A 144,179-nucleotide genomic window follows, 5' to 3' on the forward strand; every position below is an offset into this window, starting at 1 on the left:
GAAACAACAGGCGTGACATGTTGTAGAAATATCAGTGTGATAGTACACCACAATAAGACTGATAATAAGTAATGTATTAATAAGAATGTTAACGACATTTACTGTACCTTGTTTGTTGTATATCCTGCTGCCAAGAGGTCGTTCGCTCATCCCTGAAGACTATCAGCTTCGAGGTTACAATATACAAAGTCTTTGTAGAAAAGCTGTTTATATTTTCCATTGATGAGATAATATGAGTAGTAGTCTAGAAAATCTAGCTCGTAATCCTTGAAATGTTAAAATTCATATCGTATTAAACCATATTGCTCTTTACTAATCCAATATGTTTCTAATGAGAAGTGTGTTTCACAGTATTTTCAACCATATATTTTTAGTGTGTTATTGTATCAACACCTTTATCTTATTGTCAAAATGCATTAAACCGTGTCAGTTATGACATATACGTCAATATAGTGATCCCTGAAGAAAACACTAGATTTTATCAATATGTATGACAGGTTTTAAACTTAGTGTTGCGTTCCAGCACAAAGTTTCATGTTGCTTACCTGACTTTTACCAGCTTAAACAGTTTTAATTACGAGCCTATACTAATCTCACTTATCAATCTTATTACAAAATACTGCCACAAACGTAGTACCGCTAAATACTGAGATCTACCAGTTAGTGGGTTTTACCTCACTGTACTTTCTAGACTTCAAAGTGCATTTAACCTAAACATATCGATACTTCTACAAAATAATTAATTTATGTGTATTGGTTTAATACCTGGTAGATATCCATCAATATCTGACGTAGTGTTTCAATACATATTAAAATATGTATGTAATTCGCATCAGTTTCTGGACTTTATAGATTCTCGCTTGAATTTCTTGGAAAACATTTGTGGATCCTGTAAAGAAGTAGTGTGTCATATGTATCAATTTGTTTCCTTTATTAGTTTATCTGAGTAAGTGGTTGAAATAAATATTGTCGGAAACATATATAAGGAAGTGTCCTATGCAGGTCTCTCAGTTCTGTTCTCAGGAATCATGGTGTATTTATGGTGAAAACTACTTGATCTGTTTCTTGATATATCAAATGACTAGAAGAAAGCTAACTAATTAACGGTGGGTTGTGATGACCATTTGCCTTCACTGTAGGCTTACACTGCTAAATTATGGACGGCTACTGCAGATAGCCCTGGTGTAGCTTTGGGCGAAATTAATAACAAATTAAACGAAACTCATGAATTACTCACAACTTATGCGTAACATGTTTTGTTACGTCATAGAGATTTAAACCCGAATGGCCAAATTCGAAATCCAGAGTTCTACTACAGGGCCATTCTGCGGTCTGAAAGCCCAACAATTTATTGCTCATTTGCTTCGGGCATAAACGCAAAGTTACAAAAGGGTTATCTATGCCAATCATCCTAAACTTTGAACTGAAAGACTAGAGGGAAGGCAGTTAATCAACAATACAAGCAACAAAAGCTAGGGTTGCTCTAATTAAAAAATATGTGGCCGTCACTCTTATATGACACCTGTGGCCCCAGAGTATGGATATTGATTTTGCGAACAATGTATTCTGTAATAAACAATCTGTAACGTTAATTGGGGGATGGAGGTCTCACTCAGCACGAACGCTTATGAAGAACTGACTGCTCCGTGGTTATAAATGTGTAATCTTTATTGAAATTCGATAGTATTGGTCTGTAAAATAAACCAATAAATCCAGAGAATATAATTCGTTGGCGCTTTGTTTCATTTAAATCATTTGTGGATCCCCCATATTTCACTGAAAAGAAGTAGTCGAGAGTTCCAATGAACCGTAATGGAAAGGTTTACAGAACTGAGGAAAAAAACAAAAGGTATACATTTTACATACACATCCCTTATTACGACCTTTATTGCTTTAAAGGTACCATAAAGTACAGACTGAAACGTTTTGTAGCAGGGTTTATATATACGTTTAAACAAAAAACCGGAAATATGAGGAGTTTATGCAATAGATATCTTCTTTTAAAGGGTGTTTAGAATTATAGTGCGTCGTTTAACTTCATAGTTAAATGTGTCTTCTGTGCCAATTTGTATGCTTAATACACTTTTGCCAGTATTTGACCAAAAAAAAAGTGCCGAAAGCACTGAAGATGAAATTGGTGGTATTAATCTGTTTGTGTACTTTATGGACGTCCTCTAATATTTAAAGGGACTCTGTCGAGCTTGCTAATGAAGATATATATAAAATTTGACAATTTTGTACACTTTAGAGTTTTCTATTATTTGGGTGTGTTTCCTTGTGTGGTTTGAAACAAAGCAACATTATCCACCAGGGGGAATCAAACTCGATATTCCAGCAGGTAAGTCCGTAAACTTACCACTGTCCCACTGGTGGACTACACTATTTGAAGATTGATATGAATATTATGGAAGAAATATGTCATGTATATCAACATATGTATTTTATAGATATATCCCACCATTTTACAAACTTTGTCAATAATTTTAATGAAGTAACGTTTATCAGTTTTACACTTTATTGAATATTTCGTTTATATGACTATATGTACTTTATACACACACCAGTATTTTACAAGCTTTATAAATAACTTTAATCAAGTAATGTGTATCGGTACAAATATTTTATGAACGCCCATCCTTCATTATTTGACAGATGAGTCACAAGAACTGAAAGAAGAAGTTTCTTTTATCAATTCGTACCATTTACACTTTCATGTTCACTTACAAAATGACAGTATTTAATTCCTAGCGTATTTTAAACAAATGTAACTGTATTTTGCTGTAGATGCATGTTAAAAGCTAAATTTTAAGCTTATGTTTACTAAATAATATTTCATTCTACAGAGGTGTTTTCTCAAACTGACCTCGTTAGCCCTCCTTGCTTGCCAGGATTTTTTCTTTGCAACAACTCTGAAAATTGTGTGAGAAGAAGTGGCAACTGTGATGGTCACTTGGACTGCAGAGATGGTTCTGACGAGTGGAAATGTCGTAAGTGTTTATCTATATGCTTTCTGTCAACCTTATGATGCAACTTCATAGATTCGTAGATTTAGTGTTATTATCTAAAATCCTTATCAGTTGAAATCAGTGTTATGTAGGAACACTTCATACAAATACCTTATCAAGTGAAAATAAGAATATTATTTCTTTACTTTATATCAGATATTATTACAATAAAATTAGAGCAGTAAGTAATCAATAATGTAAGGCACTGATTGTATAAAGTTAATGGACGGTTAATTCTGAGATATTGTTACCTTATTATTATGGTATATCTTTAGACCTAAACCGCGTTCAATGACTTTATCGGTTGATTCAACATTTAATTAATAACTATTCCAAATATACTTTGAACGGAATAATTACACTACTTCCATTTGTATCTTTGATAACATTCAGGTGGCCTAAATTTAATAGTTTATTTAACAGGTTCTTGCCAGAGACCCCACTTTGAAAATCCTATTTATGATATTCAATTTACCTACACTTTTCTGTATTTCTGTGTACTTATATTAATATAAATGTATTTGAGCTCTTCCAAGTTATTTCGTGATGTATAAATTATCCAAATTAAAAACAAATTTCTATCAACAACCGACACGACACAGCTTGAAATGTGTGGAAACGATTTTTTTTGCAATGTTATAAAGCTTTTCTAAGTTGAGTTATAATAATTTACAAAATTTATTAGTATCATATTTTGATTAATGCTATCTAATGTGTTATTTCAATAACAATTTATTGTTATGTTGTTCGTTCATACTCGAAATTTTGTGGTGAATGTCAATCACATGAAGATATTGTGCATTCATGCGGCATAATGTTTCCTTTCTGCAACATTTTTTGAAACATTAGTACAGATTAGTATTGTTAAAGAGCTTTTGTCAGAAATAAAGCCTATCTTCTACAACAAGTTCTAATTTTAAACAATCCCAAAAAAAGGGAAGCCTCAACAGCCGCAAATGTAATGAGACTTCAAATCGGTTAAGCGATAGAACTTTGAGTATGTATTTGAAAAAAATGAAGAGAAAATATTCAATAGCTGTAACATTTGAAATAATTTATGACACGAAATGAGTAGACTAATCTATGAAACATTTTTTCCTATTTATTGTATATATTTTTGTATTTCCAAGCGTGGGGCGCGCGTATACCCGATTTGATTTTATTATTCATCAGGATGTCTACCAGCGTACCCTCATATCCAAATTACTTTAACCACAATTAAAATAGATTTAGCTATCACACCTTCGGTGTAGTCAAATAGATGAATCAAAATGATTTGACCTTCTCAGTTCAAGACTGTAATTAGATCTCAAAGCGATTAAGAAATGACGAAGCTATAAGCTAAGCATTTGAACTCAAAACACAATCGTAATTTAATGAAATCAGATACCTTAACGGTATGTCTGTATGATGTTCAACATGTGTGTGAAATTAGGAGTTTGGATACTACATATAAGTATATATACATATATAGATGATATTTTTGTGATACAGCTACATATCTACATATTTGCTCATTTGCTTATTTAGCTTTCATATTTATATCTAATTATATATATACACTGCTGGCCAAAATATTAAAGCCAATGAACTTAATGAAAAAATATGTATTTTGCGTTGTTAGACTCAACCGCTTATTTGAGTAGAACTTCGAAAGATGAAAATAAGAAAAGGGAAAATAAAAATAAAAAACCTTTTAGCATTTAATAGGGAAAATGTGAACACTATGAAATTAGTCTAAATACTAGCTGGTCAAAAGTTTAACACCATACCAAAAAGAAGTCCTAAACAGGGTAGGAGATGCCCAACAAGAGATCTAATTAGTGAGTTACATGGCATCATTGCGAATAACTGCAAACATTCTAAGTGGCGAAGATAGCTTCACGAAAACCATGTACTGTTTGGAATTGACGACCATTTCTATAGACTTCCCTTGCAATCCACCCCCCAAACATTTTCAATGGGGTTCAGTTTGGGCAAACACTCTGAATGGTCTAAAAAAATCACGTTATTTGCCATGAAAAAGTCCTTTGTCCTGCGGGCAATGTGGATTGCAGCGTTGTTTTGCTGAAAGACCCAATCATTTCCACACAAGCCTTCAGTCAATAAGGATGCTCTCTTCAACATGCCAATGTAGCCAGCTACTGTTTGACGCCTCTGTATACCCTGAGGCTCCATTGTTCCATGGAAGAAGAAAGCACCACAAATCATGATGGAACCTCCTCCACTGTGTCGTATAGAAAATATCTCCAGTGGGTTATCCTTGTCGTGCCAGTAACGTTGGAAGCCATCTGAACAATCCAGGTTAAATTATTTCTCATCAGAGAACAAAACCTTATTCTACTTTCTACGTCTCATTTTTGTGCTTCTCAGAAAAGTTTAACCGAGCTGTTTCGTGGTGTAGTAGGAGGCGTAGCCTCTGAACACGTTTATGGTTTTTAAAGCTTTTCTCTCGTAGATGCCGTCGTATTGTTCTTGAGCTGCATTATGCGTACGTAAGAGCTTTAATCTTATTCGACGATCGCCTGGTGTCTTGCCGAACAATCCGTCGAATCCTCCTGCTCAACACCGGCGAAATTTTCTTGGGCCGACCACTTGAAATTTGCAACAGCAGTTTTACTACGCTCAATCTCACCAGCGATGGCATGTTGAAAGAGACCTTGCTTTTGCAGCTCGACAATTCTGCCACATTCAAACTATGTCAACTTTTTAGCCTTTGCCATGTTTTTACCCAATGTAATACAGGAGATGTCAGTGGTAGATGTTGACAAAGCTAATACTTGAACACAAATGATTAAATTTCTTTACGTGTTTACCGATTAACGCTTCGTTTCAGTGTGGTCTTAAACGTTTGAACAGCTAGTATTTAGGCTTATTTCATAGTGTTCACATTTTCCCTATTAAATGCTAAAAAAGCTATTTATTTTTATTTTCCCTTTTCTTATTTTCATCTTTCGAATCTCTTCTCAAATAAGTGGTTGAGTCTAACAACACAAAATGCATATATTTTCATTATGTTCATTGACCTTAAGATTTTGGCCAGCAGTGTACTTACACTTTGAATATTGCTTTGTGAAAACTATAATAGCGTAACACTTCTATTTCAGGAGACACTTCCCAGACTTTGTTTTGGAATAACCTGTTTTCCAAGCGTGTCGATGCTGACAGATTAGAAAATGCCAAAGCGTGTGGTAAGCCCACAATGGATTTCCATTTTAAACTAAAGTAAACCGGATAAAAGAAAACATGTTTATGTTTCGATCTAGCTCGACGTTTCACTGTTCTATTCACTTCATGCCGATTTTATGTTATTTCGTTTTGAAAATGATTTTCTTGGTAACATACTGATACATGAATATAAAGCCTAAACGGTATCCACTTCCATCTTGGTCTAATAATTAAGAAAACAAAATTAAACATATTCATTGAATTACTAAATGCCGAGGATGTTTTCTGTATACCCAGTAGCTTTCGTTGAACTGTGCGTGTGCTCTGATAATACAAGAAACCTGCTCAGCGGAACACCGAACTACTTGTTTAATCACAACCAAATTTATAGAGGTATTAACTGTCAAAGCTAACGAAGTAACGATGTTTTTATTAGCCCTCTAAAACAAACTGCTGTAGTTCACCATGATTTAGTTGTTATTACTTTTCCATTGGTATTAAACGCCTGCCTAATCTGGTGAAGTAAGAAAACATGTTTTTGATAGGTATAACAAAAGAGATTAAAATTATTCCACTTAAACCTAAATATAACATAAGAACTACAAATAAAAATGTTACTTAATTCTCTTTCTGAATTCAATAAAAATAAATCAAGAACATTAAAGCGTGAACGTAATTTTTGATATTGTAAGAATTCAATCTCGCATCACAAGATTCGAAATTAGCATTTTACCTTAGTTCATCCCATACCCCCAACCCCAATTGTTACAGCTTTTTTATTAAACCTGATTTTAACACCAGAGCTCAGTATTTCTCAGCAGGTAGTTCCAGTACCACGGACCGTAATAACTGTCTGGTTAATCTCACTATTTGCTGGTAAAAAAGAGTCGCCCAAGAGTTGGCGGTGGGTGGTGATGACTAGCTGTCTTTCCTCTAGTCTTATGAATACATAAAAAACTCAATTTTTTACCACAATGTTCTTCATTTCATCGATTTCGTAGAGTTACAGGTAACTTTTTATTAAAAAATTACGGATGACTAGCGCAGATAGCTATCATTTAGCTTTGCGCAAAAATTTAAAACAAACAAACAAACCTGTAATAAAAACCTCCATATAAAGGACTGTATATTTTTATTTCACCAGTTTAGCTGTATTCTGCGGCCCGGCATGGCCAACCGTGTTAAGGCGTTCGACTCGTAATCCGAGGGTCGAAAGTTCGAATCCCGGTCGCACCAAACATGCTCGCCCTTTCAGCCATGGGGGCGTTATAAAGTGACGGTCAATCCCACTATTCGTTGGTAAAAGAGTAGCCCAAGAGTTGGCGGTGGATGGTGATGACTAACTGCCTTCCCTCTAGTCTTACACTGCTAAATTAGAAACAGCTAGCGCAGATAACCCTCGAGTAGCTTTGCACGAAATTTAAAACAAACAAACAAACCTGTATTCTGCCTTTAAAAATACATTTTTTAAAGCTTGGTTAAGCTAAAGCATTTGTTGCTATTATTAGTTTCAGTGATTAGGTGAACTTGAAACTAGTGGATTTGTTTGATAGTTACCTTCGTGTTGCATTAATTATAATTCATGTTTATTATAAAAAAGTAAATAAGAGAGTGTAGCCTTATATAAGTGTGCCAGTAATTTTTGGCATTTTTCAGTTCTTTAACAGAGCACGAAGACGTAGCAAACTTCAGAACAAAATGGAAGTCTTGTTTGTTTTGAATTTCGTTTAGTAGTTATTAATGAATACATAAGAAAACTCAAACATTTTGTTTTTACCAAAATGTTTTTCATTTCACCGATTTCGTAAAGTTACAGGTTATTCTTTATCAAAATTTAAAAAGTAACTAAACATTTGATTGTGGAGTAATGACAATTTAAGGTTATTTAGTAGTTTAAAAAATTTAAAAAATATTAAATATACAAGTTTTATTTTCATTTAAATATTTTGTTTTTAATCTTTCAAAAACTCGCGTTATAAAATAAAGTATCTTATTACTAACAATTGAAAATTAAAACCTAATTAAAACAATAATATGAATAAAACAATTGAAAAACACGTTTATATTAGCGATAAAATTATTATAACGCAACACATAAATTTCATAGAATACAAATATTATTGGTCCGGCATAGTAATGTGGTTAGGGCACCCGACTCGTAATCTGAGAAGCATGGCTTCGAATTCCCATCGTACCAAACATGCTCACACTTTCACCCATGAGGGTATTATAAGAGTTGGCGGTGGGTGGTGATGACAAGTTGCTTTCTCTCTAGTCTTACACTGCTAAATTAGGGATGGCTAACGCAAATAGTCCTCGTTTAGATTTACGCAAAATTCAAAAACTAACAAACATTCCTGCTGAAAAGTCATTTATTTAAGTTGTCCAGGATAACTTCAATTCTTCTTTGGAGTATGCACAGTTTTTAAGGTACATGCAAAATACGATCCAATTCAATCCATTCGTAATGTGGGAAAAATTTCGATATAACTTAATATAACAAGGTTTAAAATATTTTGAGATCCGTTTGGATTACTGTAAGTCATATGACTAATGCTATAGTTATTGTCATATAACAGTTGTTGAATAAAATGGTCATTTGTTCCTGATCTTACAACTAAAATCGACCCAAACCATCTGGACTGTTATTAAATATCCGGCCTCCTAACGACTTTCAAATAATGTAAAGCAATAAATAGTCATTTAGATATTTTCACTGATTAATGTTGTTTTTTCCTTTTCATTACAAATCTAAAATGGAAAAAATTGAAAAAGATTTATTAAATCCTTATAAATATTTATAAATATAGAAACAAAATTATTTATTTACTGGGAGGGTTTGTTTGTTTGTTTATTTAGAATTAAGCACAAAACTACACAATGGGCTATCTGTGCTTTGCCCACCACGGGTATCGAAACCCGGTTTTTAGTGTGTAAGTCCGCAGACATACCACTGTGCCACTGGGGGGAACAAGTTTGTTTTGTTTTTGAATTTCGCACAAAGCTACTCGAGGGCTATCTGTGCTAGCCGTCCCTAATTTAGCAGTGTAAGACTAGAGGAAAGGCAGCTAGTCATCACCACACACCGCCAACTCTTAGGCTACTCTTTTACCAACGAATAGTGGGATTGACCGTCACATTATGACGCTCCCACGGCTGAAAGGGCGAGCATGTTTCCGCGACGGGGAGGGAGGGAACAAATTCTCAGGTTTATAAAATGATATGCTCGAGTACCATAATTTTTATATGATAAACTGTCTGACAATGTTTATGAGCTATTTTGTTTTAGGAAGTTATGGCATACAAGGGTGGTAAAAATTCCCTGAAATAATGTATATTTGTAAATTCTTATAGACTTTTCCATTCCATCACACATAGTTGGTTGCTTGAATTAGTATAATGTTTTGTATGGTAAATGGAAGCAGTCCCACATGTACCACGGTTACTTAATTATAGGATTTCTATCTAAAAAGGGAGATATAAAGGTACTCTAAAATAGGGTATATTTACACTTTGTTTATATACTTTTGCCTTAAATTTCAGAAACATAGATATTTAATCTGTAAAATGTGTCAGTTACTACCTTGTAAAATATAGGATATCCAGTTAAGATCTAATGAAGGCATTACGGGGTTAGTAGCAGACGAAAGACAAAAAGAGGACATTATCTAATATTTTTATTTGTACAGTTTTTCTCTCTAACGAATGCCCTCAGTTAGTTTCTATATGTGTTTGTGTGTGTAAGACAAAAACAAAACGGATAGAATATTTTTGGGTTTTTGAAGTTTATTTAGTGAACAAGAGTAAATTTTATTTGAAGTCAAAGAAACTGGAAAATATTTACGTTACCAAAATTTTATTAAATTAAAATACTGAAAAAAATATTTGTCAAAATATCTTTGGTTACTAGACGTCAAGCCGCCCTATTGTAGGGAACTAAAATTAAATTACTTAATCGTTAAGTGATTTATCAGATATAACACTGAAATATTTTAAATACAGTACAGATTTTGTGAGTCAGTTAATTAAAAAGGTGGAACCAAATCACCTTGTAGGGTCGTCTGTTTTGTTGTTGCTTTATTTCCAAGTATTTCATACAGTTTTGGAGAAAAGGCAATTGAATAATAGAAATTCATCAAGTAACTTTGCCCGAAACTGAAATAAACAAATAAACTATAGGGGAATTAATTAAAGTTTTCCACATGCTACAATCATATCCAGCTCTCAAAAAATACAAAATGTATCTGTTTGTTCATAGTTATCAGCAAGCACGCACCATATATCACAGGACAATGAGGAATGGTATTACATACCAAAAACTAATTACTTCTAAGTTGAGTCATGGTTCAAATGTATACCAGTTTTCATCCAAGTCCATTCAGCCGTTTTGAAAAATATTTCTGACACACACAGAGGTGAGAATATAACATTCGTCTTACGTCAGTTGTAAAGGTAATAATTTATTAATAAGAACTGGGACAAGCCCTAAAAAGACTGTTGACACGCCACGATCTTCAATAGTAAAAGTTGAAGTTCGGTCTATACTTATAAAACCACATAATCATTTCCATTCCTTTAGAGCTATCTAAACTTAAAACACCCATAATTTATAATAAATAAAGAGAGAGAGAGATGTACAGTGCTTTATTTCATCTAAACCTGGACCAAATTCTTTGTTCATCACAATATGTTTGTTGTTGCTTTCTTGAACTTCTATTACTTCACCGATATTTGATTCAAATTTCAATTCCATATTAATATAAATTTAATATTATTCCAATCTATAACATGATATGTGCTTGCCGCGTGTTTTGTTAGTTTCTGCTCAGAACACGTGGCAGGTACATTTCATGTTAATATTAAATTGATAAAAGGGATAGAATTAAAAATTGATTCAAAAATCAGAGAAGCGGTAGAAATTAAAAAATAAATACAAAATATACTGCTCTGAATAGATGCTGGTCTAGGATTAGAAGAAATAAATTGCTGGACATATCTTTTTTCTTTATAAATTCAAGGTGTTTCACGACTAGATGGCGCTAAAATAATGTGAATAATTTTGTGGTTATAAAAGTTGTAATCAAGCTTTTAACTTTTATCCGTGCAAATGGTGGTGTAAGAACAACGAAACGTTTAAAGTTTTCTTAGGGCTGATTATTGTTTAAAACAAATAAAACTTCCATCACCGAAGGTGGACGGAGGTTATGATTTAATCATTATGTGTTTGTGTATGTCAGCATGATTTCTCAAAAACGTTTGAATTGATTTGGACACTGGTGTACACTTGGACAATGATACAGCTTAGAAATGTTTAGCTTTTAAGTGGTCAAGGTCAAAGGTCGAATGTTCATGTTATTGTTTTTATATCTCAATAGAAATGATGTGAGTTTCATGAAACTTAATAAATTATTCATTGTATAATTGTTTTAACGTTGCACTCCTTTTAATTATATATGGAAAGAATGACCATTCTACTTTAAAAATATGTTATAGTTTGATGCTTATGACGTCTACTTTTATTTTAATTGTAAAATGCTGATGTTTGCTTTAATTTTCATAATGTTTTATTTTTCTTTCGTTAATATTTTTATATTACCTGTATACTTACAGATAAATAATAATGACAAATACATGCATAACAAAAATATGTGAAACAGTATATTTTGATAATGATTCAAAATACGATACAATTTTGTGTAATCTCATATTCAATTTCTTGTTTTGTAGTTTTGGTAGATATTCCATTAGAGTGCTGGTGTTCTGAAACGGAACTTTATTGTGAGAATAGAGGAATGAGGTATATTCCTCAACCAATACCACCAAACGTAACAGAACTGTAAGTAGATATTTTAATTATTTGCTAACTGAATCGTGTTTGAGAATGTTTTTTTCTTCTCTTGTAAATCCCACATTAGACTACAAATACAGTGTTTGTTTTTCCTGTACAATACCAATCATGAATACAGATAACATATTCTTGATCATGCTACGTGATTATGAGTTTGTCTTTTGTTTAATCTGGTTATAGACAAAAATAAGTCATATTTTCATAGGCATTGGCTTTTGTTATCATCTTATTTCCAATTAGTTTCAAAGTTTTCTTTCATATTAAATTGAGAATTAGTAGCAAATAGGAAACAAGGATTCTGACTATAGTATTAGCATGAGAAAGATCTTAATTAATTAGGAGCTAAGTTATCATAGCTTAATCGTATTGATTAATTTGGCAAAACTACTATCTATTTTTAAGGTAAATTATATCGTCGCATCTCATTGTTTATAAATTTTAAAATGCAGTTGCATGACTTACTCACCATTCATTATTTTTGAAAAATTTGGTTTATAATCTTTGTAGAATCTCAATATATTGAATTGGTTTATGCTCTGCCTATACAAAGTTGAATTGCTTGAATAGACCAGTTAAAGATCTTCAACAAATCTAGTATTATGTAAATTCACTCTTTTTTTTTTTCAAACTCAAACACTATTTCTAGTATCATAAGAGTAACTCCGTGTATTTACAATGCTAAAATCAAGGTTCGATGTCCCTCAATTCTAATAGTCTGAAGTGACCTTGCAATGAAAACACAAATACATATAGTATCGTAACTTTCTTTCTGTTATTTGTTTATCACTATGTTATATTTGGTATATTTTATACAAACATTTCTGTTAGGAATGGTGGAATATTCATAGAATACTTTGCTAAACTAGCAGCATTTCCCGAATAATCCAGATTATATCAGCTGTTAATTCTAATTCTAGCTTACTGTCGCTCTGAGATCTATAGTTATCGCACTCCGGTAAGAACTAAACGGTCCTTTACGGCTTTAGTAAATAATTTTACGATATTAACTTATAAACCAGTTGTGCAAACTTGAATTTCTCAGAGATAACAACATTTCTGTAACATAAAAACATACTAAGATTGTATTCATATAAATGAATATAATTAGGAAATTACTTCTTGGATATTGTTTCTCCTTTCATATTTATTAAAAATTTGGAAAAGTATGAAAAATCATATTAACTTCGGTATTTATAATGACTCTTAAACATTAAGTTTACGATTTTTAGTGGTATTCCATTTGATTCTAGTTATTCTCCTAAGGTTGTTAATTTGTATCTATATTTCATGGAAAGTCTTTGATGAAAAACTAGAACATAAATTTACTCTTATTTGCCAAAATATAAAGATACGTTTAAGATTTATAAAACATGATTAATTAGAGTAGTAATCCTAGAAAATGAGTTAACTGTACAGAAATTAGTATCTGTTTTGGTCATCATACTATTTGGTATATGATAAAAACACCAAAATGTCTTTCAACTAGAAAGGTAATTTTGGAGTTCCTTAATAATCCAATTTTTTCTTATCAATTTACCTTTTGAAGAGAAATCGTGATTAAAAATTAGTTCTATCACAGGCACGCGTCAAGATTTTGGTGAATACAAATTACATTTTGTAAAAGTTATTTACCCATAGAAGACTGTTTTCAGTGGTAAACTGGTCAGTAAGCACTAGTTAATAAGCCCTAATCAATAAAATTCATAAATTTCATGAACATGTAGAAAACCATTTCTACAATAAAAATTATGGTGGAAATCGTGGAGCTTAGATCAAAACAAGCATTGCTTTTTTATGACTTTTTATTAACACTAAAATAAAAATTTTATTTATTTATTGGTTTTTTGAAGCAATAAAACGAAGCTTAATCTTGTACAAAGTCTTAAATAAGAAATTGGTTTATCGAATTTTCCCTCATTGAAATTTGAAACCAAGAAATTTCCAATTTGTAGACGATTAACTCATGATTTTAGGGTTAATGTCAATACTAATATTGTATATCCTGTTCACTTAGAAATAAATATTAAAATACCTAATACCCAAACACAGTATTTCAATTTAGATACACGAATAAACTTTGGATAGGTTTACATACATTTTTCTGACACTCTTCAAAATTTTCTTTTTCAAATTTCTGAATTTCCTATATGTTATAAGAATATTTCTATATGTTTACAAAACGTTTTGTTTATCAACTGCTTAGATATTACAAAATATGCGATTACTTGAATATGGATTTAATTTTTCCGTAACTGTTTATTTTGATACCTAATTTCACTCAATATAAAGAAAAAAACAGTAAACGTGTTTCATAAACTTCAAAAAAAAAAAACAGTAAACGTGTTTCATAAACTTCAAACACAAACGTGCAATGAAAACTTTCTTTTCCATATGTTTGTCATCTTGCATTCATTTCCTGGGAGGCATTAATACATTCACTAACTACTAATGTAAATGTTATGAATGTATTTACTATAACTATTTCCAATACTGGTGGTTAACCCTATCCAGACAGGTCTGACAGGTATAAGCCATGTCATCACGAATTTATTCTTAAATTCAAACTTTTATTGAACTACTATTTTATGAATGTGTGTCAGGAAGTTTCATATCAAATTGGAGGTTACAATTCAAATGTTAACATTGCATATTGTTAGTTTCTGAATGTAAAAATACTTTTTTCCAAATTTTAAATATCGATTTTTGTTTCACTTGGTACATTGAATGCAACATTGGCTCAGATTAGATGTTCATAATGTTCATATACAAAATTTATCGTTTCTTACGAATTACGATTTCAAAGTACCAATATTGACAGGTTAGTATATAAAAATAAGAATCCCCTGTCTTTTCTAATTGCTGATATATCATTACATTTAGAGAATCAAACACAATAGCACTGTCCGCCTCTTTCCGTTTATGGATATACTTCCTTACGTATCCCTACTTCTTTGTAATGACGAGAAAACCACTTGAAGTAAAGATGTATGCAAACTTTCTTTGTTAAGCTGAAGATGACCTGAGAAGGTCGAAATATTTTTCTGTACTTTATTCTAATTAAAGTTTTAAAACCCATACGAGCGGTCTTGAGAATACATTATCCATACTTATGTCTAATCAACAATCTCAAAATGTCCCCACGTCGTTTTCTTTGTCTCTGCAAAGTATCCAGTTGGAAAAGCTCTCCATGTTCATGGCAGATTCCAAATGGTGATATAATACATTATTGTGTCTCCAAAATAATTTTTAAACCCAAATATAGTTAATATCTTGTAAGTCTGATAAACTGTATTGGAATTTTGTGGTATTTATATAGTAATTTATAATATTTGTTATTTGAAAATGCATATATAAAATCTAAAAAAAATGGTTTGATTTACATTGTTTACAAACAAGATTTGATACGTTTTAGCAAATTACGGCAAGCAGCAAACGAATACAATGTTTGTAATTAGACGAGATGATTGTTTTCTAAACTTCTTTATTTACTGTATGTTTTAAGAAATAACTAAAACTGAGGAACGTATTGGTTAATAGTAATACAGTATATAGATATATAACGTATTATAGCCCAAATGGTACTGTATTTTACAAAATACTGCCGCTAGAACACAGCTAAGATAGGTTACTTTATAATGGTCAGTTTTACATAATATATAAAATATAACGCTTTTTATAAACGTTTGTTAATTATTTTGAGGATCTTAGGAGGTTGTGTAGGTTTCGCATGGGAAATGTGACAATTTTGTAATGCATAAAAGTACTTTTAATCTTAAAAACAAAATTACTTCGCATATTGGACAATTAACATTCGAAAACAAAGAAAATTTACGAGCAAATAATTAATTTAAAATGTTAAAACTTAATTTAAAATTAATATAAGAATGCCTTATAATATTTACTGATAATCTGCAAAATGTCGTAAAGATTTGTAAAATGTACATTTTACAAATTTGAAGCATAACTGCTTTGTGGTTTCTTTCGGAAATACGAGCTAGGCGGGAAATCGGTTCTTTTATATTCTAGTTCTCAAGAAAAGAAGATTTCTATTTTGACATTACAAACATCCAAGTTTAAACAGTGCTGCGTTCTAACATGTTAAGTGACACATAAAAATCAATATTTAGAATTTTGTTTAATATTTAATTTTATATTTATAAATTAACTAACGCATAATATTAACATATTAATTATAATCTACAATTTTGTACGAAACATATTGATATACATTCATAAAATAGTAGTTCAACGAAGGTTTGATTGTAAATCTGCATATATGATGACATGGCCTTTGACCTGTCTTGGTCGGTTTATTACATTTTTAGTTTCTTTGAAGTAATTTCTATTTTCTTATACATATTACAGTTCGTTGTTTTTCACAAAAGCGATTATTACTAGTGGTAGAACACCAGCTTGACGAGAAAAAGTGCTCCGCTTGTAATTAACTTTTTATAATTAAATTAGTTTTTTGTGTGTGTTTTGGAAGCAAATATTTTCTATGAAATGACTGCAAACAGTAATTTTTTTTAACTTATGATATTGTGAGCCTTATCTTCCATATCTGTTTATAGTCCTTTTATGATTTTGTTTCACATTTTTAGGCTTTCAATTAAATTTAATAAACGAAGCATTCCTAACTGTGAGGATTTTACGTTTTCAGTTATATATTTAACTAAAGTACATTTTTCATATTTGTCAGACTTTTTCGTGTTACGCATTTGTTTGTGGCTTGTGGCATAAAAAGTTCTTTAAAATATTACCTAAAATGAAGAAATTTTGTTATGCTATCTTGCTTTTAGATGTTAATATAATTCTGTAATTAACACTATATTACCCAAAGTAGTAAAATAGCACATTCAAGTTTGAGATAATTTTGTATTTGCATATATTTTCTACGCTTCAAAGCAACATGAAATCTCAAAAGGATTGTAACAGGAATAAATTTTAGTTCTAGTCAAGATGCTACGAAGTAAAGAGCTGAATCTCTTGGATACCAGGATGTGAGGAGATGGGAGGTGAGAGTGCTGGTAATCATTTCCGTCATGTTGGACAGTGTTAATTAAACATGGATATCAACATCAGGAGATGGAAGATAATATACCATGTTACTGTTGAAATCAGGATAAATTTGACTAACGTATTGACAAATAGGGCTAGAACAACTTTAAAATGGTAGTAAAAAACATTCGCATGTCTAGTACTACAACTCTCACTTAAGAATCCAGCAAACTCACTAAAATCACATTTCAAAGTTTCCATGCAAGAGCTGCTGATCGCAACCCACATATCACAAACCTTAATACAAAGCACTTTCAGTGCCTGGAATGTCAGAACTGAAGTATCGAATAGTAGGAATACATCGTATTGTTAGCTTAGCTGTAGCACACATTATTTACATTCGATGGATAAGTTTAGGTGTGACATTAATTTGTTTTAAAATATTTGCTTTTTCAATAATGAAAAGTGGTGAAGGAAACATAACGGTTTGAGCTCATAACAATGGGAAACAAAAAGATGTTTTTTTTGCTATTAAAAAATGAAATTGTTTCTGAGTAATGTGATGATGTTGATTCTAGAAATCATGTTGAAAATTACTGATCGTCTCTAGTTCTTAAGTTATGATAGATTTATTCAAAATATCGTAAACATAACAACTTTATATTTAATATCTGTATTTGTTCATTGAAAATTGCATTTAAGAATGTATAATCTGCATGATTTGATAAGTTTCATTCATATTACCAGCACGAGCAACAGGAATCAATAATAACGTGATTTCATTGTACAGCCCCCATTAGAATAACGGTATGTCTGCGGACTCACACCGTTAAAACACGGGTCTCGATACTCGTGATGGGCAGAGCACATATAGCCCATTGGGTAGCTTTGTGCTTAATTCTAAACAAACTATCCATCGTGCAAAAGTAGAGCTTTCAGACTACTTTGGATGAGTCAATAAAAAGTCTCCATTCTTGAGAATGATGTTCAGTACTTAATTATGCTATTAATGCATCAACATTTAAACAGAATCATAAAGTATCTTGAATGCTGTAGTTAGGAGCAACATTCTGATGGTGACTTTGGTAAATAAAAACTCTTGTTTCTAGAGCTAATAAATTCCATTGCTGTATACGAGAACCAAGAAATTGCTCATGTTGCTTTGATGTAGACATCTCATGAATGAGATCATTTAGCTCTTTGTTTCTGATCAGACAAGGAAATCAATGTTAAGATGCCATAGGAATATAATTACTAGATTAATAGGATGAAGATTATTTATTGTCTTCTGTTTTCCAATATCCAGAAACATTAGTTCTGCTTAAATAACAGTCATTTAGCATATTTTTGGGCCCATACTATATCACAGGAACTGCAAATGGCATACTTGATTTCTTTTTATTCAACCACTGTGTCAAACCAACTGTGCAAATTGTACAAATCACATGTGATTGCCAGTTTTGTTTTGTTTTTTTGGTCACCAATTTTACTCTCAAGATAGTAGTATTAAGCTGCCATTACCTTAAGTATGACGCGTTTTTTTTTCAAATATAGCAGAAACTGTTTCGGTATTTTTGCACTTCCAGACTGCATTTGGTCTGGAAGCAGCCAGTATTTCGTATGATTTTCTTAAATTATAAAATAAAATATATTTACAGAACTAGAGATTATAAATGTTTAAGTATTTGATTATATCGCGGGTATAATGTCAAGAAGAATTTTTGTTTTGACTGTGAACGTGAAGTGGACAACTGAGTGAATGAGAGAAACTGAGAGAGAGGTGTCTGCTTCCATCCCTTTCATGGTCAGTCGAGGGACTTTTCAAATTTTCTAGTAAACTAAGCACGTGAAGATTTTGTGATTACTGAGCGAATAACATAAAAGTGGAACAACTCACTACAATTATAGCCAGAACAAATAGTGTATATGAACAATATATTTTAAAATTTATGCTGTAATGGACTTCATCTTGTCATTTTAGTTTGACTTAAACTAATTCCAAAGGAATTTGTATATTATCAGGATATTTTGATATATAAAGTTGTTGGTTAGGCCACAAAATCGAGGAAGTTTACGTGAAGAACAATGAAACAACTCGAAAATAAGGTAACATGAGTCATTTATTTAAACGGACAAATTCCGGCAGTTTGCATTCACATTGCTCTTTCTAGCATTTGGACATCTCATGAACATTTCTTGAACCATGTTTATTAAAATATCCACGATACACAAAAACTCATTAAGTAGTTTACTTCCTGTTAGGTCCTCTGTCATGATAAGACATCTTTAAAAATGTAGATACGTTACTAGACCAAGTAGAGAAGGCATATAAGCTTACATAAAGTTAGAGTGGTGAAGTTTTCTACATACGCTAAGAGTGTCGTTTTCTTAGAGGATTCACTGAAGAACGAAAACGATATTTCCTCCTTTGTTTTGTCGGACCGTGTGGCTGACTTTATGGGTTGCTAGGCTTTATCTTTTTGGGTTTTTCCATATAGTTAGTTAACTGAGTGTTGCCGTCGTTTAAGGTAAAATAAAAACCTAGACACAGCGCGTGTTACTTGGCCTTTGATTGAATGATAATGTTGTTTTAAAATGAACCTAGTTTAACTACTACTTATGGATTCGAGTTAGTTATTCCTCACGTACCGATAAGGTGTCGTATTAGCATAGGAATATACTGTGAACTAATAATTTCTTTCCCAATTTTGTTAGAAGCTGGCGCTTACCTCTGACGTACGTATAATAAAAGCCACTTGAACCCCGTTTTTTGTGGATTTCCTTATCTACATCCCTGCTCTTTAGATCCCATTTTTAGTGTGTTTTTTTATTATCAACTTAAATCTGAGTTTCTCCTGAAAATGGTGTGAGTTATCTATCGATAACTTGGTAGTAAAATCATCACCAAACTATTGAATAAATGGTTTCTGCTTTCTGTTGGCAAAACTAGTTACTATTTTTTCTCTTTTTTTTCATATAAGGATAGAGGCTTGGAATGTATTTTCAAATTAAGCACGTATCCCGTTACCCTTATTCAGCGACCTAATTCGTTTATGTGTATTAATGCCAAAACACTTTTCATTATTTTGTATGATTGATCAATATGTTTAGGATGTTTGTGTGGCATTTCATTTTCCATAATTATTACCGACAGAATTCTATACTAAACATTTGCCAATAAAATATATGGGATTAGACTACACTAAGAGCTTCAACGTCCCATATATGGTTTCTGTTCAAAATTGGTTCGGGACAACAAACAACATCTATAATATGCAGTGGCCAGCCAAGTGCTGACTTAAACCCAATTGAACCACTCTGAAACGTATTGGAATGCTACGGAGACAAGAATCGACAGCCCATGATGGTTGCCAAAAATGGACGGACTTCCTATTACAAATGAAATAAATTATAGTAAATTATTACCTTGATTAATTTTTTACTGTCCCAGTTATTTTCGTTCTATAAACATCGTGCAGCAAGTAAAGACTTTTACTTTGGTGTACAAAGCTCTATTAAATGTTGTTTGTTTCTTTCTTGTTGTTTGCATTAAAAATAATGTATGAAAAATGAAGACATCAGACAATAACAAAATATCAAAAATATGCTCAAACAAAATAAAATAAAGTATCTTTTGAACACTAGGAAACATTTACTTTCTTAGCAAATGAGTCGCTATTTTTTTCCTAAAATTGCACAACATTATAAAATACATACATGACTAAAACTTGATTTTCCCAAAGGTTTAGGAATAAAGGTAGTAAATATAATAATCCAGTATCGTGTGGTCTTGCGGATGTTCATCACCATCCTTTATTTGTTTCAAAAAGAAATTAAAATACTGCATGATTTGGTGAAGGCAACGGTCAACAATAAATAGGTGCATAGTGACTTGATGATGAATAGTTTCACCACAGCTAAATATATCAAAGGCTTAACAGATACTATCTTTAAAATTTCAAAAATTATCAGAAAAAAATATTAAAGTTATAAAATATTATTTATATCACCATTTTACATATTGCAACGCTTCACTTTAAATACAAATAGGCTGTATTTCATTTTCCATAATAAAAGCTTCCCATTTCTTATGTTTTACGCTTTGAAATGCTTACAAGCATGTCGATGATGATGCATTTGTTTTATGGCTTATTTTTTATATGGATCGTAAAGAATTTAAATTTTCTACGTATATATTTGTGCTAATATTTGTGTTTGTTCACATTTTTTGACAGTATTTTTTACAGAAGTTGCATAAAGTACAATAAAAAGAAGAATAAAAAGAATTTCGTTTATTCCTGTAGAGATTTGTCTGGAAACGATCTTGGAAATATAACATTTCCTAATACCCTATGGACATTGGAAAGACTGTAAGTAGAAAAAGTGGCTTGTTTAGTTAATGAGAGAACTAGCCAAAATCAAAATCATTCATGTTTTCTTCTTATATAATGTTGTTTGTTTCTTTATATGTAAAATTTCAAAACAAGAGGAGGAAAACCATAAAAAACATCTCTACGAAAACAAATGTATACATGTTAGCCTGGAAACAAAACATTCATTTAATAAATGAACTTTTCAAATTGTTGATCTAGTACGAATGAAACGAGATTCAAGTCTCTAGTGTTGTTTCTGCCTAGAAAAATTACTTTTCCATGAACAGTATTTGACAGTCCGAGCTCTTAACTCTATATTCATATAATATGAGTTGCTTAATTCGGTAAACTTTTGACAAATTTTGTATATTTTCCCACAAGAAAATCGAAAAAGCAATAAACCTAGAATGTGATATGCATTTTAATTATGACTAAATAACCAAATTATATACGTTTCTGTTAGGTAACGTTAAGTATGAAAGTTTCCACACGTACTAACATTTCAAACTGAATGGCATTCGAATGTTTTCTCTGAAGTAACTACCTCGTAGAGAAAACCTTATTCTCGATAGAAAATTATTAGATGAGAGTAAAAGTTATTTCACAACCAAGTTATACAATTATGATAAAAAATGATTATTATCAAGATATTTTAATGACATTGCGTGAGATGTGGTCTATGGAGAATCAAACATTGGGTGATATATAAAGAAATAAACTAAACACTAAAACACTCTTTAAACCAGCTTGTATTACGAAAATATATATCAACTTTTTCTTAAATTAACTGTATTTCAAGCTGAAGGTCACGTGTTCCAGAAACCAACTACCCTCTTAGAAAAATAAAGCTTTTTAAGCTGAATATGATTTTTTAATCTGCTCAAATTTTTATATGTGTCCCCTTATCTTACCATTCTCAACAAGTACGGAAAAAGGTCATATCAATTTCCTTAATATTGTTAAATACCTCGATCAGATCTCCTCTAGCTTTTCCTTTTTTTTTCAAAAGAAAACAAATTCACAGATCGTAACCTGTCCTTACAGGTATCATCCTAGTTGCCCTTCTCAGAACCCTTTTTAACAATTCAATATTCTTTCTAATGTACGGATTCCAAGACTAAATGTGTGTTAACTAGTGACCTATACAATTACATTATAACAGTTTTTGTATCACACTCAGAATTTCTGTAGATAAAACCTAAAATTGTATTTGCCTTGTCAGTAGTAACAGAACGTTGCTTGGATGGTTTAAGAAACTCTTACAGTATAACGCCAATACCTTTATCTTCTATAACATTGTTAAATTAGTCCATCAAAATTATACTTATTATTCAAATTGTGATATCCTACGTGCATCACTTTGCATTTATAATGCGTTAAAGTCATCTGCGATTTTTCACTAAACTCACCAAATAATTCATATCTTTTGTTAAGCAGTAAGATTTTTCTTACAATTAGCCACACCCAAATTTTAACGTAACCAACAAACGTACATAATCTATTGACTGTTCCTTCTTTTATCTCACTGATATTACTACAAAACAACAAAAGTCGGGCTATAAAGACTATAAAACTAGGCTCTGAGGCACTTTACTCGAAACATTAACCTAGTAAGCAGGAATCTTTTCAAAGAAACTAAAAAATTAATATAGCAAGATTTTTTTCTTTGTGAAAACATATCCAATATTCAATAAAATTTTAAACTTTGTTAACTTAATTTGCGAAACATATTTTATTGGACTTTTTAAACTTTTCCACTACTGATATAAAATAAATGACTATAATTATTTGGAACAATTTTTTCACATATGTTGAAGATAGAAGTGAACTAGCCAACTTCAAATCTTTTGACTCTGACCACTTTTCATGGATATAGAAAAATAGTAGCAAATGTCTTATGTATCTAACCCTTAACTTTGACAAAATCCTTGAGTAAATACTATATTGCCCAGGGTTTTTTACTATTTAAACTTCGCAGCTGTTTCTGAAAATGGTCAGAATTAAAACAATTATCTTCTTCAATCTTGTTTCCATTGCATAAATGTTCAGATTTCGAAATATTGCTTTAATCTTCATTAGTCGAAACTGAAGAAAAGGTAGAATTGAATAACCATAATATTCAGATATTAGTTATTCTGTATTATCCCTGAAAGGCCCCACATCCATATTAATTTTTCCTTACCCTTGATATATTTGAAGAAATTCTTATGAATAATTTTTACATTTACAGCCAAACTCTTCTTTACTTCATGATTTCCGTCTTTCTCGTATGACGAACTCTCTGTATCTTCTATGTTCTTAGAACATTACCTGTACTGAAGTCAATTTTAACTTCTTGAATTCAAAGATGATCTTTTATAACTTTATCCTTTATACCCTTTTAGAACCAACCTGTTCTTTTATTGCAACCACCATTTTTTGGCTATAAGGAACATGTCTATCTTGAATATTTAAGATTTTTTTTCATATTTCATCAATCTATCAAAATAATTCAGTTGCATAATTGTTCTATTATCTCTTCAAACTTTACTTTTTTGAAACTTGGAACCAAAATTTCAATATGTTCTATCTCTATATGCAGATAAATATCAAACCTAATTGAGCAAATACCATTTGCAACAAGATGTTCATTCTCCGTACCATATGAACTATTTCCCTGTTAGAAGGTTGGGAGGTTACCTAACTAATTGTTGAGGAAAATTAATCAGAACAATTTATGAGAACCTCATCACTTGATTCTAACATTTTCTAATTTATATGCCTGAAATTTAAATATCCTATACTTATAAGCACATTAACTGAAATCTCTATCTTACTGTAGAGTTTATCAACAAATCAAATATGTGCAAATGTAGGATAAAAACTATCAACTTTGTCTCCAGGATCTCTAATTTATTCTGATTCAAATAGATCATATATAACGTAATCTTCTTTCTAATTTATTTTCCGTAAGTTTATTTAAACTACTTGGAAATTAAGAAAAAAGCTATAATTAGTTATATCTGTTTTGAACTTTCAATTAGAGAATACCTATTTTTATACGATACTCGTTTCTAAAGTGTGGAATCTTCCAATAATAAAACATGTTTTGTTGTCTCTCATTTACTCTAACCTTTAATTTCGTATTGTAAAATTTTAATAAACGCTTAAGACAAATAAATTAAATATTTTTTCCAGGATTCTCACCAGTTCACACATTTTATTCGTTGATTCGGAGAGCTTTCTTAATGTTCCAAATACTCAAGAAATGTAAGTGATAACTTTTATTTAAACAATGCCTTAGAGTGTATTTCTTTTTGTGTTCGTAAAATCAAAAGTGTGTTTTGAAAACTCGCACATTAAACTTTATAAATATATAGTATTTTTAGCAATTTTATGATAAAAAGTTAAAGAACTGAAAACAACTTTGCTTGCTTACTATTCAAAATGCCTAAATATTTGAAATGATTACTCATTCCAGATACCTTGGAGGCAATAGACTATCTAAAATCACGGGATACACGTTCTCTTACAACCAGCAATTAAGAAAATTGTAAGATTTCAGTTCCAGATATGTTTTACTAGAACTATTGTTTTGAACTGTAATATACGTTAGGTACGATATTTTAGAAATTTGCAGAACAACTTAAGTTCTACAAGAAAATTAAGCTATTACAAATCTTTTGATTGATCAGTATTAGTATAGTGTGAAATGTTTCTACTACATTTCAACACCAAATAATATTATAGCTTTACTAAGGTTTCACACTTTCTTATCTAGTATGATAAGGTTTATTACAAGTACTCCAAAAATATTTTTTATTTTTCTAATAGAAAAAGGTAGACATTAGTTCATATATTACATCAAAATATGAATTTATTTTATTTCGTTTCTTAAAATATACCATTTATGGAATCCACACATTAAAAAAAGAATGATTTTATGATTTTTAGGAGCTCAGTTAAAAAGGTTTGAATTTACACCAAAGTAATTTCACACAATAATATTATGCCACTAAGTGTTAATATTATTTCAGAATCCATACTTCGTAAAAAGTTAATGTACACCTTTTAAAGAGCTAATTATTTCTGAAAAAAACTGGAATACTTTCATAAAATTTTACAGAAATCATTAGATCATTCTAATTAAAGTGATTCTAGTAAAGGATTTTAGCTTTTTATATACTATTTACGTTTATAAATTTATGCCTATAAAACCATAGCAGAAGTGAGAACTTCTATTTAATCTACATTTGCACATTCCATAATGTGCGTTTTCTTATCTCTTTAATAAAAAGAGATGGGTTTGATTTAATCAGTCCTACTTCTTAGGGTGCAGCAAATTATGGCAGAATTTTAAATAGCATAATAACGTACAAAACTATTTTTCATGTATTGTACTGTGAAGTCACACTATTTTAATTCGTGTGTTAGAACAAAATATGACACTACAGTATGTAGTACTTGAAAACTTGACACCGTTATACGAAATGCAACAACATATAAAGATTGCTTTATGTAGTACCGGAAGATGTAGTATTACTTTGTGTAGCTTAGGAAAATATAACAATAATATACAGTACAATATAATGACACCATTATACGTAATGCAACAATATATAAAGATTGCTTTATGTAGTATCGGATGATGTAGTATTACTTTGTGTAGCTTAGGAAAATATAACAATAATATGCAGTACAGTATAATGACACCATTATACGTAATGCAACAATATATAAAGATTGCTTTATGAAGTACAGTATAATGACACCATTATACGTAATGCAACAATATATAAAGATTGCTTTATGCAGTACAGTATAATGACACCATTAAACGTAATGCAACAATATATAAAGATTGCTTTATGCAGTACCAAAAGATGTAGTATTACTTTGTTTAGCTCAGGAAAATATAACAATAACATGCAGTATAGTATACATGACACCATTATACGTAATGCAACAATATATAAAGATTGCTTTATTTGTTGTAGCACGAGAAAATATGCAAACTAAATCATGTGATAGTTTTTATTTGTTTTTTCTCTACTAGTTGTTAAGTGTTCAGTAATTAATCTTTAAGTCGAAGTTATAGACACGAGATCATGATTAACAATGTAAAAAAGTTAATTTCGCATTAAAAACGTTTGTTTTATTGATACATTTTTATTAATAATCATTTTAATAAAATTGTTTGTTTGTTTTAAATTAAGCACAGAACTATACAATGGGATTTCTGTACTCTGGCCACAACGAGTATTGAAATCCGGTTTGCAGAAGTGAGAATATGCAGACATGCCGCTGTGCTACTGATGGTATTTTATCAATGTTAAATACATACATTGCTTTGTTATTTCTAACAGTTACGCTGTCTCACTTATATGGGAGGATTGATTTTCCATTGTTATTTTATGTTGAGATTGTCCATGATGATGAATATTATTTGTCTCTTTCAGAACTTTATCTTATAACCCGCTCACAGAATTGCACCCAAGGTCTTTCAATGGTTTGATTAATCTTATAAAACTGTAAGTTATTATTTGTTACTTTCACTGGCATGAAGAGCGTTATAAAACTGTAAATTATCAAGAGATACTGTCAATGGTTTAAACAGTTTTATAAAACAGGAGATTGTCAGGAAATATTTTCAGTGGATTGGTTATTCGTATAAAATTAGAAGTTTATCACGGGCTGCTTTTGGTAGTTTGGTTAGTTTTATGAACTTGGAAATTATCGGTAGTTTGGTCAGCCTTATAAAACTAGAAGTTATCTTGAGTTAGTCTACTGTAGAAGCTGTAAAAGGGTTAAAAGTACGTACATTTTATTTAGGATTTAATAATTGAGTATTCCTACCTATATCACAAAACGCTAGCGTTATCTGATTTAGTTCTTGTTTTGCACAATAGGTTTGATTACAAAATTCCTTATAAGTAATGCATATTAACTTCTTAGCCTTTTGTAACGAATGGTAACTAGAGTTCGATAGATAGATAGGGAATAGATAGACATATGATATGCAGAAATATAAAGTTACAACGGTTAGACGTAAACAAGCGTATTGATATGATAGGATGTTAAACTAATAGATGGATATTTTAAAAAGTATAGCAGTTCTGTTGAATTATTTCCCTTCCCGAATGAGCGTGTATTAATTTGAACGGAACAAGTGACCAAATGTGTAGAAAACAAATTGTGAATCGAAGAGTGGATAGTTTTATCGAAATATTTTATCCACAGTTGAACAAATGGTTCATTCTTTTCGCAATTTCAACAAACTGTGTCTTGGATTTAACGTTAACTGCTTTCTATAATCTAAGAAAAATTCTTTATGAGACATGTTCGTATCAACTTTTTGCAATACATTAAATTAACATAAAAGCATGTAGCGTAAAGGAATGTTTTTCGCCTCAATGATAATTCTTTTCAAAATTAAAAAGAGTAATGTATGTGCACGACTTTTTTTCAATGAATATTTCTTGTCTACACTAGTGACCTTCGGGGCTGTTTGTTGAAAAGTCTAAGACCGGATATTTTTACTCCGTTGAAGAATTTGAAAAATCTGTAAGAAAATAAAATTTGTAATTATTATAGTCATTCAAAACTAAAAATATGGACTTTCGTTATTGAGGATATGTTCCTAACATTTTACTTTTACCGCCAGTAAGAAGGGATAACCTTTGTGTTTATGAAAAGCTAAAGATTATCTCATTCCATGAAACTGTAAACATTATTGTTGTATTCCTTAACGCACTTTTAAGTTCATAAGTCAAAGGTAATTTACGTCTTTTTCCTTTTCCATTGATTTATGAATCGATATGTTTATAGGCTGTGAACAGTTGTTTTAATTCAAATCTTTAACCTAAACCATCAAGTAATATATCTTTCTAAGCAAATAGATGTAGTAAAATTTATATTTCAGAATTATAAAAATGGTAGTCATTTTCTTTTTATATATGGACATAAATTGGCCTTTCAGGTATCTAGAAGACAATAAACTATCTTTTCTTCCTCGCAATGTGTTCAGTCCTCTGCAAGAACTGATATTACTGTAAGTGTAAAATTATTAAAACAATAAAGATCTATTAGAAATTGTAATACTGTAATGTTCGGTCATATTGTAGTAAATATTTATTGGAGTTTATAATACGCAAGTGTAAATGTAACAAAAACGTTTAACTAAAAACTTATTGGAGAGAATAATATAATTAATTATAAATGTGACAAAACCATTATATAATAAATTTACTGACGCTGATATTACTGGTGTTATAATGACTAATCAGGAATGAATATGAGTTTCCGTAAGTTTAATCAGAAATGTTTCAACTTGAAAATATCTTTTCTGAGTGGAAGTTTACAGTTTCAATGAATTGGCAATATTTAGGTCTAACTCTTTTTATATTTAGTATCATTTTTATATTGCCTATTATATCCATTATATCGTTCTAACTTTTAATGGGAAACCTACTTGCACTGTGTATATCAAGACATAAAATTATTTGAATTAATGTTTCGGAACATACAAGTTATCGAGTCTACACAGAAGTATTTACTTTTAACCATTTAAAAAAAATATTATCATCTTACTTTCAATTGTATTTAGTGTTTAAGTTGTTTAGGCTTTTAGTTTGTTCGGATAGTTTATACTGTTGAACTGTTAATTTTAATGGTTGTATTGTGAAAGATAATAGGCTCAAAATAATAGTTTTAGACGATTGTGAAATGAATTTTGTTATGGTAATACGTATTATGTTACAAATAAAGAGCAGCTATTGAAATTTGTTGGAAATTCCTAAATATTAAAAGCAAAACACATGTAATCCATTTTTTTAAAAATTGTCTTTGATTTCATCAAATGAAAATTTACTTTATGTAACATAATAAAATTTGATTTATAGTCGGTTATTTAAACAGAAACATTTCACGTGATTACAGCGAGATCATTATTTTTCATTCAACAGAACATTATCGAGAAATTCATTAGAGACTATAGAAGATGGGACGTTTCAATATTTACAAAATATGCAGATTTTGTAAGTGACGTTTTTTTCTTATGAGAATAGTGCTTTAAATGTAAACAAAACTACTGTGTACTATCGTATAAGTAATATTTTCAGCTAGACAAATAACAAAAAAACAAACGAACACTAACAGTATAAATATACCGGTAGGTAAATAAACGTTAAAGATCAAAGAAGTTTGTAAATATACTTGAGAATGAATTAGATCTTTGTTTATTCTGGTTTCCATTTATATATATATCGAATATTTCTAAGAAAGAGAAACTTTATAAATGCATGTTGACATTATTAATGTTTCACTACAGGTCTTTAGAAGAAAACAAGATCAAGAAACTAAATGCGTACATTTTTCAAAATTTGTCTTCCGTCCAATTCATGTAAGTTTATGTTGTAACGAATATTGATGTAACACTAGTGTAATCAAAGTGATGGTGCTGTTGCCAGTTTATCATTTCTTACGTTGTTCGTTTCGCTTGGGGAGGAGGAAAGGAAGAACAAGTTACATGAAAACTAAGCTCTATATGTTTAATACATGTATTTAGAACAAGTTACATGAAAACTAAGCTCTATATGTTTAATACATGTATTTAGAACAAGTTACAAGAAAACTAAGCTCTATATGTTTAATACATGTATTTAGAACAAGTTACATGAAAACTAAGCTCTATATGTTTAGTACATGTATTTAGAACAAGTTACATGAAAACTAAGCTCTATATGTTTAGTACATGTATTTAGAACAAGTTACATGAAAACTAAGCTCTATATGTTTAGTACATGTATTTAGAACAAGTTACATGAAAACTAAGCTCTATATGTTTAGTACATGTATTTAGAACAAGTTACATGAAAACTAAGCTCTATATGTTTAGTACATGTATTTAGAACAAGTTACATGAAAACTAAGCTCTATATGTTTAGTACATGTATTTAGAATAAGTTACATGAAAACTAAGCTCTATATGTTTGGTACATGTATTTAGAACAAGTTACATGAAAACTAAGCTCTATATGTTTGGTACATGTATTTAGAACAAGTTACATGAAAACTAAGCTCTATATGTTTAGTACATGTATTTAGAACAAGTTACATGAAAACTAAGTTCTATATGTTTAGTACATGTATTTAGTTGCTTGTCTTCGGAGAAAAATAGGATTTTATTTTTTTTATCCTGACATAAGTTATTAGACTTTGTTTCTCAGTAATATAGCATATTAACCACGATCTGATAATGTATAGACTATTACATATTTAAAGTAAAATAATTCCTCAAATAGCCAGACACTTGTTCATGTATGAAATACAAAATCATTTTACAAAATCTGGGCTTAAGGTATCTACGAACATCATGTAATTTGAGATCATTGCTTTGAAGTTATCGGCAACGATAGACGTGGTTGATAAGAGAATACCGACCACATCGCTGAAAAATATGAAATATTTAACACTAGTGTGAAATAATAAAACATATATGTTTATGTATACTTTAAAATTTGTGAAATGTGTTTAATTTATTATTTTATTCTTTCATCTCTTTCGATATTATTATTTATTTTCATATTAATATCTCCCTATATAAATAAAGTTGTTGACTTTGTTTCTCAGAACGGCTGGTTTGGGTATCATTAATTTTACACACTGAATGGTATTAGATTATGGATTTAAGCTATAACAATGTAAGACAAATGTTATCTGAAATATGCATTACACCAGAGCGATTTATATAGTACAATATTTTCTTCAATAAACAGGTGCATGCTTAAATACGAAACGCGAAATCAAGTAATAATGACACTCTAAATAGTGAATGAAGTAATATCACCACAATATACTGCACAAACACTTATATTTTATATAATACAAATAGCATCCCAACAATGTATCATAAAAACAGTTGTACATTGACATGTCTTTACACTATAATTTCCATAGTAAATCATCACTTTGAACATCCCTAACAGTGTTGTCATTTAGTGGATAAAAAAATGTATCGCATGCTCTGGCATTTTTGTAAGGTTGCAGGTTTGTGTATATGCACGTTGTATTAGGCCCACAGTGAATTTACCACAAATGTTTATAAACAAAATCGAGTAAATTTAAACAACTACAAGCTACAGAATCCAATAAACAGAAGAAGGAGAAAGTACAAACGACAGAAACAGATATGACATGTTACGTATGATATAAAGCATATTTACATGCATACATATTATATTAGATATACTTTCGCATGTTCTCTGAAAATGTTCTGTTCCAAGAGTAAATAAATCCAAAGTTAAGAGTAGCAAATATTTTTATTTCTTGTTTTTTGAAACTCTTGTAATGCTGTATTGTTACTTACTGAGTGCATAATTTATATCGTGATTTGTGGCATGCGCACGTTTTACAGACGACATAAATTGTAACAGTAAGCGTCCTTTATTTGACGTTTTTTTATTGACTACTTACTGAATGACAATGGTGTACAATAGTGCGAGTGGTGAAAACGGATGACCCCCTACGGGTGGCCTTTGGTCTCCTTTTGAGAAAACCATAAAAAATACTGTTCTTTTTTATCTCTTATTGCTGTGTAGTTGTAATAGTGTCCAAGGACATAAATGAAGTTTTGTAATCATCTATTATAACTACCACCGCGTTTATGGAACGTTTTAGGTTTCCTTAGTATTAGCTTATAGATGTATTGTAAATTTTTAAAAATCCGAGATTAATAATTTTTAAATCTTAAACCTTACATATTTAGTTTTTATTTTGCTATACCTCAAGCTGGTTATATATCAACAAGTTATTAGAATGTTTTTTTTTTATATTTTGGTAGAAACTTGGAGGCAAACAAGATCGGAGTAATCGATGTAAAAACTTTTGTAACACTGAAAAGGCTCCAGTCTTTGTAAGTAATTTCTTTTCAGAAAAAGAAAAATGTTTCAACACTTTCATGTTTCATACTCAAATAATTATAATGTAAAAATAACATTATATATATATATTAATGCTACAACGGATGTGTGATAGAAACAGTCTAGTTCACTAGTACGTAATGGATAATTGTTGTTGAATTATATAAAATGTGTAAGTTGAAAATGAAAATTATGATGACTTGAATAATAGCATTTCCTATAGGCAGATTGCGAGAATGTCTTTGTCCCCTCAGTGAACATAAAACAGCATGAAGTCATTTTAAGGTACAAGAAAGACATTCTGGCAATCTAGCTGTTCAAGCACGATCTTTTGGTTTTTTACATCTAAATATTAGCATATCTTCATACACAACTATTTTAGACCACAACATGCTCGTGTATTTATAGATATATTACAAATTATTTATAGTTAACTTTATTAAATTATCAAGTTTATTTTCTGATATTTTAATTTATCATTTCCTTATCAATATTTACAGTAGCATAAGTAATTTTAATAGTCCGAACCTTAAATATTATATGAATCACTTAATGTCTTTGATTCTTACCTTATTTTTATAAAGTGATCGTGTAGTCGTCAGACTTTTGGAAAAATAATCTTTAAAAATGACTAATGTAATTAATATAAGATCTAATTTGAAATGGGCTCCATAATTCACAAATAACTACAAGATATAGATACAAAAATTGGTTCTGTAATACACAAACATTAAGTAAATTAAGGTAATAACATTGAGTTTTTAGACTCATGAATATGTCTTACTTGAAATAATTTAAAAGGTCTGAAAGTACGTTTTGTCTTCACATAAGAATTTAAAATTTATTATTGTATCTTATGGACATCTAGTGAATTATTATTCAACTGTAGCATCTGTAACCGTTAAACATCTCCCAGACTAAGGGTTTAGAGGAAGAAATTAAATTTATGAAAAAACTAGTACACATTTCTTTAACTCATAAACATTTATTGTTGATTTAAGGTTTCATACTAGTTCCTATCCCCACGAACGTGTAGTAATTGGAGGCTTAAAATTATTTTCCTCTTCGTCTGATGGATCAATGGTTTCAAAATATTTTCTCTCAACCATAGAAATCTTGTTTATTTAACATTTAAAAATGGGTGTTATAATGTTATAGAAGTCTAATGGTTTAAGATTTAAAGACGGTCTTCTAATTCATAAAAAACTAAAAACTTCTTGTAGATTAAGGTTTTAAAAGAATCTTCTTCACAAACAACTAATCTCGTCAAAGGTTAAAATTTGGTCCTGAAACGTTAGTGATGTCCATTGGATTGAAATGTAAACGCCAATTTTGTACTCTGGTTACTATTTTGTAGATTTAAAAACAGGCCTTGAAATTACTTAATCATTTAGTGCATTAAATTTTGAAAAATGGGTTATTTACTATCTAATAAACATTTAGGATGTTAAGATTATAAATATGGCTTCTGTAGTTTATAAGTAGCAACATACTTTCATAAGTAGCAAAGACTTTTGTGGCCGACTTTTAAAATATTAATATGTTGATCAAGAGTAGTCCTTGTGGATTAAAACCTCTCGAAGATTAAAGCATAGAAGAAGGTTACCTAAACTATAAACGTCTACTATATTAATTGTATTTAATGTGGATTATTATCTGGCAATCATTTTATAGATTAAAAGTTGAAATATTAGTTATTTAAGCCAATAAATGTCTAATAGGTTAAAGAATTATACGTGAGTAAATTATGATTAAATTATGAAGTCAATTTTATAGGTCATTAACATTGAGTAGATTAAATGTTCAAACATTACTCTTGTAACTCAATACACATCAGATGAAGTACAGTTTTAAAGTGTATTTATATCTCATAAATGTGTTTCAAAAACAGGTCGTATAACCCGTCAATACCTAGACTATTAATTGACTAAAACATTTATTCTGTGCCCCTACATTTATGTTGTGATTGAAGCTTTCAAATGTGATGCTTGAATTCCTTAATCACGCAGGAACAAACGTCGATAAATATATTCCTTAACTTCCAAACATTATAACCATCAATATCACAAAACTAGCTCCTGGATCCCACAAATTTTTGTATTTAAAATTTGTTCTGTAAACCATAAAATTGCTGACTTCAAGAGTTAAATATTATAAATATTTGAGATTAAGGTATCTAAATTGCGTAACCTATTCATATCTGGTATTTTAATAATCTCTAGTGTAACGTAGAAATATTTAGTACGTTATGATCCAAAAAACGTTTAAAGACTTAATAGTTATTACATTAATTCCATAAGTATCAATCACATTAAAGTTTTAAAAAATGGTTCTGTAATCATACTTTTAACATATTTAATATTTAGTTCGTCTATCAGATTAAAGTTTTAAAAGTTAGTCCTGCAACTCATAAGCAACTAGTAAGTAATATATTAAAACTGAGCTACCAATATTTCAGACACAGGTTTAGAAAATATGTTATATAGCCCACAAAAAACACGAAATTAAAGTTTCATTATAGTATCTTATAACTCTATACACATCAAGGATATTAAAATTTTGATTTAAAGGTTAATTTACGAGTCGACATCTGTATATTTGAAATTCCAGGTTTGTGGGAAAGAGAAATATAATTAAAATTTTCTCTTTCTTACTAAATATAGTCATCTGTTTAATTCCACTCTACTGAAATACGTTTAAATATTTGTTCTTTATTAACATGCTGAAAGTTCACTTTGTGGTAAATAAAGAGATTTGATGAAAGGCTTCTTTAAGCTCAAGGCAGCAGTGACTGAACAATATAACTTAGTTTTGTTTAAACAGGAATTTAAAAGGCAATCCTCTCATCAATCTTCAAGCCGAGACGTTTGCCAGCTTGCCTTCTTTAAAATATATGTGAGTGAGAAACGAAGCAGTCATACCTTGTTTTATTGACTAAATGTTAGTTTTAGTTATGGGTCATTTAAGTTTTTTGCAAGTGAACAAATAATCCTAGTAATGCATTGACAAAGAAAGTAAACAATTAAATAATTCTATTAATACATTAACAAATAAGTAAACAATTGAATCATTCTAATAATACATTAGCATGACTAGTAAATTCAAAACCAACAGAGGTTTCATATTGAATGACATTTATTAAATTCCATTAATGTAGTTCAATAACTAAAAGAGTTTATATATATATTTTATATATACTGTAACATTTACACATGCTTATGAGTCAGTGTTTGTAAATTAAATGTATGAATTTTGTTTTTCCCACTCAATGATACTTTCTTCTGTGTATTATAAAAAGTAAAATAGAAGCTGTATTATCTAAAGTAATATGCCTTTATCTGATTTATTTCCTAATTTACATCGATCCATTATTTTATATATTAATATTAGCAAACACTGAGTTATTATAGACTTTAATGGCTTTATATTAGAGGACGCTGTCTCTGTATGTTATATACTGAAAATTTCATAAGACAAAAATCAGTATCAACCAGTAATATTAGACGTGATTTGATGCTAGCTACCAGAAAATTTGTTTACATTAAAAGTCGTACCTCCATGTATGTTAGATACATAAGAGCTATTATAATGATACTCAGATTGTTAGACATGATGGCTAATTGTAGGTTAGATATAGCTCCGTGTATGTTAGATATATGAGCTATTATAATTATACCCAGGTTGTTTGACTTGATGGCTAATTAAATGCTGTTTGTTACAGATACTTTGAAAAGTTCTACATGTGTTCTTATGCTGTCAAGGTTAGGGTTTGCGAACCCCGAGGAGATGGAATCAGCAGCTTGGACCACCTGCTAGACAGTTTTATCCTCAGAACGAGCGTTTGGGTAGTAGCCACTGTGGCTTGTTTAGGGAACATACTGGTATTCATTGGCCGAACTGTTGTCAAAGAGTCAAATGATGTTCATTCATTTTTAATAAAAAATTTGTCTATCGCAGATTTCCTGATGGGTATTTATCTACTCATTATAGCAGGACATGACCTCGCATTTCGCGGTAATTACAGATTCTATGAAAAAACCTGGCGCAGAGGCTGGAAATGTAAACTGTGTGGAACCCTATGTAGCATCAGTACAGAAGCTTCAGTACTCATTCTAACCATCATCACTATTGATAGATACATGTCTATTAAGTATCCTTTAACACTGAGACGTAGAACTCTGAAGCTTGCTTGTGTCTGTATGTTAGGGGCTTGGGCAGGAGCTTTGATACTGGCTGTACTGCCATTACTCGACAAATCGTATTTTGGAAATGAGTTCTATGGAAATAATGGAGTATGTTTACCCCTATTCCTTCACGAACCTTTCGCTCCAGGCTGGGAATACAACGTGTTTGTATTCTGCTTGCTTAATTCATTGGCTTTCTTTGTCGTAGCTTACGCATACATGAGAATGTTTAATGCCATAACTCGATCCAGAATAGGATTACGTTCCTCAAGGCAACAACACGACAAACGGATTGCAAGACGATTCGGCTTTGTAGTTGGCACCGACTTCATCTGTTGGATTCCAATCATCTTAATTAAAATAATTTCTTTTACGGGTATGTGTGCTGTAAATAAAGTAATTTCTTCAACGGTTCTTTAGATTCTTAGAAGTACTTTAGTGAATAGTTGTCATAACACTGATAGATATGCAAGATTTAAACATCACAAAGAAACTACGAAATATTAAATACGAGGCTTCAAATCGGAAGTTTTGTTAGAGTTTAGTTGAACAAAAACAAACAAATAAAACTCAAATACAAAGATTTCTTTACAGGAAAAATATGACTTTCTTTTGCTTAAATGTGTAACTAAACAGAAAAAAAAACAGCAAAAATTAAACACAAGGTCTTTCGTATCAAAAGAAATTATTGTTATATTACGTTATAGCTTAACTACTTCTGTTTTAGTGACTGTTTTGTTGTTGTTTTAAATATAAAATGAAAGAATATTTTATTTCAAATAGATCATATTATGATAAAACTCAAATTATAAAATGTTTAGTTGCTTGTTTGTTAAAGCGTGTGCCTGGAAGTTCTATAGTAATTGTCAGTTTAAAGCAGTGAAAGGTGGCATAATTCTAAACATTGTTTTATGCTAGAACTGAAGACAAATAAAAATAAAAAACTTTGTTTTGTAGCACAGTAAAAGAATTTTAGCCAACTTGTTTCGCTAACATATTTACCATCATTAGAGCTAATTACACTGTGTAACAAAATTTTTACTTTTTCTTGTTCCTGGGCAGAAAATGTTATTTCTCAATTGCTTATGCATGAAGTAAATGGAAAAGACCTATTTTTTCCTTCAAACTTTGCTTTTGTGACCTGTGTAATGAAATTTTCAAATTTACCCATTTTCCAGAACATTCCAGGTAAATCAGTGTTGAGGCAATTGGAATTGTCTGTAACCCGAACGAGTGGCGCCTCTTCACTGATAGCTCATCAAGAAGCTTCAAAGCTGTGCTGCTCCGTAACAGGAATAAGTATCCGTCTCTTCCCCTGGCTCATTCAGTGCACCACAAAGAGGAATACAACAGCGTCAAGACCTGGCTAGAAGACTTGAAGTATGATAAGTATGGCTGGGAAGTTATCAGAGACATCAAAATGTAGCATTCCTGATGGGTTTCTAAGAAGGTTTTACCAAGTTTCCCTGTTATCTTTGCCTTTAGGACAGCAGCGCACTACAACAGGAAGCACTGGCCACAACGGATCGAGTTCTCTGTGGGGAGGCACAATGTTAAGTGTGAGCCACTAGTGGACCTCCAGAAGGTATTGTTCCCACCATTGCACATAAAATTGGGTCTTATGAAACAATTTGTCACAGCTCTTGATAAGGAGTCTGCAGCCTTCAAGAACCTTCGAGACTTCTTCCATAAGCTGTCTGAGGCAAAGATCAAAGCTAATGTCTTCGTTGGACCACAAATAAAGAAGATCCTGGAGTGCACAGAATTCCCCAAGAAGCTCAGTAAAAAGGAAAAAAAAGTTTGGGACAGCTTTGTCGCAGTGGTTCGGGGCTCCTTGGGCAATCACAAGGCCGAAAATTATGTAGAACTGGTTGAGGCTCTGGTGAAGAACTATGGGAAAATGGGCCACAGGATGTCTCTGAAAGTCCATATCCTTGACGCTTATCTTGATAAATTTAAGGAGAACATGAGAGTATACTCAGAGGAGAAAGGCGAGCACTTCCACAAAGATATACTGCACTTTGAACGCCGCTACTAAGGAGTGTATGACGAAAACATGATGGTAGACAATATTTGGAGGCTGATACGTGTACGTGATATACATTACAGTCGCAAATCTTAATAAACTACTCACTTCTAAACATTTTTGTATAACTTTAGTATAAATACATGTAAATCTTGATTCATATGTTGTTTTATTCAGACCTTATGCAAATGAAAATGTACAAATTTGCCCTTTTTACATAGAAGATAGGTTAATTTCTAAATGTCGTTATCCAGGTCACAAAAACAAAGTTTGAGGAAAAAATGGCCATTTTCTGTACTTTTACAATATAAGCAACTGAAAAATAACACATACTCTCCAGGAAAAAAAATTGTATTACATAGTGTTATAACGTGTTAGTTTTTTCTTTGTTTCTCTTATTTATTTTTAATATAAAACATAATATGCCTTAAAAATTATTATTTTATGTTATTGTTTCTCCAGGTGTAACTATCCAGCCTGAGTTGAATGCTTGGATTGCTGTCTTCCTCCTTCCAGTAAATTCGGCTCTGAATCCCCTACTCTACACAGCCACCACGAAACTCTTTCGACAGAAAGTACTTAGATTCTTCTGCTCAAAAAAATTACCAACACCGTCTACACCATCTGTACCATCGCCAGAAAATTCCAGAGTAACCACGTCTTCGTTTTTGCCTCGAAAGAAATCAAATCGACCAAAAGCATTATTCATGGTAAAATAAGATTGTTTTTGTTTGAATTTCGCGCAAAACAACTTGAGGGCTATCTGCGCCAGCCGCCCCTAATTTAGCAGTAAGACTAGAGGGAAGGCAGCTAGTCATCACCACCCACTGCCAACTCTTGTGCTACTCTTTTACCAACGAATAGTGGGATTGACCGTCACTTATAACGTCCCCACGGCCGAAAGGGGGCGAACATGTTTGGTTTGGCGGGGATTCGACCCCGCGACCCTCGGATTACGTGTAAAACGCCTTAATACACTTGGCCATGCTGGGCTCAGGTAAAATAAGAAACTTTGATCTAACTTAAAATTAATTTAATTATAGCCGCATGTTAAAAGGGTAATAATTTTCCAAGCAGGTCCATCAAAAAATAATTATATTTTTCCAAGAACAAAACAACACTATATTTAAACTGCTTTTTGTATGTATTTTTTTGCTAATTACAACATTAGTTACCACACAAGGTACGAAAACAAAGGAACGCAGGCTCGAGCAGTGTGTTTCCTTATCATCCCACCGCCATTGTTAATACATGATCATTCTTCGCGGATTCAATGAAATATTTTCTTTACAGGACTTAATCTAGCTATAAATTCAAATCCACATGGATAATTTTAAATTATTAAACATTTCTTAATCTAGAGTTCAGTCAGTCTTGTAATCCGATCTTTGTTTTCGGATTAAAATATTTATTTGTGTTTAATATATTAATAATTCACATACTAGCTAAGTGCCTGGAAAAATTCGTATTGGACAGTCACAATTACCCTACTTTAATGATAACTTTAAAGTTTGTGACTGAGTAATATCCATATAATACTGATATAGTGTACTGCACGATTAAATAATAATATTTTAAATTAAAACAGATATTGATTCGTCGAGCGATTTGAAATGTCAATGATTGGTCTTTTAAGCAAACATCATGGACACCGACGTTGCTTCGTTAAAAAATTAAGATGTTTCTAAGATGGTTATGCATTTTAAGACACTCCCGTTCAAAATCAAAGTACATGTGTTATCTTAAGTTCATGAACATGATGAAATGCGTTTTCTAAGAAAAATCCTAAAATTGCTCGAAGCAGTTAAAGTCCAATGACCATATAAACCATTCCATCATTGAACTTCTTTTCGTTAAAGAATATTTTGACCTGTTTAGCACGAAAAATAGTAACATTATTATCTATTAGGCTCCATATAAACCTTCACATGTTCCTCTAATACGTAACATTAACAATTCTGTTCTGCAATACGTAATTACCATTACATCCATCAATTATCATTACAATGTTTCCATATTTTCTACATGTGTCACCTTATACGAAAGCAAGTTTAAATCTGGTTCCAAAATAATAATGCTCATACAATAGCTAGCAGGCTTCATGCCTGAGCCTGGTGTCATTGCAAGTAAACTGCTGCAAGTGGAAAGCGTTTCCCTGCGTGTTTGTTAACCTGAAAATGACTTAAGAAAGTCGAAACGTTGTTCTGTATTTTTTATTTTAATTAAAGTGTCAATAGCCGTATCAGCCGTCTTGAGAATACATTTTTACTTCAAGTGGGTTTATTGTCATCACGAACTCAACATATTTTTAATAAGCTATCCAAATGTCTGAATAACTGGGTAATTAACTGACTCGTAGTATATTTTAAATTCTGGTTACGATATTTTGAAACGTTTGAAACAGTTCATAATGGACTCCTGTTATTGACCCCTCCTTCCTAATAGTCTGTTGTTGCTAGTCTCGCCTTCCAACGTAACCTACAGTTGTTGGTTCCGCCTTCAACAATAGCCTGCAGTTGCTATCTTCACCTTCCATAATAGTCTGCTGTTTTTGCTTCCGCGTTTCTTTCCTCCGATGGATCTCCACATGAGCGAAATGTTTAAATAGTTCATGATTAATGGGCACAAAGTTAAACTCTAATTCACCTGCGGGTGAAAGTGAACAAGAATATTAAGGCCAGATGACTAATGTTTGTTTGTTTTTGAATTTCGCGCAAAGCTACACGAAGGCAATCTGCGCTAACCGACGCTAATTTAGCAGTTTAAGACTTTTCTACCAATGAATAGTAGGATTGGCCGTCACATTATAAGGCTCCCATGGCTGAAAGGACGAACATGTTTGGTGTGACAGGGATTCGAATCCTGCGACCCTCGGATTTCGAGTCGAGAGCCCTAACCACCTGGCCATGCCGGACCTTGTGACTAATTATTCGTGATTTGTATGAACATTAATGAAATACTGTATTTTTTAACAGCGACTATACAATGTCGAGGTTAAAATATTTTAAACAAACTGTCAGTCTTTGGTCTCTGGTTTATAACCTGAACTTGTTTTCTATAATGTATATGTGAGAAAGAATGGGGAAAAGGTTGTTATTACTAATATACTTCATGAAAAAGTGTTTTTAACATTTTATTCTGTTTTTATACGTTGTTAGTATTGTTCATCGTTTTGTTTCCTGACCGTGTTTATAAAAGGCCAATGTTTTCAAAATACTGTTACAAATAAACTATGTTCATTTTGTTGTTTCAGGGAACGAACGACCGTGGCGAGTTATCTTTACTAGAATTGAATTATCGAAGTGTCAGGTTTTCAAACAAAAGACATTCCGAAGATACCAAAGAAATAAATTCAGCCTACACCATAGAACCTAGGCAATGTTCAAGACAGCTCTGTACTTTGACCGAAATTGAGTTAAATTAGTCTATTTTCTTCCACATGAGTTAATTAGCTATTAGCGGGCTCGATATAACATTGCTGACTGCAAGGATTACCAAATTTATAAACTACAAATGATAATTTTAATGCAGATATACAACTTTTAAAAAAATAGATATAATTAGGATTGAATAACTCATTTCAACGAAACATTTCTTAAATGATTTTTAATATTCAAAGAATACTTGCCTTTATATGTCAAAAATATAATTACCTTTAAATGAACGCTTGATGTTAAGAGCTTTTTTTGTTTTGTCCATTATATACCTTCAGGCCTCAGATGTGCAATGTTACTAATACTTTTAACTTAAGGTTTAATTTTCATATCTTAATAACTACCGAGCTTTACTAAGACTAAGAGGTTAACATTCCAGAACTATGAATACGAGTATTCTAGATTCGTCTCCGTAGTTGAAATAACTTCACATGTTAAGACTTCGGGTGTACAATGTAAGAGTTAGGCTTACATCTCGCTATTCAATCAGCCGAAATGGCTTGGGAATGGTTTTGTTGATTCACTGTCTTCCTTCTATTTCAGACTTTCAAAATTAGGAGTGATTACGTCTTATTTGTAGGTTTGTGCGAAAACCAAAAACAAACAACTCGTAATGAATAACGAGTGTTACGTATTACAATTTTAAATAACCTAAAACTGCGATAAAATGTAACTTAGATTTAGGAGTTAAATAAATGTCGATGAGTATGAAACTTTATATATTTATGATACTTGCCAACAAGACTGATATATATACACACACACTTTCTTTTTAATATAAATATATTTTGATATACGAACGAAAATACAATGTACAATAATGGTCATTACAAGAATTATAAATGTAAATTCACTGAAGATAAATAGTTTGTAATGCTCAAAATTTTACACGTTCCTGGTCTGATGTCTGAAGTTCCCAATTACTAAGTGTTAACCATAATTTTAACTTTCGAGGTTTATAATGTAAGAAATGTAGCAAACCAAGAATACAAAATGTCTCTTGGCAAGCCGCATTGGTTACATTTATAGGCCTAAGGAAAGTTTTTAGAAATTTCAGTCTGCACATAAATACTGATGATACACCAGCGTTTATGTACATACATATATTGTTAATTCATACACTCGAGAACCTTCTACCATTTTAGTTGATAGGCGGATATTTCGAAATACAGATTTAACAAAAAAAGTTATGTGCATTTTTAAATATAAACTTAAAGAACCATAAATATCAAAATAGATATATAACAGTAAATTCGTCAAACTGGAGAAGCATTAGAAATTTCTCAACTGTATGGAAATTGGATAGAGTTAAATCATATTAAGTCAATGTTTCATTATGACATGTCAGTAAAAAAAAATAATCATAAGTATCATATTTACAGGATTTTGGAAAAAACATGAACATATTTTTTTATCTTACTATAGATCTAATATATCTTAAATTGTACCTGCGAAACGTAACATATTTCAATACAACAATATGGTACTTGTTTCATAGTATAGAAATACGCATCATTATTTGTACAGGTTTTTAACATATCTTTTATTTGCTTGTGAATAGACTTTGAAACCTTAGATTTCACAACAACAATATAGATGTAGCTGCTTTAGTTCACTTTACTAATGATAGCTTAGATTAGGTGTCGGCAACTTACGAAATATTACACTTACCCAGCCCGTGGTGGTCCTAAAAAAAGAATTCAAGCTTGTTACTCTACCTCAGACCTGATTTCGAGCGACAAAAACCATCAAGTCTTACACTAATCGCTGTGTCCTTTACGACACGAATATTACTTAAATAAAATAAACATTATTTATAGTTCATTGTGTTTTATTATTATTATTACCTTCATTTATTAGCTATAGAGATGAATATGGCTCTCCACACGCTCACAGACATGACCTCTGGCCCCTGGCTTAGATAAACAAGTCTATTTTTCTTAACGAAACATGCCTTCCGTCTTCCATGCTCTCATTTCCTCTTGAAATGAATTTTGATATTTTTTAATCCACTAATTAATTACGAAACGATAAAGTATGTTACATTGCATCACTGAAGCTAAAATATAACCGAATGTAGGAATAACTGGGGGAATGAAATGTTGAAATCTTCCAGTAATCTAATTAATCAATAAACTGTTTTGTTGAAAAATAAATAAAATATTTAACGTTTTCATTGTTTTAGATCATTAGATCACAAATATATATATTTGTGTACGTTTGTGCATAACTAATATATTTTGGGTCATATTCCTTGAACATTACCAACGAAGTCTTATATATTCACTTATTAAATATATTTTCCTGTTAAACCAAAAGGAAAGAAATAGAAATCTGGAGTCTCAGTTTACTGAACAATTATGTTTAATTAAAATTACGACACATGACAGTATTTATCTACACTGTCTTTAGTGAAATAAGATTTCATGTCTTTTGTTAAGTGTAATGCTTAATCAAAATTACAGCACATAGCAATGTTTAATTGATGTTTCAGTATTTTGTTAAGTGTAATGTGTGCGTTATTTTATATTGGTAAATTTCGAAACTTCTATGAAGACTATTGAATGAAACTCTTAAGTGTTTCGTTGATAACACGTGAACTAATGTAATCATAATCAAAATTATTGTTATTTAAAGACTGGGTTCTACTTCATCTGTTAACATTGCAGCTGATTTTGCTCAAGCATTATTAAGTTATTTCAACACTTGCCTCTAAACTACATTTACGAATGAGATGTATAGTATATTATTGACTGATGTGGTTAAGTAGGTTCTAAATATACATATATATATATATATATCATATATATGAAGCATATTTACAAAAATGAAATAAACATGGATAAAAATCTTAGACTTTGTTCATTTTTGTTTTGATCATGGTTTTATGCAGTAGGAACGCGTGTTATTTTCACTCATTTAATGAATGACAAGTTAATGGCCAAAATACGATGCATTATAATAAAACCAACAAGATTTAAATAAGATAAAACTCCAATTATGAACACAATAAAAGTCAATTTTTTGATAAAATTACCTATTTTCAGTTCAAAACAAAAAATTAGGGTTAAAAAGAAACTATTGAGGCTGAAAATTGAGAGAAAAATACAAATATCTATTAAGCGATTTGATGTTTCTGTGCTTAAGTTTAAACAAAACGATCCTAGAAGTAATATGATGAATGTGTATCATAAATTCAAATGTAAAGATTTAACAAAAGAAGTTAAAGACGTGGTGCTATAAACCTAAACTAAAATAGCTGATGACTGTTTTCACGAAATTCTGACATAAATTAGAATAAAAAACACGCCATTATCAGTATTGTGGTTTTGTAGAGCAAATAATATACATATATCTTATTGTTAAAATCATATAGTAATAAATTCAAATTACAAATAATTTATAGAATGGATGTACAATATATAAATTTCAATTAAACATAGAAGGCAGTTGATATCATAAATATTTAAAATACAGTAAGATTACGAGACTTTTTAAATAATATTTTAGACATAAAGTACGTATGTTAAAATTAAGAAATCCAAGAATGGATATCAGCTTTTGTCATTATTTTTTGTTTGGCTTATCACTGACAGAGCAGCGAGTATACGTACTTATAACACTAAAATCCGAGTTTCGAGACCCATACATGGCACAACACAAATATCCATTGCGCTTAACTACAAACTTTTGTGAAACATCGTATGTCCATTGATTATTACAACATACCTCCGACAGGGTTTTATATATTTTTTTTCGTTTTTACACATAACCTTATTTCTACTTTTGAGATACTCATTTTTTTCGTATTATTGCATGAGTGCTTGGATAGTAAACTACAGAATGTTGCGTAAAGTACATTAACACTATTTTAGATGTGTAAGTTACAAAGTCAACTTGGCAGCCCTAGCGGTTATAAAGTAGCTATGGAAACCTGTATCCTAGGTATGTTATAAAGCATATTTTGTATAAATACAAGGTGCATTACTCTTAAAACAGACAAAAGAAAATACGTTTTGTGAATCTGCGTTATTTATCAACTTAAAGCATAGTATTTCACAATTACTTCAAATGTCCCCTGATCCTTCTTAGTGGCACAGCGGTATGTCTGCTGACTCCCATTGCTAAAACCGGCTTTCGATACCTATAGTGGGCAGAAAACTGACAGTTCATTATGTAACTCTTCCCTTAATTTTAAATTTAAAGGAACCTAATAAATTTATAGTATGTCAAAGTAACAATGTGTAGGAGTTGTTATGAAATAAATTTACTAATTTATAGAATGTCTCAGATTCTCTATGTGACAACACGTCTGAGGTCGCAATAACAGTTTACATATTAAAAGAGTAATTCTGCAGGAGTATTATACGTTTATAAGAAACTAATTAATTGTTGTGTAAGATAATTGCTTTAAATCTCTTTTATTTCATAACTGTCAAAGTAAAATAAATACAATTTTTAAGTTCAAAAAGCAAAACAATTTATTTTAAGAAAATGCGTGGTAATTGCAATTACTACTTTAAGATATACAATGAATGGGTGGCTCTCGTAGTTACAAAAGTTGTTAAAAAGACTTGTTTGTTTTTTTAGATCATAGCTACGATAGGCTATTTCCTGGATTCACAATGGGTAATCGAACTCAACGTTTGAGAATTCTAAGTTCATAAACAAACCGCTGTCCCTCTTCGGATGTTAAAATGACATTTGAAAGCTAATTTGTACTGAATGATCAAACTCAATACATAATCTACTTAACAAAATACAAGCAAACAACTTACAACTAATTTACAATTATTCCTTTTGTGTTCATTGTTGAACTTTAAGTCTACTAACTAATTAAGCTATATAAAACTCAGAAGCCTACTTATTACATACAGAAAACACTTAGCAACAAGTGTTCGTATGAGTGTACAAGTATAGTATTTGCTACAGAAACCTGTATGATTGGTGTGTTATAAAGTATATTGTAGAATGTGAAGTGTTTTCTATAAGTACAATGTGCATTAAACTTAAAAGCAAAGAGCAAAATAGAAACTTTAGTGTATACACTTGGATTATTCATCACCTATGAACACAACGTATCACTCCTACTTCTCAGTAACAAAGCAACTATTGATCTTTTTTCTCATCACATGACTCTTAAATTTACAAGTCAGAAAACAAGAATGAAGGTTGAGAGAAATATAACATGATTAGTGTGTTATGTGTACAATCAGAACGAATAAGACATTTACGAAAAGAAAGTTAAAAAAACCTAAAAATTATTATTTTGGATTTCAACATCTTTAAGTTCCTTCACATAATCAAAGGAGTTTTTAAGAGTATGTTTACTCTTGTCAATATTTAAATTAGACAGTTTTTGAAGTAATAACAAAGTTAAAGATCGTGTAGCGGAAGTTAAAATATTTACAATACGTCTGTGTGGTACATTAAGTTTGTGTATTTTTAGTAAAGTGAACATTCTGACTGTATCGCATTATTCGAATGCAATCTCCTTTCTTCGACCGATAAAACATTCAATTTCTAACAGCAGACCTGGCTTTCTCTAAAATGTTTTGTGATGTGTCTTCTTTTGAATTTTTTGTAAGTCTCACGTTTCAATAATTGTGAAATGCCATTTCTATAATGCTCACAGTCTGTAACTACGGTTTGATTGCCTTTATTTGCTTCACAAATCTTGGTGTCCTTCAGAGAACTTCAACTATGTTTTCCATTGTTGATTTTGTCATTATCTTCCTAACGTTTTTTTGGCAATACTTATGCTACTTTGTTGCATTTTGTTATGTTAATTTGTACAGAAACGATCACTTCTTATTTGGGTTACGTTGGTAAAGAGAAGTTCAGACGAAGCGATAGGTTTGTTTGTCTGATTTTAAATTTCGCGAGAGCTATCTGCGCTAGTCGTCTCTAATTTAGCAATGTAAGGCTAGAGGGAAGGCAGCTAGATATCATCGCTCACCGCCAACTCTTGGGCTATTCTTTTGCTGGTGATTATTGACAGCACATTATAACGCTCCCACGGCTGAAAGGGCGACCATGTTTGATGTGACGTGGATTGGATCCCGCGACCCTCAGGTTGCGAGTCAAGCTCCTAACCCCCTGACAATGCCGGGTCCGAGCCTATAGGACTTCTTTCTCTTCTGGGACAAATTTTTGATAGGTAAAGGTAGAGTTACAGTATTGGGCTTTTGTTGTTTGTTTTCCTACATCCTTGTTCATTAATTTAGATAACTTAATCTTTCAATCATAGTTCTTATTTTCAAGATTTTTTTTTCAAATTTTCCTCCAGGACACCGAATCAAAATAACCCCTTTACAATACAGTAGTGATACTGCTGAGAATTAACTGTGTGTAATAAGTTTCAATTTATTATCAAAACGCGCATGTTTTATAATTTTTACTTTTTTTTACAAATAAAAACATCTTTTGTTTATAGCTAATCAAAGTGCAATTAAATAAAAAACATGCTGCATATAAGAATTAACAAGAAGTTAGCCTAAAACTTTCTTCTGTGACTGAGTAACAATGGCGGTTAGTTGGTAAAAAATGTCATAGGTCATAGGGTATCTCATGTAATCTATATGATAATACTTCTATAGCTGCGCTACAACTTTACAGCACACATTAGAACAGTAATTCTACTAGAATATTATACGTTTATAAGAAACTAAATTTAAATATATTACCGTTTAATGAACACTAAGCAATACTTATGTAAGTAAAGTCATACAAAGTTAAAATTCAACCGAAAAAATAAAAGCCACATTTCTCAGTAGAAATAAGTTGTATTTTAATGAACGTGAAAATCTAATTTTGTGAGTGAAATATTCTGAAACGTTCATTTTCGAAACTATCAAGGTAAAAAATAGAACTTCTTAAATTAAAAACAAAAATACAATATATTTTTTTTTATATATGTATCAGTAGAAATAAACGACTGAACGGGTTATAATATTTAAAAAAAATGTCGATTTCACAGACTTATTTATCTAAATATACCAACACATTCTTACGGTAAAGTAGGATTAAGACATTAGAATCCACAAAGCAATTATAAACTGGTATCAGGTGATATGATGTAGAAATTACTGTAATAAACAAAATTTATCTTGATAACACACACACACACAAAACAAACCCTAATGAATACAAACACATTACTTTAATGTACATGCAGAAAATTAAAAATATACATTTATGGATGTGTTAAGCTAAGGATTCTTCTATAGTAGGTGTCTGTGACTTGTAGCGATAAATTCGAAAATTAAGCGAATACCATGCACTCCTTTTGTTTTCTAAATAATATATTCAAAAGGAGTTAAATGTATGTACAAACAAATTCTTTACTTTATGTATACCGTAGTTGTATCTTAAATATTATACAGTATTATTCTTGTTGTCAAAAGCCCAGTTGGACCAGTTAAATAGCTTTAGTCCGACTTAACTCAATCTTTCTGTCAAAAAAAGTTTTACAGAAATCTAGAACAATTTTCAAGCTTGATTTAATCTAGACTAACCAATTACACAGTTCAGAGTAATATTCACCTTCGCTTAATATATATTAAAGAATAAAAGTGTTTGTACAGAAGTTTTAAGCTATTTTAAAAGTTAAATTAACCTCAACCGAGTAAAAAAAGTGTTTCAAAACACCTTCAGAGTTATATTCAATATCGATGTAATATATACAAACTGTCAGTAGTGATTTTTACCTAAAATTAAATCCACTTTAAAGTGTTTGTGCAAAGGCTAAGAGCGAGATTCACATTTTACTTAACATCGAATAACTAACAATGATGGTTTTTAGAAAACTTTAGTGATTATCAAATTTAATTTAGTCTAGTGATTTTACAGAAGTTTATAACCATCCTCAAGTTTTATTTTATTTTAACTTTCTAACAGAAGTAATTTTTACAGATAATTAGAGCGATTTACAAGCTTAATTTGACTTAATCTGTATTTCAATAGTTTTGTATATAAAAATATAAAGGCATGTTCATGGTTGATTTGAATATTAACTAATATTAGCGTTTTTACAGAAATTATGTTTGAATTTAAATGGTTTTTCCTGTGCAAACCAGGCATCTAGGATATCGCGTGTATGTCTTTTCCTTTGGAAGCCAGATATCTAGGATTCTGCATGTTACGGAATACCTTCTCCTTTCGAAACGAAACATTTAGAATCACACTTGTATTTAAATTCTAACATATTTTAGCTGTTCAGAGTATGGTATGTTTATCTTAAGAAATGAACTTTATCACTATGACCGAAAGACTGCAATTATTTTCTAAAACTTGTTTAAACATTATTTATCTTACTAGATGGCAGCACAATTGATAAATCTCTAGAAGTGTATAAAACAATATATACGCAGTTTGAATAAAAAAAGGTTTAATAGTAAGTGTGATGACATACTATTAAAAACTTTTAGTACGAACGTTTCTCATTGAACTCTAAGAGATATGTTTTCAAAACTGTTTTCTTTGTTCAGTCTCTTAAATTAGTCTTAAAAAAAGCATGTAAAAATACCTCTAAAAGATAAATCGAGTGAATTTTCATCTGTGCCTAATAAGATAACTGAATCATTCCTAATTACAGTTTGAAAAACCATTCATAAGAAGTAAGCTGCTGCTATCCTCATACGATTTGAACAAAATGCTGCGAGAAAAATATTATTATTTAGGTAAGAACATTATTGTACACATAGACATAAATAGTACTATTTGATGTAACCTTTCAACATAAAGGAGAGAAGAAGAACTCTCTAGTCAATGATTTAGAGAAGTTAGAAACGAACAGTGATCTCCTTGTGTCTCTCACTTGAGAGAACATACCAGGTGTGGTAAAAGTCAGCCATGAAGTGTGTAAACGTTAAGAGAGTAGGCACAGACTTTTGTAAATAATGGTTTATGTTACGATGATGCAGAAAATAAAAAAAAGTACATTGTTCTCTGTAAAATAAGATTGGGTGTTGGTCTCTAGAAGGAATTTTTAAACGCGGTAATTTCTGTTATAATTATCACTTAGTATCTTTTCATATTAAAATAATATCGTCTACTATCAAGTAACATTTATTACGTTTTCAGTTTACGGTATCATCGTCAGGTATTAAGTATAATTTAATACTCCTTCCTCATATAGTTGATAATTTATTGGGTGATTGTATGATCTCTATTACTTTAATGTCAACACTTCATTACATTTCATGTGTCGAGGATTTAAGGAAAATAATCCATTAATTCGTATTACATTGGTTCGTCAACGTACCTGAAGACTAAAAACATATAAATTACTGATGTAAAAATAAGCACGAAAATACTATTATATTTCTAATAAAATAAAGACTTCTCGAATTAGGAGTTTAAACTCAGTTATAGAAACAGGAAAACAACGAGATTATCATCTTCGCCATCTCAACCTCAACTGAGTGCTCTACAGTCTATTTTCTTAGAGATAACTGAAACGAAACAGAACGGGGAAAAAAATCATTAACTGAAACCCATCTCTTTAGAAACCACTGGACGGACGAATAAATCATCATGTCAAACAAAAATGTATCAAAGTTAACTTTTGTGTGTGTGTGTCAATACTGCCTTTTACTTTTTGCAGCAAGTCATAGTTCTTAATAATTTGTATATAGCATGAACAAATATTTGGTTTTATTCCCGGCTAAAACTACGGACTTGCAATACTAAAGTTTGGATTCGATTTCTTGCGGCGAACATATCACATAATCTCCAACACTTTTGCCATGTCGAGATTAAGAAAAAAAGGGGTTGTTAAATATCTGTATTGTATTCGAAAGAATAACTACAGGCGTCTTTCAACATAATGAAAAACAAATGTTACTTTCATAAACTGATTGTAAATGATTACGTCTTTTTATATAATTTAACCTGTTTATTTAAATCTGATAAGAAATACGAATTCATAAACAAAAAATTCCTTTCAATATTTTATTTTTTTTAAACGATAAAATACACCGTCAGATGACGCTGTACAGATTTCGTTCGTTTTTCTTACTATATGTTCTATCCTCGGTTGAGTCTGTTCACAGAAAGTCGATCTCCCCTGTAACACTTTTGTAAAGTAAAAGTTTAACTGTTTCTCATGAGATTTCAAGAAGGAAAGTTTCTTCTTCACAAAGGAAAAAAAGATTCATCTTAACTTTTGCTTACAGAGGTAAGGAAAAGAGACAACGAATGTTTTGAAAACTATTATTCTGTGATTAAGATTGCGGTAAATATAAAAATTAAAACCTAAAAGATAAATACCACAATGTTCTTGTTATTTAAAAGGTTATACCTGTTACTGTAGTATTGGACGTAACTTACATTAGTGGCAAACTAAAACTGTCCTTTACAACCTTGTTTATCCAAAGATTTTAATTATGTGGAGCAAATCGAAAAAAAAAAAAAGATTTATATGCACATACGTTATAAAGAGTAGTATTAACTAGTTGATGTTTTAAAAGCTTTCAACAGAAATCAAAACACATTCGTAAACACATTGGTAAACCAATCTGCAACCTATTCTTGAAGACACAAATCTATTAAACTTGTCTACAAAAATATCAACACAACATATCATTTGTAAGAGTATTCATAAGTCTTTTGTTAAACTTTTCCGAACTTTAAATATTTAAATAATGCAAATATAGACATAATAATGCTGTTTCTGATTTATCGATCTTTCAATTCATCTAGAATTAAGTCATGAAAGAATAAACTATCAAATTTAGAATATTACCAAACTTCGCCAACTTTAGGGAAAATGCCATTTAGTTATCAGAATTTCAAGTTGACTAGAAACAATTCAATATTCCGATTTTCATTACATCCTATATTACATTTCACATATGAAACATTGAAAGTGTGTGTTAGTGTGTTTTCTTACAGCAAAGCCACGTCGGGCTATCTCCTGAGCCCACCGAGGGGAATCGAACCCCGGATTTTGCGTTGTAAATCCGAAGACATACCGCTGTACTAGCGGTATATAAATATTCTACTCAAAAATATTATTTACAAAAAAAATACTCCTTAGTAATTTTCTCTTAAAAATAGCACAGTATGGCTCTAATAAATTATTTTATTTAGGGGTAAATTAGCTGAAATTAAAAATATTAGGCATCTGTCTGGTTCAGTTCACATGATGATCGAATATTCGACATCTCAGAATAATATCCTTTAGCTAGAATTCATAAAACGTAACTAGGCTTAAACATTTTATTTAAACAACTTAGGTTGGTGATAATTTAACTATGAGTAAAAGTCTCTAAGTTTGTTATTTTCAATATCATAATTATTTCATAATTACACTTCTATCGTAAAGTTACATTAAAAACAAAACGATACTAGCGTTTTAGACATATACACTTTCATTCCTTTATAATTCTAAAAGAAAGTCCCACCAATTAAGACAGTCGTATTACATCTTTTTTTAATGTTGCTTACCAAACTTTCTATCCTAGCTTTTTAAGGATCATTAACTCGTTGTTAACTTATCGGTCTTATTCCAAAATAAAGTGAATGGATTTTTGTTTTATAATTGTGTAATTCTTTGATAATTATGTTTTATTTAATTTTTATAAAATTTTTAATAGAATAAATAGGTAACAGTTTTATATTTTATTTAGCCTGTAACCCTGTTCAAAGTTTGTCTTTATATTTTTCTAATTTTTAACAAGGCTTCATTTACAGAAAAGTTATATTAATTTCAGTAGAAACGTTTATAATTATATAAATACAGAATTCCACTTTTACTTTACAACTCTGCTTGCAAAGTCTCTACGTACAGAAATTTGATTAAATTTTCTGAGTGTTTCTCGTTAGAGAATCAACAGCTAATTTTTATATTTTCATAATAATCTTTCCATCGATGTATATAGATGCAGAAATAATTATTTCAATCATAATTCACTAAATATTAACATAAAATGTGCATGTAATAGTTATATCATCTTTATTGAAGAAGTTTGTAAACAAACAGTAGGTATTCCAATGGGTACTAATTTCTCTTCAAACACTGATAACCTGTGTCTATTTTTCTGTGAATTCTCCTTTTTAATCAGATATTAAACCCTAATTTATATTTGTATACTTTTCGTTACGTAGACGATTTAATTTCACTCAGAAACCTGCATTTTGATCCAAATAGTACTAGCCCTCTGCTAGTACAGCAGTAAGTCTACGGATTTACAACACTAAATTCAGAGGTTCGATTTCCGTCGGTGGGCTCAGCAGATAACCTGATGTGACTTCGCTATAAAAACATGCACACACAGTAATAATATTGATATACACGCTCATTATTTCGAGGAAGAAACAAATTTAACAGAAGACAGTATACAAATGACTAGTTTTTAATGAGAGAATGGAATTTTCATATCCTTGGTTTACACATTCCAAACAGTGTTGTTCAGTCGATATTGTTAAAAGGGATTATTATACCCCAATGACAAATGTTTTTAATAGTTTTTGATAACAGTAATTCTTTCGTGTATAATATTAAGTTTTTCCTAATTAAAGTAAAAGATATTGGTTTCCAGAACTGGTTTACTTTTTTTTTTCAATTTTCATAATAAATATGAAACTATATAAAGGGTTAAGGTCTCGCTCACAGAGAATACATTATGGTAAAATGAAAGGGCATGAGTTACTTGGTTAAAGTAGCTAATTGTCACGTTTAGAACAAAACAGTACACCAGGGCAGAAATACCAGCTTCAGGTAACTAGGGTTGTCACATTTCACCCGGTGTATGCTTGAACGGTGAGAGTCTCTTGTTTTGCTGTTTCTTGTGTGTTTTATGTGTTCGTTTATTTAGGGCATAGACACATTGGACTATCTACTGTGTCACCGTGGAGAATCGAACACTGTATCTAGTGTAAAATTATGTTATTTAAAGCCACATGAAGAAATATGGGCCAAGAACTGAGGAAAATATTATTTATGGAGTCATACTTATAGAAAAATATGTACTTCATAATCGTAGGAAATATATCGTTGAGGGTAAGAAGGACACATGTTATCGAGGGTAACATAAGGTATCTTGCTGGAGTTTATAAGAAGACATATGTTTCATACTAAAGCAAATATAACTTGTTCAAGTTTAAAAGAAAAATTGTTATTCAAGACCATAAGAAGGGTACTGGTTAAAATCACAAAGGTATGTTGTTCAGAGTAACGGAAAGTATCTTGTTCAATATCACAGGAATATACGTTGTTCGGGTTGCAGAAGGTAACCTTGTTTAGGGTTGTAAGGGGCTACTTTGTCCAGGGTGACGAAAGTATGTCGTAAGGACACAGACAGGAAAGTATATCGTATATGGTTGCAAAAATATGTCGGAAAGGAGTGTTAAAAGTTAAAAGATTCGATTTCAAAGCAATGTGAATTTTTTTTTCAAAGACTGAAATAAGATCATCTTCTTATTACTCAATGCTATTTGAAGTTATATCATACGGGATTTCCCAGTTATGTTGTCCTGAGCAAATTAAGACTTATTCACACCATCAAATTATAATATTTGAGATAATAAGAATTACTTTTCAGTTGTACAGGTTCACAATGAGATATGATTTTCAGAGCGATAGAAAGAAACGTTGACATTATAATAACATCTTACAAGTCAAAAAATCATACTATGTTCAGAATCACAAAATGTTTGTTAAATATCACAGGAAGTCAATCACAATGTTACAGTATTAAACTGTCACTAGTATTAGACAAGTGTACTAAAACACGGTCTCAATTGATAAGTCTTCACTGAATAAAAAATCGATTATTTCACTTATTATACAAATTAATAAACCAAAAACCACTCAAAAATTATTTTATTACTAAATAATTTCTAAGACTTTGTTTTACCTGATATAATTTTACTTATTATTTTCAAAACTTTAAGAACCAAAATAATTATAACTAAAGGGTACAACAATTGTAAAATGTTCGTCTAGAGTTGCTTGACGTTTCTTGATTAGAGTAATCTCTGTTTTATTTATGTTAATACAATCAACTTATTTAGAACTTGACAAAGTAAACTTGAAATATAAGATTATATCAAAAAATTTAATTAGAAATCGCCGTTTCCATAAATTGGGGCGGCCCGACATGGCCAGGTAGGTTAAGGCGTTCGACTCTCCATCGCACCAAACATGCTCGCCCTTTCAGTCGTGGGGACGTTATAATGTGACGGTCAATCCCACTATTCGTTGGTAAAAGAGTAGCCCAAGAGTTGGCGGGGGGTGGTGATGACTGGCTGCCTTCCCTCTAGTCTTACACTGCTAAATTAGGGACGTGTAGCTTTGGGCGAAATTCAAAAACGAAAAGACCATAAACTGGGTATCTTAATAATATTTTACTTGCTTTACGAAAAGCAAGAAATATATACTGAATCAGTATGTGTTCGTTTAACTTGATGCCTTTTGAAGACAATGACTCGGTATTTTACAAAATGTTTAAAACAATTTTGTTCACCTGTAAATTAATGTTTGTGATAATTATTATATTAATTAATATTAATGAGTAGTTTTCCAGTACTACTCACTTTTAATCATATCTTTACATTATAATTTTCATGTTGATTGCTAGCGCTTATTAATTGTTTACTACTCACTTTTAATCATATCTTTACATTATAATTTTCAAGTTGATTGCTAGCGCTTATTAATTGTTTATTTAATTATAATTAGGAGAATATTTTGTTATTTCATTTCATTACTTACTAATTGTTGCCTTTTGACTTCAATGGATTAGTCACTAGTTTGACTAGGTCTTTATTCCTTATTATTAATGTGGCTACCTTCAAATAATAATCCATTACTTGCTAGTCGTATATTAATTGTTTATTTAATTATAATTAGGAGAATATTTTGTTATTTCATTTCATTACTTACTAATTGTTGCCTTTTGACTTCAATGGATTAGTCACTAGTTTGACTAGGTCTTTATTCCTTATTATTAATGTGGCTACCTTCAAATAATAATCCATCACTTGCTAGTCGTATATTTACTAAGTCATTTGCTTGTACTAATTACATATGCTGATAAGAAAGTTTTTTATATTTTTAGTATTGTGTCAGCTTTTTTCCTAATCGCATATTTCATAATATTTTTATACTTCTTACTTATTTTATGATCGTTATTAGTTACATATTAGACAACTGTCTTGTTATTTATCTTCTACACAATTATATATTAAGCTGTTATTTCAAGCAAGTTTACTGTAACACTTAACTGATTTCACGAAATTTCCGAGATTCTTTTTATTGTTTGTTTGTTTTTGAATTTCGAGTAAAGCTACTCGATGGCTATCTGTGCTAGTCGTCCCTAATTTAGCAATGTAAGACTAGAGGGAAGGCAGCTAGTCATCACCACCCACCACCAACTCTCGGACTGCTCTTTTACTAAAGAATAGTGGAATTGACCGTCACATTATAACGCCCCCTCGGCTGAAAGGGGATTCAAACCCGCGATCCTCAGATTACGAATCGAACGCTTTAACCCACCTAGCCATGATCATTTTAATCATTTCTTTCTACATTTATTTTGCATGATGTACGTTTTATTAAAGCTAAACTAACAACTGTGGTATTCTCAAGTAATGAAAAGATAATTTAAATGTTATGTTTTACTCGCTCTTTTATTTGTTTTCTTTATGTTTTAGTCGTCCTTGTCTTGCTATTTATGTTTATTTGACGGATTACTTTAAAAGCACTAAGTTTGTTACATTTGCCGGTAGTTGTTTTTAAGACTCGTAGGCAAATTAATATACACGGATTTATTTACGAGCTTTCTGCTCTCTTACCGGATCTTCCATACAATAATTCTAACGGTAAAAAATATTATACAACTTAGAATCACAATCTCATATGTTGTTCAAGGTAACAGGAAGATACATTGTTCAATATCACAGGCAGATCCATTGTTCAATATCACAGGAAGATACATTGTTCAATATCACAGGAAGATATCTTGTTCAATATCACAGGAAGATACATTGTTCAATATAACAAGAAGATACATTGTTCAATATAACAAGAAGATACATTGTTCAATATAACAAGAAGATACATTGTTCAATATCACAGGAAGATACATTGTTCAATATAACAAGAAGATACATTGTTCAATATAACAAGAAGATACATTGTTCAGGATGCAGAAAGTAATTTTGTGTAAAACTCTTAACTTATGTATTGATTCATGTTATTATCCAACGACTTCTGTTTATCATAATATTCAGTTTTCACCTGTACTACATAGGTCCTGTTGACCATTATCTCTATTTGTAAATATCTATTCGACAACATACCTTCTTTTGGCTATTCCACAAATAAAACAACCAAAAGTGTAGTAGGTAACGGTGTATTGTTGCTCAATGACGGCTCCGATAACAGGGTCTAAAGCTCGCAAGCAAAATTTATGTAATTTAATGAAAAGTCCGTGTATAATTCTACATAGTGTTTACCCTGCTTATTACAGAAAAGTTGTTGTATTTAACCTTCAGATTTTGCTAATATTTAAAAATCTCAGTCTTCAATGACATCAACTACACAAAACAACTGTTTCTTGCTCTCTCTTATTTTTTTATCATAAAGTAATGTTGTTTCTTCTCTGCACTATGTTATATTGCAAGCAAACTGAACCTTATCTTCATGGCTATAATGCTATTTTACGAGTACGGCCGACTCCAAGTATCTTATTAAATTCATTCTTGAACGAAACTACGGTTTCTTTGGTGTGTAATAGCGTTAAGAAAAATATCAACAGCCATTGATAGATAGATTGACAGAAGAAATAGGGCTCGTATAAAAATAGAATGATGAATCAAATAATGAGCACTTAGATGGAACTTCAATATTTTGTGTTGATTCACAGAACTTCAATATCGGCTTTATTTTGTGTTGATTCACAGAACTTCAATATCGACTTTATTTTGTGTTGATTCACAGAACTTCTCGAAGAAAAGCATGTGTTCTTGGTGGTTAATTACTGTAGTGTGCTGCGTTACTTGTACTGGTGTACATTCACACTTAACAGGTGAGTACTTTCTCTGTTAAAACATCTTTATTGACAACGTAAACGAACTACAGAGCAGAGTACAATTATATATGGTCAGCTAGATTCTATAAGCGCGATAGTTTGGACAGATTTACTGAAGTATACAACTCCTGGATTTCTTGTTTCGCTGGCTAATAAGATATTAATTCAAAACCTCGTTAGCTCAGTAAATATAATTTTCGTCTAGGGTTACAATTACGAACGCAGGTATAAAATAACTATATTAACATTAACTGATAAAAACTTAGAAACAGTAGTTAATATTTTTATGATTATTTTACTCTTCATTAAATATTACTATATTTTTTCTATGTCAGATATTGTCTAATGCAGCCCACATTTACTAAATATTTAAAGGCATCACTAAATGTATTATGTGCAGTGAAGTCATAAATAACCTGGCAAAGGGAGAAAGTACGTAATATATAATATATTCCGTGTTTATCTGTCAGATAAAAGTAATCACACAATTATAAGTTAGCTGTATGGGGATGGTAATACCCAGACCCAGAAGGTATATCATATTATACGGTTATGGTAATGTCCAGACCCAGAAGGTATATCATATTATACGGTTATTAACTAGTGATGAGGACAGTAGGTCACTTGTGCCATGAGGGAGTGAGATAGTCAGCATCTGTTTCTCCGAGGTAATTAATCCACTTCGTAGTATAAATTATTTGCCGTAATTAGCCACGAGCTTAACATGAGGTGTGATATTTTGTTAAATGTTGCCTTTATAGCTCAGGAACAAATCGCATAAATGTTGTTAGGGTGCAAAGCCATTGCCGTTTATGGGTTATGTCGCAGCAGAACTTTGCAGACGGCAAATTCTTACACACAGAAAACACGCTAATTCATTCAAACTTAATCACGAACAACCTGCCAAAATCCATAAAATTAATGTGGACATATTCTATGATGTAAAAGTTTCGTTATTCAGAGGTAATGAACTGCTGTATCATCTAGGCAGAAGAACTTCGCGAACTGCTGTATCATCTAGGCAGAAGAACTTCGCGAACTGCTGTATCATCTTGGCAGAAGAACTTCGCAAATTATATTTTTTTTTGTAGCACAGTGAAAAAAACATATTCATTCATTCATTTATACTTAATTACAGATAACGTCAAGAATTTCGATATAATTTTAAGCATATGATAAGCTAAGTTATAAAGGTGCGTATTTATTTTAATCGTTTATTGCAAAACTCACATGATGTTGGACTGTTGTATTTTGAAAATTAAACTGTTTCTACATGTTATTGATTCTTACAATGGTATCAACATTTCCAATGAAATGTTAAGTTTAAAATTTATATGTAGACCATTGGATGTAGGATGAACGTAAACTGTTCAAAAAAGTTAAAGAAACAAGTACGTTTCCTCATATAATTTATCTCATTGTTCTAAGTGTGATAATATTTTTTTGGGTAATTTGCCTCCTTACAGTTCCATCTGTATCCATCTTCTAATGTGTGATGAACGGTAATAAAATAGAAATATATTTTTTTAAATGACCAATATCACCAAAACTGATATCCCATATGAAATAATACTTTAAACATTATATATTTAAAAACTGTTGGTATGGTTAGAGAAAGCACTAGTAGAGGGGCGAACAACGTTTCGATCTTCTTCGGTCATCGCCAGGTTCACCACACTCTGACCATGACCGATAGGCCTGGCATGGCCAAGCGCGTAAGGCGTGCGACTCGTAATCCGAGGGTCGCGGGTTCGCGCCCGCGTCGCGCTGAACATGCTCGCCCTCCCAGCCGTGGGGGTGTATAATGTGACGGTCAATCCCACTATTCGTTGGTAAAAGAGTAGCCCAAGAGTTGGCGGTGGGTGGTGATGACTAGCTGCCTTCCCTCTAGTCTTACACTGCTAAATTAGGGACGGCTAGCACAGATAGCCCTCGAGTAGCTTTGTGCGAAATTCCAAAAACAAACAAACAAACAAACCATGACCGAAGAAGAACAAAACGTTGTTCGCTCCTCTACTAGTGCTTTCTCTAACCATACCAACAGTTTTTAAATATATAATTTTCTCTACAAGTGGGTTTACTCGTCATCACGGAATACTTTAAACAGTTTACATGCGTTCATTCAATAAATGTTTCAAACATTCAATATCTAGTGTGCCATACACGGGCTGTGACACACTCCTTACACCGAGTTGGCACACTTCGAATCAGTCTATCGATGTTATCTTATGGTATGGCGGCTCACTCGTCTACCGGGGCTGGTCGGAGATCCTGTACATTCTGAGGAGGGTGCTAGCATTCACTAACACGCCTCGACAACATATCCCAACAATGTTCAATCAGATTTAAGTCTCTCAAAAGTCTCTATTCCTACGTCGTCAAGGAAGTCCATACACAGTCTGGCGACGTGGACTCGAGCGTTAACCTGCATGAGAATGAACCCATTGGCGAGAGCACCTGCAAAAGGTCTCACAATGGGTTCCAAAATTTCATCTCTATATCATCGAGCTTTCTGAGCACCCCTGTCAAATGTAAGTAAGTCCGTGAGGTCACCCAAGCATATGCCTGCCCAGACCGTTACAGAACCTCCTCCATCAGTGTCGTCTTGCACAATGTTACAAACGAAAAATCGCTCTTCTCGATGTCTCCACACTCTCGCATGCCCATCCTCACGAAACACAGCGAAACTGCCATCGTCTGTCCACAGCACGATGGCCCATTGACGAAGTTCCCAGTCCAGGTGCTGACGAGCAAACTCCAATCTGGCTACACGGTGTCGCGCTGTCAGAATGCCGCCTCTTGCAGGCCGTCTAGCCCTAAGGCGTCCTTTGTGCTGACGATTGCGAACTGTTTGAGTCGACACACAGGTTCCAGTGGAATGCTGAAGGTCATTTCGCAGTGACCAAGCCGTAGCTAGCCTGTCCCGCAGAGCGGCAGTCACAATGTAGCAGTCCTCTTTGGTTGTTGTGCAGCAATAACGGTCTTGGCTTGGTCTCCTGCCATAAGATTTCGTCCCCTAGTACTGTTGTCAAAGTCGATTGCTGACACACCGACGCACTGCGCCACTCTCCTTTGGATCTGGCCAACCTCCGGCATCTGGACCACTCTGGCCACCTTGTTCTCTGTCATATGACGCCTGACTGCTTGAGTAGACAAGTTGAAGGTACACACTGACAAAACAAGCCGCAAAAGATCCATGTTGATGAAGGTTTTGAGAATTAATGAGGAAATCATAGTTTCACGTAACAGCATAATATAGGGTACCTTGAGTTGTATTCTCTTTGAGTGAGGTGAGTTGCTTCAAACTTCACTCGCAAGCTTAAAAATGCACTTGTAGAGGAACAGATATGTTTTTCATAAATAAATTTAATTATGACAAAAAGATACTAAAATATGTACTTGTTTCTTTAATTTTGTTGAGCAGTATATTATGTGATAGCGCAAAGTAATCAGAATTTATAAAAACTAAAAGCAGGAAAAAGGTAAAATAAAACAATTTTTGGCTGATAATTTCAGAAAACAGTTCATTTGTTGTCGTCATAACTGTTCATTTATTACTTGTTGCTAGATAGAACTATCTAAGAACGTCCGATATACAAGTTCTTCAATTCCCCATAAAAGTGTTTAAACTGTATACAGTTTAGAGTTTATTAAAATCTATATACATACTAAAATTACTATTTCTTACGCTCGTGTGGCAAGAATGTTATTATACAATACTGTTGGCTTTAATCGCTAAACCTGTTACCTTAGGTAATGGTTCAAGTTATGAAGTTTCAACGAATTTTGGGATAACAAGTGACTTAGAATCCGCAACTATATGTGATCGACAATTGTTTCCTTGCAATGTTAGTCACGTGTGTGTGGAACAGCGAATGAACTGTGATGGAAAGCCTGATTGCCCTGATGGATCAGACGAGTGGAATTGCAGTAAGATTGTTATCTCATTATATATTTAAATTTAAGTTTAGGTCTAAAAACTGGTCGTCATTTCACACTTGTTTATAACACACTGAAGTAGAATATGAATTATTTGGCTAAATATAATGTTTCTCTTTACTGTTAAACCATTCTTAATTTTTTAAGCAATTAATTCAATCTTATTAATTTCGTTAGGCATTAGATTGATCAGACAAGTAAAGTTGCAATAAGATTGTGTTGCCATTAGATCTAAAACTGTCCATCATTTTAACTTGGTTTATGATACATTCTTGATACATTTCGAATATATAGCTAAATATAATGTGTTATTTTGGTGTGTGTTTTTTCTATTTTTTATTTTATTGTTTATTTTTCATTACGCACGAAATGTTAATAAAAGGTATGTTTTACATTTCCACAATTACTGTACACATATACGTATGAATAGTCGTCCGTAATTTAGCAGAGGTTGACTAGTTGCGTCCCCACTAGTCTATCTATTGGGCTTCTGGGCTACACTTTTACCAACGGATAGTGGGATTGGCTGTGACTTTTTAATGCTCTAAGGCTGAAAGGGTAAGCATGTTTGGTGTTACAGGGATTAGAACCCGGTACCCTTCTATTTTGAGTCAAGCGACTTAACTACCAGACCGTGCTTGTAAAGAGTTTACATCATGGCGTAATCGTAGTGAGCTTCTGTAAATGAAACCTGACCACTTGAAAGAGATACATTAAACATGGATTCAAGTATTACCATAGGAAGGTATTAAACTAAAGGTAAAAAACGGATAGGACAAGACAGAAGACAAAGGTTTGACTGATTTGGACAAAGAAAGCGAAAGCAGATGAAATGTCTTTCTTCTTTAACTTTATAACGTCATATTCAGTCAAAGATGCAATATTGATTCAGGAAACCATTTCAACGTTGACTGGAGCTCGAAGAGTGTATTCAAAAGATAATGTTATTTCTCTAAGGAGAACTTCGAGTGAGAAAAGGATAACACTTCATTAACAATCTAAACAGTAATACCACGATTATGTGCGACAAATACATAGTTTGTTATTCTTTATCCGTATAACATGAAACAAAATCAATTTTTGCCTTAAACATTCCATAGGCCTTATGTTTTTTAGATTTGGCTTTCTTGTTTGAATACCTTTTGTATCATTAGAATATTCTACATTACTATAGATATCTAGGTTACATATATATCAATACCTGACGGTCTTCATCAAATTATTATTTTTTATTATAATAGTTTGTTTCCTTTTTCGTTAGCTACATTCTTGTGAACATAGCCAGGTGGCTAAGGCACTACCCTCGCAGTATGAAGTCGAGGGTTCGAATTCCCGTCCCACTAAACATGCTCGCCCTTTCAGCCGTGAGGATTTTGTAATTTGACGGTCAGTTCTACTATTCGTTGGTAAAAGAGTATCCAAGATCGAATCTGGTATATGCCAAACCTAGGGTAGGCATATACCAGATTCGATTTTAATACTCGTATGGATCTCTACCAAACTATCATATAAATACACGTGCTTCTTCCGTTTTGTATATACTAGTAAACAAATCACTGGATAAACGGACGGAAAAGTTCTGTGAAGGAATTAAAGTGATAAGGTTCGTCACTTTTCTGTACACTTGTTTAGGAAAGTTACTTACTTAAGTGAAAATTCATTGAAAAAGTTGAATTTTTAATCACCCCATAAACACGTATACAGCGCCTCAGTTGGCAGTACAAGAAGTTTCAATTTTACTTAATCAGTATGTAAAATAATCACTATTAATATTCAAATATTTTAAAGGTAGTTTAAAACGAGTCATAAAAATGATATTATATTATCATATAATAATACCAGAAGTTATAGTTCTTGGTGCACAAAACACGTAAAGAAGCAAGACAGTAAAACAATATCTTGAACATAAATAAGCCGATCCCACAGATAGATAGCCTAAAATAAGATCAAGTGTCGAATGTCATTCAAGAAGTTTTATATAAAAAAGATCTAGATCTAAATAAATTAAAAAAGCAGAACTTTATGTAACTTTATATTTTCAAAGAAAGTTTTAAAAAGCCCTTCAATAGATAACGTAATATTAAATATAAAGTATCAGTTATTAGTATTTTCCATCAAAAACAACGTAAGTGGACAACAGAACGCTTGCTTGCGTTCTGATATACAACTTTATAAAATAAATGTTTATATGATAAGATGTGTGAGATTTACTTTTTCTTGATTTATTTACTTAAAGACTACAGAATAACGTTGGTTAAAATTAAACATTTTTAAAATAGTAATAAGCTTGTTCTGTTAAGTTATTGGTCATATCAGAAGTGAATATTTTTCTTCACACACTCTGATGTACGTTTTGTGTAGTAGGTAATGAATTATTGTTACAAATGTAATAAACTTTATTTATCGGCAGCAGTATGAAACGACAGTGTGAAAAACTAACACAAACCTTTATTCGTCGTTAAACCGTTCAAGGTATAAATATTTGTAGTCTGCCCACAAGTTACTTTATGAAAATGATTTATTTCGTTTAATATAATATAAAACTTCTGCTTATTTTTTCTTTTATTTAGCTCTTTCCACACACAAAAAACAATAGATTTAATTATTATTTACAGCATTGAGTTTACAGTAATTTGTGTAATTAGATATATTGATGTAAAATAGTTCATTTTGAAAGTCGTCACTATAAACAATGAAAATATTAGAAACTTACGTTTCTTGGGGAAACTAACAATTTAATTATTTACAAATGATTGTATTGTACTTGTTAAACTTTCGACGTCAAAGCATGCTTTCTAAGGGAACTCGTTTGTTATGAGTATACAACTGTACTCAAAAAGTAGGTTAGTAGTGTCAAAATGTGTCGTGAGTTACAATTATTTTGAGAGAGAATGAATTATGATCTTCTGGGAGGACTAAAATTCAATATGAATGAAATAGTCACACATGAGATCTTTCAAAGGTATTTGAAACTTCATCAGAGTGCATAGTCTGAAAAAAACGTTTACGGCAGTCATAAATGTGTAAGAATAACAAATGTTTTCATACCGCAGCAAAATAATGTCACAACTAATTTTTTCTAATAAATTCATGTTAACTTTACTATATCCACTGTATTCACTGTATCCACTGTATCTACTGTATCCACTGTATCTACTGTATCCACTGTATCTACTGCATTCACTGTATCCACTGTATCTACTGTATTCACTGTATCCACTGTATCTACTGTATTCACTGTATCCACTGTATCTACTGTATCCACTGTATCTACTGTATTCACTATATCCACTGTATCTACTGTATTCACTGTATCTACTGTATTCACTATATCCACTGTATCTACTGTATTCACTATATCCACTGTATCCACTGTATTTACTGTATTCACTATATCCACTGTATCTACTGTATCCACTGTATCTACTGTAACCACTGTATCTACTGTATTCACTATATCCACTGTATCTACTGTATTCACTGTATCTACTGTATTCACTATATCCACTGTATCTACTGTATTCACTGTATCCACTGTATCTACTGTATCCACTGTATCTACTGTATTCACTATATCCACTGTATCCAATGTATCTACTGTATCCACTGCATCTACTGTATTCACTATATCCACTGTATCTACTGTATCCACTGTATCTTCTGTATTCACTATATCCACTGTATCCACTATATCCACTGTATCTACTGTATCCACTGTATCCACTGTATCCACTGTATCTACTGTATCCACTGTATCTACTGTATTCACTGTATCCACTGTATCCAATATGAATGGGTTCCATTGTTGAGGTAGAAAGTCTACTCTCCATTAATGTTGGTTTTTGGAAGAGTTTGGTATGTATAACTTAAGCATAACTTAGGTTTCAACCAATTAATTATCTAAACCTCATATTTGGTCAAAAACTTGTTAAGTGAAGTGAAACATTTCTCAAATTTCTGTTGTGGTTGTTGATTATGAGCTGAGAATCAACCACATGAAAAATTCAACCATAACTTTGTCTTACCATACTGACGGTAATGAGGTTTTATAACATGAACTATTTTTTACTCTATACTAAGTGTACGATTTACGTCTCAAGAGAGTTTCATAACCCAAGCATTTTTCTACAGCTTAGATCCGAGATTTACGTCTTAAATATTTGCACGACTTAATAGCCATAAGTACCGTAAGATCTCTACATTGATTCACTATATCCACTGTATCCACTGTATTTACTGTATTCACTATATCCACTGTATCTACTGTATCCACTGTATCTACTGTAACCACTGTATCTACTGTATTCACTATATCCACTGTATCTACTGTATTCACTGTATCTACTGTATTCACTATATCCACTGTATCTACTGTATTCACTGTATCCACTGTATCTACTGTATCCACTGTATCTACTGTATTCACTATATCCACTGTATCCAATGTATCTACTGTATCCACTGCATCTACTGTATTCACTATATCCACTGTATCTACTGTATCCACTGTATCTTCTGTATTCACTATATCTACTGTATCCACTATATCCACTGTATCTACTGTATCCACTGTATCTACTGTATCCACTGTATTCACTGTATCCACTGTATCCAATATGAATGGGTTCCATTGTTGAGGTAGAAAGTCTACTCTCCATTAATGTTGGTTTTTGGAAGAGTTTGGTATGTATAACTTAAGCATAACTTAGGTTTCAACCAATTAATTATCTAAGCCTCATATTTGGTCAAAAACTTGTTAAGTGAAGTGAAACATTTCTCAAATTTCTGTTGTGGTTGTTGATTATGAGCTGAGAATCAACCACATGAAAAATTCAACCATAACTTTGTCTTACCATACTGACGGTAATGAGGTTTTATAACATGAACTATTTTTTACTCTATACTAAGTGTACGATTTACGTCTCAAGAGAGTTTCATAACCCAAGCATTTTTCTACAGCTTAGATCCGAGATTTACGTCTTAAATATTTGCACGACTTAATAGCCATAAGTACCGTAAGATCTCTACATTGTTCAAAACAATAATATCAGAATCGGGAAAAGTTGCATCCATTGCCTATATATTAAACTTACTAATCATTTTTAGTTTTCTGGTTACTCTAAATGAGTCAACTTAAAAGATTATACTACAGTATTTTAGTTTTTATACGGTAGCCAAACCCTTGATTATATCAAAGCAAATAAAATACACCAAACATCTATATCACCCTACGTAAAACCATGTCACATGTTTTCCAATAATAGAATGGTACTACGAGACTCATTGCATCTCTCTGTTCTAATAATATAATCAAACATTTTTCACATTTTTCAAAAAAATGACCAACAAGTTCATTCCACATTTTAATTGTGAGGAGATTAGATAAATAACCACATTTACAGCTGGTTGAATTAATTTTATAAATAACCACACTTACAGCTGGTTGAATTAATTATATAAATGACCACACTTACAGCTGGTTGAATTAATTCATCAACAATAAACTAATTTGGCAATTATTCTTTGGACTTTTGTTTCAAGGTATGGCATTCAAGATATAACTTCAAATATATATGTGTGTGTGTGTGTGTGTGTAAGCTAAGTTTGAAAAACATATATTTCAAAAGGATGGAGAACGTGAATGTTACACAACTTATCCAAACTTTAAATGAATTTTGTTTTAATTTGTTTAAGAAAAATGAACAAAAACAAAACAAAATGATGTATAGAAAATAATTCGCAGCCACAGCGCAAACATCCAATACTGGCACACAAATCATTATGTAATGTGCCCTGGTTTTAGAGGTATTGACGGAAGTAAGATCATATTACGTTGGAGATACACCGACTATCTAGTTTAACCTCAGCTTCGGCGCCCTCACATGATCAATGGAAAACCTACATCCTTATTACCTTTTGCTGTCTCCAACATGTGTAGATGGTGATTGCTCATAAAAATAATAATACGAAAGAAAGAATATAATACAAGACATCGTTGAAGAGACAGCAAGATCGTTAACAATATAATGCTTTGATATAAATTCCAATATTTTAAGATTTTACTATATTAAGCCCAACCAAAATTGTAAGGCTTCCACCATTTCTATGCTGCTATCTCCATCTTCAATGCTTCTAAAGAGGTCCACACAGTATGAGATCTTATATAGGGAAGGTGATATAACTACATTAATCTTTCTGTATAAGATATAAATATCCAATAAATAATTCCAATAACTTATTTAATAATAATTTTAGAAATTAATTTTGTGCACAAGTTTGTTTAAATCATCGTTTCCAAATATGGAAAGGTGGTTATGGCGCTCGACTCCCAATCTATAGACCTTGGTTTCGACACTCCGTCCAACCAAACATGCTCGCCATTTCAGCCATGGACGCATTATAATGTTAAGTTCAATTTCACTATTCATTGGTAAAAATGTAACCCAAGAGACGATGGTGAGTGGTGATAACTAGCTGTCTTCCCTTCAGCCTTTCACTGCTAATTAGGGATGGTTAAAGCAAAAGCCCTCGTGTAGCTTTGCATGAAATTCCAAACACACTAACTATTTTCAAATTTGTATAAATACTTTTTATATTTATTATAAAATAGTTTGAAACAATTAATTATTTTTTCTCATCAATCCCATTGAAAATTAGTTTGTGTAATATTACATTAATAATAGACATTCAGATGTGCACATTACTTCAAATTGTACATTATCTAAGAAGCCATGAATGTATAGTGTTTTGTATGAAATTTGTTTGTACGTGTTTCGTATTATAATTTATGTCCCCCGTTGGTACAGCGGTAACTCTAAAGGATTTACAACGCTAAAATCAGGGGTTCGAGTTCCTTCGGTGGACTCAAGAGATAGCCCATGTGGCTTTGCTATAAGAAAAAACACACACACATATTATAATTTATCTCGGACGAGCCTCTTACGATTTCAAATAGTCCGAAACTGCGTTAAATTTTAATTTGAACTTAGAAGTCAATTAAAGTTTGATATGTCTCAGATTCATGATATTTGTATCAGATTCATTATATTTGTATCAGATTCATGATATTTGCCAAAAACATTGATGAGCACAGTTTTCTTTCATCAAACAAATATGTTTTAATATAAAAACAATAATACAATTTATACTAACACTTATTACAAAAACTAATTTATATACAAATGACGGCTCACTGTGAGCGAATTAATTTCGATTTGTTATTGGTACATCTCCCTTAATGGGAAGCTATCTAGTTCTTCACAGCTGAAGTTATACAGTGTTATCGTAGAAATACTAGTTACGTTTTATAAGCTTGAGACGAGAGTTTCTAGAAAGTTCAACTAAGGCAACAATAGTGATGATATCCTACTGTTTGGTAAAACATATATTATTGATTCTCACAATAGAGAATCTTCTACAAATTTATTGAATAGGCGAAATTTTCGCAATAGAGATTTAACAGTTTAAGTTACATGTATTTCTAAATATGTAAATTTAACTACGACAAACAACGATATTAAAAATCAATATACAATAATAAAGTCATTATATATGTTAGTGTTTGGAGACGATTGTTTAGTTTGTTTTTTTAAGTTGGCACAAAGCTACACAACTTCTATCTGTGCTAGCCGTCCTCAATTTGTCAGTGTAATATTAGAGGAAAGGCAAATAGTCTTCGCCGCCAACTATTTGGCTACTCTTTTACCAACAAATAGTGGGATTGTCCGTAACATTATAACACTTCCATGGCCAAAAGGGGAACATGTTTGATTAGATGGGGATTCGAACTCAGATTGCGAGTTGGTTGCCCTAACCACCTGGCTATGCGTGTGTGCATGTGTCTGTGTGTATTTCTTATAGAAAAGCCGGCCCGGCATGGCCAAGTGTGTTAAGACTTTCGATTCGTAATCTGAGGGTCGCGGGTTCGAAACCCTGTCACACCAAACATGCTCGCCCTTTCAGCCGTGGGGGCGTTATAATGTGATGGTCAATCTCACTATTCGTTGGTAAAAGAGTAGCCCAAGAGTTGGCGGTGGGTGGTAATGACTAGCTGCCTTCCCTCTAGTCTTACACTACTAAATTAAGGACGGCTAGCACAGATAGCCCTCGAGTAGCTTTGTGTGAAATTGCAAAACAAACAAACAAACAAATTTTAGCTCGTCATATCTTAACCAATTTGAGATCAAATTACAGTTTTTGGCTCAGAAGGTCAAACGTTTTATATGTGGCCACGCCCAAGATGTATAGATTAATTTCCTACAGTTAATTTTAAAGAATTTCGATTTGAGGTTAGGCTGGTAGAAATCCTAAAAAAATATCAAAATTGAAAATTTTGTTAATACTTTTAAATTTTTTACTCGTTCCTATAGTTCCTTTTTTACACTTCTTGTTAATAAATTTCAACGTTTAGTAACAATGACTCTCTGTTAAAGGGTTGCCTTTTGTAGAATTTTTATTTCTTCAGAAGACCATGCGAGAAGCCAACTTTGGAATGAAATGTTCGTTAAAAGGCCTGATGCAGATCGAGAAAATAAAATAACCAAATGTGGTGAGTTTTAAGAAAACAAAATGTGATCGTAGTTAGCATGTCAAATAATTTCTAGTTATGTAAAGGTAATAAAGAATGTGTGCCATATATATATAAATTTGTTGAAATATCTCGAAAAATAATAGTATTTGGAATATATAGAAAAGATAATACTGTATTGTTTCAATAAAGAAAGTTAATACTTCGTGATACGTCATAGGATATTTCTCATTATCTCTTTGAACTACAGAAATATAATAATATGTTGTTTGACCAAAGAAAGTTACAGAGTTAAGTGTCCAATATATTACTGTGTATGTTTTACGAGAGATATCATTATAAAATGAGTATAGAGAATACATAGTATATCTAAGGAGAATTAATAATATATGTATACACACACACACTGGCTAAAAATATAATTATTTGTGACGTGTGTACGGAATATATGGTGGGTATAAAAAAGGGATAAACACATGAAGTGTTTGAAAGGATGGTTAACACTTCGTGAAAAATATGAAGTGTGCTTAAATGAAAATACTCAAGTACTCAAAGCATGATAAAAATTAGCAAAGCATTTTCGTCATATTAAATTACTTTCTTTCAGAATATCTACTTAAGTAAGAACAGGAATATCGTGTGTCCATCATTTCATAACTTCTTTTTTTAAATAGATGATGTTTGGTCTTTTAAATTTCTTGAATGTACCACCTAAAGAAACAGCATAAAAACCTTCATGATTTCGAAAATTTGGAATACTTAATTTTGATTTCTGGATCTTGGTTCGGACGATGTTCACCAACTCTTACTTTAACCTAATGTAATAGTTTCTCTCTCCCTCTCTTTCCGGGTTAGGCACGGCCATGTGGTTACGGCGATCGACTCGCAATCTACAGGTTGCAAGTTTGAATTCCTGTCACATCAAACATGTTGGCTCTGTCGACCATGGGGGCGTTATATTGTGACGGTCGATCCAACTATTCCTTGGTAAAAGAGAAGATCAAGAGTTGGCGGTGAGTGGTGATGACTAGCTGCCTTCCCTCTAGTCTTACACTGCTAAATTAGGGAAGGCAAGCGCATATAGTCCTTGGGTAGTCTTGCGCGAAATTCAAAAACAAACCAGCTCTCTCTTTTTTTAGTTTTATTTATTTTTAATGTATACAATAACATTTTAGTCTGGAAGTCTTTATATGAAATGTGAATCTTCAAAAATGTTTAAAAACTGAAAATTTTGTTTTCAAAAAGTGTTTAAGTATAAATTTGTTTTTTTTTTAATTTCGCGCAAAGCTAGACGAGGACTATCTACGCTAGCCGTCTCTAATTTAGCAGTGTAAGACTAGAATTTGTTTGTTTTGGAATTTCGCACAAAGCAACTCTAGGGCTATCTGTGCTAGCCGTCCCTAATTTAGCAGTGTATGACTAGAAGGAAGAAAGCTAGTCATCACCACCCACCGCCAACTTTTGGGCTACTCTCTTACCAATGGAGAGTGGGATTGATCGTTACATAATAACGCCGCCACTGCTGAAAGGACGAGCATGTTTGGTGTGACGAGGATTCGAACCCGCGGTCCTGGGATTATTAGTCAAAGTTAGGAATAAAAGACGAAGTTTGTGTGCAGAGACAAATCTATTGTTGTGAAACTTATAAAAATACGCTACCCCCTAGTACAGCGGTAAGTCTACGGATTTACAACCCTAACATCATGGGTTCGATTCCCCTCACAGGGCTAAGCAGATAGCCCGCTGTGGCTTTTCTGTAAGAAAACACATATAATAAATAGAAAGTGTTGTATATTTTAAATAATGTATGTTCATTAACAATATTTTGTAATAACGTAGTATTAATTAATTGTAGTTAACGTTTCATAAAAAAGTCCATTTACACGTGTTTTTAAAGCCAATTTATTTTAAAACACTCTTGTATATATATATTAAACTTTGTTCAAATTAACACCCGTAAGATTTCAAAACAGATAACATTATTAGTAACTCGGTTTGTTAAGTTACTATAATAATAAGTATTATGGAAAATAAACGTTCTTTCTTTGATCATCAATAGAACTAGTGAAGATACCAAGTGAGTGCCGCTGTTCCGGTAAACATGTTTACTGTGAATATCGAGGCATTCGTGTTGTACCGACACTTTCTCACCAAGTAACAGTATTGTAAGTTAAAACAATTATGCGGTTGTTTTCTCCGTATTTCCGTTTTTCTTTTATGTGTTTGATATCATAGAAACGTAACTATGTTGCTACAGGTCGGTCAGTAGGCGCTCTCATTATTATAACAACTCACAACACTTGAATTTTCAATCTACGTCAACATATATTACATTGTTACCAAGTTTTATGTAGATAGTTCATAACTGTGTGAATTTTAATATATTTAGGTTATGTAAGAGTGGTCTGTTTATAACTTGTTAACCAGTTAAAGAATTGTTTATAGTATAAGAATGTCAATAATTAAATTTTATTAATGTTAAAATTTGATCACGTTTCTCAAGTTAAGCTCAATTTTTATTTGGAGATTTACATATATTATGTGTTAAATATTTGAATTTTCAAAACTCAACATTAAACAAAATCTTGAAACGTAATAAATAACACTTTCAGAGATCTTTCTGGAAACCACCTTCCCTCGCTCGAGGCATCAGACTTTTCTGAACTACCGAATCTTGTATCTCTGTAAGTAAATCAGCACGCTAGTCTCTGCTTCTGTTTTTGTTTCTAACTTCAAAAACCTGCAATAGTTTTATTATATTAATTGTTCTTACAGGTACTACAGTAATTTCTGTACTCTGAAACCTAAAATATCAATTTTTTTTCCATCACGTAAAAATGTTAACAAAACGTCATATGTACTTTTCGATAAGCGAATAATTGTTATTGAAATCACATTCTGTTGTGCTTAGAAATGCTGACACCTGGATATAGGTTTCTGTAGATTAATCGCGACGTGAAAGTTTTATTGATCGTTCTAGAAGCCTCGAGAAACACACCGATAGTATATAAACGGTTAAGAAGTCGTATGACGTATTAGTTTTGGATAGTGTTTGTTTGTATGTGCATGTTGATATCATTGTTTTTCAATATTATTTTATTCGTCACTATGGCAACACAAAGTTGTGTCAGTGATCCAAACATTTTCTGTTATATTTGTAGAAAATGTGTTGTAAATTTGACCTAAGTAACAGTTCTGTTTCCCCTTACTTGTAAAAATTCCTTACATAATAAAAAAAAAATATTATTTTCGAAATTTGAGTAGCTAAAATACGGAAAATCAATTATTAAAACCAAAACAACTTTTATGAAGTTTAAATTCGCAGGCTTGTGTTATCTACTAAATATTAACTGTATTTCCATTTATTGATTATGCATTAACTGCTCCTTACACAAATTGTCAAATAACGAATATGTAATACTTAAACTCTACCGGTAAATTATGAATGACTACGATGATTTTGTTAATATTTTCTAATGACAAGTTTGTTGAGGGAAGAATTATAGTTTGGTTTGTATTGCATTTCGTGCAAATCTAAACAAGGACTATCTCCGCTACCCGTCCCTAATTTAGCAGTGTAAGACTAGAGGAAAGGCAACTAATCATCACCACCCACCACCAACTCTTAGGCTACTCTTTTACCAACGTATAATGGGATTGACCATAACATTATACAGGCTTCACGGCTGAAAGGGCGAGCATGTTTGCTGTGACAGGGTTTTGAACCCGTGACCCTTGGATTACGAGTCGAGTGTCTTAACCACTTGTCCGTGCCGGGCCCCAGGAAGAGTTATGACAAATCTTTGCGGACATAGCTTTTATTAAAAGCCGATTGAGCTTAAATAAAACCTACACAAATATTACTTTACATCTTGAACTATTTAATAAAATTTCTTTGATGAGAGCCTTTTTTATCTAATGTATGAGTTAAATTATTTTCTAGTTACTGAACATAACTAATTTTAAATTTATTCAATCTGCATCACTATGTTTAATGTATGTTCTTTTAATATTTTATTAATATTTCATTTGATTTTACACTAATCATTTTCCGTTATTTTGCTTTTACTTAGGTTGACTTTTAGCACCACAGTAAAAAAAAAAATATTATATTGTTTTAGGATTAATGAACTTTCTTCACTTTATACAATATTAATTTAGAATATGTTAAAGCAAGCAGATTATTTAGAACGCAGCAATGCTACTTAAATAAATGGAAGTAATTTCTTTATCTTATAATATCGAACAGATTTATACTCACAATACATAATAGAAAATATGAAGTTCGTATGGCGTAAAGTCTTTAGCTTTAAAGTAATTTTATTCATTTATTAAGAAAAAGCTATTTAGGTATTATAAAAACAGGATAAAGAGTTATGACATTATTTTCAAGTAAACTTGTTGACATATTTGTATACACCTCGTGTTATTAAACTACTTGCTGTATACAATCTTCTTACTCTAAAAAACTAGACTAAAGTCAAATACTATTCACCTTTAAGGTCATACAAATAAGCCTAGAGTACACGTAGTGTGGAGGTACTAAAATGTATCATACAACTGTACGGCCTTACTTCCAGGGATACATTACTTTTTATCTCCATTTTGTGTCTTATATAATCTGTTTGCTCTACTTGAACGGTGCTAAGTACTTAAAACTATACATATTTTACTATACCGATATAAATCTACTAAAAATCTTTAGCTGAATAGTAGATGTAGAGCTTGTACTGAAACAGCTTCTTGTTAGTTTAGTGGTAAGCAATAGGTGCTAATTTAACAAACTTCTCTCTAAGTTACGTGCTGATGGCTGTGATTCGATCCATAATAAATTACAAGCCAGAGAAGCTTTTAATCAGTGTTTTATTACGTTACTAAGAATTTATGTTTTCACCAAGGATTCCACACTTTCATGAAGGGAGGGACAAGTAACATCAACAACGGATCGAACATGTTTAGTAACAATTCAGTTCGGATCACATTGAATCTTCCTAAAGAACGACATTGGTAGATCTTTTACACTTGTAATTACCTATGTCAGCATAAAAATTGAATGGGAACGAAAAAAATGCTTTCAGGAGGTTAATCCGGAATTAACATAAGAGAAAATGACGTCAATACTATAGTCCTGAAAAACTAGCATGTATAAAACGACAGCTATCGCGTGCAATTATTACTTTCAGTTCTGTATATTGAGAAATGTCTTAAATTTCGTTTCTGTTCTCTATATCCACATTACCATTAACGCATGTTTCTTTAGAATCTAGTAATAACACCTCATTCAAACACGAACAATGTATTGTACAACATTCTCTGTCCTGCTCAGGTATACAAATAAACTTTATTACAAACAAGACCCTTTGTTTTGGAACTAGACTTAAAATACTTTACAATAATTCCAAATATAGTTAAGGGTCTTTTCGTTTACACAGAGATATAAGCTTCAGTCTTACTATAAACAGCGCTTGACTTGAGAACAAAGTTTGAAATTAACATAAAAGTGATTTAAATTAACAGCATTGTAAACGTTATTGTTCTTTATTTTCTAGTTATTTTATTGTCAGTTTTCGAACTAGGTATCCAAACTATGCTCTAAGCTGTTGGTCTAAAATTCTACAAAACTGTTTTTTCTGTTCTCTCTTTCAACTTTAATGATTTTACAATGGTGTACATATTTTAAATTGTTTCTTTGTTTTGGAATTAAGCACAAAGCTACAGAATGGGCTGTCTGTGCGCTGCAAACCCGGTTTATAGCGGTGTGAAACCACATACATGTCGCTGTCCTATGGGGGAGGCTATTTTTAATTGAGTAAAGTATAAAGTTAGTTTCATAACAAATGATACTACCCTGAAAAAAACGTAACCCTTTAAGTTACGAGAAAATAATTTATGTGATGTATTATGTTATTGTCAGTTTAATGATGTTTTATTGATGGTGACTATAACAAGTTCTTACGCTCTCACTGTTGAACGAACTATATTCTGAAACATCCGCCTACTCATCATTTGTTAAGGAATGTTTGTGTTCTACAATATTTCGTTAGTCAAATAATTCTGAGAAACGAAGTTATATAAACTTTTATTTAGATAAACCACACAAAAACGTAATAAACAATTATTTCCGTTATGCTCTCCATCTCCAAATTCCAATAATCTCCACCTATCCAATCACTACGACCTCATCTGTTTCTATGACGGTTATTAATTGTTGTTGTTTTTTTCTTTTGATGTCGCTTCAAAATTAAATAATAGTATAAATTCGTGAGGTCGCAGCTCTACATTTTTAGTTTCCATAACTATAGAATCTCACCAACATAAAGAAAATGTTAAAAGATATACTAATTATAGGCTAACAATTTACTCACTTAAAAAAACAGCCTGTTAATGAATCCGCAAGCGATTGCGGCCCTATGTTCCTTCAAGGAATCGAGAGGCATAAATAATAATAATAATACTAATTATACTAATATAATACCTTAATATTTATCACTAATTATAGTAATACAATACCTTAATATTTATCACTAATTATAGTAATATGATACCTTAATATTTATCACCAATTATAGTAATATGGTACCTTAATATTTATCACTAATTATACTAATATGATACCTTAATATTTATCACTAATTATAGTAATATGGTACCTTAATATTTATCACTAATTATACTAATATGATACCTTAATATTTATCACTAATTATACTAATATGATACCTTAATATTTATAACTAATTATACGAATACGATACCTTAATATTTATCACTCATAAGTGAATGTTTGTTACAGTGATTAAATACGATTTCTAATGAAAATTATTTTCTGACTTTTGTAATGTTCGATTAAATAGTTTATGGGATGATAGGGCTTCAAGATTTTTACTTAACCTGAAGAAGACCTAGATAGGTCGAAATGTTGTTTTCTCCTTATCAATAAAGTGTTAATACCCATACCAGCCATTCTGAGATACATTTTTATTTCAAGTGTGTTTCTCGTCATCAAGAAGGTCTTCTCATGTTCTCCCTTAGCTAACATGGATAATGTTAGTCACATTACGATCAGATGTTCTTCAACATCAATGTTTTCGTAAGAGTTTACTTTTTTATATTACAGAATGTGTCTAAGATTTCTTATAGTCAAAGCCACATCTGGCTGTCTGCTGCATCCACTGAGGGAAATCAACCGCTGTCTCAGCAGGGAACTTTATATTACAGAGTTACTACATTTATTGTGTTTGGTATTTTTATCCGTTAAATAATTGTCATTTTTACAATCGCCTTTACTAGAGTTTCATCAATGAGGCTAGTAATAAGTAAAGCTTGTTGAAATAGAAAAATGGAATTATAAATTTATGTAACTGTACTGTCGAACATGAAACCACAAAATACATTGTCAAAAATAATATAATGAAGGTTAACAAATAAAACTGCCTACATAACCATCACCAGGAGTTGATGCAACTAAAACTATGGTTTTACTGTTCTTCTCATGTGGTGTAAGATCTTGTTACAGTGTTACGTTGAAAATAACAGGCCTGTCTTAGCGCACTCTTTCTGTTGCTTCTTATAAGTTATAAGTATTAAGGGATTTAAAATGAGTGTTGGATGATACACGTTTGGAAATGAGTACATGGAAGAATTTGTTATTTTATCTTATTTCAAAATGTTACCAATGAAAGAAGATTGTTTGAGTAAATCAATATTGCAAACCATGTTTTATCATGTTATCAATATGGTTAATATTTTAGCATACTATTATTATGGTTGTTTTATTTAGCATACTATCAATATAGTTGGTTTATTTAACATGGCCCAGCATGGCTAGAGCGCTCGACTCACAGTTTGAGGAACACGGGTTCGAATCCTCGTCACACCAAACATGGTCCCTGTTTTAGCTGTGGGGCGTTATTATGTGACGGTCAATTCGTTTATAAAACAGTAGCCTAAGAGTTGGCGGTGGGTGGTGATAGCTAGTTGTATTCTCTCTAGTCTTACACTGCTAAATTGAGAACAGCTAGCGCAGATAGCTGTTGCGTAACTTTGCGCGAAATTAAAAAACAAGCAAACAGTTATTTAATATACTATCAACATGGTTATATTTTAACATACTATCAATATGATTGGTTTGTTTAACAGAAATACAAAATACTAGTTTAGTCATTTTTGAGGTATTTAATAATAATTTTGCCCTTATATGAAAATTTCGGTATTATCGTTTTTCAAAAAGACACTTTTTTACTGTCGGCTAGTCACTTGTATGTAGTAAGATAAATTCAAAATTCCTGTGAATAAATAAAACGTATCTCATATCTATTAACAGTAAGTTTTACTTCTAAATAATAACTTATTTCCCTTCTTATCACGATGAAATTAAAATCTTAAGACGCATGCATAATTCTATGCGTGATTTCATCTTAATTATTAATATCTATGTTTGATCGTGTATAACATGACAATAGATAATATGTTCTTTTAGGTCCTATACCCAAGGTCGCGACGGTTTTCGGTGTAATGCGATACTGTTTATCTCTCTTTCTTGTGGCGTTATAAGAATTTATAAACAATGCAATTATTTTCAGCATAGATGCATATATAAGTAATACTTTCTATGAATTGTTTCTATACACTCTAGATGTATACACGTTGCATTTAAACAGCATAACATGTTTAACACCATATGATTAGTTATCCTCAGTATAGATAGGACAATTATATACAGTATACAGAAGAGATGATGAAATGTTCAGAGTTTCGTATATTCAAATACATCTGTATTTAATAGATAGCTTTAGTAGATATTTAATACATTGGCTTTGTTAAACTGATAACATTACTAATTTGCTGTGCATTAATTAACTATCAGTTTAGGAAGTGATAAATATTTACTGATACCTAGTATGTTTCTTTCCATTCAGAATTTTGGTGAAGTCAGATATTGCTGTTCTTGGAACCGATGTTTTTAGGTTTCTTCCGCTGTTACGCCGTTTGTAAGTAGACGAGAACATGTTCATTCTTTCTTTAGTTCTAAAACTTTCATTTTGTGCTGCTATAGTAACATTTAATACTGGAATGTAGCTGCTTTTGTTAAATGTCAGGTGGTTTACAGCAATCTAACTGTAAATGATTATTCATGATATATCACTTGTCTTGACAAATCCGTTAAATCCCTCAAGGCTTACTGTATATTTCAGATACTTTATACAGCCTGATTAATGCCCGTACGGCCTCGTGAAATATGTCACTAACAAATCTTGGTGTTGCTTTATCTGTAACGACGAACTGATTTTCAGAATAAATGTCCATGATGCCAAAACTGATGTCATTAACTAAGTTGATGAATGAATGTTTGTTATACCCAAGAAATCTGATCTATGTAATTAAGGAGCAGTTGTTTACTTGACAGGTACACAAATATCTATATATATCTATCTATATAAGGTGCCACAGATACATTCTATAGTTATTGTTTAAATTCCTAATAACATTAATGTGTAATAAGTACAGTAAAAGATATAGTTACTAACACAAAGCATGTTCTTGCTACACATATCCAGAGAAAGAACAAATAGAATGAACTCCACCCACGTGTTATAGCAACCACCCCAAGAAAAAAAGTGGGTTACGTGCACGTGCTACTCTATTTGTTGTTAGCAATAGCGGTGAAGATAAAAGTCTACATACTGATCACAAATATATATAGGGATGTTATTAAACATCTGATACACTGTAGTGTTTTGTTCTTGTTTCTTTCAGACACCTTTCAGGAAATAATATTTTCGAACTCTTGACAGACACTTTTATTTCAACTTCTCATCTTATTACCCTGTGAGTGCTAGTTATCTATTTCTGTTTATCACTTTGTCTTTAAAACATAATTTTACTGGTTATGTAAGATTTATTTGTCTTTAAAAATAAATGTACGAAAAATATTAATAGTAAATTATAAATAAATTTTTATATATTTAACAAGTTGTAACTTTCACAAAAAAGTATTACTCGTTCATTTTAAAACAAATAACCTCAGAACTTCGTAAACACACATCTAACAAGTATAAACTTCTGTACACTTCGTAATCTGTTTATCTCTGAAGACCTTGTTAAAGTTAACCAAAAGTAAGTATTAATAACACTTACCAAAAAAAAAATCAGTTGTGACACGACAATTACATGAAGTATTTAAACAAAAAAATATTAAGTAGTAAATAGGTCGAAACAGGCAATATTTACTCTGATAATTTTAGTCCAGCAATGAGTGTATTGTTATAACTAAATGAACATCTAAATGAAGGGAAAATGGATCTTCTAATTACAGTGAACTTTCCCACAACCCACTTAAAAACATTTCATATGGAGCTTTCCGAGGCTTGTCGAGCTTGGAGCATTTGTAAGTGTGATAAGTTTTCTATATTTTTGGGTTAGACTGCTAGTATATTCAGAAAAAATGCTTTCAAGAAATATAGAAATACAGTTGAATAATAATTTTTGTTTTTATGTTATGACCCTTCCTGTCTCATGTAAGATTTATAAAACTAAGATATGTATTTTCGGTCCATGTGGTGGGCAGCAGCAAACTATCCCAATACACAGCATTGGACTTGGCAACAAACAAGCAAACGAATCATTGTTTGATACAAAGGCTGGACATGACCTAGCATTTAGCATGCATAGTTGTCGTTTCGGGTATCGAGATGTGGTACTGCTTAACCAGCTCTGCACTTTCATACAATAAAAGTGACTGCTACTCCGACATTCGGTTCAATGTCAGACAATGTCTGGGGGGGGGACAGACTATTTTAGCTGTATTTTCTCTAGTCATAAATTAAATTTAGGGAGTGCTATATCTGAATACCAGTGGTTTAGACAAACCGTTTAATTTGCACTCGCCTAAAATGCTGTTCGAGTTGCAAGTGTTTTTCATATAAATGTTTGAACATTTTACATGCCGGTGAAGAACCATATATGAAGAAAATTCTACTGTTTATACACAAGATACCTCAGTGTACTTTAGATGACTCAATGAAGTAAGATGAATCATCAAGTAATTATAATCGTTAATCTAAACTATAAAAATTTAAAAATATCGTATTTTGTTATACATATTTAATTAATTTTCTTATTCATGTTTAGGGACCTCAGGCATTGTATGCTGACATCTTTATCGCCTGGAATTTTTGATCCCTTGTTCTCATTACAAAAACTGTAAGTTATGATCGAACTTTGACGAGAATTTATAATGGGGGTTCAGAAACCTCTAACGTTTAAGATTGTACATAGTTACGAGCATTAAGATAATTTTATTTTTACCATGAATATGTGCAGCCCTTGAACTTAAAAATCTAAACACAGGCACTTGAAGCAACACATTAAAGAGCTTTACGTTTTCATAATATTCTGAGAGAAAATTAATTTATTCATTAGCTCTCTAAGTGTATGATAAAATAAAGTAAAACTACGTTATTTATGAGCAAGAAGGAAGATATTGGAGCAAGAACGGCTGAATTTAGTATATTATAATGGTTATTTCTAGCCTAATTAATTAATAAAGCGTTAAAAATAAAAAAAACTTTTGTATATAAATCTCAAGTTTTCTAATAATCCGGCTTTGTAAATTTAGATACGTTAAAGATTAATCCTAAAGAGATTGGAAAATGTACCTTATGGTGATAATTTTTTTATTCTTACGTTATTTATCAAGATCGGGCTTAAATTAACATTGGAAAATGAAAGATAATTAACCATACAAAGATATGTATATTTTCTAAATGATGTTAGGACTAGTATTAGTGACCTTTGTCCATCTAGAATTTTGTGTTTGTACGGAAAAAAAGATAGTTTCGTAGAAATCATAACAATAATTACGAATATAATACAATATTCCTTAAGCCTTTCTTTAGAATAGTGGAAAATATCAACTATGTTGTTGCCGTTTTTCGCTTTTTTCAGTGAATGATATATATAATAAACAAAATAATAAATTAAAAATATATCTCATAAGGAAGAATGGCATGAATTTAACACAATATATCCAAACCTTAGATGAATTTAACGCAATATATCCAAACCTTAGATGAATTTAACGCAATATATCCAAACCTTAGATGAATTTAACGCAATATATCCAAACCTTAGATGAAAAATAATTAGTTGTAATTTTAGTTATAATATTAAAAAAGAACAAAAAACACAGCTGTCTACTCTAATTAAATATCTTAAACTATTTGTAATAAATGTACAACATATATACGTGCATTTAAAAATATCAGTGTAAAGACAATAAGTTAGTTTTTCTAATTGTTTAGGCAAACTTATTGGAATTACTTATTTCGACTGTATCTTGTACGGATGTATTAATGTAAGTGTATCACTTTCTCTGTATAAGACTTGCTACTATCTAATTCTTGTAAAACCTTAAGATCTTGACGGTAGCATGGATGAGAGCCATACTAACGATTTAGATATAGTAATACCTTAACATTGTGGTACTGATGTCCAAAAATCATTATGGGGGATGGAACGCTAATTCCAAGGACAGTCTTATTGTTTCACACATTAATATATTTATTTTGATTATTTTTTTCCTAATTTCTTTACTTTTATTTATTTACTTTGTTTTGATTATTATTCTTTTTTGAATCATCACTTTCCTTCATTTGGTTGCAGACAGCGGTAAAGATTTGAGACGTTGTGAGGTGTGCGAAACTGAGGTTAAACTGGATTTGCCGTATAACCCCAACGCAGTTTGAGTCATACATCTACCAGGGCACATTACATAACTACCCACCTAATGGGTGCTATATAATTGTTTTGTAGCTGCAATATTTTTCTTCATGTTCTACGTAAATTACTTTTTTCTTACTTTGAGTGAAAATTACACTCTTATATATAATACACAATCGTTTCTTAGAAATGAATTAATATACGTGATACCAGCCTGATGTAACCAGATATATTTGTCGCCTGATAACACCACATTAACAGAAATAAAATCTCATGTATAATGTCGTCTTTGTTTTCACCAGCTGGTAATGTTTTATTTATATGTTCACCTAGGCCCTTATCTCAAGACTTTTAACATGAAGCATTGGGTTCAAATAATTTATAAAATCATTCTAGACTGAATAGTTGTCGCATAGGCTAGAACTAAGCTGAAGTTTTCGAATTAAAACAAATGTTAAAAAGTGGCTGATAAGATAGTAAGTCTAAATCTTAGGTAAACAAAATGTTAGGAGACGTTATTAATTCACGTAAACACAGTCCTAACAGCGTTTACTAAAAAGATATATAGTTTAAGCTATTGATTTTATAAACCAAGCTAAAGTTGATAGCTCAAACGAATATTAAAAAAGACTGAATGACAAACCAAATTATTATGAGATTATTTATTTACTTTATTGGTTCATTCTTTTTAATCAATTTCATTTTCTGAGAACAAGTTTACTGAAAGCTCAAATCAATCCGAGATCTTTGTCTGTTAAACTTAGCTTCTAAAAGAACCGTATACTAACTGGATGATGAATTATTGTTTGAGTTATATAATAATTATGTTCGTAACGTAATTCATTCTTTATATTGAAAAGTCTTTAATTGGGTAGAACAGAAGAATACGACATACAATATTATATCTAATGATCATCCTTGAATGATGTCATTTTTACATTATTTACATGAAGATGGCTAGATGGGAATGAATTTTCTGAACTTGAGCCACACGTGTTTAACAAGCTTCGGTATCTAACAATATTGTAAGTAACATTGATTTATCTAATTATTGCCGTTTATGCTTGCTACAGTTGTTATTTATATTAACTGATGTCAGCTGCAAATGAGAACCGGACAATTATTTTGTACAACAAACATCAACTTAAAATCTCTTTTTTTAAGAAAATAATATTAATTCTCATATAATATGATTCATTTTCTCTAATTTCAGAGTAGATCTACAAATTATAATTGATTTGAAAGATCAGAGAAGTAAAATAAGTACAAATTAACTTTATTTTTTCTGGCGTGTTTCCAATATTGTTATCCTTCTTTTTATTAGCTAAGAATATTTGAAACATTAATGTAAACATTTTTAATGTTAGAACTACTTTTTATTTTCTAAATTATTTGTTTACCTGAGCTAGGTTTAATACAAACAAAAAAGGCACATCCATCTATTAGTCATGTTTATTTTAATGAATCAACCTTTTTGTTTTTCAAAGCATTGATTCTTGAAATCACATATTTTAATAACGTCAAAACACTGATTTGTATTTTGTGTCTTTCCAGATCTCTATCGTGGAACAAAATTCACACACTAACAGCTACAATGTTCCAAGGGCTTTCAAACCTTCGGTTTATGTGAGTTAAACAACTATTTTTGTTCATTGTGTCTAAATAAACTAACATTATTTGAAAAACCTATCATCAATTCTATAAACATAGGCATATTCATTATTTATTTTGTTTTTTTAATCATCGCATTCCAACAGTTTATCTTAACCATTGTTCTTATAAAATAGTAATATTATTTTAAAGAACAAAAAAAGCCGTCTTTTAGATAAAATATTCTAATAGAATTTCTGTTGCTATTTTTCAGGAACCTAGCAGAGAACAAGATCAAACATGTGAAAAATACATCATTGGGCAAGTTACCAGCTCTTCTTCATCTGTAAGTTTAACTTATGCATAAGAACATATTTATAGTTCCGTGTGTTAGCCTGACCTTCTTATATTTATAACTACATCTAATCACATATGGAGTTTAGACATAAATCTGTAGTTAATACACTTACAAGCTCAGGTAATTCGTGATGACGAGAAACCCATTTGAAATAAAAATGTATCTCATGACGGCTGGTATGGATATTAACACTTTTACTAACAAAGCAGAGAACAATGTTTTGGCCTTCTTAGGCCATCTTCAGGTTAACTTTATTTTAATTAAAATTTTAATACATATAACAGGATGACTTTTAAGGAAGAGTTAACAATAATAATTGGCGGAATTTCGGTATGAGATCTTCCGGAGGGATCACTGGGGGTGCTCAGAAGCTTTAGCTCCTCTTCACCTCTCTCACGATGGTGGTGTGGGCTGTACCTGGTATTTTCCGAAAACACTAATTTTGTGTTATATTTTGAGAAAAACCAAAACAAATTTTTGGTACTTAAAACCTTAAAATCGAAATTTCATAAAAACGTAAATCAAGCTTATTGCACTAACATAATTTTTATTGCTTTTATACTTATTACAAAATATAAGATGTCATGTTTATGCAGTCCTCTAAAAAACCTGTATTTATACAGGTATAAATTCGTATTTAAACAAAACTCATTCTGGTTTTTATATTTCTCTTTCAGCGATCTTGCAAATAACAACATGGAGGAAATTGAAAAAGAGGCATTTTCTGGACTTACAGATCTCGAATCAATGTAAGTATAAGTAATTTAAATCCTTTGGAAACTTAAAAGTAATTAATGTAAACAAACAATGAAGTTTCTGAAGCACAACATCATCGCAAGATAACGTAGCTTCTGAAAACTCGTCATCATTACTGGATAATCTAGTTTCTGAAGCATATTATCTACACTGGATAACGTAGTGTCAGAAGCATATCATCATTACTAGATAACATAGTTTTAAAGCATATCATCACCAGATAACGTAGTTTCTAAAGCATGCCATCATTATTAAATGACATAGTTTCTGAAGCATACCATGACTAAATTTACAATTACTATGCATAAATTACTTTCCAAAGTTTAGAAACTAGAGTCAGTATGTATGCAACTAGCATACTATTTTTTTCTAGTTTAGAAATACCAGAGGCGGTGAATTCATGCAAAACATACTTTTCATACCTTATGAATTGAAGTCAGTCTTAAGTATGTATAGTATTTTTATCGTTTTAAAAACTAGATTGAAATGTAATGCTAATAAGATACTTTTGTTTCTGTGACTGTGCTGTGTGGGAAATACGAATAAAGCAACTCACGTGCATTTCTAAACAATTAATAAAAGTTTGATCAATTATTTCATTAGTGTTAGAAAAACACTTTTATATTAAGATGGAACTGTAATGTAATACTTAGTGTGAATATGATCAAAGCTAGCGTTCAATGTACTTTAATTATTGTTTGTCTCTACCGGAATGAAGAGTAAAACGTGATTTCTCAGTCATTCGTTTCCTGTCGTTCAGTGCCCACAGTTTGAAATATAAACACTGATAAGTCGTATTCATCTGCTTGCATCGGTTTTTATAAAGTATTTCGCAAGGTACGATTCAGAGTAGTTTTGTAGGTATTTGTTAATTATATATTGTTATAATTTGTATTTTCGACTTTGATTTATTAAATGTTAATGTATAATTTGTTTTGTTCTCTATATAACACATTTCACAATTATGAAATTTATTATCATAAATAATAGTTTGTCATGTACTTCTAGTTTCGTACTTCTCACTGTTCATTTATTCCAAATGTCTTTACTTATCGCAATCTTTTAAGCTTGTATTTAAGAATAGCTGTAATTCATAGCCTGTGTTTAGTTTGTATTAATTATTTTCGCTTATAATTTTCACTAGTTGTGTTTTCCTTATTGTGTTTTAAAAAATATTTTTATTTTATTTTATATGTAACTACAGCTATATATTGATTTTTTATTTTACCTGGTGAATCTGTACAAAGCTTGAGGTTTTATAACGGTAAAATTCCAGGTTCATTTGCAGTAGTTGATACAAAGTCTTTAGTAAGCAGCAAATGTTTTCTTTACGTTTTATCTCGCTTATTTGTTATAGTCTTTTAATTAGTTTGTAAATTTCACGAATCTTTCTTGTGCTATTTTTTCTTTTCATATGGCCCGGTATGGCCAGGTGATTAGGGCGCTCGATTCTTAATCTGAGGGTCGTGGGTTCACATCCCGGCCACGCCAAACATGCTCGTCCTTTTAGCCATAGGGGCGTTATTATGTTTCTGTCAATCATGCTATTCGTTGGCAAAAGAGTAACCCAAAAGTAACCAGTGGTTGGTGATGACTAGCTGCCTTCCCTCTAGTCTTACACTACTAAATTTGGGAGGGCTAGTGCTGATAGCCCTCGTGTAACTTTGTGCGAAATTTAAAACAAACCAAACATTTTTATACAGATCAAGGGTCAAAACCCGCATCATCTCAATTTTTGGCTCGCATTCAAAATTTTATTGAACTACTATTTTATGAATTTATGTCATTAAGTTTGGTGTCAAACTGCAAATTATAAATGATAAGCTAATATGATGCATGATTTGATTAGTTAATTTATAGGTAAAAACACACCTAAACATTGATTTTTGTGTGTCAAGAAGAATATTGAATGCAATACTGGTTGAAACAAGGTCTTCGTGATGTCAAAATGCAAAGTCTTGAATGAATTAGGAACTCAAGTCACCGATATTTAAAATATAAAATACTAACATCCTATCTTTCTGGGATACGGTTTATGTACTAAATCAAACATAGTGATCTCGTCCAACTCTTTTTATATTTGATAACAATCCCACATTTACTTCTACGTATGACGTGTTAGCTAGTAATCAATCGAAAGTTTAGAATGTCCAGAAAGTGGATTTTGCATCTACTTTTAAATATAACAACGTCAATTTTTTTTATTTCAGGACAACCTCCGCGTTGGTAGGTTGTCTTTTAGGCTTTTCCGAATTTCATATTTTTAAGACTTAAAAACAGCTTAGTTACTAAGCTTCATAAATTATAATGTAATCGGTATCGGTATGGTATCGGTATAATTATTTATGATTTTCGGTTATTCAAGTATACATATAAAACATTTACAAATTATTTTGTTTCACATTTTCCACGTGCGAAATTTGATTAGTCTTAGCAACCTACAACTAGCAGCAACCGAGTAAAAAGATCATAATTAGAAAATATAATTGCTTCTTTTACTTCATTATTATCCTATGTTTTAAGAAAAATATGTTTAAAAACTTATTTGTAAATAGTAATAAAGTATATACATATATAATGTATTATAACTGCAATGTGACTGCATTTTAGAAAATAATGGTCCACTAAAACACAGCCAAGGAAACTCACTTTGTAAAGTTCAGTTTTGTACACTTGGATACAGTGACATCACTACATTTGCGCTGCATCATTTTAACTTCTGTGATGCTAGCCAACAATAGCTGAAAGGCCAATGTAATAAAAGTAATAAATATATATAAACGTATAATATTATAGTATTTAAGATATTTAGATTAAACATTTGTGTTTTCGAGTTATAATCTATAGTTATTCTAGAAAGAAAAGAGCATAATTTATATTTATTTCCTAATTTTATGGTAGTTATTCTCATCGATACTTTGGTGTTACGATCTGGGTTGATTTCACCCAGAAGGTTTGAGCATGTACGTATTGTTAATCTGTCGGATTTGTATTTATGACTATTTATGTTCTGGCGAGTAGTTTCTGGTTATCAGTAATTTTTGTTACTTTATGCTTGTGAATTTCACTTTACTTTTATATCACGTTTAATTTGTACATATATATATGTACACACATTAGAGAGAAAAAAAGTGAGACATTTTGAAATCAACTACAACAAATGTTTTTTAAAAACAAAACACGACTATGATTTTGAAGAATGTGGTAAAAGTAAAAAGTAGATTCGTTTTTAATTACTTGCTCGAAGCTTGTCGTTCTTAATTTTGAGTTAAGAAACTGATACAAATAGCAGCTACTAAACAGCACTCGGCATCAACTCTTGGTAATCATAATAAGATGTAAACATAATTCCTATAAGACACCCACGATCTCAAGGTGCGGAACGTTATTATTTTTCATTCTTGAATCAGCAGTGTCTCACGGAACCAGTAAGTTGTTCAGCACAAAGGTAAAAGCAAATTTATAGATAAGACCTTCTATCAAATTAATTATAAAGTTATCAGCGATTTATACACTGGATGATTTATTAAGGTGTGTATAAACCTTGGTAATAATTAATAATTCAAATTAAGAAACCACTTGCAAAGGAAGATGTTTTGAATATCTTTGGTTTATAAACATACACCAAAACAACTGGCATGAAACACAAGATACACCAAAACAACTGGCATGAAACACAAGATACACCAAAACAACTGGCATGAAACACAAGATACACCAAAACAACTGGCATGAAACACAAGATACACCAAAACAACTGGCATGGAACACAAGATACATCAAAACAACTGGCATAAAACACAAGATACACTAAAACAAGTGGCATGGAACACAAGATACATCAAAACAACTGGCATAAAACACAAGATACACTAAAACAAGTGGCATGGAACACAAGATACATCAAAACAACTGGCATAAAACACAAGAAATATGGTTAAAATAATTTTTTCGCATTCCGTCTGTTTGTTTGTATATAGTTATAAGCAATATTTATTACATGGAATTTATATCCTATTGCAATAGCTCTAGAGAGACAAGAAACAACGCGTGTCAACAGTACACTTGTGCTAAATTCTCAGTTATCTAAAGATAGCTGAGAGTTTATAGACGTTATGTATATTATACATTTATAGGTAGTGTAGCGTACTGAACGTGAATGGACATAAGCATGAGAATAGCAAAAACATTTGTATAATACTAAAATTATAATTCTAGACTAACACCCAATCACTTTAATTTATCGCAAACTTTGAAGTTCGTCACAGGATGGTCTTCAGGATAGCGGCATCTTAAATCTTTGCATAAAATACTTAAACGTGTTGACTGCAAATTTCTGAGTAACTGTTACTCCCTGTGTTTAACGAGTGTATTGCTGTATTTTATTTTAAGATCTAATACTGAAACTATCGACATCTCAAGCTAGATAATCACCGTATCATTTGATTAGAATAGCACATTGGTATGATCTGATACAGTTTATACCATACATTAATTTATAAATAAAGCATCCTGATGCATGCCAGTTAAGCAACTGTCATGCAACACGATGCGAGAAACAAATATTCCTATAACCCTGTAAAGTCACATCGACTCATAAAGTTGTATTTTATAGAATTCTGAGATATTTCAGTATATAACGAAAACAATAGGTATTAAGTATTTATTGAAACAAGTAAATTTTAAAAAGTGTTTAGAAGTTCTTGTTGTTTTATATTTAATTTCGTAATTAAGCTTGATTTCAGTCTATTCCAACAGAACTACGTTCTTATGTTAAATAGTAAAACGAGTCAAATTGGTATTTTTAATAGGTCGTTAAGAAGCTTGTGGTTAGAAAAAATGATATATAAAATACATGTTTTCAAAGTAATTTGTTTTGTTTTTGTTTTCAGAATTCTGAATGGAAATTCACTTCGACATTTATCTTCCAAAACATTCAAGAATCTTGAAAACCTAACGCACATGTGAGTACGAATATCGGCAGAAACCCACTATTTTATAAGAATAAGAAAGTTCATTATTAAACCAGTACGTGAGTAACAAACAATAAGTTCAGGGTGAAATAAACTCGAATTTTAACAAACAACAAGTGGGTTAACATTATACAATACGTAAGTATCAATTAATGTGCATCGAAATGAACAAATATTTTAATAAAATATTTAGCTAGCGATAACCAATATCAGTGTGACAGGTTGACACATACCTTAATGTGGGTTAATATTAACATGATATATTGACACAAATAATGATGTGGGTTAAGGTTAACATGATATATTGACACAAATAATGATGTGGGTTAAGAGTATCATTACCAGTTGATATAGAGTCACATATGGTTGAATCTAAGCATATGTCAAATAATATATCCACAGACAACAATTATAAGCACAATTAAATGATTTTATGTAGAGAACGTACTACAAGTTCTGTTAAACCATGTAGTATGTCGGGTTCGGATCACCATCGCACCAAACATGCTCGCCCTTTCAGCCGTGGGGGCGTTATAATGTACGGTCAATCCCACTATTCGTTGGTAAAAGAGTAACCCAAGAGTTGGCGACGGGTGGTGATGACTAGCTACCTTCACTGCTAAATTAGGGACGGCTAGCGCAGATAGCCATTGAGTAGGTTTGCGCAAAAATTCAAAAACAAATAAAACAAACAAACAATCATAGAGATGTACGAGTTACATCCGGGGTTTTATCATAGTAAGTTTAGAAAGTTAAAAAAATCAGCACATGAGACATCTGAAGAGTACGGAACAAATCTGTATAAGATGTTAGTAAAATGGATCAGAGGAACTAACTGTACTCGAAATACCGACAACTTTATAGAGCTGACGTTGTAAGAGCAAGTTTTGACACAGTAGCGAACTCAGTTGGTAACACGGTTTAAGTAACACTACCCCTTAAAACTGCGCAGATTTATATGCTGATGAAACACTGATAAACACTTCTAACAACCTTTAAGTTGAGAATAAAAGTATGATGTTAAAAACTCTGAAAGTACACTTTAAGTCATACGCGTAATTAATGCTACAATAATATATAAATGAATAACATAAACTGTTTTAACATCATAACTTGACAAAGAAATGACAAAAATATGTGATAATTGTTACACGCGCTCCGTGAACAGCCTCATAACTTGAATGAATTATATATAAACTTTGCAAATTTTCCGTAACAAGTCATGGACAATTAATTTTAACTAATGCCTTCGTTAGTGCTAATTAAACTCATAATAAGAGAACTAGTAAACATTTTAAATCAAAATTTCAAGATGTTGAAAAATGAAATATCAATAACTTTGCTAAGTTTCGTTGTGATATTGGTTTTAATGGTGAAGTTATCACGGTAATAACTTGGTGACGCCAGTGAAAACCGTGTTTTTATAAAATAGTCGTTAAGACAAAGATAAGTTATTTATGTAGAAAAGAGGTTAAACTTTTCATGTGAGCTAAAATTGAAAAATGTGGTTTTTAAAATACTGGGGTTGCTTTTTAAGGGTCACTGCTACCTTAAAAGATAATAAGCTATAAAACTCACGAGAAAGAGTGACGTTAGCTTAGCGGATGAATATGTAGTAACGCGGAAACTTAGTAACCTGAAAGTAAGTAAAAATCAAGGTTGCAAAACTAATTACCCCAAAGAAATAAAACTGGACCAGCGTCCACGATAATAGTATGGTGAAACGGTTCATAGATTGATTTTTTACAAAATAAGAATAGCAATGTTATACATGTGACCAAGTTGGGCTTATAGCTAAATTCTGTAGACAGAATAAAAAATAATGTTGTGCTATTTGCATATCCAGAAGTCTCCTATTCTACAACTGGATTTTCATCCTTTGAGTTACTATATGTTAGATATTTTAGAGTACATTAAACTTCTCAGAAATAAGTTGATCCAAAGACAAAGCCGAGTCACGAAATATGTTAGAATATATAACCAGCTTTGGCCTGTCATGGCCAGGTGGTTAAGATGCTCGTCTCGCAATCTAAAGGTCGCGGGTTCAAGTTCCCGTCTCACAAAACATGCTCGCCCTTTCAGCCGTTGGGACATTATAATGTGACGGCCAGTCTCATTATTCATTGGTAAAAGAGTAGCCCGAGAGTTGGCGGTGGGTGTTGATGATTAGCTGCCTTTTCTCTAGTCTGCTAAATTAGGGACGCTAGGGCTAGCGAAGATAGTCCTCGTGTAGCTTTACGCGAAATTCAAAAACAAGCAAACAATGACCAACTTGAGCCAAAGGTCAGTAAGGTGCACATTTTAGCAGCTAAAGCAGGAGAGTAAGTTTAAACAAACACATCTCAATGGTAAGAATGCTTGAAAACAAAAACTTAAGATGAATCAGTTAGTTGCCGTACTGGACATTGTACCGCAAAATATTTTGGCACAAAGTTGAATCGGTCCTTTTTCTCTAATTAACTGTGTCCGTAAAGTAACATATGAGAAAGATGTAGGGTATGGTAAAGTAGTGGGTCGAACGTATTAAACAAATATGCTGAAGTAATGACACACTGGAAGCACAACTGACGTTTTTAAAAGTCTAATGACAACAATAGTAAGAGTAATTAACACCTAAGCAACAGGAAGAAGTGCGTTATATTATGAGAAGTTATGATAGTTTATTTCACGATAGGCCACAACAGTCTGGTTAGTTAAATATTTGATAATAGTAACCTGTAATATTGAAATATGTGAACCTAAAATAAGAGTGCCATATCGTTTGAAGGGAGCTCTTAAAGGTAAGATAGGGAGAATGCTAGAAAAAAGATAAATTATGGATTAGCGCAGACCTTATGCTTTGGATACAGTGCTTGTACCTAAGACGGGAGCGATGAGGTTATATATGGCATCTGAGGAGGTTCAATGAAGTTACTATTGCGATTCCTATCCAATAGTTCTCATAGGGCATATGTTAAATAAAGGTAGTCAAGCAAAGTGATTTAGCAAACTTGATTTATAAAAAGGTTATTCTCAAGTCTAGTTACAGGAAAAAGAAAGAAAAAAAACACCATTTTCTGACACTTCTGGATTATTTCAGAAGCAGAGAATGTTCGAGCTATATTTGAAAGATCAATGAGTTATGTCTTATGGGGGTTAGGGGAATCAGTCATGGCTTACATAGATGATTGTTTGTTTGTTTGTTTTTGAATTTCGCACAAAGCTACACGAGGGCTATCTGCGCTAGTCGTCCCTAATTTAGCAGTGTAAGACTAGAGAGAAGGCAGCTAGTCATCACCACTCACCGCCAACTCTTGGGCTACTCTTTTACCAACGAATAGTGGGATTGACCGTAACATTATAACGCCCCCACGGCTGAAAGGGCGAGCATGTTTGCTAGTCATCACCACCCACCGCCAACTCTTGGGCTACTCTTTTACCAACGAATAGTGGGATTGACCGTCACTTTATAACGTCCCCACGGCTGAAAGGGCGAGCATGTTTGGCGCGACGGGGATGCGAACCCGCGACCCTCAGATTACGAGTCGCACGCCTTAACACGCTTGGCCATGCCGGGCCTTACATAGATGATGTTAGGAACTAAGCATGTTGTAAGAAGTACTAGACAGGTTAAATACAGCAGATATAATAGTATATCCAGGTAAAGGTGATTTGGGGGTAGAATACATAGAACATTTAGGTCACATTGAGTTTAAAACAATGATTGCTTCAGTAAAGGTAAAAAACTATCCAAAATTGCGAGAAGCTTACGATAAGACTTATCATAACCCGGTGATTAGGGAGCTCAACTCGTATTCCGAGGGTCGTGAGTTCGAACCCTCGTCACATAGAACATGCTCGCCCTTTCAGCTGTGGGGATGCTATAACTTTACAGTCAATCTCATTATTCGTTGGTAAAAGAGTGCCCAAGAGCCGGAAGTGGGTGATGATGACAAGCTGTCTTCCTTCTGGTTACACACTGAAAAATTAGGGACGGCTTGCGCGGATAACCCTTTTGTAGCTTTGCTTGAAATTCAAGAAAATAAACAAATTTACGATAAAAAATGGACTAGATCTCTTCCTGGTGGGGTATTATGGGAAATTTATACTTGGGTGTCAGAAACAGCATCCCCATTTACATCATTGATTTCTAAAGCAGAGCCATGATATGTTTTGTGGAATTAGACCAGTGAACGGGCAGTTAGAAAATTAAAAGAGATGCTATAAGACATTAGACACCAATGTGCAAACTAATGTGTGAGATACAGCTGTAAGATTAATGCTGAGTCACATATGTGAGGAACATACACTGTTGTACTTAAGTCGAAAATTACTAGTACAATAAAAAGCGTTGTAGAGGTGTATATAAAGAAACACTGTGAGGTTATCAATATTTCATAAAAGACTATGAGTGGTAAAACAATGTGATGAAAATTGTATAATGTGCCAGAATTTTGGAGCTTGGTATAATACTAAGATTAGAAAGAAATCCAGTGTTGAATGAATTGTTGGATGTTTCAGGAAAAGGGGAAAATTGGTGTCACCCATGCTTTCTGGGACAAAGATTAAAACGATCATAGCGCCAGAGGTGCTGATTCCTCCAATAACTGTCCATCTACTGCTGTAATTTCATAATCGCTTAAGGACTGATCAACAATCGGCTGATTAGTCACCCTATTTGGCCTTAGCTGATTCTTACACCGATCTTCACAACAGTTTGTTTTGCAATTCAAACTTCCTTAAGAATAATTAATTGAGGGTTTCTATTATCTTGGTATCAAGTAATAGGTGGCATTGTTTAGGTAGGAATGGCTCGGATTGTTCCTTGAAATGATATTTTAAATATATCCTCAATAGGTCATCAGAACTTGCAATACTATACAGTGGTTCCTTTTATAACAATATCTATGTAATAGCTGAGACACAAGTTCTAGGAATGTCGGTGAATATCGTAGCATAAAGTCTGAATTTCTTGTTCTGCTTTTTTTGCTTCTTTCTTATTACATAATAATTCAAAAATTAAAACAATAATTGCAACTAATTCTACTGAATTGGCACACTTTCGTATGGTGTATCCACTTTATAAGTATTATTTATAACTATTAATAGTTTAAAAAATTAATTCTAGCATAAGTAATGTTATCATCACTCTTTGAAGCTATTTTTCTCATATAAATATTGTGTTCCTTTTAAAAGAAAGCCTAATGGTGAAACAAGAGTTATGAGCTAATAATAAATATTATAGTCGTAACCTCAATATATTTAAAACTTGGTCATAAACACAACATTCCCACGTCAGTAACTTCATTGTATTTAAAACTTGGTCATAAACACAACATTCTCACGTCAGTAACCTCAATGTATTTAAAACTTGATCATAAACACAACATTTCCACGTCAGTGACCTCATTGCATTTAAAACTCGGTCATAAACACAACTTTCCCAAGTCTTTTGAAACACTACATTAAAATAGAAGCAAACAAATAAAGAAAATTCTTCAAAAAAGGAAATAAATGTAAAAATAGCTCGTAACAATCCTTCGAAAATAATGTAAACAAGATAGTAAGAATGATATTTGCATCATCTCTGCGCAATAGCACAGAGAAGAATGAACCTATAGAAATATATATATATATAACTATTCAATCACAGTTGAGTTTTATCCTGTGCTATTATATATGGATGATGCAAATGCCATCTCTACTATTTTATTTGGATTGTTTTTGAAAGACTAATATCAGCCATGGCTACATTTTCGTCTTTTTACGTTTTTCTTTACTTTTATGTTTTAGTGTATCAATCTTTTTTAATAAAAGTTAAAGACAACAAATAAAATGCTAGTTTTTCAGACCGATTTTTAGTCCATAGTCTGAAATGTTTTAAAATAATGTTTCATCTTGAAATGAATAAAACGGGAAAGTTTCATTATGGTCACATCAAATATCATTTTAATTGTTAAATCTTTTTGGCTTGTAACTTGAGTATTTTTATGTATATACTTTGAAGAGGTTCTCTATCTTCCAGTTATTTTGACGAATTCTACATGTGTTCATTCGCTGTAAAGGTACGAGTGTGCAAACCACAAGGTGACGGCATCAGCAGTGTAGCCCACCTCCTTGACAACGTTATTCTCCGTGTGTCCGTTTGGATGATGGCTTTCTTAGCTTGCTTTGGAAACATTTTTGTTTTGATATGTCGAGCATTGTTACGTGAAGAAAACCGAGCCCATTCTTTTTATATCGTGAATTTGTCTTTTGCAGACTTTTTAATGGCTGTGTACTTATTTATCATCGCTGGACATGATTTCAAATACCGTGGACATTACATCAGGTTTGATGCGCAATGGCGACACAGTTGGAAATGCAACATTTGTGGCTTTCTAAGCACCCTTAGCAGCGAGGCATCAGTCCTAATTTTGACCATTATCACCACAGATCGATACATTTCTATCTTGTATCCTGTTTCAGTAGTTGAAAATCGTCGTACACTTAAATCAGCTGCTTCATGTATGTTCGTTGTGTGGTCTGTGGCTGTACTGATGTCAGCTTTACCTTTATTTAATATCCCCTACTACGGCCTTGAATTCTATGGAAACAATGGAGTCTGTTTGCCGCTACATATTCACAAACCTTTTTCTCAGGCTTGGGAGTACTCTACATTTCTCTTTTGTGGACTCAACACAATGGCCTTTGTCTTCATCGCATACGCTTACGTCACAATGTTTTTCACCATCTCTGCCTCTAAAATTGGATTGCGTTCTACTCAACAGCAGCAAGACAAAACAATAGCCAAGCGGTTTGCGTTTATCATAGGCACAGATTTTGTATGTTGGATTCCCGTTGTTGTCATTAAACTCGTTGCCCTAGCAGGTAAGAAGATAATAAAAAAAATAAATATTGCAATTTTTTTCTCTTTCACCTATAAGTGCTTGTTTAGCGATAAATATGTTGTTTTTAAAGTTACAGATGTTATATAACGTCATATTATAACTAATTATTTCAAACATGTAAGTTTATTTTGTTGTTAACTTTGCGTGCATTCTTGCCATAAAAGTCTATGAAAAGCTTTAGACTTTTAATTTAATTCTTTTTATTTTGTTTGAATACGATTAGCAAACAGCCGTTTAAATCAAGATAAATATATTAAGTTCATTGTTTGACAACATTAAGCATACCTACTACTGTTCTTTATTTGTCAACATTAAGTACACCTACTATTGTTCTTTATTTGTCAACATTAAGTACACCTACTATTGTTCTTTATTTGTCAACATTAAGTACACCTACTATTGTTCTTTATTTGTCAACATTAAGTACACCTACTATTGTTCTTTATTTGTCAACATTAAGAACACCTACTATTGTTCTTTATTTGTCAACATTAAGAACACCTACTATTGTTCTTTATTTGTCAACATTAAGTACACCTACTATTGTTCTTTATTTGTCAACATTAAGTACACCTACTATTGTTCTTTATTTGTCAACATTAAGTACACCTGCTATTGTTCTTTATTTGTCAACATTAAGTACACCTACTCGTGTTCTTTATTTGTCAACATTAAGTACACCTACTCGTGTTCTTTATTTGTCAACATTAAGTACACCTACTCGTGTTCTTTATTTGTCAACATTAAGTACACCTAATCGTGTTCTTTATTTTATCACAAATACATTAGGTTAACTAATATTACAATATACTGATTCTTCAGGTTTGAGGTTAAATTTAAATTTACATTCTAAGAGAATAATTTCTAATTGTTTACTTAAGTTTAAGCGTACAGTATTTTAATATTGAATAATTTAGCATATTTAAATATTGATTGAGAGACTACACGAATAAAAGAGTTAACAAAACAAAACAAAGTTTTCAAGTACGTAAATAAATTACAAAGCTGTTTCATGTTGAGAAATTAAAAATTAGCAATATAGTGCTAGGTCTCTTCAGTTTGCTTCTGATGGTGCAACCAGTAGGAATCTTAGTCATTACTCGTTGTAGAATTTTAAATGAAAATAAACAAGTATGATATTATAGCTTAAGAAGCTTTAAAATAAAATAGAGGAATTTGATAACTTTAATATAAAATGTGCTAACGTAACAAAGGGACCCAATATATGCCATCACGTAATTATAAAACGCTCGAAATTACTTTCATAGAACTCTTCCGTCTGGGGTCCCAGTGATTTACTTTCTTGTGCTGAAAAGGATACTAATATATATATATATATATAACACGGACGATGTGCATATCACTAGGTTTGAGAATAGATTGATGGAGATCCTGATGAGTCGTAAATAATATCGAACCGTGTATCCCCGCGCCCCCTGCTTGGTATTGTTGGCACACAATAAAAAAGAAAAAAACGAGCATAATAAATGATCTTAACTTTTATAAACACAAATAAGAATTGATATATATATATAACCTAGCTAGCTATAGTAATATAAAAAGCTTTAATTCTACCAAAAGTATTGAAAGAAGAAAGTCAAAATTACAAATACTGAGTACTTAAGATTTCAAACAATTTTCCCCTACCTTTGCTCAGGATAATATAACTACACTGTGTTTCAAAAGTAGGGATAAACAAAAGATTAAATAACTTAGTTTTGTAGTTTTTACTTTCTAATTTCAATGTTTTTTTTAACATTAAAACTTTCGATCCCTACTTGTCTTTATAAAATTTAATTTTTCTATTACACTTGTGTACATATATATATATTCTAGATGAAAAATAGTTCTGTAGTCACTTGAAATCTTATTTAAAAGAAACAAAACAATTTTTGATATATTTCGTTGTTTTTGGTGTTTTTATCGTTACAGGAGTACAAATAGATAAAAATCTTTATGCTTGGGTAGCTGTATTTCTTCTGCCTGTCAATTCTGCTCTTAACCCTATTCTGTACACATTGACGACGAAAACGTTCAAGCAACGTCTTTCAAGGTTTCTACACAATTGTCAGTCATCCTGGTCATTCGGTACGAACGTTGATAACTCTGGAATCACTGCATCTTCCCTATTACGTTCGAGAAGTCCCAAACATATCATGTTAGCTGTCTACTCAGAGGTACTATAGGCCCTTAGGTTATATTGATATCATTGCTATAAGACACCAATTTAAAATTAGTCTCATTTAATTTGTATGGCTTTTATAAAACTAAAACCATAAAATTATGTCAATATGTTCTACAGTGTCACGTAAGAATCAAAATAACAAACTGTAATCTGAATAAATATACGTTTAAAATAGTTTAATTGCGAAATACAGATTTTGACAAGATCCTTGTTTTGGCGTATGTGTAGAATTTCTTAATGTTTTTTTTTTACATAATTTGAGTATGCTTTTCAACTTCTTGAGTGTGTTGAAATATTCAAGATGTAATCCAAAATGACAACCAAAACTGTAAAATGGCAATATATCAGTTTATAAAAGCTTTTAAGCTTACATTAATAGTATCTATGAGCATCAATTTTACATCAAAGTGAAATATTATTTATAACTAAAACCGTATTTTAGCTACTCGTTTATCACTGAGAAATTATTGAACCTATATGCTTCACATTAACTGTAGAGTAACAGTTGGATGGATGTGATCAGCTACAGAAGCCAAAGACATGTTCATTCAAAATAATATAGTATGCATAACGTATGTGAAGTGACAAATTTTAGTCATGCATACGCTGTCAAAATATAGAAAATATAATTTTTCACATATACATTTGCTCTGAACAAAATCAGGCGACATTCAAAGCAACAGTTTTTCTTATCATACTGTAACCCAATAAATACCTAAATGATATCTTATAATACTAGATAACCATCAATATGACAAACGTTTCCATACCACAAGAAACATGATACCAATCTGATACATTATAAAACAGAAATCACTAATGGACGTCAATACAGAGAGAGAGCATTGTTGTTACTGCGCCATGTATTGTGAGCGTTGCCAGTGAGAGATTCATTTAATACTGTAATATCTGATGATATTAACGTCGTTCTTTTCATATATTAGGTTTCCCAGAAAAAAATGTCTGAATATTGAGTAACTTATCGTTGGTTGGTTGGTTCAATCCAACGTTTGTCGCTTAGAAGGTGTCTGCTGTTTTAACTCTACTCAGAGTAGGTTTCACAACCCCCAAGGCAGCATAGATAAAAAGGATTGTCGTCTGATTTTCCTCTACGACTTCAAACATCAACCAGGCTTTCGACCACGGATCTGTTACTGAACGTACAGTTTAGCGTTGGTTCCCAACGTTTTGGCATGGAGATGAAAGTCTTGAAGACCACGAAGGTTGAGGAAGGAAGCCATCCTTGGATAAAAACACATTAAGGGAAGCAGCTGAGACAGATCCTCACACAACAATACGTGAGCTTGCAGAAAAGTTAGGTACAAGCAAATCAAGCATTACCAACCATCTGAGTGCGATTGGAGAGACGAAAAAGTGGGTTCCACATGAGCTGACTGAAGATCAACCAAATCAGCGTTAAGAGATCTGTCAAGGATGACGCTTCAAAAATTGAACGAATTAGGAATCGAGACTCTGCCTCGTCCACCTTATTCCCCAGACCTTTTCTCTACAGATTTTCAATTTTTTCAAGCACTTTGACAACTTTGTGAACAATTAACTCTTTCAAACCCAGGCAGGTGCATAAAAAGCTTTCAGGGAACTCATTGACCACAGAAACTCTGATTTCTACAGCAGGGGCATAAAGAGAATCATTACACGTTGGCAAAATTGTGTTTACTCTGATTAAAGCATGTTTTACAACACTGATTTATACTTTTCCAAACTTTGCAGTTCAAACATGACATTTATTTCTGGACAACCTAATAGTTTAACATAAGAAAGCAATCTCAAATACCCTCTAACGATGAACGATTGTGAATATATGTGGAATGAATAGCTGCAGAAAACGCATTCATACAGTTTTACCACTCTTGGTTTTTCTCTCCAGATGTGCAGATGTGACACAACAGTTTACATGTGGGGGTACCAGTAGAGCTACAGTCGTCAATTCATTTCTGAAGGGAAGGAAACACTACACCAAATCTCGGCAACATGTATGTTATTTTAAAAGACATAACAGCACTTGTATCTTCATGCTATGGTTTCACACCCAATAAACAAATGTTGTCTGGTGTACATCAAAGAAGACATCTAAGAAGAATTTTACATCTTATCTAAAGTTAAACCCTGTCCTCAACATCAGATGATCAGATGTGTTTCTAAAACATGTGAAGCTTTTTAATTTCAGACACGTTTATAGAAGACACTTTTAAGCAAGATCTCTCTGACCTTGATCCAACCGAATATAGTTGGCTACTGGATGATTTGTTTGAATTTATTGTATCTTTGACAATGCCAACAGAAAGGCCAACAACACCACACGAGGTCCTGTGGATTATTTGCTTTGGATGTGGTATAGAACAATAAATCAGCTATAATGGAGCGTAATTTATCTTTATAGTAAATCGTGTTTGTTTTGTAGATTTAGCGTCCGATCTTGACAAATGTTAACCTTAAATAGCTATTATGTACTATTTAAGATACTAGAAGGTAGCAATGCTCATGATGTATCTACAGTATATAACATCCGTTGATCAATATGACAATTATGATTTTGTTGCTCTTTTAAGATGTTTTATAGCGTGCCAAATTGGTACGATGCTTCTTATAATATGGAACTTTTTTATGCTATTGATGATTTCTCGAGTTATATTATGGCATTAAAGTACTTATTGACCTACAGTGTAACATGGAAAATTCTTGCTATGGATGCTATGAACAATAATATATTTGAAAATGTATACTTTGTTTCATTATATGGCATGAACGAGTACAGTTTATCACTACACATATATTGTGCATACCTTATTACTTTGTTAAGCATATACATATTTCTCTTCTGTTATGCAATAAACTTTGCGCATCAAGTTGTTTAGTCTTTGGTATCAAATATTTATAATTTTCTATCTTCAGATCTCATGCAAGGTGTTTTAGTTAATATTTGTTATAAATTAACATTAATGTTGTGACGATATATAAATTAAAGTTTATCAAAATGCTTTATTGTCTTCAAAACTGAAGTAACTGATGAAATATTTCATTTTATTACATTCTATGAATATTGTATTAATTCAAGGCACAATCAAAACGACTGTTTAATAAAATTCCAAAAGAATATTAACTTAACTCCACACTTTGATATAAATCTTGTTTACTTTATAACTTACACTTTAAAGAGAACGATTTTACCGAATTCTGTTTATCAGTTCTAAGCTTCAAATGATCAGCTATCTAAGCTTACCAATGACAGGACAATCTTTCTCTTTAAGTTTTTCTTTTGGTTTCAGAATGATCACTGTTACAGCAGCAAATCTTCAATCACTTCAGGGTCTCGGCGCTTTAGCACTGAAGAAAGACATCCTTCTGTGTCTTCCAAGGTCAGAAGAGAATGCCTGCAAGTTATCGATAAGGTGTAGATACATCAGCATAGAGGAATCAAGTCTTGACATGTTGTAGATTTTCAGAGGTGTGAGAGTGTTATACGCTTTACGTGTTTTACAAGTTTAAATTTATATGTATCAGCATTTGAATCTTTATCATCTGTATAATTCAATGTCGACTACGTTTTTCATAGAAATATAAATGAAATTGAGTGCAATTATTTGTGACAAGTCATTATTAATTAGAACTTACCATGAATTCTCAAAGTGTAATTTTGAGTGGATTATGATACTGAACTACATTTTCACTTAGTTAATAATAATAATTACTATTTATTAGTAGTCTTCTTCTATACTCAAAATTACATTATTAACTTAAAAACTTAAAATAACCTGATTAAAATGCAGTCTGGTCCCTCTGAAGAGCAAAACCATATTTAAATTAATACATCGTTCATTAGGCCATTAAAAAATTAAAACAACAGATACATCACTCTCATAATCGAAAGGTATTAGCAATATGACCTTGTGGGTCACTTCATACAGGTTTAGGCATAAAACAGGGATAAATAATTTTCTCAAAAATGCCAAAATAGCTTTTATGGTTTTAAATATACCTTAACTACATTTGTAAATATATGCTGCGAATAATCCAATACTATACTCGTTTACTGGTAATAGTGATATAGTTTAAAAATTGAGGTTTAGAGACACGATACCTCAACTACTGAGAAGTGTTCTAAGCCTTAAGATATGTTGCCAAAAACATATTTTCTTCTTGCCAATCAATGAGTGTAAATCTCTCAGAAATAAAGCTTTGTTCTACAAACCATTTATTTTACGAGATTCATATCTTCCTTAGTATAATAAACGTCATTATTAATGTGTAGCACTGTATCTATAAATGCACGCTCTGATTTATGTTGAGGTTTAACAGTAAATATATATTAAACAAACACAACTTTGAAAAAATTATCAAAATCTTATGAAAATAATTACAATACTATATACATATATATATATATAATGATGTTTTAACGAAACAACGGTCAAAGAATTAATTTTTTCAAACCGTTGTCTCGTAGGAATGCTTAAAACATTATCCCAAAATAAATTACACTTAATTTCATGTCATACGATTTTAAACTCGCGTTTTTAACCTGTTGACTGCCAAGTATTTCAGCTACTACAATACAACTCTAATTCTTCTTCAATTTGTAACTTTTCTCGTGACGCCATTTTGATCGAAAGTGAAACACTTTGTAAACAGGTCAAATGCATGTATGGTGCTGACATCTAGCGTTAAGGTTAGGTTTTATTGAGAACGAATTAACTCGTCCGTGGCATTGTGTTACTGATCGGCTTGGACAAGTTACCTCGTCTACGGCACTGAACAGGTTAAAGAATCCAGTGATTGACCTTCTTTATGATTTCCAAAATCAACACTTTGTACAGTTTTATCAAATGGATATCTGGTGTGTGTTATGTCTGAATTGAATAAAAATTAAATGCGTACAGAGAAAGAATGACGGAAATATAGCGTGATCAAGCATTTAGTAAGTCAGATCTTGTTATAGTTTCTCATTACTATATTCTTACTTTTAAGACTCACCACATTTTATGATCAAAAACTAACTGTCAAGGTGTTGCGTATGAAATGTCGGATTTTTAAAGGAAAATGTGATACAATAAATATTTTTGTTGTTCAATTTATTTAATTAAAATAAGCTCCTTTAGTCTCTATACACTTATGCCAACAAATTGTAAGTTTATAAATGTCATCATTAAAGAACTGGGCATTCTTTGATACAACGAAATTTTCGAAAGCACTGTCAGTTAACCTTTAGTTTGGGCCGGCATGGCCAGGTGGTTAAGACACTCGACTTGAAATCTGAAGGTCGCGGACTCAAATCCCTGTCACACCAAACATTCTCGCTCTTTCAGGCGTGGGGACGTTATAATATGACGGTCAATCCCACTATTCGTTGTTAAAAAATAGCCCAAGAGTTGGCGGTGGGTGGTGATGACTAGTTGCTTTCCCTCTAGTCTTACACTGCTAAATTAAAAACGGCTAGCGCAGATAGCCCTCGTGTAGCTTTGCGCGAAATTCAAAACAAGCTCAAACCTTTAATTTGCAAACGTTTTCTTCAAAAATATAGCAAAGAACAACGTTTCGACCTTCTTAGGTCATATTTAGGTTAAGAAAATAACTGTCGAAAAAGTAAAAAGTGTTAATACCCATACCAGCCGTACTGAGATACATTGTCATCACGAAACGTTTTTTTTCTCATTAAAAATATCCAAATGTTTAAAAAAAGGATATTCTGTAGGGAAAAATCTGGTGAATATGGTGGATAAAGTAAATTTTCACAATGATGTTCGTTTAGTTTTTGGACAGTAACGTCATAAAGCAATTTGTGTCTACTGTGATTGACTATTGCTGGGTGTTTTCGCATAATTTCGAGTTCACAACAATATTTCTCTGCTGTGATCGTTTCTCCTCAGTCTAAGAACAAATAATGGATCACACCTGCTGATGACCACCAAACACTGACCATAAGCTTCTTAGGGTTAAGAGCTGGTTTTGGCATATATTTAGGTGCTTCTTCATAGTCAAGCCACACTGTACAGATCATCATCGATTGTTGTAGAGAATTAATCTTTCATCACCGATGACAATTGTTTGGATAAAGAGATCGTTTTGGTTGCAGAAGTGAGAAACAAATTTCAACTCGTCATGTTAGATGGTTTTCACTCAATTCAAGGGATACCCATTTATCGACCTCTTTTGCCTTACCAATTACTTCAAAATGCCGGAAAACTGTTGAATAATAAACACTAAAGTTGTCGATATGTTCTCTCATGGTTTGGCAGGTATCTGGTTCAACTAAAGCCTTCAGTTCTTCCTCATTAATGGATGTCTGATGGCGGCCTCGAAACTCATTTTCAAGGCTTGTGTCACCAGAGCGAAATCTCCTGAACCAACGCTGTAGTGTGCGCATTAGCTGCGCCATCATCAAATATATGATTGATTTTACGAGCAGCTGTCAAAGCAATGTGACCAAGCTTGAACTCGTAAAAGAAAATTACACTAATATCAGTTTTATTCATAGTGACAAAAATCAATATAAATGATTTAGTTTCTAAAATAAGAAAAATAAAACGTGCTTGAAATGAACCAGACAACATACTATATTATTCTGACAAATTTATAATATTGTTTATCTTTCACCACTAAAAATCGATTTTCAAATTTACACATGAAAATCCGACATTCCACATTCAACAGCCTCGGGAAGTAGAATTACAGCTTTTATTAATATTCAAAAGTTGTCGTTTTCTTCAGTATTAAACAAACAAATTATTTGTGTATGTATGAAAATAATAAGTTACTTCTATGTGTCTTGTCATATGTTAGCTATTTATGAACTGTATACATAGAAAACGTATTTTGTCTAACATGATTTTCACTTTCATAATATTTTCTTTCTACTCCTAGTCTTCATAGATGTTAACCATGTCAAGTAAGTGTATATAATTCTACATCATTATTATGTTGTGCTGCGAGGTTACACGTTTTATTATAGTACAACAAATGTTTTTATTGTTCTGACACATAACTACACAATGAGCCTGATGATCGCTATTAACCGAGAGGTATCGAACCCCTGAATTTAGCGATGTAAATCCTAACTTACAACTGAGACCATTGGGGCTAGAAAATCTCTAACCCTTTTAGTTTATTGAAACCCCCTTTGTCCGTTTTTATGTTTTCTTATATTATTGTTTTTATCTTCATTTTTCTCCTTTACATGTATTTAATTTTGTTTTCATATCTTAACCTTTATTAGTAACTTTCGTCGATTTATAATTTTAAATAAAATAACATTTTAGTTGTTTTTAAAAAGAGAAAACTTTGGTTTTCTCAGTACTAATACTGACTTTTGTTTAAACTTTAAAAGTATCTGGGGTAAAAACTGGCATGAAGTACACACTCATAAGTGATAAACTAAATTTCCAGTCAGAATAATGGAATAATGATATATTTATTTGATTAGTCAAATGAACCATCCATTTTTATTAAAGTTTCAGTCACAAAAAATACGTATCTTCTGACAGTTCGTGTGTGATTAAATAAAATGAATGAATGTTTTTGAAATCAATGTTTGATTGTAATAACTATTATTAGTACATTGAAAATTTAGACATTACGTGGTACTGTTGAACAAATTTGTGCATCAGGTGATGCCGTTGCGTACATTATATGATACTATAATGCAACATCTGGCATAATATGGTCTCATTATGTACAATATGAGATATTGTCATGTAGAAAGTGTGGTACCGTTATATACAGTGTATGTCATCATGTGGTACTAGTAATAAACGTCTTATAACTTCAAATGTGTCATCTTTCTTTTTTAATTCGACACTCAGTGTTTCACCTCACAACTTATGCAGGAGCTGTCAACTAAACACAAACAGTATCTGTAAGTACAATATTTCTATTGGTTTAAAAAGCAAATATTAACCAAATCTACAACGTGCGTTCTTCACGGGTGCACACAGTTCATTTTCAATTCGATGTTGTTGTTTTTAGTTAAGCACAAAGCTACTCAATGGGTTATCTGTGCTCTGCCCACCACGGGTATCGGAACCCGGTTTTTAGTGTTGTAAGTCAGACTACCGCTGAGCCACTGGGGAGCCTTTCAATTCGAAATTTCTGATAAGACACACATTATCAAATGTAACCAATATCAGCATTAAGATGTGTTTAGGGAATCTAGTGTTTGATGCTCTTTCTGAGTTCATAGTTCGGCGCCTAGTTTTATGTGTAGTGATATATTCATACGCCGCTACTATTTAACGACATATATGTACAGAAGATGTCACATAGTCATCAGTCGCTAAGATGTGCTTGTGTTGTTCAGGACATGAGGCTATATAATCTCATATTTATTTGAAATACACAAAGCATAAACTTAAAGCACGTAACAAGCTATTATTTTTTCTCAAATTTAATTAAACTTTCAGACTCAGTAAAACTGTCTTCCACCCGCAAGTTTTGCTTTCGTCCTCTTTTCTGCTCTTCCTGAATTTCCTAGATTTTTCCCAAATTAGTGTCACACTCAGCCTTCCAATCACCGCAATCTCCCAAGTTTCCATGATCACAGTTGAATATTGTCTGTTCTTTTTAGTGGTCACTGTACGAGCATTTAGTAGTGTGCTAATTTTCACCTCGTAAAAATCCTTCGTACGCTGAATAAACTTCTAGACTTAACCAGGTCACAATTGTACATTCCTAAAGATTCACAAACGGTAAAACCTTATAAAAATTATGAAGAAAAGATTGAAACATATTATTGTTATGTTGAAAGGTACAAACCCATTTATCGCCTATAAGTTAATTTTGGTCACAGTATACTTGTATCAAAAGGAAGTCTCATAACTGTATAAACTACAATGAATAATAGTTAGGTCGTAGACACAAAAATTATATATGAGTTAATGGTATCAAGTGGAACTGCCATGAAAGAGTTTGTGTTATATGGTGTTCTCATATAAGTATAAAGCATCCGCACTCTACACTTCTCTTGTCATGTGGTGTCATCGTCTAGAATATGTGATACTCTCATGCAAGATCTAGCATCATATTATACCATCATGTAGAATGTGTGGTATTGTCTTATAAGGTCTGACATCTCATGATGCTACCGTTTACAATAATCTAGAATAAACTGGATGGTAGGTTTTATGGAATTTATAAGATCTAAAGATTTGATTACAGGAGTAAGAACCATATTTTCATAGTCTAAACACGCCACATATATATATCATATTAGAGCCGTTGTTGGCATCTTAACACTATGATTAGTTTAAATATGATATGTAATGCACTTCTCTCCTGTTGTTGTTTAAAAACAGAGCCAGTATTTTCTCCTATTTAAATTCTGTGTGATGGCAGATGTTACTTGAAGGGTAGTAAAATGCGTTGGAATGAAGTGAACTATCTTTATACTGCAAACACATTTTTGTAAAATATTTTGTTTTATTACATTCAGAGTAGTGTGTTGAGATTTTGAAAGTTTGATTTTGACGGTTTGACTGGGTTGTTCTACACTGTTAAACAGCAGTTCAGATTTCTTGATTATAATTTTTGTATTTTGCGAGATATATTCATCAATTTGAGATACAGTGAAAGTAATCTTTTCTGTAGTACCTTGAGAAACAGTGTGCTTTTCTTTATTTATCTGTGTTCTTGCGTGTTAGAAGTTTGATATTAATTTGTGCCTATTATAATCTATGAACATTTGACAGATGTAAAAATACTGGGTTTTGGATACTCAAAAATAATTATATTAGATCAGAGTGTGTAGTGTTTTGTTCACTACAATTGTGGTCAATGTCTTTTAATTCTCCAATAAATGCCATTTTTGGAAGCATTTTGATGATGAAAGTTGAGTTTAAGAAAAATAGCTTTTATAACTACTTTCTGGTCATCGAGATAATTTCAAGAAATCTTTAAACTCCTCTTGTAAGTTGAATGATTAAAATGAATTAGTTGTTAAGACCTTCTATAGAACTTAGATAGTCTAAACATTTTAACAAAAGTATTTTTTCCATAATCTAAACACATCTACGACATTTCTAAGTCAGAGTTAAGAACTAGGGTTGATATCTTAATGCCACTTTTAAAGAATACTCCTTTTAAAAGCATTCATAAATAACAACTATACATTGCGACACCCTTCAGTTAGAGACATAGTTTGTTACGTTAGGCATCATAATTTATCTCGACGGGTATCCGATTTATTACGTTATGTATTACGATTTCAAACAGCCGGAATTTGAATCTGAATTTAGAAGTTAAATAAATGTTAATATATATCAACTTTATATTTGCCAACAAGTTCGATACACACAATTTTCCTTCTTAACACCAATATATTTTAATATATAAATAATAATGCAATTTATAATAACAGTTATTACAAAATGTGATTTATATACAAGAATTTTACAAACTCACAATCTACACTGAGTCTTCCGTCTGGTCTAAAACTGAGTATTTTGTTGACAGTACAGGTCTACGACGAGGAAATTAATCCTGAGTTGATACTGTTGCAACTCCTTTAAGCTAGCGCTGTCTTTTCTTGGCTGTTCTCACACCCTTAAAGCTGACTTTTTTACCGAGAAATATATCTAATACCCTCGCAGAAATACTAACGTCCAAAGTTAATTCACTGAAGTTCCACGATTAGTAATGTTTGAAATCTATAAACGTTCCTTGTCAAATTTGATAGTTTTTCGATTAATAAGCGTTACGTACAGTTGCATCTTCCGAAGCTTATAGTATACTGACAATTGCTGACCAATAATAATGACTGTCTCTCGGCGCGTCGGTTTTATACATCAATCACGCGAAATTCTCGAACTTTCAACAATGTTCGAAAACACGCAAACTATGTACTGTTGATTCTTGCTCTCGAGAATCTTCTACAAATTTAGAGAACGGGCGAAACTTGCGCAATTCACATCCAACAATTTATGTCACATGCATCAAACTGAAACACAAGTAGGTATTAAAATAAACGTATAACCATAAATCAATTAAAACGAAACTATCCATCTGTTTTATGAATGAAATTAAAAGTTTCTCTGACATTGTCCATTATCAGTTTGTACATCTTCAAAAATTTAATGTAATTCGATATGAAGGCACACACTGCGTTTATGCCGTCTTTTGTCTATATAGATGAGTAGAGATCTACAGTGTCCGATGAAAACAGTATTATTGTGCTCTTCACTTTGTAAAATACACTCTTGATTCGCAATAGCAAGTCTTGTGTATTTTTCAAGTGTACTGAAACGTAATTTAGTAACGACACTAAAATTATACTTTTAAGCAAGACAAACTATTAGTGACACTACCATATGCTGGGACTATAGCATTTTCGGTTTATGATCTTTTCATAAACCATATAATTCTGGAAAGCAACTATTAGAAGGTTTTCATCCATGCCAAATGCACGTTATAGATTCGACACGAATTTACCATCTAGGCCAAATGAAGCTTTGTATTGTCAGCTGCTGTTTGTGTTTTAGTGGAATGCTCCTGAAAATACTGTAAAGTTGAATCTTGAGCGTCAATTTAAAGACGTAAAATAACAAACTTGGTGATACAAAATCATTTATTACTATTATTAAAATTTATTGTACACTCCAATATTTACTAAATACATTGAATAATGTGGTACTGTCCTGCAAGATCTGGCATCACATGGCGTTGTTATGTAGAATGTGTGGTAATGTCCTGCAAGATCTGGCATAACATGACGTTGTTATGTAGAATGTGTGGTAATGTCCTGCAAGATCTGACATAACATGGCATCGTTATGTAGAATGTGTGGTAATGTCCTGCAAGATCTGGCATAACATGGCGTCGTTATGTAGAATGTGTGGTAATGTCCTGCAAGATCTGGCATAATATGGCGTTGTTATGTGGAATGTGTGGTAATGTCATGCAAGATATGGCATTATATGGTTACGTTGAAAAAATACATTAATTTCAAAGTCATTAGGTAATGCATGCATATTTTCTCTTGTCTTAAGAATTTTGAATGAAAAATAGCAGTGTTGAAAATATTTTACTTTCGCAACTCTACGGTACTAGTCCTATTGTTTCAAGTTATTAAGCGAATAATTTAACACTTATGGATGATACATAAAAAACAGTACAATTTGTCATCCACTAATAAAGCAGTTCTATGATGGTATGTAATTATGTAGAAGGTGAGTGGTTAATTACCAGAACAAGAAAAGTTTAGAACTTTACAATGTTCCAGGTTAATAAATCATAGAAAACATTAGTCAACATGTTTGATTAAACAATAATGCGTAACCCTAACCTATGAGGAAATGAAGCTGCTGTTTCCGTGAGGTGTTTACCAAATGAAAGTTCTATCTGAGGCCCGGCATGGCCAAGCGTGTTAAGGCGTTCGACTCGTAATCTGAGGGTCGCGGGTTCGAATCTCAGTCGCACCAAACATGGTCGCCCTTTCAGCCGTGGAGGCGTTATAATATGACGGTCAATATCACTATTCGTTGATAAAAGAGTAGCCCAAGAGTTGGCGGTGGATGGTGATGACTAGTCTTACACTGCTAAATTAGGGACGGCTAGCGCATTTCGCACTCGAGTAGCTTTGCACGAAATTCAAAAAACAAACAAAACAAACAAAACAAACAAGTTTTATTTGATATTTCAAAACCGAATATCTCTTGTTTTATGATCAACTAAAATATTGCTATTTTTAAAGACTTTCAGTTTATTTTATTTTTATTACTCATTGAAGATTTACTTTTCGTTTTATATTAATCTTATATTATTTCATCTGTTTAAATTTGCATTTTAATTTTTGTCGATTCACTCTAGGCATTTTTTGCTCTCAGGTCGTCGGTTTTAAACTGCTTATACTTTCTTCAAAACTAATTTAATCTCTTTATCTAACACTTGTAACAGTTCTATTCAGAATTATTTTTACCATTATTGAGGGACCAAACTAAGTTTCCACACTTAGCCGTCTCCTGTTCACCATTGACTTTTTACTTTTTGCTAAATCCATCTGTCCGAGGATGTTTCCTGAGTGGAACAAGAAATCATTACTGCAATTCAAGTTCTTACATTGTGTACTTTTAGTCTGTGACGTTGAGGATCGCTATGTTAAGACTTCGACCCTAGGTGATCATAGTTATATGTTACAAGGTTTGAGCAAAGGAACAGGTTACTCTTTCGAACTGTCATCCAACTGAAGCCCAGAATGTGTTACACACTTTTCTCTAATTTTTTCTTCTTACTATCCTGTCTAAAGTCACCATTAATGAGTTTATTAGTGAGTATCCGCTACCCTCATGTAGGTAAGCCTGATTATCAAAACTGCTTGGTTATTTAAAATTATATCTAAATATAAAATTTATTCTAAAGTTTTACCAACTTCAAGTCTGTATATACGATACTTGTTTACAACTAAGCTAAAACTCTTATTTGAAATATATTTAAGAAAAATTAAATGTTGAGAGTAACCCCTTCTCAAACCACAGTTACAAACCCAACAAGATCATGTTGGCCACACAAATGTCAACACGAAACCTCTTGTTAGTCTTCAACTTTCGGCGCCACCAACGAATTGTGTTATTTCGTTATCTTACTACACTATTTGACATGATATAAAAACACTTACAGCTGTACTACGCTATAGAACTTATCTATAAAAGTTGGCATCTTTATTTCTTCATTTGAAATTAGGGTCAGTATAGCTAACTCTTATTTAAGTTAACCTTCTGCTATTGAAACTTCATCATATGTTTTCGCTGTTAACACTTACATCCCACCTGTTGCTGTCTTTTATTTTTCTTGAAAAGATCCTCCTGTAGCTCCCGCTAAAGTTCACTACCAACTTAGTATTTATGTTCACTTGTTTTGTGGATTCCTGGACATCCAAAGGTCACTTGTCATATCATTTTTATATCCATAACATATTCATTCATTTATTTATTTTTCTTCATGTATCGTATGTTCGTGAAAGTGAAGAAAATCTGAACCACCCAGAATCGTATGCTGAACCATAGTCAGTAGTTTGATTCTTGAAGAGCGTGTTCGTGTTTCAAATAACACCAATCTGGGAATTTAAACTTTAGTTTTAATAACAGAATTTCCAGAATTCAACTACGCAGAGTTTGAAAATAACGTTAATTTTTCTTTTTATCACGCAATGATTTTTTTCAAGCCAGAATAATAAAAAAAATTATTTAAATCAAATTGTTATTTCGTTTACCACAATGAACCTTTTTTGTTTATTATGTTTGAGTTCTAGAACTATCGATAAGACAACACGTACGACACGTTTGGTCTGGAGAAATCCATAGCCAATGGTTGACAACATTTCAAGTTCAACATATGTGATCCAACTTTCAGTGAGAATAATTCATTTATGTAAACGTACACATGGCATTTTGTGAAAGAATCTGTACGTGATCGGGAAAAATGAGTATCATTTTTATATTCAGCAAACAGGAATTACCATCGAACATGTAAAAGTTCGGTGCAATAAACCCATCACAGGCCTGTGGAATCACACTTTATGATACACTGATTTCAGAGAAATGTTCCAAGAACTTTGTTTATATTTGTAATTATTGAGCACTAATATTTATCATTACAGTATGAATTTCTCACATATGTTTCAACTGTGTTAATTAAAGCGAAGGAATTATCAATAGCCGAGGTTATAATTAGTTCTTAAATCTCTCAAGATATGAGCTTTGAGTAAAAGTTTCTATTTGAAAAACTCTACCACGGGTAACCTTTCATCTTACTGTTACAAAGTGCTAGGTGGCAAATCTTGATTATGATAAATTATACTTAGCATTAATATTAGGTATGTTATACTTCAAACACAATATTTCTGTTCACTCCCTTAAAGTTAGAAAAGAAGAGAAGTGTTTGATGTAACTTCATCACTTCTTGTACTCAATAACTATTACCGACTACTCGTTGTACCCCAGCCAACCTGGCCTCTCTGTAGAACAGGGGTATATCTGCGGACACATACTGATAAAAACCGGGTTTTAATACCCGTGGTAGGCAGAACACAAATAGCCCATTGTGTTGTTTTGTACTTATTTCCAGACAAACCAAACCTAGCCGGCGTGACGCTGTGTCGGCAATAGATATGAAAACACTATAATACATTAAGTTTCTTTGTTGAAATGTACTAAACTAAGAACATTGTATGTTTATAAATAATTGTACTTTCTACAAGCATTGCTAGGATCTGTGAATTGTTTAATGTTGACTATGATGTTCATGAAGTGTTATTTGGATTCTCTAACGACTGGATTTTAGCTACAATTAACTGTCATATCATTCCTTTCACTATGCTCGTTTAAAAAAAAATATTTGAATTTATCACGTTGATACGTTAAGTGTGTTGATGAAAAAAATATGTGACTCTATTGTGTAACAGTACTGATGAAGAAACATAGTTTAAATATATGATTGTATTGTTTACCTCTATTGATGAAAAAACGTAGTTTGAATCTGTGACTATTGTTTAACAGTATTGATGAAGAAACGTAGTTTGAATATGTGACTCTATTGTTTAACAGTATTGATGAAGAAACGTAGCTTGAATCTGTGACTCTATTGTGTAACAGTATTCATAAATAAACGTAGTTTAAATATATGATTTTATTGTTTAACTATATTGATGAAGAAGTGTTATTGTAACTTCTTTCTGCCATTAAAATATGAAATATCAGAAATATTTTTCTTTATTGACTTTTGAACAAACAATCTGAATCTGTAACGGTTTTTGAAAATAACTGTGTTAGCGAATAAACTGAAATTATTTAGCTGATTTATCAGTGAAGACGTTAGCGCACATACAACGAATAACACTTCCATAATTCTTCATTAGTATTCTTTAATAATTCTACAGTAGAATAGTTGATTCTTGGCTAGTTAATGTTCATAATTTTTACATAGTTGATAAGATTATTATTAAAATCCATTCTCTGGATTCGATCCAATTATTTCTTTTGTTATAATTTAATAGTCATAATTTGACTTTGATAATCTATCTTCTTTTGAAATCATGAGTTTCTCTATTTTCTCATGATTGATGATTCTTTTGTGTCCGTAAACCAGCCATTTCTTACTGTTTTTTGTTCTTTTCATTTTCAACTAGAAATCACTCAAGAACTATCTGCACCAAGCAAAGAACACTTTATGCTGTTTCTTGGTTAATGATCTTTTCAGTAACGTACCAAAATTTGTTTTTTACCGATTTTTTGAAAGCAATAGGTTATATCGTAGAATGACTGATTTATTTTTAAGTCTCTATCTTATTTAAAAGTATGGCAAATCTTTCTTTCAATAACCTGCCATATTTTGTTTCAATAGGTTACAATGTATTTTTGTATATTAAATTTAATCCACAAATCTACAATGCTATTGCTCAAATGACTGTCTTTTTATAATTTTATTTGTAACTGACTAACTTGCACAAAATTCGACAAAATGTTTGAAAGTCATTTTCACTGAATTTCCTTTTCAGAATATATTGTATGATGTTGACTTTCTGTTCGAAAACGTATTTTATATTATTGTTTGGGGCAATTTCCGTTCATATGTTCACTCTGTATTGTCATACGACTGAATTTATTTTCAATAATGTTCTATTAATGTTGTACGAATGACTTTTTGTTGTTTTTTACTGAATCTAGCCTATATTGTTGTATAACTGTTTTTCCTTAAGTCTGATAACATAAAGTATCACTAAACTCTTACATATCTAACTTATATATCTGTATGACTGACTTTGTTTTCAGCGACAACAACAATTTCGGATTGATGTATTTCGAATCTGAAGGGCGACCCAGGATGCTCGGAAACTTTCTGTCCTCTTCAGAGTTTGACTTAATTTTCTAGGTTATTATTCATTACTGTTTTCTCTTTCAAGAATTTTCCCAAAATTATTGCTTACTTGAATTTATTCGGTCTATTCATTGTATATTTTTATACTTTATAAGAAACCACCTTACATTAAAATAATAGTTATTAATACATTTGGTACTGTTCCGTAATGAAGATATTAACTTTACTATAAATCTACTTCGCGTTACTCTATATATAAATTATCTGCCAGTAGTTAACTCTTAAGTTTTGTCTCTCTTTTAAATAATATTACTGCAGTAACATATTTTACATATTTTGAAAATATGTTTTAATTTCTGTGTCTGACAACAATATACATATCCTATCATTTTATTAAAAGCTCTTCTTTTAAGAATGTTCTAAGTGTTGTTGTATTTATATATTTTTAGTACATAGTATTTTTAGGGTGGACATAAATATTAATTTTCCTTCAGTTGCAGTCGTTAGAGAAAGCACAATTTGAAAGTTGAATAAAAGAATTATACTTTTTTCTTTCTTTCTTTTAGCAAAGCCACATCAAACTATCCGCTGAGCACATCGAGAGGCATAGAACGCCAAATTTTGGTTTAAATCCGTAGACTTACAACTGTACTTGTGGGGGTCAAAACTTTTTTTTTTTTTTTTGTAAATGATACAGTAATATGACCAGTATTTCATTCAAGGCAAGCGCGGTTACTATCATATGAAAGAGAATTATGCAGAAATTAGATTTCTAGTGATATATTTTGTTAGAAAATAAGTAAGTTTAAGTAAGGGGACAGTAAGAATGACAGAGATTTTGTTTAGGCAAAATTAAAGATTATGCTTTAGAAAAAGGAAAGAAAGTTTAAGTTGTGCTTGAATTTTTTTAATTAAACTAGTGGACAGTTGACCATGCAGTCCGTAGCCATAAAACACTCATAATTAATGAATATGTGGACAATACCCCAGAGTTACGTAAGTAGAAAAGTGTTTTGATACTTAGAAACTAAATCATTGACGTGTAGATCTTAAGCGAAGTTTGAACGTTTACAATTAAAAATGAGATTTACATTATTTTTTTCTATAAAATTTCTTGGGTTCCGTAAAAATAGTATTTAAATACATTGTGATATTTTGGTTAGAAGTGTATCCAGAAATGTTAGAAATGTAAACAGCATTAAGAAATGCTGTTAAAAATACTAAAACATAGATGTAAATGAAATGATAAAAATCTTTTGATTTGCCCTTGTCCATGATTACTTATGAAAGGCGGAACTTTTCGAAACTGGTATAATTCTGTGACAAGTGGGACATCAGATGAGAGAATGTTCTTCAACTTTATATCTAGTATTTTAAACAGCTTTTGTGGCTGACTAATTTAAAAGAACTAACAAGTGGTAACAAAACTGCATTTTCTTGAAAATCCTATATAAGTATAGGATTACTATATAAATATATGGTAACTGGGTGAGTATAAGACATTTCTAAACACTACATATGTTCTGTACATTCCACCAAAATATGAAGTTTATTCTTATTATATCAGTTTTCATTTGTTTACTGTTACTGATGAACGATGGAATTATCCGAAAACTATAACTCAGTAAAAAGTGATAAAATTGAATGCTAGATTGAGCTTCACATTTGTGAAGTTTATTTTCACGATAAAAGGACAGTATAGCTCAATGTTTTCAATCCCAGTACGTTAAACGACAACACAATAAGAATATTACTGCACGATCTTCGATATCGATGTAAGAAGAATGTTCAGTTTGAAGCGATTGTGTTGTTATTTTAATTTCGCGCAACACTAGACGAGAGCTATCTGCGCTAGCCCTCCCTAATTTAGCAGTGTAAGACTAACAGGAAGGCGGCTACTTATACTACGTTTTTACCAACGAATAGTGAGATTGACTGTCACATTATACCGCCCAAATGGCTGAAAGGACGAGCATGTTTGGTGTTGCGGGGATTCGTACCAGCGATCATAGAACCACGAGTCGAGTGCCTTAACCACTTAGCCATGCCGTGTCAAAGCGATTGTAGCTAAATACGTTATGCCAGACTGAGTCTAAAGCGTTTTTAACATACAAAAACAGAAAGTGTGACATGTTTACGATTAAACTTTAATATACTGTTTTTGTGTGTTTGTTTTGAAGTTCGCGCAAAGCTACAAGGAGAGCTCCCATGGTTGAAAGGGCGAGCATGTTTGATGTGACGGAGGCTCGAACCCACGACCCTCAGGTTACGAATCAGGCGCCATCGAAATACTGTTTCTAATTAACTGATGTGTATCTGGCGATACTTTTAGAGGGAGTTCTCTATGAGTGAAAGGATATGACTTTTAAGGAAATAACAGACTAGTAGAACTTATTTAATAAATGCTGTTATTCGGGTCGATTGATAATATCTGGGTGGAAAATATAAATGAAAGAACAGAAATAAAGGACCAAATGGTCGGAGTACTAGACTTATAATCTAAGGGTCGCTGGTTCAAATTCCCATCACATCAAACTTGCTTACCCTTTCAGCCGTATGGGTATTATAAAGTGAAGGCCAATCCCACTATTCGTTGGTAAAAAAGTAGCTTAAGAGTTCACAATGGGTGGTGATGACTAGCTGTCTTCACTCTAGTCTTACACTGCTAAATTAGAGTTGGCTGGCGCAGATAACCCTTGTGCAGCTTCGTGCAAAATTCAAAAACGAAACGAACAAACCAAAATTATATTTTTATGCAACATTACAAACAACATCTTTTCCAGACTATGAATTATCCATAGACTTGATGTTTAATCTAATTTCATCTTTACAAACAGGACGACTATCAGAAGGTGGTGAATTACTAAATAGAACAGGAAATGAGTGATAATACGTAGTACTAATATTTTTAACTTAATTGTTAATTGTGTTTCTTACTCTTACGAAAGTTGTTTTTATCTAAATTATAGAGGTTAACAAGAATAAAGATACATTTAAGGTACGTAGATTTTTTTTAGAATTGTTAATGGAGGTGCACAATTTTAACAATTTAAATTTTGTTTATGTTTAAGTTAATTAATGAAATTTAAAAATTCATTATCGTTTTCTTTATTATTTTTAAATAGAAGCCACTTATAGAGATAAAACATCAACTGAAAATAGTTGAATATTCTACTCTGTGTTAAGGTTTTTTATCATTTTAATTAACTGTTAAAAGCTGTTATTTTTGTTATTTTGAATTAAGCACAAAGCTACACAATGGGCTATCTGTGCTCTGCCCACCACTAGTATCGAAACCCGGATTTTAGCGTTGTAAGTCCGCAGGCATACCGCTGAGCCACTGGGGGGCAACTGTTAAAAGCATACCATATATTGCTTTTTACCTGACGTTTCTTTTCCAAATCTATCCCATATTAATAAAATGTAGGTTCTCCTTCCAAAATGTACTTCATATTGTAGCACAACAAAGTCCATCGAAGTCCACAGTTACTTCTTGTTTTATTGTTCTATCGCTGCGTTCATTCGAATCCAGAACAATAGCCGGTTTTATTGTATGCTGCTTTACTTTCAAATCTTAGACACTTGCTTTTTGGATGTGTGAGACTGTTTTAAGTAGAAACCAAAAGTTTCCCTTATGTTGTTGCCTGGTTGGGTTTATCGAATCAGGAAAACAGGTCAATTGTATACTTCATTAAATATCAATGATATGTAAACGTATGTCGAATTACTTGTTTATTTATTACTCGCAAAGCAAAGAGAGACAAACAAGTGATTTCTAATATTTTGTTTTTATGATAGCATGTCATGTAAATCATCTGTACCCTTTTATGTTACAGGATTCATATATGGCAAAGTTTTATCTTTCTTTTAAGTATGAACGAAATGTTCGTTTTATTTATTTCAAATATAAAGATAAGGCTTCTTTTCACGTCTAATTTAACTTCACTATGCAAAATAGAAACTTTTTATTCATTTGGTGACATTAAAAGAAAGATATAATGTATGCAGATAGATAGATCTGGACGTGTTTTGCTTTCTTCATTTCTGTACGAGGTTGACTTACATTGGTTTAGTAAGTAGGAAAGTATTTATGTTTATTTTATTTTTTAAATAGTATTAGAAGCTCTATGAAACTCTTTCTTTCTGCTTGCGCAAACCTTAGGCATAATATTAAAAGAGGTATGACTGATTTGTTTATAACCCTAATTGTATAGAACATAAAGTCAAAATATATACATTTACTTACCACCTAAGTGTATATACATATACAGAATTGTTAAACTAAAACAATTGAATAGTATTGGCAAACCTTTCAGTAAATAAATGTCCGTGTATTTACATAAATAAATTCATATAAGACTATTCTTCCATTCAAATAAATAAAATGGTATGCAGTTTTAAAAACGTTAAATCGTCAGAATGGAGGATATTTTTAAATGGTTATTTCACACCAAGAGCCCCTAATAAAAAATAAATAACTATTGAGAAATGCATGATCTGATGAGTCGTACCTGGACCTCTAACATCCTCTTCATAGTGTTCTACAGTGCTATCTCATCACAAAATGAATATCATAAAATTTTATAACAACCAACTTGAGTCAGCGATTTCAGTACGCACCAGATATCTCGTATATGTATCTAATCTTCTTTTGGCCAATGTTAGCAAGGAATGAGCCCTTCCATAACTAGAATAGTACATATCGTTATTTAGATATACTCATATAATATATTATCAAATATTCATGCAGTTTTTGTATGAAGTTATGATATTCTCGTTGATGAGATGTCTCATAATCTAATCATTTTAAGCAAGTAAGGATTAAATACTGTAATCTTTTATGTATGCAGCTTGCTTGTGTGATGTTTAACATTATGTGCATATTACTGGTTGAAGTAAATGACCTGTTGATTAATAGAGAACCTGAACTTCTTTGTTTCATTTGACTATTTAAGTCGGATATTTCCAAAGTTCTCTATTGATTTTTCCCTTGATTTATGCTATTGTTCTTCTGTCCCCGACTCCAGCAATTAGAAATTACAAGGAGAAGGGGGGGGCGAAAGCTGATTGCTTCAGACAGTATAAAACTCTTTGGTTGTTTTTCTTTACTTTGGGTATTTTTGTATCTAAATATTGTTCACACATACACAAGCACACATTTAATGAGAAAGCTCCTCAGAAGGAAATTGATTGTCATAATTGTTTGTTTGTGTTAGAATTTCGCACAAAGGTACTCGAGAGCTATCTGTGCTAGCCGTCTCTAATTTAGTAATGTAAGACTAGAGGAAAGGTAGCTACTCATCACCACCCACCGCCAACTCTTGGACTACTTTTTTACCAACGAATAGTGGGATTGACCGTCACATTATAGCGCCTTACGGCTGAAAGGGCGAGCATGTTTGGCGCGAAGGGGATGCGAACCCTTGATCTTCACATGACGAGTCGCACGCCATAACACGCTTGGCTATGCCGGGTCAATTGTCATAATAAAACTACGCATATGTGTATAATATTGTAAATATTAAACATAAAATTAAGCTACGATGCAAAATCCTACTATATCTGAATATTTAATGTCTTTCACGTTCATTTTTCCACGTACTCGACTTGTGGTGAGTAGCACACAGATGTCGCTGTTTATATAAAATATGGTTGTCTCGGTGATGAACAGATCATTAACGAATGTTTTCAGAAACGAAGACAAACAATTTTTCACTCAACTTTTTTTCTCTTTGTCTTTTGAGCATTGTTGAAGTAACTGTTATCATAACACAAGAACAACGTGGGTTATAAACGTTAAATCACCGCTGACAGCAGAGAAAGATAAACTAAAAAGAGATTTAGAAACGTCAGCACAAGCTGATTATTGTCATGGTTGTAAACCGTAAACATCTCGAACTTTTCTTTCTTAACACAATAAAATAAGAACTCATATTGTTCGTTTTTTCTTACCAGGACTTGACAATGGTTTGTTTTGAATTTCGCGCAAAGCTACAAGAGGGCTATCTGCACAAGCCGTCCCTAATTTAGTAGTGTAAGACTAGAGAGAAGACAGCTAGTTATCACTACCCACCGCCAACTCTTGGATTACTCTTTTGCCAACGAATAGTGGAATTGATCGTCACTTATAACGTCCCCACGGCTGAAAGGGCGAACATGTTTGGCATGACGGGGATTCAAACCCGTGACCTTCGGATTACGAGTCGAGTACCTTAACCACCTGGTCATGTGTTTTTAATCCTAACTGTTGCCTACAGAGTCTTTTTTTCAAAATTGAGGACCATAGTCCAGCATTAACGTCATCAGATGTACTTTATAAAGTTACATGGTCCTCCTTTCAACTCGAATAAAAAACTTGCGAATTTCAGAACTTTTGAAAATATCATCCAGTGTACTTGAACATACTTTGGTAAATGTGACGTTGCAGTTAGTTCTAATCAGGTTAAGGTCTTACCAAAGGCCAGTGAAGAACAGAGCTTGCTCGTTCAGAGACTAAGGTTTAAGGTAAACCTGTAAGTTGATGTCAATTTTGTAAACCTTTATATCCTTCTTAACTATATAATTAGTAACTGTATACTACATACAGCATATTATATTTTGATCCTTTAACACAACCTATTATTTCCATGACGAAAGAAACAAAACGTAAATATCAACACTAAAAACATTAAAATAAAAACGAAAAAAAAACTTTATCTTATTCTATTAACTTAAATCTTGTGAACATTAAACAACTCTTGATTGAGCTGTATTGTGCTTAAACTCCTTTGGAACAGAAAATTTTGCTACCCAAAATCTTCATAGGGTTAACTACAATATACAACGTTCGATCTGCTGCTCGTGAAACCTCATCGAAGAAAACGTAACCTAGAAAGTTGTTAATGCTAAATAACTAACTATTAGTTAGTGTTTTAGTTATAAACTCTGTCACGGAAAAACAACTTAAAGTAAATACATAAATAGTTATATAAAGGGTGAATATTCTATGTTTATAGCACGATCTAAATCTTCCTCTCTCTCTCACAAATCGGATCCAGAACCCCTACAAGAAGGTTAAATATCACAAAGTGAGACAACAGGTTTAATAACATAAAGAATATTCACTGTTCTTATATATTATATACAAAGTAACTAGATTGCGTATTAACGGATACAGAATAACTGGATTGCTTGTTAACAGATATAAAATTGCCTTTTTCTAAATCAGTAACGTAGATTGAGATCCAATTTCTCATACGCATCTCGCTATAAATAAAACATGGCTAAAACAAATACAGTAACCTGAGTTTTACCAGTAAGTTAAAAGCTTGTCCTTCGTTCCATATTTTTATCTGGATTTCATGAAAGTCTCCAAAGAATTACTCACAGAGAATATGAAAGAGAAACAAGAATTCATGTCTTTTGTTTTATAATACTGAACAATTGTTAAGCTTTATAAAGAAAACTTTAACATTTTTATCAGAACTATCATTTCGTGTTCTCGCAAGTTCGTAATTACAATTTAAGATAAATTAGCAAATAATATAAACTGCTCAAAAAAATTAAAGGAACTAGTACGTTTTCTTACATAATTTATCTCAATGTTCCAAACGTGGTAATATTTTATCTTTTTAGGTAATTTGCCTCATTTCATTACCATCTGTATCCATTTTTTAATGTGTGATGAACGGTAAAACATGGATAAATAAAATTCTTAAAAATGACCAATATCACCAAAACTGATGTCTCATATGAAACAATACTTTAAATAGTTTACATGCGTTTATTCAAAAAATGAATAAACATGTTTGAAACATTCAATATCTACTGTGCCCTACACGGGCTGTGACACACTCCTTACACCGATTTGGCACACCGAATCAGTCTATCGATGTTATCTTATGGTATGGCGGCTCACTCGTCTACCAGGGCTGGTCGGAGTTCCTGTTCATTCTGAGGAGGGTGCTGACGTTCACTGGCGAGAGCACCTGCAAAAGGTCTCACAATGAATTCCAGAATTTCGTCTCTGTATCGTCGTGCATTTAGAGAACCCCTGTCGAGTATAAGTAAGTCTGTGCGGCCACCCAAGTATATACCTGTCCAGATCATTACAGAACCTCCTCCATCAGCGTCGACTTGTACAATTTTACAAGCGGAATATCGCTCTCCTCGGTGTCTCCACACTCTCGCACGTCCATCATCACGAGACACAGTGAATCTGCTCTCATCTGTCTACAGCACGGTGGCCCATTGACGAAGTTCCCAGTCCAGGTGCTGACGAGCAAACTCCAATCTGGCTGTACGGTGTCGCGCTGTCAGAATACCGCATCTTGTAGGGCGTCTGGCCCTAAGACGTCCTTTGTGCTGACGATTTCGAACTGTTTGAGTCGACACACAGGTTCCAGTGGAATGCTGAAGGTCATTTCGCAGTGACCGAGCCGTAACTAGCCTGTCCCGCAGAGCGGTAGTCACGATGTAGCAGTCCTCTCTGGCTGTTGTGCAGCGATAACGGTCTTGACTTGGTCTCCTGCCATAAGATTTCGTCTTCTAGTGCCGTTGTCAAAGTTGATTGATGACCCTTGCTGACACACCGACGCGCTGCGCCACTATCCTTTGGGTCTGGCCAACCTTCAGCATCTGGACCGCCCTGGCCACGTCGATCTCTGTCAGATGACGCCTGACTGCTTGTGTGCACAAGGTGAAGGTACACACTGACAAAACGAGCCGCAATAGATCCATGTTGGTGTTTGTTTGGAGAATTAATGAGGAATGCATAGTTTCACGTAACAGCATAATATAGGGTACCTTGAGTTGTATTCTCTTTGAGTGAGGTGAGTTGCTTTAAACTTCACTCGCAAGCTTAAAAAATACACTTGTATAGGAACGGATATGTTTTTCATACATAAATTTATTTATGACAAAAATATATTGAAATATGTACTTGTTCCTTTTGAGCGGTATATTTCTCTTGTTCTGCAAATATGTGTAATAAAAATTAAAATGTTGTGATAAATGTTTCATGTTATTTTTTTAAATCAAAATACAGATAACTTGACCTCGTTTATTATTACATGTAATAGCCACCGGCTGCATAGCATTCACATCATTACTTAAGGCTTTAATAAACCCGTCTTTTTGTCATACCCACATAATTTTTACGAACAGGTAAAAATTATCTTTAACATGACTTTAAAATTCATTAGTAAACTATATTCAGAAGTGACTCTGTAAACGGTAAGATATATTTATACCAACGTGTTAAACTTTATATAAATTTGTTGCTATCAATCTAATTGAGAAGAGGAACTATCTAGATTTTTTTTTTATTTCTTTGTAGAATTAATATAATATGAGTTAGGTAGCAACATATTTACATGAACAATTTGTTGCTTAAATCCAAAACATTTAATGTGTTTATAAGTCAACATATTTACATGAACAATTTGTTGCTTAAATCCAAATCATTTAATGTGTTTATAAGTCAACACATTTACATGAACAATTTGTTACTTAAATCCAAAACATTTAATGTGTTTATAAGTCAACATATTTACATGAACAATTTGTTGCTTAAATCCAAAACATTTAATGTGTTTATAAGTTAACATATTTACATGAACAATTTGTTATTTAAATCCAAAACATTTAATGTGTTTATAAGTCAACATATTTACATGAACAATTTGTTGCTTACATCCAAAACATTTAATGTGTTTATAAGTCACAACAAGCTCGTTAGAACTTTCATAAACAAGTAGATAAAACTTAACAAATCAAGCATTGTTACATACAAATGCAGATAACAGTACCAACGGGCACCTGCTATTTAATTTTACATACTTTTAAAATTATTTCAAACAATTTATTGTATTTTCCATGTGATTATTTATCAAAAATTGATTTTTGAGAAGCGCTAGATGTAGCTAGAACAATATGGCTTGATGAACGTTTCCTTGATTTGAATTTTATCTTCTGTTCAATTAATAGTACAGCAATGAATATTTGAATTACGCTATTTAGACATCTAATATACCTTACGGCAGAGATATCAAATCTAGATCAAATGCAAGTTTAAGCAAACCTAAAAAAGCTTTATATACTAATAAAGATATTTTGATTGAAACCAAAGTCTCTCTATTCTTCAAACAATTCATGTATGTTAAGATAAAGACCTATAAGTGAATTTTTGTTTATAGTATTTGATTAACGAGCACCCTTTAAGCCTCTCTACATAACCAGTTATAAAAATAAAAGCTAATAAAAAATGACAACAAGGCCAGAGACTTTGTGACACTTCATTTATTTTTAAAAAAGTTTCTAAATTGAATTGAACAATCTCGGCCCCCAAAATTAAAAATGCATAATAATTAAAGGTTAATACTAAGAATAAAATGGGTATTCAGTTTGACTATGTCTTTAGTTGTACGTTTTCATATATGATTAGATTACACTTCAACTTGTTTAGCATAGTTTACACTAAAATATTTTAACAGGCCCCTCATGAGCCAGTAAAAGCTATTTTTGTTGAAAAAGAAACTACTCTTTTCTAACTTAAACTGAAACTCTTGGACACTTTTATTGGCTAAAAAGAAGGTACTTCCCGTACTATTTTAGCGTTGGGGCTGGGAAAAGTGATTTGAAGTGGTGAGATGATTGAAATCTGTCAGCGCATCACGAGCTTAGCGGCCAAACACAAGAAGCATGGAAGTATTCAACTGACACACAGAGGTATTCAGGAACCATTTAGAACCACCGAGTACGATATTAGGCCTGTAGCTGCTTTCAAAGTGTTCCTGTCTGCTCACCCTACTGCTGACTATTGTGATACTTTAACTTTTTCTATCGAATAGCAAGTGAAATCGTTCGTATTACAATTGAAAGAAAAACACAAAAGTATGATAACAGAAGAATAAAAGGTTAACAATTTCCTAATTAATAATGCTGAAAATGTGCTTTATTGATATATGTTGAATGTACTCTCAGTACTAGTTGATATGGAAACTTGAGGATGCTGTATTCCACTTAAAATATTGTAAATTAACAAACTAAAATTGTCTCGAACAGATATGTCCAAAACCACCCTCTTTGGGAGTTTAAGGATTGAACGTATTTCTAATTTTCAAGAAATTGTAACGTTAAGACATCCCTTGGCTTCTAGAGAAATATGATAAACTACAATGTTTGGCTGTTGTTAAGCTCAAACCTGCACAATGGGCTGTCTTTTCTCTGATCTCTACAGATATCGAAGCCTGATTTTAATGTCGTAAGTCTTACCACTGTTGTTTATTGAGCGTAACTTGTAAAAGGTTTCTTTTTTACTATTAATTACAATTGACTAGTGCTTCTAATGACAATGTTTCTTCAATATATTTCTTTTTTGCAAAAACATATATGTAAATTACTTATAGTTGTAAGTTGGAAAGAAAAATGTAGTATGTTAATTATTGATTGAATTTCGCGTTAAGCTACTTGAGGGCTATCTGTGCTAGCTGTCCCTAATTTAGTAGTGTAAAACTAGAGAGAAGGTAGCTAGTCATCATCACCCACCGCCAACTCTTGGGCTACTCTTTTACCAATGAATAGTGGGATTGACCGTCACATTATAACGCCCCACGGCTGAAAGGGCGAGCATGTTTAGTGCGACGGGGATTCGAACCCGCGACCCTCGCACTAGGAATCGAACGCCTTAATACACTTGCCATGCCGGGCCTTGAAGGTTATTGTTTTTATTTAATATCTTTTTACCCTTAAAATATTTGTAAAGTACATTATAAGTAGAATTTCATTGTAATTTTTTTTTCCATTTGCGAGCTTTAACAAGACGTTTGGCGACAGTTCATTTTACTTCCTCTCGTCTTCATCAAATTTTGTACAGCTGAGGGATAATAAAATTTCCTGATGACAGATGGAATTTTCATATTCTATCTATATTTATGAAATATGTTTTATATATTCCTTTTTTGTCGTCGTCTTCTATGTATCTTAAGTTCGAACAATAGGTTTTGAGATAGCAACTTCAGTGGTTAGAATATTAAAGTCGCGCGGCAGGCGTTTATTCACCGTGCATTCCTGGAATCTAAATAAAGTTGTTTCATAAGTTGTCGGCTTACTTGATATTTATGAATATTGAATAGAGTTCTTTACATTGTTTGAATATTTTTAAGTTTCCTGTGCTACTTTGTTTTATCGAATGGGCGTAAGGTTTAAAGCACTCAGACTGTACATCAATAATTTTGATATAGATAGTATGAACTAAATGAATGGATATTGAATAACACGTATGTTAATTCTGAATATATATTTAGGATCATTACTTTTTTAGAGCTACTCAATAATTTATATTTGGATGACATGTTTTGAGACATTCATCTTCAGTGGTTAGGATGACACATTTTAAATCGGTTGTTCACCGGATATTTAACTTAAGTTATTTGGATAATACATTTGGAAATGTATATCTTCAACGGTTAGATGATACGTTTAGAGAATTTTATTTTAAGTTATTTAAATTAGACGTTTTGAAATATTCTTTTTTGACTGGTTGGATGATACGTTTTGAAGTTGACTGGCACCTTTTGAAACGTCCATCTTATGTGATTGGATGATATTTTTTAGATATTCATCTTCAATAGTTGGATATGTTTGAAGTGTTTCATTGAAGATATTAGAACGATTCGTTGAGCTGGCACGTTTTTAATATTGGATTCCACATTTTGAGTGTTTAAGATAACAGCTTTTGCATTGTCCTTGAGTTGTGTGATAAAAAGGTTCGAGATCCAAGTTAAGTGGTTTAGATGACACGCTGTGAGACGTTCAGCTTGAATGGATAAAAAATACGATTTATGGTACTAATCTTAAATTTTGACGAAAGTTTTGAATTCATTACAAAATATCGAAACATTAATGTTCTATGGCGTGCGTTTTACAAGAGAAAGTAAACAAATATTATTAACTACTTAAAATCAGAACGGTCTAAGCATATGATCCTAAGCAGTTGTTTTAATCCTTTAATATTAAAAAGGTTTATAAAATAATGTAAATATACAAAATGACAAGGAGATCTTTCAAGAGTGAAAGGATGTGTTCTTAAGCTTAAACGTTATGGAATGTGTACTAATCTTAACACATTTCCTTCATTAAACAATGCGGTATATGTGTTACAATCTAATCAAAATTCTTGTCATATATATGTGTGATATGTCAGAGTTTAGTAAGCCTTAAATTACAAGTGGTTATAAAGAATTAAAGTTCCTGACAGTACATATATTTTTATTCATGAGATATTTGGACGTGTAAAGCACCTAAGAATTATAAATGTCGTGATTGTCACTTAGACAATTTTTAAGTAAGTCATCAAAACTCTAAAACACTTTAAGCTGTTTTGGAGCATTTCACTAGACCAAGTGCTTATTTATTTAAAAAGTTGTGTTTACTTACGTAATTTTGTATTTTTGATATTTTTATCTCTGAATATTGTCTTATATCTTAGTTAGCAGTTGGAGTAACAGTAGAAACAGATTAAATATTGACTGTACGAATTAGTGAATGACAAGATGTAACGAGCAAATTAAATTGTAAGTAAAATTCTAAAGAGAAGATTGTGATATCTTGTTTTATGTTATTATCACAAGCTGTGGTCACATTCATTTTCTCGTATTTCTATAGTGCTGAAGGTATAAATGTATTATCTATTATTAAAAGAATTGTGACAAAATAAGCACTGAATTCGTTTTTCTGAAATGCATTCAACAAAAGGAATGTTTATATTCGCTACATAAACTATACCTAAGTGAAGACATTTTCCGAGAAATTCAGTAATAAAACTGACACAACAGAACACAGCAACATATGAAACCCAAAATTATATGGAATCATTGTTTTGATAATATCGTTTGATTGGCCTGTTAAAAAACTAGTCGATATATATTCATATTTTAGTCTTTGTGTAGGTCACAAAGAATGTTTTATTTTGGGCCAGAGTAGAAAGAATCTTTCGTACGTTTTTCACTCTTGCTTTATCAACAATATTATTTCAATTGTCTTTATTCTAACGCCCCCCACTAGTACAGCGATATGTCTCCGGATTTACAACGCTAAAATCTGGGGTTCGATTACCCTCGGTGGGCTGAGCAGATACCCTTTTGTGGCTTTGCTTTTCGAAAAACACACACACATTTATTCTGACCCATTCAGTAAAGTTATATCATCTATTTGTGGAAGCTGATGTCCATTTTTCTCACTCTTATTTCAATATTTTTAATTATTATATTGTTTGATATTTTATTTAAATAAATTTTATGAATTTCCTGAGTATTTATACAAAAGTTATACAAAGTTCACACTCAGAGAGGAACTCTGTTTAGGCAGGGCAAGTAAAGGTGGTTATTGTGTCCAGAATGTAATTCGTAACATGTCGCAAAAGTCCATATCCCACTTTCACATGTGGAGTGACATTAAAGGGGTTTGTCAAATCTTATTTTTCTTTCGAACAAAAAGTGGATTAAGAGTTGGCGGTGGATGCTGTTGACTGTATACCTTTTCTACTGCTCAGTCAGTTTAATATTATATAGTGCTATGAGCAGATAAACCTCGTGTATATTTGTGAGAGATAACTGAAACAAGAACTGATAAGATTTTCAAGGCAGGAACGTGCTATTGTTTCGTCATCATAGAACATGTTCATTACATTTAGAAAGAATTTTTAATATCGCTTTGTGTTTACGTTTATCAGCTTGGATCTACATGTCTTACATTGCTGGCATTTTACAATTTTTTTTCTAAATGTTACAAAATATTGTTTAATTAAGTTTTATCGCCGTTTACAACTGGTATGTTTTTCCCTGTAAAACACAGACGATCAATCTTATATAACTTATAATTAGGGAAAGCGTCGCCTACGGATATTTAACCATTACTAGAAAAATAAAAATAAAACAATTTAAAAAGTTTCATATTTTATGGATATTGTGAGAAACAAAGGTGTTCTAGTTAAAGTATTAGAAAGATCATATATGATTTTATGTCACAGTATCAAGCTACGTGTGGATTAATAAAGAACTCTAGGTTTTATAACTTGAAATATTTTAAAAGCAAAAGTGATTATGTCAGAAATGTTAAACTTGTGGATGAATGGAGACATATTTTGAGATTGTTTTTGCAAATAAGACTTCCAATGAAGCACAAGAGTTCCATAAAGTTAACTTACATTAAAAAACCGTACGACTTGGTTTAAGCCCATGGTCTGGTTCTGTTAGTAACACTGTTATTAGTATTCATATATACATTGTTAATTTTTACACTCAATAATCTTCTACAAATTTAGTAAATAGGCGGGAATTTTGCAATACACATTTAAAAGTATAAATTACGTGCATTTCTAAATATTTATTGAACTAAAGCAAACATAAATATTAAAAGAAATATATAATAGTAAACCCGTTACAATAACTATATATGATAACTGAGAAGCAGAATTCTGTTTCTTAGATCTAAAGAAAAAAAAAACAGTCGAAAATTAGGTATAAACACACAACTGTATATTTAACTTAACCATGACATAACATCAGAGTAGACTTAAATTGGCCATGGCGTCACGCTTAGAGTTGTATAAGTGGACCTTCTCGTTTCTTAACCTAGTAATTTTCAGCAAGTGTTAAGGCTGTGGAAAAGTTAATTAAAAACAAAATCATTATGAATTTTGACCACACTTCAACTGTTTCTTAAAATTTGCATACTTGACAGATTGTACCATCCTTCCACCATTTTTGTTGCGAAATAAACTTTTAATTTCTTTCCATCTTTAAGTGGTACTAAATATTTCTCTCCTGGCACGTAAAGCAGTACAGTTTAATTTTTGATGGCAGGTACATAGAGGGACAGATCGACAAACAGACAGACTGTAAAGTAAAGAACGGATCCACATAAACGTTTTACAATGTAAATGATACACACTTTTCAGTGAATGGTTACCTTACACGTAATTTACAGGACTTCTAGATGATCCACTGTGTCCAACATAATATTATATCAATACAAACGTGTATCTTCTATAATGATATGACATCTCTTTATCTTAGGATATCGCGCTGATTTAACTTCTACAAGATTAGGTTTAATGGAACACAAGCATCTTATAATTTGTTAATTTCATCAGGCTCATTGATTATATTGTTTGGATATATCTAATCATATGTACAGTAATTAAACTAAAGCTGCTAAAGAATTTGAGTCTCAAATAGCTTAATATGCGAAGAAAAAACAACTCTTAAGTGTCACCATTTGTAACAAAAGCACAAAGTCGTATCTATTTCACAGTTGCCCCAGCACGTGTTGTTTTTAATCTAACTCTGTTATTTTTCAGATTTGTGTTTTATTTAATTGGTATTTAATTAAAATCAAACATCTTCAACTAATAATAAATACGAAGGGTTGAGTGCTTTATATCAGAATAATTTTGAAGATGTAATTCAGAACGTCTTTATAAAAATTAGCCAATATAAATTATTGGTGGAACAGTTTGTATCAGAACTACATTTATACACAGGTCCGGCATGGCCAGGTGGTTAAGGCGCTCGACTCGTAGTCTGAAGGTCAGAGGTTCGAATCCCAGTTGCGCCAAACAAGCTCGCCCTTTCAGCCATAGGGACGTTATAATATTACAGTAAATCCCACTATTCGTTGGTAAAAGAGTAGCTCAAGAGTTTGCAGTGGGTAGTGATGACTAGTTGCCTTCCCTCTAGTCTTACACTACTAAATTAGAAAAAACAAACAAGCAAACATTTATACGTTGCTAAATGTTGCGTTACCGCTGAAAATTAATCACTCTTAGTAAGATTCAACATTGAAATAAAAATAATGATCGTAGCTCTGTTTCAAATATTCTAAACTCAAAATTATTTTAGAACTGATTTTGACATTAGATAACACTTATTTACCGTACTACGAAAAATAAATTTTAAAAAATGTTTGAACTTCTATATCTGCACAGAATTGAATTTTGCCTATATGTAGTGTGTTTATATATATTTTCTAAAGTACTTAAATGTCTACTAGTTCAAATAATGCAAAATGTAAAAACACATAAAGAAAAATCCTAAAATACCAACAAACATTCCAACATAATCAAGCCGAGTCAAAATCTATCACAAATACCTCGAAACTTCTAATAAACATCGAAATTGAAAGTAATGAAAAAATATTTTTCTTTGCTTTATCATCCAGATCACTCAGCCCAGAAGTATGGAGTTTCTCCGCTAACTGGAGGACATGCGCCAGTTGGATTCAAAATAATTCAAAAATTAATAATATAAAATGTCAGTCGGACACTTATCCCTTTAAAACAAAGCCGTACGTACAACCTTAAATTCATCATCGTCAAAAAATATCGATGAAATCATCAAATTCTACACGTTAGGCTAAAATATTCCTATTAACTTAATTATATATTAACAGATTTTTACTGTTCTACATCAGGACACATCATAGACAATATTTTATTTTCCCTAATACTATAAAATAATTCAGAACATAGTTCAAGGTGTGGACATTTCAGCATAACAGTGAATTACAATTATTTTATGTTCATCAAGTATCTTTTAATAAGATAATAATGTATTTTAAAATATTATGATGTATTTGCTTCTTCTTCCAGATATAGTGTAAATGTCTCTGTTTTAATATTTAGATAGACGATATTATTATTTATTATTCAAATTATTAGTATAGAAATTTTTGTTTTAAAATATCTTCAAAATTCTAAATCATTAATTTCTGGAATACCTTCAAAATGTACATTAATTTGTGCCAAAATCATTAATCAGTTACATATTCATGCATTAGCACTATTTAAACTATATTCATACCAACTTGAAATATTTGATTATATCCACGGGTTTATGTCCCTATCTTTCTCTTTCTGTATGTATATATATATATATAAACACTAAAATACATATACATGAAAATAAAAATAATATTTTTCTCACTTAACTTTTTATTAAATCGACCAGATAAAAACAACTAGCATTCGCCCCAGGTAACGTTCATTAGCACAACTGTAATCCTATCACTAAATTGAGTTTTAATTGCTTTTAATTCATAGACAAAGGGTTTAGTTTATTCATTCTGTGAGTTTCAATATACTTACGTGTTCCAATGATATTAACTTCTTTAACGACTTCTGTGAGAAAAATGACCCCACTCTAAAGTATTAATGTTATCTGGTAAACACATCTCTGTTTTCCTCAATGGACCTTAACACTACATGGCTAACTTGAGTAGAATATTTTTCATGCTTTTTCCTCCTTACAAATATTTCTTTCTTTTATTTTCACAGTGTACATCTTAGACCCAAGCATTACTAATTCAGTTATTTTTTTCCTTTGCTCTTGTCTTTACTTTTCACTATGAAAAATTGTTTACTAACAGAATACTATAATAAGTTTATTTTGGATGTTCCGGAACATCAAATAAATTAAAATTTATTTCACATCATTATAGAAAGGTTTTCCAGGAAGGATAGGGCTAAACTGGAGGGACTCAGAACGTTAAAATCAGAGGTTTGAATTTCCACTATATACACAGAAGGTAGCCCAATGAGATTTGCTCTAAAACAAAAAAGTATATATGACTAGCCCTCTCTAGAGGTATAGATGACACTCACATACATTGTAATGTTATCAATGTTATACAATAACACGTTTAGCAAAATTTTATATCACTTTACTTCTTTTAATCCAACTCCAAGTTTAAATAAGAGTAAAAAGTAAATGCTATGTAAATATTAAGAAATTAAAAATTTATTTATGGAACAAAATGGCCATCCAACTGACTTGAACAATTTTGCTTCTTTAGCGGTGGAAGACCTGATACCGCTGTACAACTGGTTGGCTGATTCGAACACATGTCTGAGACGGACTTCAAAGGGAGTACGTCTTTAAGAAGTTTTCTCCCGTATAGAGTGATGCCAAAGCGGGCATCGATGTGAAATGAGTTCGGGGAAGTTTGAAAGGTAGGAGGAAAAAAAAGGGGCTCGGCATGGCTTAGCGCGTTAAGGCGTGCGCTTCGTAATCTGAGGGTTGCGGGTTCGCGCCCGAGTCGCGCCAAACATGCTCGCCCTCCCAAGAGTTGGCGGTGGGTGGTGATGACTAGTTGCCTTCCCTCTAGTCTTACACTGCTAAATTAGAGACGGCTAGCACAGATAGCCCTCGAGTAGCTTTGTGCGAAATTCCAAAACAAACAAACAAACAAACAAATCGAACACACAACGAGCTATATATAGTTCACTTTTAAGTAGTAATAAATAAATTATATCAAACACCACGTATTTCTCAACAGCTAGAAATATTAAGGGAAAGGTACTTTTATCGACATTTTAAACAAAACAAAAAATAACGTTCTTGAAATTTTAAAGCAAATAAGTTCATATAAAGTAAAATAAGTAATATATTAAAGGAAATATCAATATCCAGTACTTTATATGAAAAACACCAAGTACAGTATGAAAAAAGACGTAATTTTAACTCAATATAGCAGGTAAGGAATGCAGCATCTAACGAGTATTACCAAAACATTGTAGGAAGTTTTCAATATAAACAACCTCGTAATGATAAGAGTAGTGAGGAAAAGAAAAATGCTTGATTTCATCAAAAGAAGAAATAAACTAAAATTCTGGATACCAATTTATAACACTATGTGGCACAAATTTTGTTCCTGGATAGCATGTGTTATTTCTTAATTGCTTATGTACAGAAAATGGCCATTATTCCCTTCAAACTTTGCTTTTGTGACCTGGATAATAATATTTAGACATTATCCTAATTTCTATGTAAAAACAGGCAAATCTGCACATTTTGATTTACATAAGGTCTGAATAAAACATATGAATCAAGATTTACATGTATTTATACTAAAGTTATACAAAAATGAACAAAATGTTTAGAAGTGAGTAGTTTTCCATATTTGCGATTGTAATGTAAATCATTTTCATGTATCAGCCCCCAAATATAGTCTTCCATCAGACCGGATACATTGTGGCAGAAGCAGAGCCCATCTTGACGAGTGAAGGAGCTTGAAAAATGTCGGTGACGCTTCCTCTGAGTTGCGACTTGCACACTTTCATCTAAAAAATCCCACTCCTTGAGTCTAGATGTCAAAAGCTCGACATTCAACTTTGTTAGACCAAGATCTCTGAACAAGTCATTGAGGTCTCTTTGACTGGGGTAGTATGGGTTTTTCTCACCAGCTGCACCTCTGAAATTGTAATCTGGATCTTCAACGTTTACCTCCTCTACTGATTTGCTGCTCTCTTCTGATGATAGCTGCTTTCTCTCTGGCGGAGTGGGTACAGAGAGTTCAGGGCAGTGTGGCACTGGAGCGATGGATAATGGAAGGTCCTGATACATGATAGCAGATGCAATCTTGCCAGCCCGACGTTTGGAAGGGTCCACCATGCAGAAGTAGCAATTGCTCGAGTGGTCAATGGGTTCACGCCAAATTCTTGGAATAGCGAACTTCATGACTCTCTTTTCCCTTCTGTACCATCCTGCAAAAGAGCAAAATAAAATTATTATTATGAAGAATAAACTTATTTCATTCACAACTGATGTGTAAGAGGTTCATGCAAAATATTTTATGTTTTGGAATTTCGCACAAAGCTACTCGAGGGCTATCTGTGCTAGCCGTCCCTAATTTAGCAGTGTAAGACTAGAGGGAAAGCAGCTAGTCATCACCACCCACCGCCAACTCTTGGACTACTCTTTTACCAACGAATAGTGGGATTGACCGTCACATTATACGCCCCCACGGCTGGGAGGGCGAGCATGTTTAGCGCGACGCGGGCGCGAACCCGCGACCCTCGGATTACGAGTCGCACGCCTAACGCGCTCGGCCATGCAAGACCTTAAATATTTTATATTTTATATGTGATATTTTTTCTATACTATTGGAAATTAGAAAAAAAAAGTTAAAAGATATTTAAATTTTAAAAGGTCTAACATTTGAATAATATGAAATCTTACTGTTCAAGCAAGTAAAAATTGTTTGTCTTACCTTCTAGAGTTTTTTGCAGTGCTCGCAGGTAAAATAAGGTACCCAGGGTTTGTCTTGATCCCCGAAAATTGTTTTTTGTTTTGTTTTTGAATTTCGTGCAAAGCTACATGAGGGCTATCTGCGCTAGCCGTCTCTAATTTAGCAGCGTAAGACTAGAGGGAAGGAAGCTTGCCATCACCACCCACCGCCAACTCATGGGCTACTCTTTTACCAACGAATAGTGGGATTGACCGTCACATTATAACGCCCCCACAGCTGAAAAGATGAGCATGTTTGGTGCGACGGGGATTCGAATCCGCGACCTTCAGATTACCTTCAGGAACTAATTGAAGAAACTGGTGCAGTAAAAAAATCTATGTTAATAAATTAGATAAAACAATAAAAACTAAATAAGTGAATTATAAAGAAATTCAAAGAAGTGAATATATAATATTATAATTGAAGTATTTATATTTATAATTAATACTGAATAAAACTACAAGGTTTGAAGCAAATGAAAATATACCAGATTTAATAGATTTCAATGCAAGTGTTTAAATAAAAGAATTGTAAACCAAAGATTTAAACAATACATTAGAAACTAATATAACTGTATTAATAAGAACAAATGAAAGATTCACTTGGTAATATTATATTAGAACGTTCGCATTCTATCTTACAAAAAATAGCGATTAATTCTAATGTAGAAGTTAAAGATATATTTTTCATAAAATAGTCAAATAAATTTTAGATACGAAAATACTACATATAGAATTCAAACAAAATATATATTTAAAATAATAGTAGGATTTAGTAATGTAAATGGAACGTTTTCATTAAAAATATGAGAAAACAATCAAGTATGTTTGAATCAAATGAGTATTAAACATTAAAAAAATCTGTCCTCTAAACCTGAAAAGTAACAAGACCATATTATTACATGATTTACTAATGATACTGACAATGATATATACTTAGAAATACGAAATATTGCGGATTTATAAATATTTCAGAGTAATGAATTAAGGAAATAGTCAGACTCAAAGATTAATTAATATTAGATTTCACACATTTTACACAAATACATGTACTTACGCAGAGAAAGTTCAACAAATTGTGCTTATCTTGTTATAACGCAACTTCTTGTGATATTTAACGTGTTTGGCATAGCCTATGTTCTTCTGACAAAGCATTATCATTTTTGGCTTAAAATAGCCAAACCCCCTGTTAGCTTTTGCTGTGGCAAATTAAAATCTTCCTTTCAAATATTCTATGTACGGGCTTGAGATGTATTAAATAAATAAAGTCAACGTTTAAGAGTAAATAATAAATATTTAAGATGTTTTAATTCATAATTTTACCATATCAAGATAAGTTGAAATACTGTGAGGCTGTATTTAATATTACAAGTTTTACGTATAATGTAGGAAATTTCGTATCAAAATATTTCTCAGTTTTAAGCGGTAAAAATAAATACGCAGTAAAGAATTCCTTAGAATGTAATGACAGTATTAAACATTAAGTTAGAATGATATTTACAATCTTTTGTAATGTTTCAATTTTCAGTAAATTACTTGTGAAAAAGGTCATTGCATGTTTTGAGAATAAATTGAAATGAATTGAATTCAGCTTTAAAAATATTAAAGTAATTAGAGTTGTTAGGGTTTTTTTTCAAATTAAGGTTGAAGTTCGTAAAATGAAGGAATATTCATTCATGGATGATCCTGTATCTCCGTTATTATATTATTTATTTATTGATATTTGGAAACTGAAGTGTTAATAAAAGCAAAAATGATTAAGGTATATTGATAACACGTTTTTGACATGGCAACGTAGTGAAGAAAACGTAATCGGTTTTGCTAATTAGTTTAATAAAGTTATAATTCTAATAAATACATACGAAATAGAAGAAGAGAAAAGCTACTTTTTCATATTTTAGCAAATTAGAGAAAAACTGAAAGAGAAAATTGGATTCTTCAACTTGCCGAAAACCATTCTCGATAATCAAGAACCATGTCACACTAATTCCTAAAAAAGACTGCTTTCATTTTCAAGTAAATAGAATTTTTATATTATGTTATAAAAAGGAAAATATTTACAATGAGTTTGTTACTGATTAAAAATATAACAGTAAAAAGTGGTTTTAATCCTACTTTGGTTAACAGAGCTGCCAAGAAATTAAAGAAAACAGAGATAAAAATATTACACTAAAACAATTTCCTGAAAACGCTGAGAAAGAAATACTTGTGTTACTATTTATATCTGGTCTGTCTTGTCGAATAAAGCAACAGTTTGGAAACAACTGACGAAGAAGATTAACCAGATTCTTTACACAACTAAAATAAAAACTGATTTAAAAGAAAAACTGGTATATACAAAATAACATACGAATGTGTAAATATTTATATAGGACAGACTAGAATAAATTTAAACTACAAAATAAATAAATTCAGGAGTTATGTTATAAACCATAATACAAAAATATTGCCTTCAACTGAACATAGTAATGTAACTAAACACTTGGTTCAATGGGTGAAAACTATCATTTCAGCACAACCTGCAAACACCAATTGTAACAATATCGGGGAATCTATTGAGATAATCAAATATAATGCAAATGATTTTAAAGTATTAAATAGGAAAGTAAGACCAGAGAGAAATGTTCTTAATAGACTGTGTGAAATTCTTTAAACTAAATTGTATGTAAGTATATTCGTGTGATTTTTGAAGTTATGTATAGGTTTTAAATCAAGCAAAATATTGCACTCCGGGTGATGACACAGTAAGACGACGAAACATGTAAGAAAAAGTGTATTAGACAGTTGCTAGTATTTTATTTTATATTTATTCAGCAAAATTATAAGTAATGGGAACAGTGTCATCTTCAATATATATTCTGTACTATTAAAGGTTGGTTTTTATTATATTATTTCAACTAGTTAAGATAATATGAATTAGTATTAATAAGTTTTATATTTATTTTACAATATTTCGCTATTTTTACAGATTAAACAATTTTCGATATTCTGTGATAATTTTGAACTCCTTAGTGGATTTTATTTTAAGGAGTGAATCTCTGATTGATTTCTTATATTTCAAACATTTTTTCTTGAATTATTTTAAAATCAGCTGGTTTAGAATTCTCATGTCCTTCAAACGGATGCAGAAACCCCATACCACGTACTCCTAAAATCATTGTATCTTCCGAGTTTCTTAAGATGTTTCTACCCATTTCAAAGTTCAGGCTGATACTCATTGAGTTATTATCCCTGAATATACAATGATTAATTTATTATTTTTCATACAGTTTTATTTATATTAGGGACTTTTTTTTATTAACATATCTCTTGTTGCACTATTTTGTGACACCACAGCATGTAATATGAGGAGACTAACCTCCGTTCTGTTAAAGAGTTTGGTTTGAGTTTTGCATAAAGCTACACAAGTGTTTTCTATATTAGCTGTCCTTAACTTAGCAGTGAAAACTTAGAAGGAAGGTAGATAGATAACACCACCAACTGTCAACTCTTGGGCTACTCTTTTACTCTCGAATAGTTGGTATTTCATATACTTGCCATACAGTGAGTGTCTCAGGTGGTTTTACAATCACTTTAGTTAAGAAAGATGGTGAAATCTTTACCTATTTTTCCCAAATATACTTGTGAATGAGCACGAGAACAATTTACTACAAATTTCAACAACTTTGCACCTTCACCTTCTATAATTACAACACACGAAGGATATCTTTAAATCTAAATCTGAAGAACTTGCAGCTATCAAAGAAACCACCAGAAAATATCATCGTCGCCCCACCGGACAAAGGAAACAATTTTTTATCGTTAGAAAAATTATGATAAGAAAATGCTTGACATTCTTAACGACCGTAGTAAGTTCAAATGTATAAAGAAATTCCCTGCTGGAACATCTTTAAGTCTTCGGATTTACAATGCTAAAATCAGGGATTCGATAGCCTGATAGGGTTTTGCTATAAGAAAAACACACACACACACGTATAAACAATGAAGCACTAACCCATAGTTTACAACTGGAAGAAAAAACTCATAGAGTTTTAAGAAACCTAACCAAAAAAAGTATTGTTTCTGATTATGTTTACAATAAGTTATATTCCACAGGGTCCCAGTCTAGAACATTACATGGTCTGGCAAAAGGTTCACAAACCAGACAGGTCCTTCCGACTTATAATTTCCACCTTAGGCACTCAGTTAGAGCGTAGCAAAGTAGAAAAGTAATATCCAAGCTAGCCATCACGTAATTTTAAAGCTGACTGATTTCTCTTTTTACTAACATTAGAATGAAGAAACATTTAATATTGCACTGTCCAAAATCTTCGCGAAAGACATTTTTATTAATGGACTTTCAAAGTCTGGTTTTAAATCAACACTTCAATTATCTACTAAAGACTCTCTATTCCTCTTTAATAATACTATTTATAAGCAGATAAATAACGTCACTATGGGTTTCCCACTGAATCCTACGTTTGCCAACATTTGTCTCTGTCACCATGAACAAAATTGAATGAACAACTGTCCTTTAAACTTCAAGTTTGTTCTCTACAGAAGATATGCTGATGATACTTCCCTTACTTCCCACCATACTGGTCATATCTAACACTTTCTTGATTATCTTAACTCACAACACCTCACTATACAGTACACTCTTTGAATCGATGCTAACAACTCCATTTTCTTTCTGGATGTTCTTGTTAACCATGATACTAATGGATTTTCAGCTTCTGTCTATCGTAAAAAACACATTTAGTAACGTATTTACTCAGGTTGACACTTTTATACCCTTCTCTTTCACTCTGTCTACTAAACATAATCTACAAACTTAGCTCATCCTATCCAGTCTTTCTGTGAGAATTTACTTCCGTACAAAACACTCTCGTTAAAGGTGTCTACACAATGCACTTCTTGAAGAAAATAACTTTCTCTTTCCTAACTAATTTGTTGGTCAAGTCACCTAAGATACCCACTGTGCCTAAAACTTCCTTTGTACGCCTGCTTACCATATCTTGTAAGATGAAGATCCATTATCATGAGACAGTTAAAAAGTTATATAACACTTACTATCTCCAAATTGACCTGAAAATTATTATGAAACCAAATTATAGATTCAGAACTTTTTTCCACTACATAGATTGTTTGTTGACTGCCCGTTGTTTACATTTCATCAATTTATAACTGTGCAGAGACTGTAAGGTCTAATGTATTGGTGAAATGAAATGTCACCTTAAAGTACAAGCACATAAACATATCTATAAAGACTGGAAGAAAGGTTACAGATTCTCCCAATTCTGCTGTCTCTCAGCACAGTATAGGCTGGGGACATCAGATTTCTCTCTCTAACTTTAATATTATTTCAACAGTCAAACATGATACTGAACTTCTTATAAAAGAAACATTATACGTAAAAACTCTCCTTCGATTTCTGAATAATAAATAGTC

At 31.9% G+C, this 144,179-nt stretch overlaps 2 protein-coding genes across 3 annotated transcripts; both read left to right on the forward strand.

Annotated features, from left to right (window-relative positions):
• The first annotated feature begins 2,871 nt into the window (after positions 1-2,871).
• On the forward strand, positions 2,872-44,743 carry LOC143239649 (uncharacterized). Of its 2 annotated transcripts, XM_076480973.1 has the most exons (16): positions 2,872-2,987; positions 6,113-6,196; positions 11,901-12,009; positions 21,324-21,389; positions 24,570-24,641; positions 24,853-24,924; positions 26,831-26,902; positions 27,864-27,935; positions 28,351-28,422; positions 29,336-29,407; positions 29,701-29,772; positions 32,212-32,283; positions 35,114-35,185; positions 36,012-36,850; positions 38,963-39,210; positions 41,754-44,743. In XM_076480973.1, the coding sequence occupies exons 3-16, from the start codon at positions 11,966-11,968 to the stop codon at positions 41,922-41,924; spliced, it is 2,016 nt and encodes a 671-aa protein (XP_076337088.1). In that variant the 5' UTR covers positions 2,872-2,987; positions 6,113-6,196; positions 11,901-11,965; the 3' UTR covers positions 41,925-44,743. The 2 variants fall into 2 exon arrangements, with proteins under 2 accessions (XP_076337088.1, XP_076337089.1); XM_076480974.1 differs by lacking the exons at positions 2,872-2,987; positions 6,113-6,196 and adding an exon at positions 11,298-11,555.
• A 7,244-nt stretch (positions 44,744-51,987) lies between these two features.
• On the forward strand, positions 51,988-105,121 carry LOC143236475 (uncharacterized). Its single transcript, XM_076474760.1, has 20 exons — positions 51,988-52,114; positions 58,883-58,970; positions 62,727-62,903; positions 71,377-71,460; positions 73,499-73,604; positions 74,040-74,123; positions 80,358-80,429; positions 81,196-81,267; positions 81,755-81,826; positions 82,030-82,135; positions 82,303-82,463; positions 82,570-82,641; positions 85,113-85,184; positions 85,714-85,785; positions 86,024-86,095; positions 86,785-86,856; positions 91,756-91,827; positions 97,841-98,685; positions 100,638-100,882; positions 104,178-105,121. Exons 2-20 carry the CDS (start codon positions 58,901-58,903, stop codon positions 104,304-104,306), a joined length of 2,655 nt encoding a protein of 884 aa, XP_076330875.1. The 5' UTR covers positions 51,988-52,114; positions 58,883-58,900; the 3' UTR covers positions 104,307-105,121.
• The last annotated feature ends 39,058 nt before the right edge of the window (positions 105,122-144,179 follow it).

Source organism: Tachypleus tridentatus, chromosome 13 (genome assembly GCF_004210375.1).
Source record: "Tachypleus tridentatus isolate NWPU-2018 chromosome 13, ASM421037v1, whole genome shotgun sequence".
Lineage (NCBI taxonomy): Eukaryota > Metazoa > Arthropoda > Merostomata > Xiphosura > Limulidae > Tachypleus > Tachypleus tridentatus.

What these genes read in the sequence shown, in the direction of transcription:
- LOC143236475 (XM_076474760.1), top strand. Translation starts at nt 58,901, where the DNA reads ATGTGTTCTTGGTGGTTAATTACTGTAGTGTGCTGCGTTACTTGTACT. An exon ending in TCTCACCAAGTAACAGTATT is followed by an intron (nt 73,605 to 74,039) that starts GTAAGTTAAAAC and finishes AAACGTAATAAA; the next exon opens with TAACACTTTCAGAGATCTTT. An exon ending in CTACCGAATCTTGTATCTCT is followed by an intron (nt 74,124 to 80,357) that starts GTAAGTAAATCA and finishes CTTTCCATTCAG; the next exon opens with AATTTTGGTGAAGTCAGATA.
- LOC143239649 (XM_076480973.1), top strand. Translation starts at nt 11,966, where the DNA reads ATGAGGTATATTCCTCAACCAATACCACCAAACGTAACAGAACT. An exon ending in GTTCCAAATACTCAAGAAAT is followed by an intron (nt 24,642 to 24,852) that starts GTAAGTGATAAC and finishes TACTCATTCCAG; the next exon opens with ATACCTTGGAGGCAATAGAC. An exon ending in CTGAAAAGGCTCCAGTCTTT is followed by an intron (nt 32,284 to 35,113) that starts GTAAGTAATTTC and finishes TTGTTTAAACAG; the next exon opens with GAATTTAAAAGGCAATCCTC.